Raw genomic sequence first — 144,179 nt, forward strand, 5'->3', positions numbered from 1 at the left:
TTTACACAAAATTGGGAATCCCCTTCACCCAAGGATGCTTCATACCAAATCCTTTAATTCATACAGGAGGATTTTAACGTATTTGGTGCATATTTCCCCTGTTTTCGCCCACCCCTCAGGTCCCTCGAAGGCCAAGCCCATCGTTTATACCAAATTGATTCACCCAATGATGCTTCGGACCAAATGCTTTCATTCCTAAAGAAAAAGAAGGATAAAGTAATTGCAATATTTCCCCTATTAGGCCCTGCCCCTCAGGCCTCTTAGAGAGCCAGACCCATATTTTATTTGAAACTGGTTCTTCTTCACCCAACTATGCTCCACACCAAGTTGAAATCTGCTCAGTGGTTCATGACTAATAGTGAAAATATGATGGACGACAGATGCAGGACGATGGACTCTGTGCCGCAGCATTAAAAGGATCACTGGTTCAACCGTAACAAGGATCGTTGGTTTATCATCCGTAACTAGGATGGTTGGTTCATCATATGTAGCCAGGATGGATGGTTCATCATCTGTAACCAGGATGGTTTGTTCATCGGTAACCAGGATTGTTGGTTCATCTGTTATCAGGATGGTTGGTTCATCATCTGTAATCAGGATGGTTGGTTCATCATCTGTAACCAGGATGGTTTGTTCATCATCAGTAACCAGGATGGTTGGTTCATCATCTGTTGCCAGGATGGTTGGTTCATCATCTGTTGCCAGGATGGTTGGTTCATCATCTGTAACCAGGATCAATGGTTCATCATCTGTTGCCAGGATGGTTGGTTCATCATCTGTAACTAGGATGGTTTGTTCATCGGTAACCAGGATTGTTGGTTCATCTGTTATCAGGATGGTTGGTTCATCATCTGTAACCAGGATGGTTGGTCCATCATCAGTAACCAGGATTGTTGGTTCATCAGTAACCAGGATGGTTGGTTCATCTGTTATCAGGACGGTTGGTTCATCATCTGTAACCAGGGTGGTTGGGTCATCATCCTTTACCAAGGTGGTTGGTTCATTATCTGTAACCAGGGTGGTTGGTTCATCATCTGTTACCAGGGTGGTTGGTTCATCATCAGTAACCAGGATGGTTGGTTCATCATCAGTAACCAGGATGGTTGGTTCATCATCAGTAACCAGGATGGTTGGTTCATCATCAGTAACTAGGATGGTTGGTTCATCATCAGTAACCAGGATGGTTGGTTCATCATCAGTAACCAGGATGGTTGGTTCATCATCTGTTACCAGGGTGGTTGGTTCATCATCAGTAACTAGGATGGTTGGTTCATCTGTTACCAGGATGGTTGGTTCATCATCAGTAACTAGGATGGTTGATTCATCAGTAACTAGGATGGTTGGTTCATCTGTTATCAGGATGGTTGGTTCATCTGTTATCAGGATGGTTGGTTCATCTGTTATCAGGATGGTTGGTTCATCTGTTATCAGGATGGTTGGTTCATCTGTTATCAGGATGGTTGGTTCATCATCTGTTATCAGGATGGTTGGTTCAGCAACGGTAACCAGATCATAATGGTGTAAAACTCCTCTTGGCTTATTAATAATAGAATGAACTTTTGGTGAGTCTGTAGAGCAAGGACACTGCAAATTTTATTTCTTGAACCAGTTGCTTCATTTTTAACCACAAAATGTTAACACAAATGAATTAATTTGTACAAGACGTGATGGTTTGGACGAAAATTGTGAGGTTTCTTGACAAAATGAAGTTTATTGATGTCATTGGTTTATGTAAATCCTGGTACAGCCATCGTCAGGATATTGTTTCACCTTCACAATAAGGCAATATCTGCATCAGGAACACAAGTGTTTACACAGGCAAAATGTCTTGAGGTATTAATTTGACCTGAAAAAAATATTCACCTAAAATTGACCTGAAAAAGACCTGAAAATGAGGTCAATTTCACATGAAGGAATTTTCAGGTCAATTTTTGGTCAAATTCAGCTCAATTTCTTACTATTCTGCTCTTTTCAGGTTGACCTGAATTGACATGAGGACATTTTGCCTATGTACATAAAATACAAAAAGCTGCAGCTCTATCACGCATTGTTTATTTGACTTATTCATTTAATATAATATCCCCATGAAAATAACTTGCATACAAAATGAAACTTCATGAAAACAAATCAACATGTACTGCAAATGGTAGTGGTCAACCAATACCAGTGTATCCGTCCCACATCCGTCGAGCAAGGTGCCAGCTAATAAACTGGCGACAAGTTTTTTCTCTCTAAAATCTGACAATGGATGATGCATCACTATTAGGCCAATCTGACCTGAACAGAGCAAAAAATGCTTGATACATCTTTGGCTTTTAATATATTTGAATAAAACGATATGAAAATATTTCAACAGCTTACCATAAAATTATTCCACGTTAACAAATTAATGTGATATATAATATACATTTCCTGTTTTTGTGTTAAACAGTTGTAATTTTACCACACGTCAACACACTTGGAGCAGACCGTCAATAGTACAGGTGTAGAGAAATTCAGTAAAACATCAATTAGTATTGTGTATGTACACACACTTCCCTTTGTCAACTTGAGGAAATTCCTTCACTTTAAATTTTCTATAGGAAAGCATCACATATTTCGCATTTCTATGGACATCTTAAATTAAGATTTTCTTTTATTTGAGGAACGTTATTGAAAATGGGACCTGCAAAGTGCTTACTTATATTGTAAAATACATATTTTGGTGGTAATTGATATTATTTTCACTCTTGAAGCATTGTACAAATATAGTATATAGGAATAGTTCCTATATACTTTTTCTACAGCGAAAACTGTTGGTGCGCCAATTCATTGAAACTTGCAAATACATGTACATAATTGGAAATACTGATCATAGATTAGGGTAAAATTGACCAAATGAAATATAAAATATATATGATTAAAGGGCAAAAAATACATTGGTGGTCAATTTATTATCTAAAATATGATAAAACAATATCATCATTTGATTAAGATGAGGAGTGGAAAGTTATAAAAAAATTTGAAAATGGATGAGAGATGAAAGTCCAATATTAATTGATACACCTCTACATGGTTTACTGAAGGCTGAAGGTTAGATACACCTCTACATGGTTTACTGAAGGCTGAAGGTTAGATACACCTCTACATGGTTTACTGAAGGCTGAAGGTTAGATACACCTCTACATGGTTTACTGAAGGCTGAAGTAACCTTATCTTCAGGGAGTTAAGACATGTTTAACAGTGTTTTATTCTGAAAACCTAAATAATCTCAGCTTTCTCACAGAAAAAAAACCAAGACAATAACTTTAAGCTAATTATAAGAACTCACCTGGGTCTCTTTGTTAGATCAGGCTTAGACCTCACCTGGGTCTCCTTGTTAGATCAGGCTCAGACCTCACCTGTGTCTCCTTGTTAGATCAGGCTTAGACCTCACCTGGGCGTCCTTGTTAGATCAGGCTTAGACCTCACCTGTGTCTCCTTGATAGATCAGGCTTAGACCTCACCTGGGCGTCCTTGTTAGATCAGGCTTAGAACTCACCTGGGCGTCCTTGTTAGATCAGGCTTAGACCTCACCTGTGTCTCCTTGATAGATCAGGCTCAGACCTCACCTGGGCCTCATTGATAGATCAGGCTCAGAACTTGCCTGGGCGTCCTTGTTAGATCAGGCTCAGAACTCACCTGGGCGTCCTTGCTAGATCAGGCTCAGAATTCACCTGGGCGTCCTTGTTAGATAAGGCTCAGAACTCACCTGGGCGTCCTTGTTAGATCAGGCTTGGAAATCACCTGGGTCTCATGAATAAAACCAAGCTCAGATTCACCTAGGCCTCCTTCATTAAATCAGGCTAAGAACTCACCTGGGTCTCATTGATAGATCAGACTTAGACCTCACCTGGGTCTCTTTGTTAGATCAGGCTTAGACCTCACCTGTGTCTCCTTGATAGATCAGGCTCAGACCTCACCTGGGTCTCATTGATAGATCAGGCTCAGACCTCACCTGGGTCTCATTGATAGATCAGGCTCAGAACTCACCTGGGCGTCCTTGCTAGATCAGGCTCAGACCTCACCTGGGTCTCCTTGTTAGATCAGGCTCAGACCTCACCTGGGTCTCCTTGTTAGATCAGGCTTAGAACTCGCCTGGGTCTCCTTGTTAGATCAGGCTCAGACCTCACCTGGGTCTCCTTGTTAGATCAGGCTCAGAACTCACCTGGGTGCCCTTGTTAGATCAGGCTTAGACCTCACCTGGGCTTCCTTGTTAGATCAGGCTTGGAACTCACCTGGGTCTCGTGAATAAAACCAAGCTCAGATTCACCTAGGCCTCCTTCATTAAATCAGGCTAAGAACTCACCTGGGTCTCCTTGATAGATTAAACTCGGAACTTATTTGGGCCTTTTTGTTACCTCAAGCTCAGGACTCATCTAGATCTCTTTAATCATGAGACTCAAGTATTGAAATAGCATTTAATTTGTGAGAATTCTTGGTGTGAATGGATTATTGCCTTAATTAAAAAAAAAAGTTTTTGTTTCAATAACAAAAATACCTGGATCTAGGAATTTAGATTAAATAAATTTTCACATTCCAAGGAACCATAAATTAATATGAATTTTGTGCCTATACAATAACCACACCCCAGTACTTAATTACCATAAAACTGAACTCAGAATAATGACTGAGTTCTTTTAGCATTATTCCTGTGGTAATTAAATCAAGGTCCCTACTGTAGGAAGGATGCTTCTGATTTGTGTTTAAAGAGCTCAATGATGAAAAAATTCTGTTCAATACCTATATTTGAGATTTGTGGTTACATATATTGATAACAAATCTCTGTTTTGTAAGTACATGTACTACAAACAAATTTCTCACATACTTCACAGAGTTAGAGTTATCCTGCGGTTGCCATTGATCTCACACATGTGGGCGGGGGGGGGGGGGGGGGGGGGGGGGGGGGGGGGGGGGTGTAAAGACAGCTGAGACACGCTCAATATGACGCTGCTCACAATAACGTAACGTCATAATTTTACGTTGAGTAACCATGTCGTAAATGATGACGTCATTAATTTTGATGCAAATTCCATGGAGCATTGTAGATGGCGCGATGTAAAACTTTCATAAAAGCTTACATCTGCTTGCAAGTACAATTATGTACATGTATATGAGAAAAATAATCAAACATGGGTCTGTTCTACGAACAAGGATATCTCAACCCTCGTGTAAGAGTTTGGCTGGCCAGCACTCGACAAGCCTTGTACTGACTGGCTAAACTCTTACACAAGTGTTGAGATATCCCTGTCCACGGAACAGACCCATGTTAGATTCTATTAATCTCAACCCTCGGGGTAAGATAATTAAGCTGGCAAGCCTCGTGTTTGGCAACTTAAGAATCTTCCCCTCGGGTTGAGATTCCCCTGTCTCACCCGTAAAGGGGTGAAAGATTCTATTAATCATTCCATGCAACATTCAATCATCATCCAAATGTTTGCATTTTATGATGGCCTACAATAGGTGAGACAACAGTCAAAATGACCCTGATTTAACTTCATTAATTTTATAGCCATATGAATGGATTTTCCTCTGGAAATGTTCATAAAGGAATCTGCAGCAAACAGGATAATACGAATTAACTATTTCACTATAAAATTATTAAAAATCTAAATATTTCATCATGACTGCCAAAAGTTTACAAAAGTATAAAGAAAATGGTTGTCCGTATCACAGAAAGACCTATCATTTGGATCTACCAGGGAAGGAAGTACAATGAAATGTAATATAGATGATTAATTCTCTTACAAAAATGTAAAAGTACAGATACCATATCAGGTAAAGGAACACAGGGCTGTGTACTAAATACACTCACCAATACACAATCTTTTATGAGAAAATGTCACTGAAAGTTTTCAAATGACACTTATTAGTTGCATTATTTTGATATATTCCAGATTTATGTAAGCTTCTCTGCAAACCATATAACATAAAATATTATTATACCTCATGTTTATAACAGTGCCTGTTATTAGCCGAAACGCATCACGTGGGAGGGGGATAAAGGGGGATAAAATATCATATCTCCCTGGACCGCGTGCCCCCATGGCGACCCCCACATTCTGTTGCGAGGAGTTGTCTCCCTTCCAGTTATTTACAAATGGCAGATGAACAGAAACGCAAACGTTTTTGTGCAGGCGAAGAAGCAGAAATAGATAAAATTCTGCAAAACAAGATTGCTCAGAACACGAAAATATCAAGAAATGTACACGCCAACTGTTTCCAAGAGTTTCTAAAAGAAACTGTCAATAACACCTTGACTTGGAATCGTATCAATTGAGCGACCGGGATCACAGGGGTTTGTGATAAAAATGATATTTCATATCTTCAGTTTATTTTTGAGTATCATCATTACTGATTATTTTATGGTATAATAAACAATTTATGGCCCTGGATGCAGGGTAATATGAAGGTTTGTTTACCCTCAGTTCTCATATTTCCCTTGGGCAAGCCCTCGGGAAATATGACCTTCAGGTAAACAAACCTTCGTATTACCCTGCATCCAGGGCCATAAATGCATAATATTTTTCAGGAATAAAATATTTAACTAAGATTTGATAACAGTTCCAGTTCCCTAAGTATAACTTAAATATATGAACACTCTCTGCAATCTTTTAATGAATGGACAAGCTTTATCAATGATATCTAATACATGTAATCCAGCAAGAACTGGTGAATTCACACAAATATCAAACTCCACAGAAAAATAAATTTGTTGATAAATTCTGTACCATATTTATTTAATAGTAAGCCCATGCCTGACAATAAGCCTGCCCACTATTTATAGTCTAACTTGGTGTGCTGACACCTAGTAACTATATATACACTGTATATATATACATTGTACATGTATATATACCTATACCTTTACAAGAATTGACACTAATATCAAAGGAAAATGCACCAATATTTCAATGAGCTCTTTAGCTAATTAACAGGTCAAATTTTATTACTACTATTTAGACTAATCGCACAGCAAAAATATTCATAATAGGGCAGTGATTTTTCAAGGTAGAGGGGATAGGGGCATTGCCTGATGAGTCATGACCCTATAAATATCAGAATTGAACGTACATTTAATCTTAAACTACTCTGAAGTTAATACACATCACAATGAATTCATGAAATAGTAAATAAGTCAATAAGTTAACAAATAAAGTGGAAACCTTTTTCTTGAATGATTTTTTTAACATTTAATAACTAAATATTAAGAATAATGATATCAGTTAAAACAGAAATAGAACAACATTACTTGCATGGCAGATGTCTCGGTAACTTATACATTAACCCTCAAATAAGCCCCTTCCTTTACTGTAAAAGCTCAAATAAGCCCCTTCCTCTACTGTAAAAGCTCAAATAAGCCCCTTCCTCTACTGTAAAAGTTTATCACAAGTTTGGGGAGGGCTTATTTGTGCGAATTTTTCAGCTCACAATTTCAAAACTGATGATTCTTCAAAAAGAAGACAGCATATTTGTGAGCAGGGGCTTCTTTGTTGATAAATACAATATACATGTATACATATTGCATATTGCTAAACAATATCCTTCCGCTCCTTTAAAACCCACTCAAAACTGCAGTAAAAGGCTAAAAGCATCTGTCCTAGTATTTCCTATGGAATGAAAATATCCCTTTTAACCAGTGACATACTGCAATTGCTCAACAATAAGCCCATGTCTGGTTATAAGCCTACCAATTTTGCAGTTTATTTGAAATACTAACAAAACAAAAGCTATTTAATCGTCTTGCCATAAGCCTTTCCCCCTATAATCAAAATTGATAGATATGTAGAGTATTGCTAACACACATCTATCTCAGGTACCAAGGCCATTTTGTTTACTGCGGTCCAAACAAGTTGTTTATCAAACAAGGAAAGACCTCATGATTTTATGTTGTTTTCAGACGAGCCTTGACAAAGACTTTCCAGGCCTGTAATGACATCCGCAGGTCTGTCAAGATCTATGCATGAAATATTACGTAAAAATAGATGAACCACAGTTTGACTGCATAAACGAACAGGTCCCTGGCTGAACATCCAAGACAACACTCTAACATTTAGAGTCTGAAAAATTTTCTTGCTTGATAACTAATGCAGTTAAAATAAGTCCATGATTTTCATCTATGTTGACCAAGTCCAGTTCATGGCAGTTAATCTGTGATGACCTTGACCTTAATCTTTGATGACCTTGACCTTACATCTGTGTTTCACTAGGGAAGTCCATGATGACACGATTGGCCTGTCGCTGGTACTGCTGTTGCTTGTAATATATCTTAAGAGCACCTTTTATGGTAATGAATGCGATTCCTCCCTGAAAAAACACACACATTAGAACAATGTTGTTCTGTAGAAGTTAACACATGATGAAATTTATATTGATCAATATTTTATTTAAATGTTGACATGGAATTTTACTTCCAGACTGCAGATAACAGGAAATTGCCAGCAGAATTAGCCAAATTTAAAGTTTAGTTCTCAATAGAATGTGACTAAATTTGTAGTGTAGTGTTCTTGAGATATATCATTGATTCTACATGAGTAAACTATAGCCTCCCCCCCCCCCCCCCCCCCCCCCCCCCAAATGATTGCATCAAATTGAAGATTGACAGCTTGTGTGGAGGGGAACACATTCTGGGCTTCAGCAGTCCTAAATCCTCTGAAGTTGCCAAAAGAGTACATATACTAGTTCAGTGATCAATTTTATTCGAGAGGAAACAACCCTTAAAGAAAACAAAACTATCATCAGACGACTGCTCAACTGAAACAAAACTGTCATCAGACAACTGCTCGACAGAAAAGACAGAGTTAACTATGCCATGTTTAAACGAGAGGTACTTCAGAAAGAAAAATGAGGGAACAATTCAGGATAAAGGAATTGGTTTCGGAGTTGCCTCCCTTACACCCAATTTCTAAAAGAAGTTGTCGGTTTGTTTGTATATAGAGGGTTTAATGTCCTTAGACAGCCAGGGTCATATTGGGGACAGTTGTCAAGATACCAACAGAGGAAAATAAACAAAGAAAGAATAGACATGACAGAATGAAAGAGACAAAGATACCAAGTGTTTTAATAACCAGCTTCCAGATTGATACTTTTGAAGTATTTTGAAGCGTATCAGAACTGAAAGCCAGTGGCCAGGAAGCTCTAAGGGTTGGAGTGTCTGTCTACAGTTCACACCTAAGTACATCCCTCCCATTACACAATGTTATTTCTAAGATGAGAGATATCAAGCGAACACTATCTAATACACAATTATACAAATTATTATTGAGTTTCAACAGATTCATTTAATCACAGTGAAAAAAACATGGTCTCTAATTAATGAATATAGAATGAACAGTTCGATTCATGAGCAAATCTGATTATTTGACACAGCTGATTGAGGACTATGTAGTACAAACCAGCAATGTTCTTTGGAAGTTTGAATGGACTGAACCAAACATGAGTTTCCCTACGATCGTGGCAATGGTTGGCAGGATGAGGGCCCCACACAGGACACGTGTGGCACACAATGGGTCAGACAGAGGGGCAGTCTCGGCTGGGATCCGCATGTTCTTCGAGCATTCTGTAAAATACAATAGTCATAACCAATTTAGTTAGCCTCAGGGTTCATACGGTTAATGTCAAACCAAATTCAAGGCCATTTCAAGGCTTTTTCAATGCTTTTTCAAGGCTTTTTCAATGCCTTAATTAAATATCAAAGGCCCATTTTTCCCAATCATCTAAGTCATCTTGAGAGGGAACAAGAGAACAAAAAAAGCAACTTACAACTATCCACTTGATCAAAATACAACTTGATATGGTAATTATCAACGTCTGAAGGGGAGGCAGCATAGGCAAAGTTGAATCCAAATGATCAGTGACCATGGTCTCACTTATGAAACCTTAATCTTAATATTAAAGGATTTTTCAAGGCTGTAAACCAATTTGCAAGGCTCAGAATGAATATTCAAGGCTTTTCAAGTCCCGTGCTAACCCTGAACCTCTCTATATCACATCACCATTTATGTTGCCATAATCCTTCACCAATATTGAGGTACATAGTCATTACAGCATATTACATGTCGGTAGATATTTCAGTGGGACCACACTATACAGTCTTACTGATCCTACACTACAGAAACAAGTCACCAGAAATAAACATATTCAATTCTTGTTTATGGGTTTATTTGGTAGATATTTCAGTGAGATAGCACTAGAATATCTTCCTGATCCTACCCTAAACAAGGCATCGCAAACGATACAAATCCCCTCCCGTGCTAACACATGAACTCTGACGCAAAATGGGGGCTGGGGTAATTGCAGGACATTGAAATAACATCAGTTGTCATTTGCACTGAACTGCAATAGACATGGATGGGCTTATTATCAGGCATGTGCTCATTGGCAGATAAATATGGTATATATTGTTATGCATTCAAAAGTATCTGGTTACGCATCACACTAGCAACTTCATTTCCTGATAGTTATTATAATTATGTGTGTATCTAAATGCATATATAAGCATTTTCCTTTGTTCAGAAGGTTTAATTGACTCATATATGAAGTTTGGTCAGGATCCGTTCAAAAATGAAGTTGCATTTCAGCGCTGACACAGATTTTCTATAAATAGTAATGGTGACATTGGCCTTGACCTTGGCGCCCTAAAACACGAACTCATACGAGGTATTCCCATGCTGGACCCATATATGAAGTTTGGTCAGGATCCGTTCAGAAATGAGGTCGCAAAAGTGCTGACAAAGATTTTCTATAAATAGGAACGGTGACCTTGACCTTGGCACCCTGAAACACGAACTCGTTCAGGGTATTCCCATGCTGAACCCATATATGAAGTTTGGTCAGGATCCGTTCAGAAATGAAGTTGCAAGAGTGCTGACAAAGATTTTCTATAAATAGTAATGCTGATCTTGACCTTGACACCCTGAAACACGAACTCGTTCGAGGTATTCCCATGCTGGACCCATTTATGAAGTTTGGTCAGGATCCGTTCAGAAATGAAGTTGCAAGAGTGCTGACAAAGATTTTCTATAAATAGGAACGGTGACCTTGACCTTGGCACCCTGAAACACGAAATCGTTCAGGGTATTCCCATGCTGAACCCATATATGAAGTTTGGTCAGGATCCGTTCAGAAATGAAGTTGCAAGAGTGCTGACAAAGATTTTCTATAAATAGTAATGCTGATCTTGACCTTGGGTAGCAGTGTACAGTAAAAATGCCAAATTCTGAAAAATATGGCACATGTTTTAGATATGTAAACATTGCCAGTTAACCTTACATATAACCTCTAATAAAGTATATATATTTGAAATCTGTACAACATTTGCAATTTTAATAGAGCTCTGAAGGATAAGTAAACTGATATTTTCTGTGATTTTAGAGCTGTGAATACCATGGTAACAGCTTAAAAAATTCTCAAAAATTGCAAAATATTATGATATTTGACCCAAAATGGCACAATTCTCTACACAATTTTTTTTCTGAAACCTATTTAAAATTAAATATCTCTATCCCAAAGACAGAATTAATCTTGTTTGGACATATGTTGTAAATTAAGTTTTTCCGCTATCTTACCTTTTCTGTGGGCTGCCATTTTGCGCTGTAGGCAAAACTAAATTTCCTGTGTAAACACACGTTCGGAAAATCCGGATATTTAAAATCCGGAACCAATTTATTGATTTTTGTTTTAATAAATGTGAAGCCTGTATGTACTACTTCATACTGAATATACCAATTATAGTGTACATTTATTTTTTCATTTTTTATGCATATCATAATACAGGAGTTATTTGCTTAACAAAAAAATTGCCCATGGCCAGGCTGTCTTACTGTGGTGTGCTACCTTATACATCACTTTTTTAAATTCTAATTTTACTAAAAACCCCATGAATGTCTAGAACATGTTCCGACGAACAAAATGACATATCCGGTTACCGTGTATCTTTAATAGTCACCGAGTATTGCTGATTTCCCTGAGAGGTGTATTTTGGCAACTTTTTCTCCCAATCCAGTAATAAGGGGAGGTAATTTTAAAGATGAAAACTCCCATAATTCTGTATATCTCTTGAATAAAGTTGTGTTTTGAGTTGAATGTGGTACTTTGAGTCTCTGTGCATGTAATCAAGCAAAAAATACTATACAACTATCAAATTTAGCCTTGTAATATGACGTCATAGTTACCATGACGTCATCAGTAACTATGACGTCATCAGATGGTATCTATGACGTCATAAATACTCAATGGTGTCATAATAAATAACCAAATTCCTTTCCAAACCTCAGCTTAGCAACACATGCAATATTCTAACTGATAAATCATGGCATGACATCCAAGATTTCAAAATGTCATGCCTATGACATCACAATCATCTGTTTCCACCCCGGTTATTCAGATATGTACCAATGATCATATGAAAGTGTCCGCTGATCCCATTTTATGCGGAAAATGCTATTTTTTCTGCTTTACCTAAGTGAATGACCATAATTGACAATATTGCATCAACCGTACACTCAAGCCATTGAAATTACATGCTTACCATTGTATAAATAAACTGAAAATAATGGTTCCACCAAATATTTCAAAAAATAACACTTACTGTAATAGTTTCCATGGATACGGGGTAATAAATCAGGTAAAACTAACCAGAATTCAGTCTATATGGTTTGTTAGATACCCAATAAGTTATATTGGGTTTGTTATAAAACATAGAATATCTTTTTCAATTTACACTGACTCATTAACATTATGCTTAATTAACCCACCCTTAAAATGGGTAGATATGCGAGTTACCTCCCTTGATTCCTCTAATATGACAAGCCAGATAATAAACAAGTTTTAGATTGTTTTTATGCATTTTTGAGCAATAATGAATTAAAATGAAGCTTAATCAAGCATAATTAAGCACAATTTCCAAAAAATAACATTTTTCAGCCCTTATAAGGTAGCAGTGTACAGTAAAAATGCCAAATTCTGAAAAATATGGCACATGTTTTAGATATGTAAACATTGCCAGTTAACCTTACATATAACCTCTAATAAAGTATATATATTTGAAATCTGTACAACATTTGCAATTTTAATAGAGCTCTGAAGGATAAGTAAACTGATATTTTCTGTGATTTTTAGAGCTGTGAATACCATGGTAACAGCTTAAAAAATTCTCAAAAATTGCAAAATATTATGATATTTGACCCAAAATGGCACAATTCTCTACACAATTTTTTTCCTGAAACCTATTTAAAATTAAATATCTCTATCCCAAAGACAGAATTAATCTTGTTTGGACATATGTTGTAAATTAAGTTTTTCCGCTATCTTACCTTTTCTGTGGGCTGCCATTTTGCGCTGTAGGCAAAACTAAATTTCCTGTGTAAACACACGTTCGGAAAATCCGGATATTTAAAATCCGGAACCAATTTATTGATTTTTGTTTTAATAAATGTGAAGCCTGTATGTACTACTTCATACTGAATATACCAATTATAGTGTACATTTATTTTTTCATTTTTTATGCATATCATAATACAGGAGTTATTTGCTTAACAAAAAAATTGCCCATGGCCAGGCTGTCTTACTGTGGTGTGCTACCTTGACCTTGGCACCCTGAAACACGAACTCGTTCGAGGTATTCCCATGCTGGACCCATTTATGAAGTTTGGTCAGGATCCGTTCAGAAATGAAGTTGCAAGAGTGCTGACAAAGATTTTCTATAAATAGTAACGGTGACCTTGACCTTGACCTTGGCACCCTGAAACACGAACTCGTTCGAGATATTCCCATGCTGGACCCATATGTGAAGTTTGGTCAGAATCCGTTCAAAAATGAAGTCGCAAGAGCGCTGACAAAAAGTGAACATACGTACGTACGTACGAACGGAACGCTATATCCCCTCCCCGACTTTCGTCGCGAGGGGATAATAAGGAGTTATCTCAGTGGTGAAGTAGTCCCATAGATTTTTCCCTAGACAGTCAAATAGTTAACATATTGGACTGAATTATTGTAACCTAAAATAGTTACAAGTATATGGCTTGTTTTTTAGTTTGTTAGCTTCCTTGTGAACAGTCAGGGTATTTATTTCGAGGCTGGGAACTCCTTGTAATAGCTGGTGGCTACCACTTAAGAAAAAGCAGTGGAATGCAGCCAATATAGTTTATACACAAATAGACCATTTGAAGATGAAACTGACTAGATGGCCTGAATCGCTCACATGGCCAGTTAGAAATCATGGCATAATTACTACATTTGTATTTCCAATTTTCATGTTGATCGTACTATGTTAGTGATGCTTTAGGAAATGATATACAACATTTCTTACAGAGGTGATATAATTCACTAATGCATTGGTGAATTATGATTTAGGGTTTCCCATTGATGTAAATATAATCAATGCAGATGTAGCAATAAGAAGTATGATGTGAAGTATGCTGATGATCCTGTGTAGTATACATAGTGTAAATGGTCACATATTTTATTTTTCCCAAAGGTGCCCTTGAAAATAGGCCAAGGTCATTTGTATGCTGAATATTTATAGCACTCAATCCGTTTTACCTCCTGGAAAATATCATGCATAAGGTTCTTCCAGAACTTAAAATGAAGATCATTGAAGTTTTTAAAATATCTTACCCCTATGACTTTGAGAATTGGTCAAGTTCATTCAAATTGTCATTGATGAGGAAGTTTCATATCAATCCATAGAGGGAATCTACTGGCCAAAGATGAGTGACCTGGGGCACTGAATGTATTTTTAATTATTTGGCCCCTGTGACCTTCAAAATAGATCAAGGTCATTACTATATGGGAAAGCTTTATACCAATCTACCCTGAGGTAACACCTGGTATGATATCAGCCTTCTGAGCCTTTTGGAACTTGAGAAGATTCTTAATGTTTTTAACATATCTGACCCCATGAATTTGAAAGGTCATTTATATGAGGACACTTTAATATACTCTTTCCCATATACCTCCTGGCCAAATATCAGCTCTCAACTGCTTGGAGTTTTCTAGAAATTAAAATTTGACAGACGGATGGATAAAGAACAGACAATGGGCGACAGGCTTCATGCCATGAGAGCTAATACAAAGTTTTGGCTTTGTCAATGTCAATGAAAATACTGAAATAAGTTATTCTATCAAGCATTAAGAGCAGTATTGTTTTTAGAAATGAAAGTGTTCCTCTTATTTTGTTTTGTTGGTTTTACATGTATTTATTCCACTTTGATCATCCTACATTAAGTTATAGTGTCATGACATCAATCCTATAATTGTTTTAAATTTTCCTGGAAATCGATCCAATAATCAATAGTAATTTCATATGGGATTATTTTGAAAACATAATTGAATGATAGGACACAAAAGCATAACTGCCATGCAATAGATACTTCCGGCTTCTGAATACAGTATTGACCTCATCACTTAATTATAGTTAAGCATTAGATCAAGCTACATTTCCTACAGCATATCTCTGGCACAAGAGAAAAATATGTTTCATTAGGTATAACCTGCCTTGATTATGTGTGAAACATCAATTTTCACATCAATAAAAATAGTATTAATCATGAAAGTCAATAAAACCCATCCCATCCTAACTTGATAAATATGGGTCTATATAGAACATGCATACACTCAGGCTCCAACAATGTAGAGCAAATTAAAAACGACAATTATGTGTTAAGAATCAATTCCTTCATCAAAAATTTATTCTTATGTCACAAAAGTTTCTACTTTTGAAATTAAAACTGTCTGAATTTGAACTGGAAAAGTTAAAGAAAAAAAATTAATTCTCATGTCACAAAAGTTTCTACTTTTGAAATTAAAACTGTTTGAATTTGAACTGGAAAAGTTAAAGAAAAAAGGTTATCGAGGGTGGTGTCTTCAGTGTTTACCTTAAATATTTTTTGTTTTCTTTTTTTTTTTTTTTTCAATTACAATTATGTTGGAAATAGTTCGTCATTTCCATATTGATCGATTAAATGGAATTTGCTGTGTAACCTGAGCAATTTCCGATGATGAATTAACATTAGGACCACACTTATCACAATTACCATTTCAGAAACTAAAAGGAAAACATTCATCAAAGTATCTGTACACAGCCAAGCTGCCCTGGAAGGAATTATTGAACTAAATGTTACAACATTCTATACAGTGCTTTACATGTTGGGCTGGGGTTCCAGATCTTGCCAAGCCCATCGAAGTTACTGTGCTGGTCAAATTAACAACATATTTTCATGTGTTGTGTGGCATACATTGCATGTACAGTAGTGTAATTAGCCCCTAAGGACCTATGTATTGTGTGAATTTGGACAACACATGGTGTCCATCACATCGGAAGTTAGCAGCCAGACAGGAAGAGCTGCCAAGTTGACCACTGGGAAGGCCCATAAAATCTGTCACGGCAGTTTATTGTATTTATATAACATATATTAACTTAGATACCAGTCACTAGAAACATCTCATACAGCACATGTAGGCCAAGTGACTGGCTCAGACAGAATACAGGGAAATAACTCTATCAATAGGCATAGTACTGAGTTATTGCTAAAATAACAGTGACCTTGACCCAAAAACACTGAACCTTGAACATGTCTAAGATATTATAGTTCTCCTCTATCATTGTGTGAAGTTTGATCAAAATCCTTCAAAGCATGAAGCTGCTAGAACACTGACAAAACTTGGCATTATGTACATGCATACAAGACGGACATAGAGGAAACCTCGAGTCCCAATACAAAATACACCTCTGCCAGTAGGAAATTTGAGTATGAAAGGGTATAACTCAATCCATGCCTGTTTGACAAGGTCACAAGCAATGCGTAAAAAATGTTGGGGGTCATTAAACTCACAAAAATTGTCAAACTCAAAATTCCATGCACATCTATCTCCCATAATCTTCTTTCTTACCAACTTTCGTCATAATCTTCTTTCTTACCAACTTTCGTCGGAATCCATAAAGAAATGCAGGAGTTACATTCACAAAGAATAAATGACAGACAGGCACCATAATGGAGACGATATCCTGTCAGCCATTTGACCAAGGGGTGATTAGTGTAAACAGCTTTGTGACTCTAGTTAAGGAACAGAAAAAGTTAGGTGCTATGGCAGAAAAATTGGCACAAAGGGCCATAACTCTGTGCTGAATATTGAAATAATTGTCAAGATATGAAAAGTAAACGGGATTTTTAAGATTCATTAAAATCCATAAAAACTTAAGGCTTCATTATAATGGCGATGCTAGGCACTTGCAACACCTGCCCATACACATTTAATTCCCCTTCTACTTTGAAATTAAGAATGAGCATGACATTTTCTGTGACATTTTTGTAATGAAAACAAAGTAGAACATCTTTCCGTATGAATATCAGGTTCAAATCTCTGAATACACTACCATTAAAGACAGTAACTAGCCATTGGCAGCTACAAACTGTAGAGGAATTGGCACCTGTAACTTTAACTTCACTGGAGTGTTCGTTAGGCTACCACTAACCATCGGCAATTTAACAAAACCATTCTGTGACTGCAATGGAACCATTTCAAGTTCTGTGATTTATTATTTTTGTAAAATGAGTTTTCAATTACAGAATTTGATTTTTGCATGAGGTAATGCTAATACACCATAATTTTACAGACATGTTCCCATGAAGGGAGTCTGAGTTGAACATCACGTTTTAACATCAGGTAGCATCTAGATATACATACAATGGCTAAACAATTAACAAACTCTAAACAAGAGGCCCATGGGCCTTAATGGTCATCTGACTCTTAAGGTCCTTGTACATACATTATAAGTAGCAAGTATATTGGTACTGTTGGCAATGGTTGCCATCTTGGATTTCTAACCAACCCAAAAAATAACACCAGTTGGTCAGGACCATCAGGATTATTTTGAACCGCCATGAAAAATAACAACACTTAAATTGGTGAGGAACATCTCAGAATAATTTCATTTAAATTAGAGCTGAATACCACTGATGGAGCTTAAGAAGAAGCTTGAAATGTGAAAAGTTCACAGGCCACAGACGATGACAGATGAAGCACAATGGCTAGAAATCAGATGACCTAATTACAATATAATGTAGAATTTGTTATCATTACTAACCAGGATACTGAGTTGAGTATAGCCAGTGTATAATATATTACCTTATTTATCCAAAAATAAGCCCCCTGTCAACAAATACTGCCCTTTGCTGAATTTTACAAAATCTTCTGTTTAAATGGTTTACAAGTAAGCTCTCCCCAAATTTCAGAACTAAAATTTTGCACTACGAGAAGGTAATTTACCGTATTTGACCTAATAAGGGCGCCCCTACCTTTTTTCAAGGAAATAAATCTTTGACTGAGTGTCAAAATGGTGTTCAAAAGTAATAATTCATGTGAAATGTTTTGCTACTTTATGTGTTCAATTTTCTTCAGCAAATTAAGTAACTGGAACATAAGTTTTCGCCACATATTTTGTCTATTCCTACAGATGACATGTCAGTGCAAAGAGCACCTGAAACTAAACACATATACAAATAATAACTTACCATCTTTATTTGAAGATAAAGTAAAAGACTTCATTCTTGTTGATAAATTACTTTTGTTCAGAACAGAAAACTAGTAAAAGACATTGTAAATCAATTATTAGGTCGGTCAAAGAAAACGATGTCTGATATGATCTGGGAAATCACCTGTGTCTATAAATAGAACACAAAAGAGTTCCATTTGAACATAAATGGGAACACACGTTCTCTGGTCTAAAGATCAGCTGGCATGGTTTACAAGTTTACAGGAATATTCAAGTGACGTTTAAGCTTAATAAATGATAATGAATAGATATCTTCATATTTTACCCTTTCCACAGCCTTAGGTATTCTGCTATAAGGTATAGTCTGTTTCGTAAAACTTCAGAATAATTAATCTTAATAAGGGCGCCCCAACTGTGAATTACCTGCGCCATGCGCCCTTATTAGGTCAAATACGGTATTTGAAAAAATTACGACATACATTGTAAGGTCAACACAAATATTGTCAACAAGAATTTGGCTTATAAATCAGACAAAGTAGGATACAGTATCTTCATTTAAAACATCATTCATGGATGATACTTCTAATAGCTGAGTAGAAACTGTATCGTCATCATTGATGTGCTATTTGTATTATTAAAGGCAAGTAGGTTTGATGACTCTGTTTCAGAGCCTTGACATAGTTTGACACGGAACATTGTAACTAAAATTTCACTAAATTGAGTATGAATACATAGGAATTATGAATTTTCACACTGACAAAGACTGGCATATTTACAAATCTAACATTAACAATGTTTGCTGTGCTTCACAAAATGTTCTATGCATTCCTGCTTCCATTTTCAAAAAAAAAAAAAAAAAAAAAGCATTCTGGCATTTAATTCTGCAGTAATAAATCACCCTTAAAGAAATAAAAATTTACTTCAAGCAAGAATGCTTAATGCTGCATTATGTAACCCCTTTTTTGTACTTGACGGCATGAAATCCTATTTGTTATCCTTATTCAATAGCTACTCAACACATCAACTTCCGTTTCATTTCCAGGAGAGCCGAATTTAGTCAACACAGCAGATTGTCGGGTTTGCCTACAATTTATAGTTCCCAGTGTGCAAATGACTTGAGCATAATCAGTAAACGTTGAGTCGGTTAAGCGAGAATTACGTTAAGGCTACCCTGTATTGTCACGTTTTATTGATTTCCGTCCAACGCTTTGCTTCAAAACCAATAAATCATTCATTTTCAAAGCAATTTTCTCAAAATTCCCCAATAGCGGTTGATGATATTTACATGAGTTTCAAGATAAAATGTGGCCTAACTAGATATATTTCAAACAGCAGTAGCTGTTTTTGTCCAAAACAGCTACTCATAAATGTCCACATTTCAGTGCTAACCTTTCCTATAGCACTTTAACGCTGTAAATATTGTGATAATAACATTACACTAATTGAATAAAATTATATTGTTTTCCACTGCATATGTTTTGTTTGTGCAAATTTGAAAATATCACGTAAAATTTGGGCATGTTGAAATACATTTAATTAGATTTAATGAACAGCTCCATTTTTTGAAAAAGATAATTAAATGTAAATGAGTGAAAATAATCCATCAAAATTTTCTAAATGTAAATATCTTGGAAATTGTGCAGAAACACTTTTCAATCCATATCAAAAAGATTATTTCCTAAAGTACATTATATTAGTGGTGGGCAGAGGATAAAAAATAAGCGAAAAATACCAGTAGTAAAAAAAATCAAAAAATAAAACCGATCATCGATAAAGATTTTGAAGCAGTAATTAATCGGAAATTTTTGCAAGTGTTCATGAATCTTCAGCTTCGCATATTTTTGTAATGTTACCAAACTAAGAAATAGATGGTCTTATATCTTAGCGATATATCCATTGGTTGTTTACAAGTGATTCAGGAGCTTTGAATATACTATCAACCGTTAAATGCGTTGTGTTCAGTCTCAAAAATATTGATAAGAAAGGCTAAAACATGCATTTAATAAAGTTAAGGTGTACATACGTTTTCTACAAAAGGGCAATTCTGTGCTAAATTTAGAAAACCGATTATGATTGATAATTGATCAATTTTAAACTAATTAACTAATTAACACTAACAAATAACAGTGTCTGAATAACGATTGTTTTAAGAATGCATGTTATAATTCCACCAAAGTGACCTGACGACATGTTGACCTCTGTTGTTTTTTTTTGGCAGATGAGTCAATATTTATAAAACAGTTGTATTGTATATGTCTGTATGCAACAGTTTAAAATGATGCCGGAAACTTTTTACATTGACGAATCAACTGTCGTGAGGGCTTAGTGGTTACATCAGTGAGTACAAGTATAAGTGTAATGAGTTCAAATCCTGAATACCTTTTTTTTCCTTTATAAATAATTTTGTGTTGGTGTATCATTTATGTGTACATAATCCCCCCCCCCCCCCCCCCCCCCCCCCCCCCACAAATTTTTACATTCCATTATTGCCAACACCCTTGCTGCCAATTGAATTACTCGAGAATGGACACTGACAATGTTCGTTTGGCCAGAAACTCCAATGACCAAAAACATTTGATTTTTTAAAATATTTATAATCAAAAAATGTAAATATGTGTTATGACATTAAATAATCAATGTAATTTAACCTTTACCAAATGAACATACCTATACTTGTTTACATTTCAACATACCAACGTTTTAACTGTTTATAAAGGCAAATTGAGTATGTGTGACACAGGCAAATGCTCAGTACCGATAAACTTAATATATTATTGTATGATACAACATTAATTCATTACAGTTTTTTTAAATGATATCTGTCAATGACTGCAGATGTATTCCCAAATGGCTTGTATAGTTTATCGCAGCCAGTTACTCCACAACATGTCACGTTTTGTACCTTCTACACCAAAACATGATACGCACAAATAAGATCGCTACTTAGTGTATCCTGAAAAAGTCAATGTGACAGGTCGGTAGAGGCGGAGCATGATAGAATTTATTCGGGATGCAATTAATTATTTTTCCACTTCAAATTCTAAAGATACAGTTAGAAGCTCAAACTTTTCGAGGATGGTGTCATATTTAACTTTGGGTATAGTATAAAAATATACATCAGCCTATTCCTGTTTTAAATCTATCTTAATTACTCTTTGTTGGGCTGTAGCATCTTTAACTGAATACACAGCTTTAAAACATAGCAACTGAATCACCCCTACATAAGTAATAGGATATTCCAAATTTTAAATCTTGACTAGTCCACAATCTCTGTGAGGGTGTTAAGTGATGATTTTGGCTAATTCCTTAACCCAGTGAGATTATAATCACGTTTCACTACAGACAGCACATTTATTTGGACAGATAATCTGGTAAGCATTTCAATAACACACCATCACTATCATGTATTTCAGGAAAAGCATTCCTGACATTTGTATCAACTAGCAACATTCATTCCTTTCACTTTGAATATGTGCCAGTTCTGGTGCAAATCATGGAATTTAAAGTACTGTTTTTCTCACGAGATGCTTCCCGGTCTATCAAATAAGTCATCACTTCCTCCATCTTCCTCAGGTTCACCCCCTACAAACTAACAATTCTTCTGCTCTCCCAATGTTAAGTTTTCACGATCTATATCCTATATCAAGTGAGTTTCTTGGATGTTAAAACCATCCAATATCATAGATTTATTAGCAATATTATAGAACACAGCATTTTGAAATGCTATAGACATAGGTTTGTTAAAAACAAGAGTATTCATTTAGATTTCGCTATTAAGTTATCAAGCTGTGTTCATTTCTACAGCAGCTATAACAGAGAAGGAAGTTTCTTTGCCAAAACCTTGATTGCACTCCACATAAAAACAATTATTGTTTAAATGCCTGACATGCTTCTACAATCTTCTGAGGGAAAGTTTTAAGTAATTTAATGAAGGGCAAGGAGAAGTTTGTAGTGGTTTGACCGAAGTAAAACAGGTCTCTGAGGAAAGAACATTTTTATACACCCTGAAGAACAGAATCATACAAAACATCCCTAGAGTCATAGATATTGAACACCATCCCTAGAGTCATAGATATTGAACGCCATCCCAAGAGTCATAGATATTGAACACCATCCCTAGAGTCATAGATATTGAACACCATCCCTAGAGTCATAGATATTGAACACCATCCCTAGAGTCATAGATATTGAACACCATCCCTAGAGTCATAGATATTGAACGCCATCCCAAGAGTCATAGATATTGAACACCATCCCTAGAGTCATAGATATTGAACGCCATCCCTATAGAGTCATAGATATTGAACACCATCCCTATAGAGTCATAGATATTGAACACCATCCCTAGAGTCATAGATATTGAACACCATCCCTAGAGTCATAGATATTGAACACCATCCCTAGAGTCATAGATATTGAACACCATCCCTATAGAGTCATAGATATTGAACACCATCCCTAGAGTCATAGATATTGAACACAATCCCTAAAGTCATAGATATTGAACGCCATCCCTAGAGTCATAGATATTGAACGCCATCCCAAGAGTCATAGATATTGAACGCCATCCCTAGAGTCATAGATATTGAACACAATCCCTAAAGTCTTCTGGAAAATGAACGCCATCCCTAGAGTCATAGATATTGAACGCCATCCCTAGAGTCATAGATATTAAACACCATCCCTGGAGTCTTCTGGATATTGAACACCATCCCTAGAGTCTTATAGATATTGAACACCATCCCTAGAGTCTTATAGATATTGAACACCATCCCTAGAGTCTTATAGATATTGAACACCATCCCTAGAGTCTTATAGATATTGAACACCATCCCTAGAGTCATAGATATTGAACACCATCCCTAGAGTCATAGATATTGAACGCCATCCCTAGAGTCTTCTGGATAATGAACACCATCCCTAGAGTCATAGATATTGAACACCATCCCTAGAGTAATTGAACACATCCTAGAGTCTTCTGGATAATGAACACCATCCCTAGAGTCTTATAGATATTGAACACCATCCCTAGAGTCATAGATATTGAACACCATCCCTAGAGTCTTATAGATAGTGAACACCATCCCTAGTCTTATAGATATTGAACACCATCCCTAGAATCTTATAAATATTGAACACCATCCCTAGAGTCATAGATATTGAAGCCATCCCTAGTCTTCTAAATATTGAACGCCATCCCTAGAGTCATAGATATTGAAGCCATCCCTAGTCTTCTAAATATTGAAAGCCATCCCTAGAGTCATAGATATTGAAGCCATCCCTAGTTTTCTAAATATTGAAAGCCATCCCTAGAGTCTCATAAATATTGAACACCATCCCTAGAGTCCTCTAAATATTTAGTTACTAAATATTGTTCAAGGTATTTTAATGCTGGTCTGATATGTGAAGAGACGAGAGCGATGCCAAAGACTTTCTATAAAAAGTTACTTTAACCTGACCTTAATTTGCACCCTTAAACAAACAATTACTTGAAGTATTCTAAAACTCGACCAGTATGTGGAATTTGATTAAAATCTGTAAAATGATGTTGCCAGAGCAAAGATTTTCTACAAATAGCAACTGTAACCTTGACCTTGGCACTAAACAAATGTTAAAGTACTGTTTTTCTCACGAGATGCAAAACCTTGTTTTGTTTTGTTTTTTATTTTTGACAAACATATAAAGCTTATCCAAAAGTCTCCAGAGTGATGACAATAAGTGAACAGACATATGAATGAACATATGTTGAAAGAATGAACATCATAAGAGAACAAGAATCTCCCTGTATGGTGATTTATTGCAACACCAGATAACATCTCTAGTGTCTGAACAACTTCCAAGATGATTCTTACCTGGGGTAGCTATTAAGAAACATTCATTACCATCCCTGGTGATAAAGTAACATTCAGTACCTTCCCTGATGACTAAGTAACATTCAGTACCTTCCCCTGTGACTTAGTAACATTCAGTACTATCCACGATGACTAAGTAACATTCAGTACCTTCCCCCGTGACTAAGTAACATTCAGTACTATCCACGTTGACTAAGTAACATTCAGTACTATCCACATTGACTAAGTAACATTCAGTACCTTCCCCCGTGACTAAGTAACATTCAGTACCTTCCCCCGTGACTAAGTAACATTCAGTACTATCCACGTTGACTAAGTAACATTCAGTACTATCCACGATGACTAAGTAACATTCAGTACCTTCCCCCGTGACTAAGTAACATTCAGTACCTTCCCCGGCGACTAAGTAACATTCAGTACCTTCCCCCATGACTAAGTAACATTCAGTACCTTCCCCGGTGACTAAGTAACATTCAGTACCTTCCCAAGTGACTAAGTAACATTCAGTAATATCCCCAGTGACTAAGTATCATTCAGTAACTTACCCGTGACTAAGTAACATTCAGTACCTTCCCAAGTGACTAAGTAACATTTAGTATTATCCCCAGTGACTAAGTAACATTCAGTACCTTCCCCCGTGACTAAGTAACTTTCAGTACCTTCGCCGGTGACTAAGTAACATTCAGTACTATCCACGTTGACTAAGTAACATTCAGTACCTTCCCCGGTGACTAAGTAACATTCAGTACCTTCCCCCGTGACTAAGTAACATTCAGTACCTTCCCCCGTGACTAAGTAACATTCAGTACCTTCCCCCGTGACTAAGTAACTTTCAGTACCTTCCCCCGTGACTAAGTAACATTCAGTATTATCCCCGGTAACTAAGTAACATTCAGTACCATCCACGTTGACTAAGTAACATTCAGTACTATCCACGTTGACTAAGTAACATTCAGTACCTTCGCCGGTGACTAAGTAACATTCAGTACTATCCACGTTGACTAAGTAACATTCAGTACCTTCCCCGGTGACTAAGTAACATTCAGTACCTTCCCCCGTGACTAAGTAACATTCAGTACCTTCCCTCGTGACTAAGTAACATTCAGTACCTTCCCCCGTGACTAAGTAACATTCAGTACTATCCACGTTGACTAAGTAACATTCAGTACCTTCCCTCGTGACTAAGTAACATTCAGTACCTTCCCCCGTGACTAAGTAACATTCAGTACCTTCCCCCGTGACTAAGTAACATTCAGTACCTTCCCCCGTGACTAAGTAACATTCAGTACTATCCACGTTGACTAAGTAACATTCAGTTAAAGGGACATTACAGTACCATCCCTTTTGCTCCCTGTAGCTAAGAAATATAGTGTACAATAAATACAACCCTGAGGGAGAGAAATGTTTTTATCCTTCATGATACTCCAGAATATTATTGATATCCGTTCGAAGAGAGACTGAGGTCACTCAATATCCTGGCTCCAACAATATTTAATGATACTTCGGTAACGTTAATACTCCAATTAAGGTCATATTACATTCCATAGTCAAGGTCAAATGCCTGTAACCAATGTCAGCTGACATGCAGCAGGTGGGAAAGTCTTGTACTGTATTTGATTTGTTGTAAAAAATTGATTCTAGAACCTTCATTGAGTTTAATGGTTTCTTGTTTTCAGGAATACATTCAAATCAAATACAGTTTGATATCAATTCAACGATTACTATATATCCCCTACAATACAAGTGAGAGCTATCTATGGTTTGTGTATGGCAGTGAGTGGGTAGGCTTGGCCCACTAATACATCAACATTAATATCTCACTATTTTATAATGTGAAGCAGATAACACTCCCTATCTCTAATAGTACTATTGGCCCATACATCATTGGTATAGGAACACCTTCACATAAGGCAATTTACATACTACCCACTACCTCCTTATTTCATATACAGAACAGTGGTTACAATCTAAATCATATTTTCATATTATCAACCATACCATTCTTGTTTTACAGGGCTAAATTTCTGTCAAAGGTCATAGTTTATTTCATATTTTTCTCTGTGTGTGTGTGTGGTTGTGGTGGTGGTGGAGGGTTGGGTTTGGGGGTTGGGTGGAGTTAAAAAGTTAAGTACAAGCGCTTGTACTTTGAACTTCTTTATCATATTGCATATTTTCGAAAACAAATATAAATTTGATGGAAAAGCAACGGAATAACGGACAATGCCTAATTTACAGAAACTTGGGAGAATTTATTTGTATAAATAAGAAACAAAATCATTTCCCCGAGTTATGCACGTGCACTACAGTGTCAGACATGTTGTGGTGCAATATCACTGCTGTCTTAACTTCTTCACTGATCTGAATAAAACGAATAAAACAATGAGAATTGACAATGACAACAACTAAACAACACCTGGCTATGGTACCACTGTTATGCAGTTTAATCTGAGATAATCAAACTCAGAATCAACATTTTCCTAATACATGAGAAACTTTTTTTTCCCTTTTCATCCTGAGAATGAGTAATCTGAGCTTCCTATATCATCTTGTATGGCCCAAGGGATACTATTTTTATACGGTGGAGCAAGCGAGAACAGTCTAGTTTGGGCATTAATGCATGGGTTTTGTGTCAAACTCAGTCGATATTAAAGCACCTATTGCAGGTTTTCGATTTTCTAATTCGAATTTTTATGTAGGGAATTTTTCTCTGAGGGTGAAAACAATTTGTATTTTTTTCACTATTTGTGGAATCAAATCTAGTTTCCACACACACTGAAATATCCTTGTCAAACTCGGGATTGGTATAAGTGATATGTCTGCTACAGAGGCGTAAGATATGTATAGGGAGGTCACTGGTCCCGAATTCATCAATGTTCCATCACTTATTTCCATAGGAAAGCATTATTGGATTTTAAGAAACAAGAGGCCCATGGGAATAAAACGGTCACCGCAGGTCTGATATATTTCGGTCCATTTGACCATTTTGGCCCCACCCCTCACAGCCTCATGAAGTGGGGTGGAAAGTCAGGAAAAGGATTAATTATGCAAATCTGCAAAGTGAAAAGAACGATAACTCCAGCAAAAAAACGGAATTTTGACACAGGGTTCAAACTTAATTTGTAGTCTGATATGATAAAGCCACATATTAAGTTACAAATTGATGTAGTAATTGGTAGTGGAAGAAATTCAAGAAAACAGGTAATTATGAGAATTTCATGTGTATATATACATTTTAAGGATCAAAACTCCTGCAAAAAATGGAATATTGACAGAGTTAAAAAAAAAAGTAACTCATTGTGACAAAGCCACATACTAAGTTACAAATTATGTGGCAAAAGTTAAGGAAAAAAGTCTGGAAAACTAAAGTGTGACTGACAACGACAACACATGACGACGGAAAAAGTTATCCTGAAACTATATAAGTTACGATCAAGTTGGTGTTACTGTTGAACTTGTCGGAGATCTTATTGATAATTATGCTGCATACAAACTTATCAAAATTATTCTTATTTACAGCATTCAAATTATCATTTTCACAAGGTCCAATGGTAATGAAACTACAAAGGGCAACAACTCTGTAAGAAACTATTGAAATTAGTCCAATTTTCAAACTCATCAAAGATATCATTGATGTTAGGCTGCATACTTTAATCAAACTCCATTTGTTTTTACTTATGTTATCATGTTCACAAGAAAAACTTAACTCATGACAGATGAAGAAAGACAAAAGGCGATCTTAGAGAACTTTTTCTTAAATTCTGTCATTCTTTCCTATGGAATAATTTCAATTAAGGAATTTTCTGAAGGAATGTTTAGGAAACAGTGGGGCCTAATGATTTCAGGGTTAATTTTTACATTGCAATCCTTTTATCTGATTTAATACCCATTCAACAGAAATAGATGTAATGTTCTGTATTGGTCACCCAAAATCAGTATCTTTCACTTAGAATTTTTTTAACAGGGCAGCTCAAATTATCATGTGGAAATCAAGTTTTGGTGATAATGACCTTGTTTTCTGACCTAGCACTTTCATTATGGAAGCAGTGCTGTACAAAGTCTGTACTTGCGTGACTGAAGCCAATTCAAATTATCATGTGGAAACCAATTTTCTCATCATTATAGCAATAGTGATTTTGAACTTTTGACATACAGACTTGGAAAGCAATTCTGTGCAAGCAGTCTCTGAAGGAAGCTGAATGTGTGAAGTTTGAGTCTAATGGGCAAAGAAGCTCAGGTTATTGTGATAAACCAATTTTCTATTCATCATTACAGTGATGATGACCTTTGACTTGAAAAGCAATTCCAAGCAAGTGCTCATATCAAGGAAACACTGTATAAGTTTGAGATTGAGACGGCAAATTCAATCCAGGGAACTCAAATTATAATATTGTATTTTGGATGTCTACACAACAAAGTCACCCATATAGTGTAGCCTTTTCAGACAACACAAAAAACAAAAGAATTACACATAATTAAATGTGTCATGTGTGTCCACTTCTGCATGTCATTAGATTAAGTCAACATAGGGTATTTATTATGTTTATTGTTGTAATTATACCTGAAAAATGTATTTCTCAAAATATAAAAAGTGAGAAATTAAGCTCAATACAAAGTTAAATGGATGGAAAACTTTAAATAATGTACAATCAATTATTAAAGTCCAATTAACGGTAAACTGTATGTGAGATTTAAAATCTGAAATGTGTGTAACCATGCCCATGCATGGATAAAAGTATAATCGAGGTTTGTTTATGACAAAGGTTTGTTTATGACAAGCACATATACTTTGTGAGAAATTAAACCCAGCCTAGCTAAAAAGAAAACTTAAACAAGGCCCAATTAGCTTTAACAATTAATTAGCTTTAACAATTAATTAAGTCCAATTAGCAGTAAATTTTTGCTAAAATTCTGAACCTGAAATGTGTGTTTGGACGGTTATATATATAGATACATGTATCGATATTACAGGTTCAATGATAATAGCTTATGAACTTAGAAATTTAGAGTTTAACAGACATGTCGATCCTGCCGACGGCAGGAAAGTAACACCTATGTCTCACATTGTAACTCTGTCGCACGCAAGGCAAAAATGAACTTCAGCTATCTCACATTTAACTGAGTACCTATAGGTTTAGGATTTGGAATTCAATTTTACTTTTTTCAGCATATTTCGTCTGCAAGTGTTTATCTTTATAAATATGATTTTATTTTTTTCACCTATTAGAATGGTTTTCAAAATATTACCACTAATTCCCATAAAATGAAATCTCTGGAGAGAATGTGAATGACATAACAAAATCTAGTTCTAAAATGAAATTGAATTTTGTAGAAGACAAACCAAAATGCTGAAAGACATGCTAAATCAAAGGGTGCATATAGATCTGGTCAAACCAAATTCAATGCATTTCAAGACCTTTTAAATGGCCCTACTTAAATTTTTCAATAAACTTTTCATACAGAATATAAGACATTTGACACTAAATGTACACTTTTCATGTGGGATTTTTCAACACTGATTTGCCTATTTTCTTCAGATCTATCAGTCTGCGACAGAAAATGCAAAATTGCCTTTTGAACTTTCCAGGACCCAAGATAATGATTGAAAGTACATATCCCCAATACTTACGTATCTGTGTAATTACAAACAAGAAACATTACTCCATCACACATTCAAGGAATTTTCAAAATTCAAGGTCAAAGGTCAGGATTTAAAGCTTTTCATGATCAAAATAAATTCTATGCATTTCATGGCCACACAGCAAAACTCAAGGACTTTTTTTCAGACTCTATGAAACTTGAATTATAAATCAAGGTCAATAACAGTATTTCACTATTGAAATCTGGTCAAGAATTTGTGGATGGAAGAACGAAATAATTTCTGTAGGCCACTGTGTCTGGATACATACATGGTTGTTGTAAATATGGCAGGCATATCATAAAACCTTCATCTGAAGTCAGCAGCAGCAAAAAAATATGCCGCAATATAACAGAATTACAGCAATATTTGAAAGTACATTTGGTCTCTAATAAAAATTTTAATGACATTTTATTGATTTGACACTGCCTTGAATTAAAAATCAAGTATAGTGAGTTTAACCTAAAAGGCATACTCCTAGGTTTTTGAAACTACAGCAGCATGGATGACAGATACTGAGATTTAGGCCCAGAAAAACAAGGACGAAGCACATACTGCATTGAGTAACTCAGCCTTAACTTAATGTTATAAAACAGAAACGCCTGTCAAACTTAACACACAATTGTAGGTCAAATCAGCCAATCAGGAGCCAAGGTGGCCATATTGAAATATTTTATCAGATCAATATCTATAAACAATTACTTGCAGCCACCACATTTGATGGCTGAAAAAGCAGCCACCACATTTGATGGCTGAAAAAGCAAAATACAAATGAACACTGATAGTAGTTTCAACTCTAAATGTTTTTAACTGCCAGATTCATCGAGTTCACTAAAATGTCTTCAAACATTCACTATATGGTGTGTGTTTTCTTCGTTTTCACAGTGTTGGAAGTACTTGTAACAGCCAAGGAAAAATATGAAGAGGTGAGTCAATTAAGAGACACAAAGAGAGGAAAATAAAAAGCAGAAAGAAACAGCATAAAATAAGGAAAAGAAATGGAGGATAGATATATACAGTGTATGTAGGGGTATAGATATATACAGTGTATGTAGGGGTATAGATATATACAGTGTATGTAGGGGTATAGATATATACAGTGTATGTATAGGGTTATAGATATATACAGTGTATGTAGGGGTATAGATAAATACAGTGTATGTAGGGGTATATATATATACATTGTATGTAGGGGTATAGATATATACAGTGTATGTAGGGGTATAGATATATACAGTGTATGTAGGGGTATATATATATACATTGTATGTAGGGGTATAGATATATACAGTGTATGTAGGGGTATATATATATATATAGTGTATGTAGGGGTATAGATATATACAGTGTATGTAGGGGTATAGATATATACAGTGTATGTAGGGGTATAGATATATACAGTGTATGTAGGGGTATAGATATATACAGTGTATGTAGGGTATAGATATATACAGTGTATGTAGGGGTATAGATATATACAGTGTATGTAGGGGTATAGATATATACAGTGTATGTAGGGGTATAGATATATACAGTGTATGTAGGGGTATAGATATAAAGAGTGTATGTAGGGGTAAAGATATATACAGTGTATGTAGGGGTATAGATATATACAGTGTATGTAGGGGTATATATATATACAGTGTATGTAGGGGTTATAGATAGTACAGTGTATGTAGGGGTATAGATATATACAGTGTATGTAGGGGTATATATATATATACAGTGTATGTAGGGGTATAGATATATACAGTGTATGTAGGGGTATAGATATATACAGTGTATGTAGGGGTACAGATATATACAGTGTATGTAGGGGTATAGATATATACAGTGTATGTAGGGGTATAGATATACAGTGTATGTAGGGGTACAGATATATACAGTGTATGTAGGGGTACAGATATATACAGTGTATGTAGGGGTATAGATATATACAGTGTATAGTAGGGGTACATACTATAATACAGTGTATGTAGGGGTAATATAAAATACAGTGTATGTAGGGGTATAGGTATATACAGTGTATGTAGGGGTATAGGTATATACAGTGTATGTAGGGGTATAGATATATACAGTGTATGTAGGGGTATAGATATATACAGTGTATGTAGGGGTATAGATATATACAGTGTATGTAGGGGTATAGATAGACCAGTGTATTTAGGGGTATGATATACAGTGTATGTAGGGGTATAGATAAATACAGTGTATGTAGGGGTATAGATATATACAGTGTGTGTAGGGGTATATATATATACAGTGTATGTAGGGGTATAGATATATACAGTGTATGTAGGGTATAGATATATACAGTGTATGTAGGGGTATATATATATACAGTGTATGTAGGGGTATATATATATATATACAGTGTATGTAGGGGTATCGATATATACAGTGTATGTAGGGGTATAGATATATACAGAGTATGTAGGGGTATAGATATATACAGTGTATGTAGGGGTATAGATAAATACAGTGTATGTAGGGGTATAGATATATATAGTGTATGTAGGGGTATAGGTATATACAGTGTATGTAGGGGTATATATATATACAGTGTATGTAGGGGTATAGATATATACAGTGTATGTAGGGGTATAGATATATACAGTGTATGTAGGGGTATAGATATATACAGTGTTTGTAGGGGTATAGATATATACAGTGTATGTAGGGGTATAGATATATACAGTGTATGTAGGGGTATAGATATATACAGTGTATGTAGGGGTATAAATATATACAGTGTATGTAGGGGTATAGATATATACAGTGTATGTAGGGGTATAGATATATACAGTGTATGTAGGGTATATTGTTACATTGGTATATAGATATTATACAGCGTATAAAGAGTTTCAGAATAACCAAATGGTGCTTCAACAAGGGAAGGAATGGAGAGACACCATCACTGTGACTTGAGCGAGGACTTTATGATACAATGTAGCCATTAACAACATGTAGAGTGCTTCCGAATTCTAAGTAATCCATGTGAAATATATCCCATCGCCTACGATAATACAACCTTTTATATCGGCAAAATCAATGTCTACATGGCAGTTCAGCTGGTGAAACATTCGTTCAGAATGCTGAGTCTCCACAGAATTGGCCTCACCAGAATCCGGTAAATCAGAGTACAGTTCTGTGACACTATATCTATTGGTTGTGTCAAAACCAGCAGCTTATGCCACAGGGTTAATGATGAAGCAGGTCTCGACAGTCATATAGAACAAATCATTCTTCGGAGACAAACTATGTTGATTTTCATCAGACATGTATATGTCACTGAATAAGAAATGTATGTGGGTGGAAAAATTTATCAAATTTAATATAAAAAATATTGACATTTACTAGATAAAATTTATTTTGGTGGTGCCATATATTAATGATTATGAAATGTATCACCATCTTTGTATCTAAATTAAATCAGTTAAGTTTCATCAAACATTGGACTATACGTGTCTGGTTAATAACATCAGTACAAAAACACCCATTTAAGACCTGACAAGAACAAATCCACTCTTTAGATATTGAAGTTTTCTCATAAATCAATTGCAAGTATAGCCATTACTATGATGTATTAGATAGTATTGTCGGATTACACTACACAACACATATCCTCCGTGGGTCAACTCGGTGAAAAATCATTGTTTCAATACAGACTATTTTATTGGTTCCGTCACATTTTCCTATTGAAATTTCAGCCAATCAGATCGAAGGTAACATACCCTTTATAGAAACTGTATATCAACAACAGTGGCGGCGAATGATCTCGAAATTGTGTCTCAGAAATTAAATATCAACAGGTTTAAGTCATTTCAACAGAAGATTATTGACACCCTTTTGTTTGACAGAGATACAAAATGTATCTACCTATCAATTAAAACAGGCCTGGGTGATGGAAAAAGGCAGTTATCAGGAATTTCAGCCCATGTGAATTCCGCCAAGCCGTTGTTCATTTTCGATACTCTGTTAAACGTATTGACGCACAAATTACATGCTACACATCTGAGCTGTTCCTAACATCCCAAAAACATCACCGTACCGGGCTATACTTGTTTAAAAAAACTTAAGACCTGTAGGACTTCTTGCCCACTACATGTTAATCAGTATTCATGATCACAGCCATATTGTTACATGAAATTTTTAATATTCCCACTCTAACTGAAGAGTTCTTATTTTGAATGCATCATGCGGATTGGTTTCTATTTATAGAGTGACATAATTGAAACCAGGAATTTTCATCAGGTGATAAGCGTAGTGTTACCTTAGTGCAATCAACCATGGGTATTTGATGATGTAACATAGCTGATTATTTGAATTTGAAATGGGTATTGAAATAATACTAGCCTACTCATTTATAGCAGAATTACTCAAAATCACCAAAATTGATGTATTTTCTGCCAAATTTCCCAAACTTCTTGAATTAGTGATAGTAAGCAAGCACCCTATATAGGTTGTAGTAATGCTTATAAATACTGATATACATAGGTATCACAAAATTTCAAGGGAAAAGTCGCAAAATGACTAATTTTCCAAATTCACCTAAATATAATTACTTTTCAACCCCCAAAAACACACCTCTCCATCTGTAAAAAGAGAGAAAGCATGTCTAATATGTCACAATATTTGTTTCAATATAAAAGAAAAAGTTGACGGATGGACGGACGGATGATGGACAGACAACGCACCACGGGCAGGTGATCTAATAACTTAAAGTCAAGTTTGATTTGAAAGACATTATTTAACCCAAAAACATCACTCATCCTGTCATCCAAACATGAAATGAAAATCTATCTGTTACAGTTCTAGGTCAATACCACTATAAACAATTTACTAGTAATTGGAGAAGGAATTAAGATCTTTTTTTCAAAATTTGAGGTTTTTAATATCAGTTATACAAATATATATACAATGTAATGATGAGGGTTGATATGATTCAGTATTCTAACTTTGTATATAAAGGTATTTTTCCAGGCGTCTTGTGTACAATCCCCTGAGTTGATTTTTTCCATGCTACTACACTATATATATACCGATCTGTAATGATTTCTTGATACAGAAATTCTTCCAGTCTTGGATACATGCAGCTTTCTCGATCACCAAGTAGCAAAGTTGTTATCAATATTTTATACAATTTACACAAATGTGCTTATTTGGATCACAAAATCACAAACTGTTGGAAACCTCAGGGGAGTTGAACTTACAGGCCTAAAATTGATCAAGACTCATTTTAAAGTGATTTTAAGGGAAATGGTTTCTGTGGACCAACAAAGTCAAATATCAATAAAATATGCCACATTCAATGAAAAATGCATTTTACTAAAACAAAAATGTTTAAATGAAAAATCAATATTGTAGGGTTTGGTTTGGTTTGGTTTATTTTGTTTAACGTCCTATTAAGGTAGTATAATACAGCTAGATCCTGATTCTGTTGCGTGCTTATCAGTCAGGCAGTCTAATTCATAATTCAAAAATTCTTAAAAATTCCTTAGTAACTAAAGGGAAGTCATTTTATATTCCAATTTAAGTCAATCACTAATACTGATCTTTGTTGAATTTTAGCTATCACCAAAGCTGGTCTATGTTGAATTTTAACCAATCACCGAGTTGCCCAAGTTGAATTCTGCTAGCCTATCATTAGAGAGATTCCCAGACCCTCCAGTTCCACTGTTTTTCAGTATGTAATTTTATATTGTGAAGCCACCTGATACCCGACAGGGGGTTTAACCATACAGGAGTGCCATGTACTATAGTAATCTTATATATTTCAACAGTCATCGATTTGAGAAACATTTACTGACAATGTTGTGTTGGAAATTTGTCGCTACTCCCCAGGTGCTAGTATTTAAGTCACACCGGAGGTGTTGAACACTTTCTCGGCTGGTATCACCAATACTCTTCCTCATATCTCAAATTCACAGCGCCACTTCTAACACACAATCCGATTACAACAAAGCAAAACCATTTGGCAATATGATTATACAAATATACTACATCGTTTGGCTAATCCATTTGAATTTAGCAAACATTCTATTTATCAGCCAATGAAAATGGCCGTTACATAAATAATGGTTGTCGATGCTGAGTTAATCCTTCTCAGCAACATCTGTGGCCTGCCATTAACCTGGAGCCTACAGATGTGCCACTTAAGCCTGTATTAATTCCTAGTTTGGGGGATAAGAATCCTTGACAACCTGATCCAGGACAATGTTAGTACTGGATGTTTAGACACCAGTAAACACTCAAGACTATATTGACTGAAGTTGTGTCTTACTAGCATAATAATATAGCCAAATGAAATTGCAAAACGCAATTGGTAAGGCAAGCAAGGTAAAATGAAATGGTGACTGGTTTTGATGTCATATCCATTCTACAGAAAACCTGACACTTATGGCGATTAATTGCCCCCGTAAAAATAACAACTTTGTCAGTGTGGTACAGAAACACCCTTTAAGTGCACGATGGAGCGTACAATGTGAAAGGGACACATAACAGTTCACTACACACAGATTACATCATATAACCATATACAGGCTCTCGATACCTTTACACAGATGGTACAGTTTGATACCATAGCTTGCTGAAAAGCAATGATTGAATTGATTTCAAACTGAAATGCAACTCTGTTAAACATTTGGTTTGTTTTTTGTTTAACGTCTTATTAACAGCAAGGGTCATTGAAGGACGCGCCAGGTTTTGGAGGTGGAGGAAAGCCGGAGAAAAACCACAGGCCTACGGTCAGTACCTGGCAACTGCCCCACGTAGGTTTTGAACTTGCAACCCAGAGGTGGAGGGCTAGTGATAAAGTGTCAGGACACCTTAACCACTTGGCCACCGCTGCCTCCTCTGTAAAACAAATCAAGTCAAAGTGAATAGGGGCTTGCATAGATATGCCCCCCCCCCCCTCCCCGTCCAGGAATTAGTCAAGAGCGACCTTTGACCTTGACCAAGGATCACCAAAGTTTAATCAGGCCTAGACCTTGATGGTGTTATGTTATGGTTTGAATATATATACTTAATCTGTCCAAGTGTTCAGGAGATATCTTGTTTCTCCAATGATTCACCGATTTATCTCCCGTTTTAAACGCGACAGATTTCTCTGTCAACCCCTAAGGTATGACAGACTGCACGTGCTAACCTTCTGAACCGGAAGTACTTCTGGAACTACTTTTAGAGTGACGTCACTATGGTTCCCACATTGCTATTTAATGTTAAATATGCACAAGAGATACTCACTTTTATGATATGAGCAGCTGTCCTGTTGTTAAAATCTGAGAATAGTTTCACCGATACCTTATTCTAGTGTCTGCTTTAATAGATATTGTGAATTATTTTTAGACCTATGTTTTCTTGTGTAATGATATTGCTTTTGCATTGTTTGGGGGCTGTGATGGGTACTTCTTCAAATGAGGATGTTTACAAACAGACATTGATCAGCGATGGGATATGCATTTATTTAAGGTTGTGGGAGAAAAATAATCATTCCCTACCTAGGGGGTGTGACAAAGAAACCTCAACCCTCGGGGTAATTCATGAATGTCCAAACCTTGGCAAGCCTCGGGTAGGACAATCATAAATCCCCCCTCGGGTTGAGATTTCTTTGTCACACCCCCTAGGTAGGGAAAGATTCTATTAATCTTTGTATGGTCTGACGTGGGCACAGACGCACATACAATTATTACTTCATACCAAACCTCTTTACTAAATGGGAGGCTTAAAAGTTTTTTGCGAAATGAGTGTGAATAAATATATCAAATCCTGTGGAAGCGTTTGCTGTAAGAGAACATTTCATTACATACTAGGTAGGGATATATAGTCTACTTGTGCATGTGGACAACATTCAATACTAGTCACCTGTGTATTGAGTTCTGGTATTGAGTCAGGACAGTGTAACATAGTTATCATGAAAAATTGATACAACAGGCACACAAGATAAAAGGCAGAATCAATTTTATCAAGTTAATGCTAATTTTTGTGTATGAACCAATTGGGCGAGATGTGGACGAGATGTGGACGAGAATTAGCTGGCAACTGCCTTTGATCCTACATTGTTTGAATTTGATACATGATAGGTGTGATGGTGAACAAAGTGTAATTACATCAAGATTCTCCACTTCCCAATCCTCAACGGACTTCTGTGGCTTCCCGGACATTGGCCCAGGTTAAAACACCCGGTATTGATTGCATGTGAAAATCGTTGGTGCTGTTCCATATCACAGGCACCAACAGCACGGGATCCCAGCCTCACCCTTGTGGTGCAAAAATCAATTACCTGCTGCATCCAGTAAACAAGGATAGGCAGGGATAGAGGAATTAAGGGAGGAATGGAAAAAATTCCAGGGGACGGGGGGATAGAAAGAGAAGATGAAATAAGGAAACAGACATAGACAAGATTGGTTGTGAGAATATAGACAGGAAAGAAAATGAGAGAAGAAAGAAATTATGAGATAGGAAAGAAAAAGAAAATTGGAGAAGAGAGAAATGTTACAATGGAAAAGAAAAGGAAAGAGAGAGAGAATTGTGAGAAAGGAAAGGAAAGGATATGAATTAGAAATGGAAAGAAAGGAAAAATAAGGAAAAGTATAAAAATGAAGGGAATTAATTCTTGATAGCCCTCAACACTGCATGTTAAGGTCATTAGGACCAAAAGATGGGGAGTAAATTAAAGAAAAGATAAATGGCAGAAAAAAATGATAGAAAGAACAGCAAAGTGAGAACCATTGTGAAAGAAGGGGATAACAAGAGGCCCATGGGCCTTAACATTCACCAGACTATCATTTATGTATTTAAAATGTAATTCTAAATAGTTCCTGTATAAACAACAGTATATTTTACCCCCTCTCCTGGGGAGGAATGTGAAACCCAGGGTCCATGAAATTTATTAATTTCATTCAGGAACAGAAGGTGCTTCGATCAATCCATGAAAAGTATTGGAGTCTACCACATCTTGCTAACAAGATTATGATTTTTGAAATTTTGGTGAATTTGACACCCTTTGACCATGCCACTCAGTACTTGGGGGTCAGTCAGGGTCAATATATGCATGCCATCAAATTTCTATCACATACTTATAATTATTCTAACTAAGTTTGAATTACTTCCAATGGAAAAGAAACAAATTATGCTCAAAAATTTGATTGGCCCTTCCCAAGGGGAAACATGATACCTAGGGGCCATGTAATTTACAATTTGAATAAAGTACCTTAAGACCCTTCCCTCCATGAAGAGTATTTGATTCTACCATATCTGGGTCTTGAAAGAAAAATTTGTTGAGATTTCAGTCATCTCCACCTCTTCTGGCTGCGCCTCTCAGGCCCCTAGGTGGCGGTGACCATACAATTAAGAATTTTGGTTGGCCTTTGGCCATGGAAGCGTTCTGCAAAATTCCCATCAAAACCGGTTCAAAAGGTTTTGAGAAGAAGTTGAAAAATGTGATGTTAACTAATGACGGACGAGGGATGAAGCTGGATTGGAAAAGGTCACTGAGCTTTGCTCAGCTGACCTAAATAGGAAAAGGAAGAATAAGGAAGCGGAGTGTGACAAATGAGGTAGAAATAAGGGAAGAAGGATTCATGTGCTGGGCCGAGGAAAGGAATGATGAAGGTTAGAGGTGACTGGAATAGGAGGATGGGATAGTGGGTAAAACAAGAGACACAGGGGGATCTTGGCACCAACCAATGAATGATCTTTATTAGTTCTATGTCAGATTGATGTCTCTACTTTGGAACCTACATGAGAAGTTTGAGGAACATCCATCCATTTTTTTTGAGAAATAACCATAACAAACATCAATTCTCAAAATCCAAGATGGCCGTTTGTCCGCCATTTAGTTTTCTTAATCAAAAATCAAAATTAAATTGACAAAACTAGGGACCAGGTGGAACCTACATATGACAGTTTGACAAACATCCCTTCGGTACTTTTCCAGAAATAGCACTAACAAACTTCAATTCTTATAATACAAGATGGCTGCCCTTAGGCCATTTTGTTTTTCTGATCAAAAATCTAAATTGATTTGGCACAACTAGAGAAATATACCTGCAGTAACTTTCAAGATATAGCGATAAAAAAGATGACAGATAGATGACGGACGAACAAATGACATAGGCGGACAATTTAGGACATACCACGGATGGACAAAGGACCATGATTTAAAAAGCCCATCACCTGATGATGGTGGGCTAAAAAGGTGGGGCTAATTTGTACGGAGGAGAGAGGATAAAAACAGATAATTGACAAATGTGATATTATGTTAAAATCAATATTCACAATCTCATCAGTTCTGTTGTTAGGATAGGCTCTGAACGATTACAGTGTAACAGCCAACACACACCCACACCCTACAGAGACAGTTTAACTTCAGTATAGCCATTACAGTCAATTTCAGAATGTTGTATATCAATACAAATAACACTGGAAATTTCTTGAGAGTAATATCTTCTATCTTTCCTCTGTAGCAGAGAGTATTGAGGATTGGTTTCTAAGTGTCTTTTCTCTATAGGAGAGAGTTTAGAGAAATGGTTTCTGAGTGTCTTTTCTCTGTAGTAGAGAGGATAGAGAAATGGTTTCTGAATGTCTTTTCTCTGTAGTAGAGAGGATAGAGAAATGGTTTCTGAGTGTCTTTTCTCTCTAGTAGAGAGTTTAGAGAAATGGTTTCTGAGTGTCTTTTCTCTGTAGTAGAGAGTTTAGAGGAATGGTTTCTGAGTATCTTTTCTCTGTAGTAGAGAGTTTAGAGAAATGGTTTCTGAGTGTCTTTTCTCTGTTGCTGAGAGTATAGAGAAATGGTTTCTGAGTGTCTTTTCTCTATAGGAGCGAGTTTAGAGAAATGGTTTCTGAGTGTCTTTACTCTGTAGTAGAGAGTATAGAGGAATGGTTTCTGAGTGTCTTTTCTCTGTAGTAGAGAGTTTAGAGAAATGGTTTCTGAGTGTCTTTTCTCTGTAGTAGAGAGTTTAGAGAAATGGTTTCTGAGTGTCTTTTCTCTCTAGTAGAGAGTTTAGAGAAATGGTTTCTGAGTGTCTTTTCTCTCTAGTAGAGAGTTTAGAGAAATGGTTTCTGAGTGTCTTTTCTCTCTAGTAGAGAGTTTAGAGAAATGGTTTCTGAGTGTCTTTTCTCTGTAGTAGAGAGTTTAGAGGAATGGTTTCTGAGTGTCTTTTCTCTGTAGTAGAGAGTTTAGAGAAATGGTTTCTGAGTGTCTTTTCTCTTTAGCTGAGAATATAGAGGAATTGTTTTCTTAGTGTCTTTTCTCTGTAGTAGAGAGTGTAGAGAAATGGTTTCTGAGTGTCTTTTCTCTTTATTCTCTTTTTTCTTTTTATTTATTTACAAGAGATAATGGTGGCCTCAATTTTGATCCCAGGTGGATGAAACTTTAACTCATACCAGAGATAAAGGCTCTAAGTGTATGGTTTTTATTTCATTTTTTATTGTTATCATTTCTTTCTTCAAGATCTTAATAACAAAAAGGACATTATATGCTGCTGAAATGTATCTGATAGGAGAATTCCTAAAACAAGAGTGTGCTAGGAAAATGTAGTATTGTACACATGTGTCAGCTGAGTTGGAAGGGAAGGATGGGCTTCGTGAAAAGGTGATAACTTAAGCATTACAATAACAACTGTACACAGTAGTACAATAATACTCTATTACCAGACTGTGTAACATTCAATGTAGCAAACTGCTAAATTTGTTACTCAAATCTGGCATTATAGTTGACACTATAGGTAGATTTGCTTCCTGGTGAATGTCATAAAGATCTTCTCGTACAATGACTGTCTCATCCTCAGAACTATTCCCTAACATACTGAGAATGACAATATGATGGCATTCTAATCTTATAGTCAGTAGAGCATCAAAATCAACAAAGGGCAATTACTCTGTATAATGTTTAGTGTGAGACTTGATTTCAGTAAGTCATAATCCACAATTCTAAGATGTAATGAACCTGCATATTAAGTTTCACAAAAGGCACAGTATAGGCAAAAGCTACACAAGCAGACCAAAAAACGTTAAGGAGAATAAGAAATGGGCTCCAGGACATATTTTGCTTTATCAAAGACACCTGCCATGCAAAACAAGACCAAATCCAATTATCAAATGTAACTTCATTGCGATTCGGTTCCTGTCATTAGTATGCCGGCTATTTGGTTCCCATCATTAGTGTGTCCCAAAATTTGTAAAGGAGTTCTCTCCCTTCGTTCTTTACACTTCCGGTGATCAGCCCGACATTTACAAAATTGAAAGTAATTTCAGGGAGTATTGAATTTGATGTTACACAAAGCTGACTTTCAGCTTAAGTTTTCAGCGGTTCCAGTTAGTATTTGGTTAGTGGGATCATCCATCATAAAGAGAGCCTTTGTACACGCGAGAAGTTCTCACGAGGGGATTGATTTGTCTCTTGGACGTCACCTGGCTAACATTTGGTGGCAAGGTAAGGGAGGAATGAAGATTGCTGAGATTCCCAGAAAAATCAAGCAAATGTTGACTCTTGACGACCCTCCTCAGATTTTAGTGGTGCATTGTGGCGGTAACGATATAGGTTTAACCACTTCTTGTGTATTGCGTCACAGAATATTGGCTATTTTAAAAAACATTTACACATTGCTCCCTTGTACCAAAGTGGTTTGGTCCCAAATTCTTCCTCGTCTGTCGTGGAGAAATGAACGTTGCTCTCTGGCATGTGAAAAGATAAGATGTCGAGTTAATAGCCAAATTGGGGCTGCTGTAATACGTGCTGGGGGATGGTATTTCAGATACCCTGAAATATCTGCTACCACACCAGATTTATTTTTACAGGACGGGGTTCATCTAAACAGCCTAGGTAATGAGCTATTTTTATTTCGTATACAACAAGGGTTACAGAGAATGTTGTTGGACAAATTACAGCCGAGCGCTTCCCCTGATTTTCCAGAATGTGGCCCTTGGTTGATTTTTTAACTGCATTGTAAGGTGGCAGATGCATCGGGGTTTGATTGACTAAATTTATCAGTAATGTTTTGTTTGCAGCTATCTGCTGGTTGCCATACTCGCCCTAATCTAGGGTCGGTAACTAAGCTTTGTGACTAATCTGGTCAATTTGATTTTGGTGACTAATCTGGTCACGCTGACTAATCTGGTCAATCTTGCTTCTGTGACTAATCTGGTCACTACGACTAATCTGGTCATTTTGTTTTATTGTGACTAATCTGGTCACACTGACTAATCTGGTCAACCTTTTAATTTGTGACTAATCTGGTCAACATTTATTTGTGACTAATCTGGTCATTATGTCTGTTCTAGTCTTTTAGTTAGTTATGGCTAATCTGGGCCCTATAATTCATCTGGTGATTGTGATTAATTTGATCACAGCTTAATATTGGTACTCCTAGAATTTTAATTTGTATGTATTTGTTAGATATAAAACATGTCATTCATTCTTATTTAATCGTCATTTTGGTCATGGCTTCTCATTCCCCAGTTGTTGGGTGTTCCTACCGTCACTGTGGTGGCGGTGCCTGGTCTCTGCCTTCAGTTTCTTCAGTCTTGCTTACCAGGCATTTGGCGGAATTTTAGGAACACCTCAAATGTTTCCAATAGACTTTGGATTTTTCCTGACTAGCAACAGGTGAATGATCAATTTAATGTTGCACATATATATTTCTTTATTAATGCTACTACCCATATCAAGGGCTTCTGTTCCCAGAGCTCTCGAGGGTTTTTGGATCATAGTAAATCCATTTGGATAATTTTGCTATTACCCATATCATGGGCTTCTGCTCCCAGAGTTCATGAGGGTTATTGGAAGCCATGACCTTTATAGGCCAATTAAAAGTATTAAATTATTTGATGTCGTTTGTTATTCTTTTACTATTTGATAAATGAATTTAATAGAGTAACATATTAAATTAGGGTATCAATAGTCACATTCTAAAAATGAACTGGGTTAGTGGTTCATTAAAGTAATATGAAAGTTTGATTATAGTCTTCATTAAGTTGCATCACATTTTGACATTTAAAAGAAGCCCTAGAATATCAAATCAACTACTACAGTAGGTGGGAAAAGCAGGGAGGTTACTATCAAGAAAAGTAAAGACTAGCTTATCGAATGTCATGAAACATTTTTACATGGAAACTATTAGGTAAAGTGCTTTTCCTTCAGTAAACTGAACTTGCATGCACAAAGTACATTGGATCAATGAATGCTGTCGAGAATTTGAGAGATGACTTGCCTTGAATATGTTCTGTTAGATATAGAAGTTATAACACTTCAGTAAATCTAATTTATTTTCAGAAATACAAATGTAGTTCCCCCCCCCCCCCCCCCCCCCCCCAGTCATACTTTTTGCTACAAAGGCATGTGATCTGGATTTGAATGTAGTCCTTGTGTGTTATAGAAATATAGATTGCAACATCTTCTTTTCTCCATTCTCTCGATAATAGCGCCTGCTGCATAAGGAAATAGCTGCTAAGATTTTGAAGTTAATTTTGATACACAAGTGGATTTTTACCCTTGAGACACATTTGTCCTACCCTGCAGATTTTCTATTCTATATTGTACTGGCCAAAGTACATATATACAAGCTTGAAATGGCTTGGGTGAAAAAATTCTGAACAACTTGGCTCAGTATGACTGACAATGAATTGGGACAGCTCGCCATTAACAGGAACGGCCCATGGAAGCATTGGATATCAATAACTAATACAAAACCAAGTCATTTGGGTGCAATGAATTTTTCATCAGAAAAGCTGCTATACTCCCTCTAGTCTATGGTCCCATTCACCAAGACTGTATCACCGTGGAAACAGAGTCCATAGTATCTATACCAATGGCTTATTGTACTGGGAGGCTATATTTTCTACAAATGCGGCACTATCTAATTAAACATTCATTACACCATCCATACTGAGCAGAGGAACTGTTCAGCCACTAGAATACTCTAATGATTTAAATAGTTTTTTCTACCTTTTAAAGTTTTTTTTCATGGATCCATTGTTAAAAGCCTGATTGGCTTAGCAGATGATGAATGCCTTATATTAGAATAGTTGCATTTTTTTTAACTCGATAACAAAACAAACACAGGTACAGTTTCATAATATTCATGTAAGGGCAAAAGGAATACTATGTTTGTAGCTGTGAAATTCTAAAAACAAAACTGCTTAAAAAACAGATTGCAAGACTTGTCAAACTGACAAATATTTTAAAAACAGTTAGAGGGCAAGCAACAAAAACGGTGAAAAAGTTTTATGAACTAAATACAAAAATCTTGTGTTAATTAATCAATATATATTATAAAGAGAAATTCCTTAAACATTGCATGTACAATGTATTATTTCAATTTTCATTATATATAATGAAGAATTTAATATCTCATATTTACTAAAAAAAAAATGAATTTAAAACAACTGGTGAAGCTAACCAGCCATTACAGACAAGTTGTATAATGAACTGCCAACCCACAGCCAGGTAACATTATTCTGGTTAGGAACAATAACATCATTGAATTATTGATACTGATGAGTTGTACTAAATAATTCAACCCATTATGTTGACATATTGAGTAACAAAGCATTTTGGAGTGAACTAAAAACAGCAAAATCAATTATTTTATTCCAGTTTGCCTATAATACGCATGCAATAATAAGAACTAGTCATTAGATTTGATAGATACTACATCAGTCATTCTGTTGTTGGCCTAATTAACTGCACTAGCATGGTCCAATGCTGAGCAATGAGCAATTAGAGAAGAATATCTCTCTCCCTTCATTAGGGCCCTCATTAAATTACTAGAGAATCACAGATGATATTTAAGAAGAGATGCAAAAACATATTTTTTTAAACAAAAACTTCAATAAAGGAACACCTGCTATGACTTTGAATTATTCCCTTTAATTTTAAATATCATTTTTTTAAGATTTCAATGTATTTTTTACAAAGAACCTGAATGATGCCAACTGCCGTCTTGCTTGGAAAAAAAACTTTCATTATTACGAAGTCTAATAATTGCGAATTCCTAATGGCTAACATACAAATGTCAAAGTGCTTTAAAACTTCTAGCTTATTCTAAAGAGGAAATACAATTTTTCTATGCTTTGAGAGTGAATGCTTTGCCAAAATAATTTCTGTTTAACCCCCCAAAAAATACATAACTTTCAAGATTGCAATTTGGCAATAAAATGGCAAGACAAGGTCATATTCATCAATAAGGCTTTAGTTCACCCAGGGTGTAATCTTCATCAATAAGGCTTTAGTTCACCCAGGGTGTAATCTTCATCAATAAAGCTTTAGTTCCCCCTGGATGTAATCTTCATTAATAAGGCTTTAGTTCACCCAGGGTGTAATCTTCATCAATAAGGCTTTAGTTCACCCAGGGTGTAATCTTCATCAATAAGGCTTTAGTTCACCCAGGGTGTAATCTTCATCTTTAGTTCACCCAGGGTGTAATCTTCATCAATAAGGCTTTAGTTCACCCAGGGTGTAATCTTCATCAATAAGGCTTTAGTTCACCCAGGGTGTAATCTTCATCAATAAGGCTTTAGTTCACCCAGGGTGTAATCTTCATCAATAAGGCTTCAGTTCACCCAGGGTGTAATCTTCATCAATAAGGCTTTAGTTCACCCTGGGTGTAATCTTCATCGATAAGGGTTTAGTTCACCCAGGGTGTAATCTTCATCGATAAGGGTTTAGTTCACCCAGGGTGTAATCTTCATCGATAAGGGTTTAGTTCACCCAGGGTGTAATCTTCATCAATAAGGCTTTAGTTCACCCTGGGTGTAATCTTCATCAATAAGGCTTTAGTTCACCCTGGGTGTAATCTTCATCGATAAGGGTTTAGTTCACCCAGGGTGTAATCTTCATCAATAAGGCTTCAGTTTACCCAGGGTGTAATCTTCATCAATAAGGCTTTAGTTCACCCAGGGTGTAATCTTCATCAATAAGGGTTTAGTTCACCCAGGGTGTAATCTTCATCAATAAGGCTTTAGTTCACCCTGGGTGTAATCTTCATTAATAAGGCTTTAGTTCCCCCTGGGTGTAATCTTCATCAATAAGGCTTTAGTTCACCCAGGGTGTAATCTTCATCAATAAGGCTTTAGTTCCCCCTGGGTGTAATCTTCATTAATAAGGCTTTAGTTCACCCAGGGTGTAATCTTCATTAATAAGGCTTCAGTTCACCTAGGGTGTAATCTTCATCGATAAGGGTTTAGTTCACCCAGGGTGTAATCTTCATCAATAAGGCTTTAGTTCACCCAGGGTGTAATCTTCATCGATAAGGCTTTAGTTCACCCAGGGTGTAATCTTCATAATTAGGCTTTTGTTCCCCCAGGGTGTAATCATCATTGATGCAACTCTAGCCTAAAGTTTATACCTAACTGTGTAACAAAGCTAGCAAGCATTAAGACTACCTTGGTGAGAGTGTCTAGCCTTGCCATGAATTATATTCACAGGCTTAAGATTAGTTGGTGACTAATACATGGGTCTATTCCGTGGACAGGGATATCTCAAACCGAGTGTAAGAGTGCTGGCCAGTCAGCATGAGGGTTGCCGAGTGCTGGCCAGCGAAACTCTTAAACAAGGGTTGAGATATCCGTGTTCGCGGAAGAAACCCATGTTTGATTATTTTTCTCACATAAATCCCCCCTCACCCCCTGTATGTGATCGTTTTATCTTTTCCCTGGCAACTGCGGGATAACTCTGTGAAGTATTTGAGAAAGTCATTTCTTACCATGAATTCGTAAAACGTTATTGTTCCTTACAGCAAATTTATTCACCAAAACAAGGTTGGATGAAGGATAGTTGATTCTTACCATGGATGAGATATACTCATTAATACTGCATTGGTTGAGGACAGCCCATTCTTATCATGAATGGGGTGTATCACAAAGACTAACTTGACTTGAATGTAGTTGCATGGTTCTTACCATGAATGGTCTATATTCACAAAGACTAGATGGGCGGGGGACGGTCACTTCATCCCATGAAGTGTCTGTATTCACAAAGATTAGCTTGGCTGCAGCAGTCAACCCTAACCATGAACGGACTATATTCAACAAGACTAGCTTGAATGGAGGGTAGTTGCATGGTTCTTACCATGAATGGTCTATATTCACAAAGACTAGATTTGCGGGGGGCAGTAACATCTTGGTATGAATGGTCTATATTCACAAAGACTAGATTGGCGGGGGGCAGTAGGCAGTAACATCTTGGCATGAATGGTCTATATTCACAAAGACTAGATTGGCGGGGGGGGGGGGGGGGGCAGTAACATCTTGGCATGAATGGTCTATATTCACAAAGACTAGATTGGCGGGGGGGCAGTAACATCTTGGCATGAATGGTCTATATTCACAAAGACTATAGGTAAACCCTAACCATAAATGGACTGTATTCAACAAGACTAGCGTATTTAGGGAGGGGAAGCCAATTCTTGCCATCCATGGGCTGTATTCACCAAAGCTAGCTTGTCGATTACCTGGCACTAACTCTGTCCAATAATTGCTGTACACTGGCTTGAGAAAATGGATTGCAGTGTTACATAATTATCCCATCAGTCTTACAGACCTCCATCTCTGGTCAATAACAATTACATAAAACATGTTAACAGCTCCCCTCTGGACCCTGGATCAGCCCCAGCAAACTAATTCTTCCACTCACATTGGTACAGAAACCAATAAAATTGTGGTCCCTTGGGAGACATAAAGGAAATTAATTACCTTTGCTTTGTAAGCAAAATACTCAGGAATCATCACAGCTACACATGATAAATATTGCACAGTAACTATATTGTGATATGAAAAATAAAAACTGTCCTTAGATATTTTCTTCTCGTTTAATGTTGATAGACAAACAGTGTGATGATGGCACTACCGTCGTTAATCAAACAAATATTGGACCAAGTTTTCCACCATCCCAAGTATATATGGTGAAGACTTGTTAGCTTGGACCAAGTTCTTTGACAATCCCAGGTTTCATATGTTTCAAGACTTGTTAATTGTGACCATGGTATGTAACATTCTTGACTTTTAACAGTATTTCCTCCCCTCAAAAAGGTGGGGTCGTTGCAGTGTTTTATAGCAAGTTTTACAACACACTGGACCAAGATAACAAAACGACAGGGCAAACATCACTTCCTTATCTAGTTTGTTGTATAGTTCCTCGGTCAATACTTCAGACAAGTATTTTTTTTAACTCATTTTGCCTTAAGTCTTTGTGTTTTGAATCAATATTAATACAACATCATATAGGTTTAGTAGGCACTATGTAGCTGGTGTACAAACATATACAGACTCATGTAAATTTCAGGTGCTGATAACACCAAAGACCTAATAAAGACTTGTATATATGTAAATCTGTAACAAGCTGGACAGGGCTAAACACCAAAGGCCAAGGTAGCTCAAACGGTTAAAGTGTCCGTCTAGAAGTTCTCGAGTCCCGCTCTAGTCAGTGCAATTTACCTTTCCTGTAATATTTGGTGCCCTCCTAAAATATTCACAGAAGGTGAAATAGGGTCTTGTGTGTCTTCGGGGTCGAAGACTTTGTTGAAGGAGGGAAGAATGTAGGTAGCAGAACTAGACTGGGCTAACAGTGGTGACCAGATAGTTCAAATGATTAGAGCGTCCGTCTAGAGTTAGGTGGTCTCAAGTTCGAGTCCTGGTCTGGCCATTACATTCTTCCTTTCCTGTTACATTTGGTGCCCAACTAAATACCCACGAATGTGATTTGGGGTCTTATGTGTGTCTTTGGAGTCAAAGATTTTGTTGAAGGAGGGAGGAATGAATCGAAGCCGTAATGGACTGGGCTGACCAACAGTGGCTACATAGCTTTGGAGGTTCTGACAGGTTGGAGTTCCAGTCTGAACATTTTCAGATCTTTACACTTGGTATTTACCTGTGTTTTATACTATAAGAACAAGCTGGAGACAGCTTTAGGACTGGATCCGAGTCCTAGTTAGGGCCATGATTAGATATGTCCAAAAACAATTCCAAGTATGTATACTAAACACAATTTCTTATATCAGGAATGCAGGATCATAATTTCCTAATTTTACTAATTATACTAAACTGATTAAGTGCACCTCACCGTCAACACTTTGAATTCAGTTAGGCCTCTAATTTTTATGTATCTTCTGGATTTTTTTATTTTATGGCCCCTAGTATCACTGGCAATACCTTGAAGGACAAAACTGCTGTTGCAGTTTTTATCATAATTTAACATGTACTGTGTCTATTGTACCTTTCATGCAATCCTTATCAAATCAGATTTTAAAATGATACAATAATATTTTTATCACATAATATTGTGAAAAATAACATTAGAAGTAGGTTATTTGGGGTTTTTTTTGTTATGTTTTTATATGTTTTCAGATCTAAAAGATATTGATTTCAACTCAGTAATTACTTAAAGTCTGAAATATTTCAACAAATATCTAATAGCAAGTACAAGTACCATTCATGAGCGGAAGCTGCATTAAAATGTGTTCAGCTCATGTTACTTGTTCACACTTCCCTGTGTCAACATTTGTTTACATAAACCATATCCACAGAGAATGCTGTTAAATAAAAAGGCCCTACCTAGCGATGCGTTTCCATGGTTACCTGTCTGAAAAGCATCTTTTGATCACTAGGATAAAATCATTAGCCAATCAAATTGCATTATTCATCTGCTGGGAATACTGGGGATGTCAATTATTTCCTTGACACAATCAAGATTATAGAATAAAAACTGCACCCCAAAAACTATTTTCACAGCAATATCAAAATGCTGTTTGTTCTATGTAGAGTCATTGTAAAATCGTAAATGTAGTTTATGTACTTGTTGCAAAATATGATCCCATGGCAACTGATGTAGGGAGTGACGTCCACTGGGTCCTGTTGTTACAAGTACCACGGCCACTCCTAGCTCCTACTGAAAACACACCTTGTGATGACTATAAATAGTGTACTCAGATACAGCATCTGCTCCTCACATACAAATATAAACCTTGACCTTGACTTCAAACAGGTAGAGGTTAAATGAAAATCAGTAATCAGTAACTGACAAGCTGAACATCATTTCACTTTTTTTTTATCCTTAAGTAAAACTAATACCCTTGTGAATTTCACAATTGGGAAAAAGAAAAGGGAAAAAAATTGAGAGAATGAAATCAGATAGATTATTAACACAGCTTAACTGTTGTGACCAAATAAAGATTTTCTTCAGGGTTTTTAATGTAAAGTTAAACTTTATTCATTTTACAACAATTGCTGAACAAGTCATATCAACTTATATTTGCCATGTTTGTTGGCTTGGATGGAAGTGCACAAGGGATCAAAAAGTGGGAGGAAATCGGAGAAAACCCTATGTTATCTGGCAGGTAACCCCATATAGGGTTTCAATGAAGACCTTGTACTTTGAATTTGATATTAGAGCTACAGAATTTTACTGTGGCAGGTGGAATTTTGCAAGTGATAAGTAGTGTTTTCTTTTAGGTCAAAGGTCAAAATGAAGGTTAGAATTGGGCTACTTTTTGGTACACGACACACCGCCTCACCTGGATGAACATTTAACCCAAGTAAGAAGTTCCAGTGACAAGTTATGATGGACATAGAGTTTGGACAAGGTTTTTCTTTGATGTAGGTCAAAATGTAGGTTACAATGACCTACTTTTGAGGCCCATGGGCCTTAACGGTCACCTGAGTTTTGAAATATTTCTGTAAATTTGACCCTTTTTGACCCTGCCCACCAGCCCCTGGAGGCCAATAATTTCTTACCACCAAACTGTCTTACAAAACTGCTAATTCCAATAGAAATGACACAAATGATAGTCAAAAATGTGATTTCCTTATATAAACAACTGTAAAGGTTACCTCCTCCAAAGGGGCAAACATCCAAACCCAGGGTCATGAAATTCACAATTTTGGTAAAGCACCTTAAGACCCTTCCACCTATGAAAAGTATTTGATTCTATCTTATTTGGGTCTTGAGAAGAAGATTTCTGAACTTTCAGCTAATTTAACCCTTTTTTGGTCCCACCCATCAGCTCCTGGGGGTCAGTCAGGGCCAACATGTTCATACCATTAAACTGTCCTCCCATGCTGATAATGTTAACAAAGTTAGAATGAATTCCAATAGAAATGAAACAAATGATAGTCAAAAATGTGATTTTCCTATATAAACTATAGCAAAGTTGACCCCCTCCCCAGGGGCAAACGTGAGACCCCAGGGTCATGAAATTCACAATTTTGGTAAAGCACCTCAAGACCTTTCTACCTGTGGAGAGTATTAGATTCTACATTATCTGGAAGTTGAAAAGGAAATTTTGGAAATTTTAGTCAATTTGACCCTTATTGGCCCCGCCTTTCAGGCCCCTGGGGGGTGGGGACCATAGAATTCACAATTTTGGTTGACCTTTGGCCATGGATGCTTCCTGCCAAATTTTATTCAATTTGGTTCAACGGTCTTGGAGAAGAAGTTGAAAAAGTAAATTGTTTACGGACGGATGACGATGGACAAAAGGCGATTAGAATAGATCACCTGAGACTTAGACTTTGTCTCAGGTGACCGACTTTGTCTCAGGTGACCTAAAAAGACACTGCTTCACCTAGATGAATTCTTGATGTAAGTATAAAGTTCTTGTGACAAGTTATGTTACATAGATTTCGGACAAGGTTTTTCTTTGATGTAGGTCAAAATGTAGGTTACAGTGACCTACTTTTGAGAAAAGACACTGCCTCACCTAGTTGAATTCTTGATGTAAGTATAAAGTTCTAGTGACAAGTAATGCAAATGAGAGCACTCAGAAAAACAAGTGTCGAGTGTAAATGGACAGAAGGACACAATGTAGCCCTATAGTCTCCCCCCCCCCCCCCCCCCCCCCTCCCCCTTCCCTCCTGGGGGAGGACTAATAAGAGAGAGCTATAGACAGTGCTGTACAGTGTTATTATTGATACATCAGCAGAAGACGATGATGAGAACTCCTGATGTTGTGTGTAGAACTATTGGATTTTACTACTGTCAAAGTGTGGTCTCTTAATTTCCAATAACATCAGACAGCATAATGTCATTTTTGTCCATTTTATATGTTTTTATATTTCTGGTTTGATCCTGTACATTTATTTTACGTGACATTTGGCAATAATAACACGATAACCTATCTATGTTGGGGCCACATTGCTAGGAGGTCATGCTAGAGTAGGAGGCCATCGCCATGTTATAGAATAGGGGTTAGATCCCCAATGACCTCCGATTTTAGACCTGATCCAACTTCCTCTCCAGTCATCTTCTTCGATATAATGGAATCATTTATCTAAGTAGGAACAGGTTCTATTTCTGTGCCAAATATACCGGTAACAATATGTAGGATATATGGAGACTACTGGTAAAAACATCAACTCTTCTGTGACACAAAAAAACATTGGTACACCAGTAGTGCAACATACAGCAATATCATAGAAACCTGTTAAAGAGCATTGCCAAAAGAAAGAATATCTATTCAAGCACAAATAATATGCACAAATTGGGTAAAAATTCACGATATAGAAAACATCCTAAGGATACATATTTTGATTTTGCAATAAAAAATCATTATATTTGAAGAATTAATTTTTTAGTTTTCTGTTTTGTCCCCAAAAACGATATACAACACATGTATATATGTTTTGGTGGTGGTGGAGAAGACTTGAAATATTATGTAGGGAAAACAACACAAAACAGACAGGTCACTTACCATCAGAAAATAGGTAGTTGAAGAATGGCAGTTTGGCAGAGTGTTTCCTCCACAATCTCAGTATATAGTCCTCCCAATGAACCATCTTACCCAGGATCAACATGACAGGAATGGTGGGCAGGCCGATGAGGAGGAACAACGGGTCAGCTCGCTCCATCACATTTAAACCCTCCTTATGGCCTAAAACCTGCAACATATCAAAGTACACTTTCCTGAATATTAATATACAAAGGAAGGTTTTGTCTTCTGAATATCTTATACAAAGGTTGTGTCACTGATTACCTTATACAAAGGTTGTGTCACCTGAGTACCTTATACAAAGGTCATGTCTCCTGAGTATATTATACAAAGGTTGTGTCACCTGAGTACCTTATACAAAGGTTGTGTCACTGAGTATCTTATACAAAGGTTGTGTCACTGAGTACCTTATACAAAGGTTGTGTCACTGAGTACCTTATACAAAGGTCATGTCTCCTGAGTATCTTATACAAAGGTTGTGTCTCCTGAGTACCTTATACAAAGGTTGTGTCACTGAGTACCTTATACAAAGGTTGTGTCACTGAGTATCTTATACAAAGGTTGTGTCTCCTGAGTATCTTATACAAAGGTTGTGTCTCCTCAATATCTTATACAAAGGTAGTGTCTCCTCAATATCTTATACAAAGGTAGTGTCTCGTCAGTATCTTATACAAAGGTAGTGTCTCGTCAATATCTTATACAAAGGTAGTGTCTCGTCAATATCTTATACAAAGGTAGTGTCTTGTCAATATCTTATACAAAGGTAGTGTCTCCTCAATATCTTATACAAAGGTAGTGTCTCATCACTATCTTATACAAAGGTAGTGTCTCATCAGTATCTTATACAAAGGTAGTGTCTCATCAGTATCTTATACAAAGGTAGTGTCTCCTAAATATCTTATACAAAGGTAGTGTCTCCTCAATATCTTATACAAAGGTAGTGTCTCCTCAATATCTTATACAAAGGTAGTGTCTCATCAGTATCTTATACAAAGGTAGTGTCTCCTCAATATCTTATACAAAGGTAGTGTCTCCTCAATATCTTATACAAAGGTAGTGTCTCCTCAATATCTTATACAAAGGTAGTGTCTCCTCAATATCTTATACAAAGGTAGTGTCTCCTCAATATCTTATACAAAGGTAGTGTCTCATCAATATCTTATACAAAGGTAGTGTCTCATCAGTATCTTATACAAAGGTAGTGTCTCATCAGTATCTGATAAAAAGGTAGTGTCTTGTCAATATCTTATACAATATGCCAAGGGAGTATAAATCCATGCTTCATATAAACTAGGGTCAAGGTCATGACCCATCATTGGACAACAACGCTGTGAAATATAATCAAGATCAATTGAATGTACAATATAGCCCTGGCCTCCACATGACATTACAGAGTGACCAATATAAGGTATATTGTTCCAGCACAAAGCTGGTCTACTAGTAGAACATCCTTATAACTATCTAATGCAATTCTTTCCAAAATTGATTTTAAAATGAAATTTTCTAATTGGATTTTTTTTCTAGACTTGATTGAGTCGGTAATGGTAGGTTATTACATGGTTTCCTAGTCCAGGCTGATATTCTATAGCCCTAGTGTCTACGTAGCTCTGTTGGATTGATGTGATACTTGATTTATTGAATATAAGGTCACATGGTCTGATTTCCTGGAAAAATTGTCAAAACAAAGCAGGAGCTAAATCCATGTTTATCTGTACATTCGTTTCAACATCATGTACAAAACACTTTCATTCTAATGAAGCTATGAACTGCTGTGCTACTGTATTCACAGTTGTTATAAATGACAGCAGGACCTTGGAGGCCATGGTTGCAGGGTAATATGAAGGTTTATTTGTCCCCTTATGTCATATTTCCCTTGGGACTCCCTTGCAGGCCCTGTCCTGTCCCTCCCCTACAACTTGACTAATACAATGAAATTCCCAAATCAAACAAAATTTCCAGGAAATCGGAGATGATTCTCTGGACCAGTGAACAAATGATACCTGTTGCACCAGGCTTACAGAGCAGTGTATGACACAGTACCCGGACATAGTGTACTTTAAAAGGCTCTTGTCAATTCTTGTCCATCTCTCATGAGTTCCCCAGCAGAAATCCCATTCCTTTTATTGGTTTCTTCTTTACAGCCTCATGCATCTTTATTTACGGCCGGTTTTATTTCATTTTGAGGGATTTCTGGTCACCCTACAATCGTCAACAACTGTCGGCAAAACTATCACGATACTCTATCTATTATTCAGTCAGCTCAAATGTAAAATGTACTATGTCTCTCGCGTTATTTGTTAACTGCATCAAAATGACATCTTCCTTTGCAAAACAGTGAACCTGCTTAAAGTACCAGTCTGTGTGTTCAAAGTGAAGTCAATTTCACAATATGGGCCCTGTTGTTCAAAAGATGATTAGCTTAATCACTTGATCACTGCAAATCTGATTTCTCCTTTACTTCAAAACCTCAAAACCTGAGTGATTGTATTCCTTAAAACAGGCAGGAAGGAAGAGGCTGACAAGTGTTATACTCTCTAAATCATGCAAGTCATAAGCAAAGGTATAGCTTAGAGGATTGAAAACAATAATTTTGAATAATAAAAAAACATGAAAATAGTCAAACCTGTCTATAAAGAGCACACAAGGGAGCGGAGAAAAGTGACCTTTATTAACAGGTGACTTTTATATAGAGGTTGATATAAAAATAACTACAGACAGTTTTTTGTTACCATGTTCTGAATACAGTCAGGCAAAAAAGGATGTATGAATCTGTACCATACTGACAGAGGATGGTTGAATCTGTACCATACTAACAGAGGATGGTTGGATCTGTACCATACTGACAGAGGATGTATGAATCTGTACCATACTGACAGAGGATGTATGAATCTGAACCATACTGACAGAGTATGTATGAATCTGAACCATACTGACAGAGGATGGTTGAATCTGTACCATACTTGTACCATACTGACAGAGGATGTATGAATCTGTACCATACTAACAGAGGATGTATGAATCTGTACCATACTGACAGAGGATGGTTGAATCTGTACCATACTAACAGAGGATGGTTGAATCTGTACCATACTGACAAAGGATGTATGAATCTGTACCATACTAACAGAGGACGTATGAATCTGTACCATACTGACAGAGGATGGTTGAATCTGTACCATACTGACAGAGGATGGTTGAATCTGTACCATACTGACAGAGGATGGTTGAATCTGTACCATACTGACAGAGGATGTATGAATCTGTACCATACTGACAGAGGATGGTTGAATCTGTACCATACTGACAGAGGATGTATGAATCTGTACCATACTGACAGAGGATGTATGAATCTGTACCATACTAACAGAGGATGTATGAATCTGTACCATACTGACAGAGGATGTATGAATCTGTACGATACTGACAGAGGATGTATGAATCTGTACCATACTGACAGAGGATGTATGAATCTGTACCATACTGACAGAGGATGTATGAATCTGTACCATACTAACAGAGGATGTATGAATCTGTACCATACTGACAGAGGATGGTTGAATGTGTACCATACTGACAGAGGATGTATGAATCTGTACCATACCAACAGAGGATGCATGAATCTGTACCATACTGACAGAGGATGGTTGAATCTGTACCATACTGACAATGACATATGAATCTGTACCATACTGACAGAGGACGTATGAATCTGTACCATACTAACAGAGGATGTATGAATCTGTACCATACTGACAGAGGATGTATGAATCTGTACCATACTAACAGAGGATGTATGAATCTGTACCATACTAACAGAGGACGTATGAATCTGTACCATACTGCCAGAGGATGTATGAATCTGTACCATACTAACAGAGGACGTATGAATCTGTACCATACTGACAGAGGACGTATGAATCTGTACCATACTAACAGAGGACGTATGAATCTGTACCATACTAACAGAGGACGTATGAATCTGTACCATACTGCCAGAGGACGTATGAATCTGTACCATACTGACAGAGGATGTATGAATCTGTACCATACTGACAGAGGACGTATGAATCTGTACCATACTGACAGAGGACGTATGAATCTGTACCATACTGACAGAGGATGTATGAATCTGTACCATACTGACAGAGGACGTATGAATCTGTACCATACTGACAGAGGATGTATGAATCTGTACCATACTAACAGAGGATGTATGAATCTGTACCATACTAACAGAGGATGTATGAATCTGTACCATACTAACAGAGGACGTATGAATCTGTACCATACTGCCAGAGGATGTATGAATCTGTACCATACTAACAGAGGACGTATGAATCTGTACCATACTGACAGAGGATGTATGAATCTGTACCATACTAACAGAGGACGTATGAATCTGTACCATACTAACAGACGATGTATGAATCTGTACCATACTAACAGAGGACGTATGAATCTGTACCATACTGACAGAGGACGTATGAATCTGAACCATACTGACAGAGGATGTATTAATCTGTACCATACTGACAGCGGATGTATTAATCTGTACCATACTGACAGAGGATGTATGAATCTGTACCATACTAACAGAGGACGTATTAATCTGTACCATACTGACAAAGGATGTATGAATCTGTACCATACTAACAGAGGATGTATGAATCTGTACCATACTGACAGAGGATGTATGAATCTGTACCATACTGACAGAGGACGTATGAATCTGTACCATACTGACAGAGGATGTATGAATCTGTACCATACTAACAGAGGATGTATGAATCTGTACCATACTGACAGAGGACGTATGAATCTGTACCATACTAACAGAGGACGTATGAATCTGTACCATACTGCCAGAGGACGTATGAATCTGTACCACACTAACAGAGGACGTATGAATCTGTACCATACTGAGAGAGGATGTATGAATCTGTACCACACTAACAGAGGACGTATGAATCTGTACCACACTAACAGAGGATGTATTAATCTGTACCATACTGACAGAGAATGTATTAATCTGTACCATACTAACAGAGGATGTATGAATCTGTACCATACTGAGAGGATGTATGAATCTGTACCACACTAACAGAGGATGTATGAATCTGTACCATACTGACAGAGGATGTATGAATCTGTACCATACTGACAGAGGACGTATGAATCTGTACCATACTGACAGAGGACGTATGAATCTGTACCATACTGACAGAGGACGTATGAATCTGTACCATACTGACAGAGGACGTATGAATCTGTACCATACTGACAGAGGACGTATGAATCTGTACCATACTGACAGAGGACGTATGAATCTGTACCATACTGCCAGAGGATGTATGAATCTGTACCATACTGAGAGAGGACGTATGAATCTGTACCATACTGACAGAGGACGTATGAATCTGTACCAAACTGACAGAGGACGTATGAATCTGTACCATACTGAGAGGACGTATGAATCTGTACCATACTAACAGAGGACGTATGAATCTGTACCATACTGAGAGAGGATGTATGAATCTGTACCACACTAACAGAGGACGTATGAATCTGTACCATACTGACAGAGGATGTATGAATCTGTACCATACTAACAGAGGATGTATGAATCTGTACCATACTGACAGAGGACGTATGAATCTGTACCATACTAACAGAGGACGTATGAATCTGTACCATACTGAGAGAGTTACTTATGAATCTGTACCATACTAACAGAGGACGTATGAATCTGTACCATACTAACAGAGGATGTATGAATCTGTACCATACTAACAGAGGACGTATGAATCTGTACCATACTAACAGAGGATGTATGAATCTGTACCATACTGACAGAGGACGTATGAATCTGTACCATACTGACAGAGGATGTATGAATCTGTACCATACTGACAGAGGATGTATGAATCTGTACCATACTGACAGAGGATGTATGAATCTGTACCATACTGACAGAGGATGTATGAATCTGTACCATACTGACAGAGGATGTATGAATCTGTACCATACTGACAGAGGATGTATGAATCTGTACCATACTGACAGAGGATGTATGAATCTGTACCATACTAACAGAGGACGTATGAATCTGTACCATACTAACAGAGGACGTATGAATCTGTACCATACTGACAGAGGACGTATGAATCTGTACCATACTGACAGAGGATGTATGAATCTGTACCATACGGACAGAGGATGTATGAATCTGTACCATACTGACAGAGGACGTATGAATCTGTACCATACTGACAGAGGATGTATGAATCTGTACCATACTGACAGAGGATGTATGAATCTGTACCATACTAACAGAGGACGTATGAATCTGTACCATACTAACAGAGGAGGTATGAATCTGTACCATACTGAGAGAGGATGTATGAATCTGTACCATACTAACAGAGGACGTATGAATCTGTACCATACTAACAGAGGAGGTATGAATCTGTACCATACTGAGAGAGGATGTATGAATCTGTACCATACTAACAGAGGAGGTATGAATCTGTACCATACTAACAGAGGAGGTATGAATCTGTACCATACTAACAGAGGAGGTATGAATCTGTACCATACTAACAGAGGAGGTATGAATCTGTACCATACTGAGAGAGTTACTTATGATTCTATTATCATTTCTGGTCAAGAATTTTCTCAAAGCCACTTGCTTACAAAACACACAGAAAAGAACCATAAACACTCCTTCGAATGCATAAAATCGGTTCCTTTCTATTCCCAGATAACACTCAGTGACTTGCAGTCAAGATATATTACACAGGAAAAAATATTGGATAAAATCAATAGAGGAAATTTGAGATTACAACTAAACACGGCAGAAACAACAAAACATGCCACTTTGACTAAAAACCTAGCTTTAAATCAATACTGGGAATAAAGCATCTCTTTAAATATTGGTAGTCGACATGTGTGCTTGTACATAATCTTGTTAGGATGACAACAGGCAGAAATCAAAATGCCGTCCAACAAGAAGACAAACCATGCAATCCTCTAACACATGTAGCTGTAATTTTAACGTCAATTCCAGATACATTTTCCTTCATTTGTTTTTCGCTGAGCATGCACCGGAAATGTTGAGTATGAATTTTACATGACACAGTCCTAATCAATGAAACAGTGAGAATGTTTGTGATCGATACGTATAAAAACAGACCATGCTTGTAACACTACTACTGCCAGTGAAAATACAACATCAACTCATTTGCATAATCCACTCAAGTCATTTGAATAAAGTGGCCACCCAACTTATATACTTGTGAATTGTATTAGTGTTACAGTAGATCTCTCTTGACAGTCTATATGTATATATTGTTACCAAGCCTCAAAACAGAATGGAATTTGTTTATGAATATGGAACAGTGCTGTTTTATGTCAAATATAAACACAGGGTTTGATATGTAGTAACTATATATATAATATCTACAGTAATTTCTGAAATCTATCTTTTGAATTCCTGTACTGTTTTTTTTATACAAGATGATTAAAATAAAAACTTGTTTTGTTTCATGCCTCTTAATAACCCATTCGACATGTCTAACTTTTTTTAAATTATGCAGCTATTTCCCACAATATTTAACATATATCACAACATTTGCATATCTACCATCAACACTGAATTATATTTGTGGCCCTGAACCTAGCATATGTTACAAGCAATTATAGTATAGTCGCATCAGCAGGTTGATGGATAAATCATGAATTCACAAATGTAGTAGAGACATGTTGACTGCATAATGAGATAGCGTAATTAGGTCAGCTGGTGATTGATTAAGTGGGACTGTGTGAGGCTGTGGTTTGAAACAATATTGTTAATGACACAAGGGGCCCTGCAGATGTCATAAGGGGCCTAGTTTGAAGCCAATGTGAGAGGAGCAATCAATAGTGCCAGTATCGGTGGATGGACCAAGGTGTGTAACGTAACTATACTGTCACGCAACCCCACCACTACATATACCCAGTCAATAAAACACACACTTAACACATAAAAACTTAATTAGCATATCTCTTTTGTTTTTCAATTGTCGACACACCCACACCCACGCCATGAAAGCACTGGGTTCACTAAGTCTGTGTTGCATGTATTTTGTTAAAAGTACAATGGCTCAATTTTAACATAGCATCAGTTGACCCTTGAATTTTAGCAATTTCAGAAGACAAAAACTATATCTCAGAAACATGAAGGGTCAAAACAAATAGACAGACAAGTCTCTTCAAACCTTGAAGAGTCCGATATCATTTTGAGGACTCAAAAACATAGTCTCAATGGTCTACTGGATGCCCTGTGTAATACCTGCATTTCACATGTAAACAAACCTGTAAGCAAAACTTTGCTCTACATTATATAAAGAATATTTTAGAATTTTTATAATAACTTAAATGACATAATGTCATTATTATGTTAAATACACAATCAATTAAAATTGCAAACAGGATTTACTGTACAGTAGTAATACAGATTATCAATTTAATATAAGAGTTTTAGATGTTGTAAATTTTGTGTGACAGTACAACATGATTTGCAATGCGTGATATTTCAAGTTGGTAAATATTTTCAGATTTTCTGAAATGTTAGTAGTTATAAACAAAACAATGTTTGGCATTGTTTTCTCTGTTTCTGAAACATATATAAAAACACTTTATTTTTATCTCAAATATGTCCCCTTCACTATAAAATAGTTTATCAATCTACCATGTCATACGGCTATGTCATAAATGTCATATAACTGTCTCTATCTGAGCCATGTCATATGTCTTTGTCATAAATATCACAAAACTGTACCTATCTACCATGGCATACGTCTTTGTCATAAATATCACAAAACTGTCCCTATCTACCATGTCATACGTCTATGTCATAAATATCTCACAACTGTCCCTATAATCAGCCATGTCATACGTCTATGTCATAAATATCATATAACTGTCCCTATCTACCATGTCATACAGTATTGTCATAAATATCACACAACTGTCCCTATCTACCATGGCATACGTCTGTGTCATAAATATCACACAACTGTCCCTATCTACCATGTCATACGTCTGTGTCATAAATATCACACAACTGTCCCTATCTACCATGACATACGTCTATGTCATAAATATCACACAACTGTCCCTATCTACCATGTCATATGTCTATGTCATAAATATCACACAACTGTCCCTATCTACCATGTCATACAGTATTGTCATAAATATCACAAAACTGTCCCTTTCTACCATGACATACGTTTATGTCATAAATATCACACAACTGTCCCTATCTACCATGTCATACGTCTGTGTCATAAATATCACACAACTGTCCCTATCTACCATGTCATTCGTCTGTGTCATTAATATCACACAACTGTCCCTATCTACCATGTCATACGTCTATTGTCATAAATATCACACAACTGTCCCTATCTACCATGTCATATGTCTATGTCATAAATATCACACAACTGTCCCTATCTACCGTGTCATACGTCTATGTCATAAATATCACACAACTGTCCCTATCTACCATGTCATACGTCTGTGTCATAAATATCACACAACTGTCCCTATCTACCATGTCATATGTCTATGTCATAAATATCACACAACTGTCCCTATCTACCATGTCATATGTCTATGTCATAAATATCACACAACTGTCCCTATCTACCATGACATACGTCTATGTCATAAATATCACACAACTGTCCCTATCTACCATGACATACGTCTATGTCATAAATATCACACAACTGTCCCTATCTACCATGACATACGTCTATGTCATAAATATCACACAACTGTCCCTATCTACCATGTCATACGTCTATGTCATAAATATTACACAACTGTACCTATCTACTATGTCATACAGCTATGTCATAAATATCACACAGCTGTCCCTATCTACCATGTCATAAGGCTATGTCATTAATATTACACAACTGGCCGAATCCACCATGTCATATGGCTGTCATAAACAAAAATAACTGGCATCAAATTGTTGAACTTGCTTGATAGATTTTATAATACAATAGCCATTCATGTAAGATCCTCCATGTGCAACATAAAATATTTAAGGTAAAACTAAGGTAAGCTAGCGTAAAGGAAGGGATCAGAATTTATTTTTTTTTGTATTGTTTCACACAACCCATAAATAATTAGTTATTGTAGGGTCATGGACAGGTCAGTCTTACACTTTAACAACTATTCATGTACGCCCTATAAAATAAGTCAGAATGAGGTCAACTCAGTGCAGGTGTGCTCTGTAAAGGTCACTGTAAGGTCACACCACTCGACAAAACAGGTTATTGCAAGATGAATCCAGATGTGATCTGTAAAGGTCACTCCACTCAAAGTTAACAAATGTGATCTGTAAAGGTCATTCCAAGGTCATTCCACTCCAAGTTAACAGATGTGATCTGTAGAGGTTATTCTAAGGTCATGCACTCCAATCCAAGTTAACAGATGTGATCTGTAGAGGTCATTCCAAGGTCACTCCACTCCAAGTTAACAGATGTCATCTGTAACTGCGACTCCAATCCAAGTTAATAGATCACATCTGTTAAGGTCACTCCAAGGTCACTCCACTCCAAGTTAACACATGTGATCTGTTAAGGTCATTCCACTCCAAGTTAACACATGTGATCTGTTAAGGTCATTCCAAGGTCATTCCACTCCAAGTTAACAGATGTGATCTGTAAATGTCACTCCACTCCAAGTTAACAAATGTGATCCGTAGAGGTCATTCTAAGGTCATTCCACTCCAAGTTAACCAATGTGATCTGTAGAGGTCATTCCAAGGTCATTCTACTCCAAGTTAACAAATGTTATTTGTAAAGGTCACTCCACTCCTAGTTAAAAAATGTGATCTGTAAAGGTCATTCCACAGTCACTCCCACTCCAGATTAATCCATACATGTATGCAATAAGAAATTCTCGTAAAGCTCTAACCCTGAGTAACTGAGAAACTGAAGTGTCATACCAAGGACATCGATTTGTACTGGTTTTACATGTTGTTTCTTTTTAGAACAAAAGAACATGGGGTTTTTTTGTGAGCCATTTGTTAAAGGTTGAATTCATTACAGGAGGAAGACGATGGCTGCAACAGTATAGATTGGAGTGGTGGTAGAGTACAGTGGCCTAAGTAGCCACCTGACAACCATTTCACAGCAATTATCAGCAATAATAGGCCACCATTCTGATTAGCCAATGCTGTAATTGTACACTGGGCTTGTATTGGTACAGTTAATGTTTTTTCTAGAGCCAAACTAAAATTAACCGACTTTTTCAAATCCTCCAGTGACATCACTGACTATGAAAAACACTTTTACCTTAAAATTTTAAAGTTAAGAGCATTCACCAATCACTAAGAAATATTCAATATTAGTACAGTATACCTATCTCTACATTTTCGGGAGTTTCCCTTCGTAATATGAGACCAGAATACTTTGGTAGGTCTTATGTTGTAATGATACTGACTGGGTAACCAACTAAGTCTAACAGTGGAAGACCGGATGATGTTGATTTCTGAATCAACATTAGAATCTTCATGAAACCACAGTGGATGATGACGATTTCTAAAACACCATTTGAATTTTCCTTAAAGAAATGAATGATGTTGATTTTTTAAATCAACATTAGAATCTTCCTGAAAGGACAGGATGATGATGATGATTTCTAAATCAACATTCGAATCTTCCTGAGAGAATATGGATGATGTTGATTTTAATTTTCCTGAAAGAACTGAATTATGTTCATTATTTAGAAACCATTTGAATCTTCCAAGATAAAATGTTTAACAAAAGCTATTTCAAATACATGTATTGAATTAAAACTAATTAAAATACATTTAGCTCAAAAAATGTTTGTGCATGAAATAAGTATTTGGATTCACCATGATAACTGTTAGTGATTTTGACATCAGTTTATAGATTGGAAAATTAATAATGTGTGCTGTATCCACGAGATCAGAAAAATACTGATGATATTGTCTCCGCTCCACCAACAGAATCTATCAATGACAATGTCAACACAGAGTTGGGTTGTATCCCACTGGGCCAGTCTCAGTCTTTATAAATAACTACTTTGTATAGCTCAGTGATGCTTTAATTGGTAAACTCCCTCAGTAATTAATTGCTTAACTACTTCTCATATGAAAATCAATGTCCCCTACCAGAATAGCTGGGTAGTCGTCGTTTCCTCTATCACTCGGTCACCATGTAACCTTCAGTAGTAGAATATAACAGGTACTTCTGGTCAGTAAATTTCAGACTATTTATCAATACTTAAAAGGTTTTATTCAGACACAAAACTATTCATTAGGCTGTCAACTCCCATGATTTCAAATCTAATTGAATTATTTTTTTCCTGCCAATCCTTCAGATCTTTTTTCTGGAGGCTTTCTGGGGCACTAATGGCCTCCATTTCCAATTGAAATTATTTTGCATGTAAGTCAAAGTTCCAAAATTTGCAGTTTACTGCTGAAAATTTCCTTTCCAAATCATCAATTTTCTTCCCAGTTGTGGTAAAAGAGGCCAGGTGTTTCACAGTGGCTGTCAATTATCTAAAGTATTAATTTTGTCTTGAATAAGGAGCAGGTCACTACCGTATCTATCTGCAAATAAGCAAGCCCCTGCCGACTAAATCACCTTTGTTTTTGCAGCATTATCAATTTTTAAATATTATGTTAAAAGTGGTTCACAAATAAGCCTTAATTCGCCAAACTTTCATACTAGACTTTTAAACTAAGGTCATTGGGCTTTTTGGAGCAAAGATATGGTATATGATGATTAACTACACAATTATTCAATAGTTAAAATAATTTCATTGCAGGATGTTATTCTACACAGTATAAATGTAAAAATTCTCACACAAACAATTTTTTTTTTATTTCACAGCATCATTAATTCAGAAAATTCTACGACAACAAATGAAATTAGGTTTAATTTTATCACAGAATTAATCAAAATCACAAAAAAGTTTGAAAGTAATGAGACAATTAAGGATAAAACAAATGGATCCCATTGACAGTAGAGGCTAATAATTTGTGTTGGACTGGGTGTTCTACCGTCATCTTGCACCCTCGAGTCTCATTTACTTTAACAAATCTCAGAAAACCTGCCAACTCGTATACATAAACTTCCATTCTGTTCAAATTCAATCTTTCTATTCCACTAATGGCTTAAAAATCAATTTTTCTTCCAATCAGAAAATGACAACCTGTTTTCAGCAACAGTTAAACGATACCTGATAAAGCTTACCAACACAACTCCTCGACTATCCTACAGATCTTTTGGGTTATCTGATCATTGATTTATTTACAAAATCGCCCAGAATACAATTAATGCAAATTTCATCACATGAAAAAAACAAAAACATAAAACACCATTCAAATCAAAAACCTATTTCATATGTTATAAAGTATACACTGTGTATTACTGAAGGCGAGTATAAAGATAGAAGTCAATCGGAAAACTATTCAAGGAGTTATTGCCTCTTCTCTCCAAAATTTAAGGTTATTTCAAAGGAAATTGTATCTTATAATTTGTACTGTATTTCCAATCTGTATATTTATCATGAATTAACCTGCACACGCCACTGCCAATAGAAAAGTAACGCCTTAGTCTTGCTCTCCCTCCTCTGTAGCTGCAAGACAAATCGGGGCAAAACACGCATGGAAGTATTTTGATACATAAAAATCAGTCTAACTTAAAATTGAACACATTACCAACCTGTGTTGCAGCTACTAAGCTCTGTATAACATCGTTACGAGTACACTTCAGTAAAAGTATGCTTCAGACAAAAATTGTAAATGAAAAACAGACAAAAGACATAAATTACATAAAAAAACAAAAAAACAAAGATTATAATTTCTGAAAGGATTTAAAATCTGGTTTTATCATTTGTGGAACTAAATATTTCTGAAAAACTATTTCATAAATCTTACAAACTTTCATTTTCCAAATATTTGATTTTTCACAATTATATAGCTTTATCAAATATGAATTTATTTATTTTACAACAAACTTGCGCACCTGGAGTAAACCCACACCGTCGTGCAGGTGAAATATGAGTGCATTCACATGCGGTAATTAACACAATGCAATCTGTAGCTATCCTTACTTTATCATTCATATTTTTATATCTGAATTTGCTTTTATGATCTGATTTTCATACAATTATCATATTATTCTCAAATCCCTGTAATCTTTCAGTAACTAATCCACTGACTTGGCTACTCCTCAACAGAAAACATTAAATAATTTGACAAATGAAATATCTAAAGCTGTTTAATCAGCTGTCTGCTTATTACCAAAGCAACAGATAATTGATTTTCAAGAATTTCAAACTTCACTTAACTGACAGAAATGATACAAAGTACTATTTACGAGACAGCTGCATCATTTCAGATTTCATTAAATCAAAATTTCTTTCATTTCTGAATATTTGCATATAAGCCTCCTTTTTGTTTCTCCTAATTTAATCTGTTTGCTATTTGAATATCTGGACAGCTAAAAGATGGTTCTGTACAGTACCAACAAGTTAACAGAATCCACCAAGTATAACAGGACAGACCAGTGGTATATCACGATTTAACCAATTCTGTGTTCCACTTGACTGACTTGGCCGACCAGTAGTGTATCTAACCAATTCTGTGTTCCACTTGACTGACGTCACAGACCTAGTGTATGTAACCAATTCTGTGTTCCACTTGACTGACTTGGCCGACCAGTGGTGTATCTAACCAATTCTGTGTTCCACTTGACTGACGTCACACACCAGTAGTGTATCTAAGCAATTCTGTGTTTCACTTGACTGATGTTGCATACCAGTAGTGTATCTATCCAATTCTGTGTTTCACTTGACTGACTTGGCCGACCAGTAGTGTATCTAACCAATTCTAGGTTCCACTTGACTGATGTTGCAAACCAGTAGTGTATCTATCCAATTCTAGGTTCCACTTGACTGATGTCGCATACCAGTAGTGTATCTATCCAATTCTAGGTTCCACTTGACTGACGTCACAGACCAGTAGTGTATCTATCCAATTCTGTGTTTCACTTGACTGACTTTGCCAACCAGTAGTATATCTAAGCAATTCTGTGTTCCACTTGACTGACTTTGCCGACCAGTAGTGTATCTAACCAATTCTGTGTTCCACTTGACTGACTTTGCCGACCAGTAGTGTATCTAAACAATTCTATGATTCACTAGAGTGACTAGACTTATTCAGACTTGCCTAAAAATAACTCAGTGACAATGTATGTTGAAAGCAAGATGACATCAAAGAAGCATATACAGAGGAGCCCACTTATTTGCATATCGGTTATTTGAATATCCCGCTTATTTGCATAAAATTCTCAGGTCCGATTTTTGTCTTCTTTATCTTTGTATTTTAATCTCGTGTATTTGCATCGACTAAAACACTGACTCCCGCTTATATGCATATAAAAATTCCAAAAAATCAAAAAAATTTAATTGATTTTAGGGTATTTTTGTGATTTTCCCGTATTAAAAGTTTTATGAAATGTGTTTTAACTTACATATTGATTCGACACGATGTACAACGTTATCTTATCATTGGTTCACACTTCGTCATTACAGGTTACGTTCGATGCATCGATATCCAAATTTAGTTATTATCCAGACCATAGTAGCAATGTGCAGAAGAATTACTGAATAAAATAGTTATATGCCTCATCTTTTGATGAGATTTGTTTATTTATTATAGCATCGATCCAAACCTGTGTTCTGTGCACTTGAACACTCGCTGAGGCAGGTTGCGATCGCCATGATTGTTTACTAGGTGCGTTGCATTGTGGGGGCATATGTGTAATGAACGACAACTCTTTGTGTGTGCGCGCCATTTTCCAAAACAAACCCAAACGACAATACACATGTCACGGTCATTTAAGACAGTCTATTGCTTCAGCAGTTCATCATCTATGATCAAACAACTAATATAATCATAGCAGGAACACAACGCATCTCGAGACGATAATGAAAGTTAATTGAAACGATGACATTGTACATCGTAGTGCCAACCCACGTGTGTATGACCGATATCAGACCCAGAGACTTGGAGTGACAAGTAGTAAACGATGAAATGTATGCAAATATTTGTACATTTACAAAGAATAACAACCCATGTATTTCGTATTTACTCTTATATTTTAAATAATGTTGTTTTTTTTAATATATATTTTTAATGCAAATAACGTAAACAATCATATAGCGCCCATTTTGAGTACCTACCTGACGATCTACATGTGTATAAGAGAGGCCAAAACCCAACTCCGCCTATACGAATACTCCAGTTATTTAAATATTTTGTCATGGAAAATGGGCTATGCAAATAAGCGGGTTGCTCTGTACATGTACTAAGTATCAAGTAGGATAGGGGCATGAGAAGCATCTTCTGTCCCTTCTTGGATGTCATACCAACAATTGAACTCTTTTCTGTGAGACACATTTGAATGCTACTCCATTTTTTTTCAGGCAGAATCCGTTGTTGTCTTCTTTCAAACAGATTCATTTGTTCATATTGTATTTATTCGTTCATGTTGTTTACTTTTCGCACTCCATTATGGGATTCAGGAGCGAAATATGGAAGCCTCATTTGCATGTTAAGTTGTCAGCCTGATAGTATCCGTGGGATAAGAATTTCTATACAATTCATAATTGTGTCATTACAAAATGTTCTCAGTATAACATGGCATTTACCTAGGGATACAGGCAATCTTAATTTTGTACATTGTTCAATTTTATCAGCAAACTGTCATTTCATGGTTTCATTGGTTACCATCTTTAATACCCATAATACATATACAATATAAGTTTAACTTTATATATATTCATCACAGTACAACTACGACAGGAAATTCAAATCTCTATCTTCGGATCACCAACACATAGTGCATGATATATTGTGCTAATTATTTGATACATAACATAGTAACACAACTGATGAAGGAAGACAACTTTATGACTCGTGCCCTGACCGGGCCTCGAACTCTATATACATATACATAGTTTAGTGCTGCAACGATGCGCTTCCCACACGATATGATATGTATCGCGATACTTGTCTCATGATACGATACGTATCGCGGATAAGATACGTATCAAGGTACATTTAATGTGTAACCCATTAGTTTATCCTGTCAGGGGTAAAGTGTAAAGTATACCCCTCCTCTGAAAACTGGAGGGATACAAACATAAATCCAGGGGTACTAGGACGAATTCACTTATCAAGGTTTCTTATTTGTTAGCCACCACATTACAGCTGTAATTATAACAAGTGCAATCAATGATTGCGAAAGCTCACCGGCGGCAGCAATTACACTATTCATTCATTTTTTATGTATGTATAAGCATGTCATTTTGAAATTGTATGTCACATAATATCACTCCTAGACCCTTAATGGATGTATAAACCAAATAAGAAGGGTGTACATGTAGACTTACAAACTTTCCAAAACTAACCCCCAAAATCTTTAAAGTGGGTTTTTGTGTCAAAAAAAGTAAGTCCACTAAATGGTAAAATGCCCAAAAAAATCATAATTTTTTTTCTGCATGATTTTGCCACAGCATCACTCCTGGATCTCTAATGAATGTATAAACCAAATTTGAAGGGTGATAGGTGTATACTTTTGGACTTACCCACAAAACTTTTAAGTTAGTTTTGGTGCAAAAAAAGTTCAGTCCACAAAATGGTAAAATGCGAAAAAATCGCAATTTTTTTCTGCATGATTTTGCCATAACATCACTAATAGACCTCTAATGAATGTATAAACCAAATTAGAAGGGCATGAGGTGTATACTTTTGGACTTACAAGCTTTCAAAAAACTTACCCCAAAAACTTTAAAGTTTTGGGGTGGGACGCCAACGCCGGGGTGACAGCATTAGCTCTCGGTTACTCGTAACCGGTGAGCTAAAAATGCTAATAAAGTTTAATTGAGAAAAGAATTGACTCTAAGAAGTTTTGACATGCTTTTTATTAGCAATACGGTATACATGTTTTACAAAGATGAATTGTTTTCCTCTTTAATTATCTAATTTAAATCTTGAATTATTTCTTTTCTTTTTTCATTTCTAGAATTCTACTCAATTCCTAATTGATCTGATATTGATGATTGAACATTTTTCTTTCGTGGACGGCTCCTGGTTTTATGTAGGATAAACATGATTGTTGGTGTAAGCCGTACAATCTATAGTAAAATTGCGCCTTAAATGAAGTAGTGAGAAATATTATTCAAGTTAGGAAATAACCTAGATCTATGAGTCATCATTAGCCAATCAAAATACAGGATTCCTGACAGTATCAAACAGCTCATGGAATGATAGGGAAGACTTCGCCTCGTCATAAAATCATAATTTTTTTCAGATAATTTTGATTCTTAAATGATTTTGAATAAATTTAAACCATCTGTTTTACTTACACGAAACCAGAAAAGCTTCTATATATGTTATTTAAATGAGCAATACTAATTACCGTGAAGAAAACCGGAAACGGCCTGAACCGTGAGTGTACCGTGATGCAAGATAAAAATACTGTTAACTGAACCATTCCCTTTATACCGTGGTATATCGTACCATGGATTACCGTTGCAGCACTAATATAATTAAACTTTAAACTTTGTGTTTCGGTTAAATATTTTAATAAAAGGCCTGAAAACGTTAGCAAAATTCAACTGTTTTTATCGTGTTGATTCCTTATATATATGGACTGTGGGTTGGAAATTTATTTTAAGTTCCCTGTTCCTGTGTGACAGGCGGATGCATAGTTGACATGACATAACTCGTAACAAACAAGTATCTATAGAGATATTGACTGTTCCCATCACTCGAAAATCTCCATGTGTGTTTGTTTAGTCAATCCCTATTGTTGTCACAGGCAGTTACATAATGTTTCCTAATCTCTGTGCTGGCTGCTGTTCCAATGCATTACATGGACAAGACTTGACAGTCTCATCTCACTGCCTACACATCCATTACCCGTCACATCTAGTTTCTGTCACATGCGTTTAATAACATTGTGTCCTGTTAAAATATTGTATTATTGTTATGTACCATTCTATTATAAACAAGAAAATGTCTACAATACATGAACACCATTGTACGTGATCCAACACAATTATGATTCCAATGCAGAAGGGGTGAACCCTTTAGTCAAAGGTGACCTTTGACCCTTTAACCTTGACCAATGACCACCAGAATATGATCAGGTGTAGAATTTGATGTTATATTTATAACCTCTTTTCACCTCGGCCTCCTACTTGAATTATAAACCAAATTTGTTGCTTGGTAATTCTCAAGAGATGTCATTGATTCAGAAAGGAATAAGATAGTACATGATGGACAGACTAATTATATATAATGGTCCCCCCACCCCACCCCACCCTCTCCCCACCCTCACCCCACCCTCACCCCACCACCAGCCAGAGGCCCGGGCATACCAGGGCTACCATGAATAAACATATAAATACATAGTGAAGGTGAAATAAGCTGTCGCATTGATGTTTACATGTTAAGTTTATATCAATTAAGTTTATTTTCAGGTACGCCTAGCTACCTGTCCGATTATAACCAGGACATGATCAATGTTTCACCTGTAATAATAATTCGGTTATTACTCTCTTTGAACAAACCTTTTAATTTAACGACCATGTAACACTGTATTAGAAGCTGTTACAATGTATTGTCACCATGGTAAATAATAGTTGCAATACACTGCTCAGCTCTTTAGCTGAGGGCAAGACTAGTAAGCCAAGAGTTTCAGGTTTGACCACAACCTGAGATATTAAAAAGATCATTTGTGGCAGGAAAGTGGGTTGCAAGGAACAGTATTCAGGAGACTTGTAAAGATTTGCGTATTCTAGATGTAACATACTTGATCATGTATTCAACAAGTGCAATCAATGATTGCGAAAGCTCACCGGCGGCAGCAATCACACTATGCATTCATTTTTTATGTATGTATAAACATGTCATTTTGAAATTGTACGTCACATAATATCACTCCTAGACCTCTAATGGCTGTATAAACCAAATAAGAAGGGTGTGGACTTACAAGCTTTTCAAAAGTAACCCCCAAAATCTTTAAAGTGAGTTTTTGTGTCAAAAAAAGTAAGTTCACTAAATGGTAAAATGCCAAAATGCCAATTTTTTTTCTGCATGATTTTGCCATAAAATCACTCCTGGATCTCTAATGAATGTATAAACCAAATTAGAAGGGTGATAGGTGCATACTTTCGGACTCACCCCCAAAACTTTAAAGTGAGTTTTGGTGCCAAAAAAGTTAAGTCCACAAAATGGTAAAATGTGAAAAAATCACAATTTTTTTCTGCATGATTTTTCCATAACATCACTAATAGACCTCTAATGAATGTATAAACCAAATTAGAAGGGCATGAGGTGTATACTTTTGGACTTACAAGCTTTCCAAAAACTTACTCCAAAAACTTTAAAGTGGGTTTTGGTGCCAAAAAAGTTAAGTCCACAAAATGGTAAAATGCGAAAAAATCATATTTTTTTTCTGCATGATTTTGCCATAACATCACTCCTAGACCTCTAATGAATGTATAAACCAATTTAGAAGGGCATGAGGTGTATACTTTTGGACTTACAAGCTTTCCAAAAACTTACTCCAAAAACTTTAAAGTTTTGGGGTGGGACGCCGACGCCGACGCCGACGCCGGGGTGACAGCATTAGCTCTCCGTTACTCGTAACCGGTGAGCTAAAAACAAAGTATATCAATTGGGGAATGGTTATACTTGTCCTTTGTGCCTTCTTCAACAGTCTTTTGGGTTTTCTACAGCACCATTAGAAATCAAATTTAAAGCAGCACTCAAGAAAATCCATCCATCTTATAAATGAGTTTTTCAAATATCCAACAGGACTATTCCCTGACATTCTGACAGAAGTATAACAGGATCATTAAAGTGAACTACGACATCAACAGCGACTTAATGTTTGACGGCTGATTTCATTGGGTTTTAATTAACTCTTGCAACAGGCTGAAGAAACCATAACTAATTCATACTGCAGTATATATTGCACAAAGCGGACACATTTCTCTTTCAGCAAGATTCCTCAAGGTCTGAAATCAATGAAAGCCACAATCATCAGCCCAACACATACCATTAGGTGGAGAGAAAAGGGAGGGGCGCATGCACCCTCCATTCTCCATTTATATAGAATCGCCTTCACTGTGCATGTTCTAGAAATAAAATTTTGTTAAAATTTCTTCATCAAAACAATGGAAGAATTTCAAATCTTAACGTCACCATTACCTTTAATGAGACATCACCTCCTAACAACATTCTCAATGTTCCAGATCAAAGTTAGGTAAAGTGTTTTCATCCATATGGAAGAAAAACTTTGACCTCTAAAGAGGCACTGTGGTCTAGTGGTCCAACACAGGGCTACATGACTTAAGGGTTGCTCATTTGATTCCAAGCAAAGACACTGTATCATATCCTTGATCAAGATACTTTACTCCACTGTGTGACTTGGCTGTAAATAAGTATGTGATAGGGCAGTGCAGTGCAAGAAATGTAACCTTTCAGCATGGAATGGCAGCTCCGGTTGTATATATGCTCCCCAGGGAGTCGACAAAGACATTGGTTGTTAGCTAAAGGAAGCTAATCTGTGAATGGCTTTGAGACAGCTATTTACTTGTAATAAAGCGGGTCAGTATATAAGAACTTCAATTTATAATTATTATATCACCGTGTAACCTTTCAGCATGGAATGGCAGCTCCGGTTGTATATATGCTCCCCAGGGAGTCGACAAAGACATTGGCTGTTAGCTAAAGGAAGCTAATCTGTGAATGGCTTTGAGACAGCTATATACTTGTAATAAAGCAGCAGAATATAAAAACTTTATAATAATAATTATTATATAACCAATTAAGCCCTCTGACTAATATATAACCCACCCCCAACCCTTGGTGGATCTTCTATTTATACAACACTGAATCTCCTTCATCCAGTAATGCTCCACGTCAAAATCCACTCTCTTGTTCAAGACTAGATACATTTTCAAGAGTTGTCAAATGAGATGAAAGGCTGCATGACATGTACACTGCCCCACAATAAGTTGATCACAACTAGGCTCTTTGATCATGTCAGATTTGAGAACAATTGTTATTTTATATTTAGCAACAGTAGTAACTATGGACCAGGTAAATTCAAGTTTAAATGTTTTGGCACGCTATAAGAATCAAATACTGTGCGTGTATACGTAAATGCCACAACAAAAACTAAGAAATACATTACAACTTATAGCCCTTGTTTCATCAGCATTCCTCATTTCAGGAAATTCCTTAAACTTAAAATTTTAACAGGAAAGCATTACAGAGCTTCAGGAAATCAATATTTCCCCTTCAATCTAATAATGAGAACAAGAGTTTGGTTTGGTTTGTATTATTTAATATCCTATCATAGGATCGTTTGGTTTGTTTGGTTTGTTTGGTTTGTGTTTGTTTAACGCCCTATTAACAGCCATGGTCATTTAAGGGCGTGCCAGGTTTTGGAGGTGGAGGAAAGCTGGAGTACCCGGAGAAAAACCACCGGTCTACAGTCAGTACCTGGCAACTGCCCCACGTAGGTTTCGAACTCGCAACCCAGAGGTGGAGGGCTAGTGATAAAGTGTCGGGACACCTTAACCACTCGGCCACCGCGGCCCCTATTATAGGATGGCCTCCCCTTTGTGCAAGATGTATCCATGTTCTGTATGTCTGTTGTTTTAGAAGATTGCTGTATGTTTGTCTCCTCATGATAGCATGAAACTGATGTCAACTTTATATTGCTACTTCACTGAAGCATACTGTCGAAGACACCAAGCAGGACCCGGTCACATTATATATACTATTAAAAGATACAAACCAGTCATTCCATTCCTAAAATGCTGAGCAAAACAGGAGTAGCAACTTCCATTTTTATAGACTCTGAAGGTATGACAATTCAAAAAGACAAGCTGTTTTATACAATATTACATTCATATCACTAAATTGTAAAAAATATATACAATTTTTTTCTGGATAGCTATAATATTGTTGTGCTAAAAATCCCTTAGTATAATTTCATCGTGCACCCACTCCACCCCCACTCCACCCCCACTCCACCCCCACTTTTGCCCCCTGTCCCATCATCCTCTTCCAGCACTGTCAACCTTCAGCAGTGTTATTGAACAGCATTGAATAAAAACACACTGACATTGTGATATTAACATGGATACATGAGCTATGGTACTAAAATCAAATTTAAAAGCTTATGTTAATTTGCCGCATCCAAGGGAAAAACTAGAAAAAGAACTATAAAAGGGACATAAAATAACACACATAAAATCTATCATTACACCAAATTCTGAAAGCATCTGAAAATAAAACCACTAACAGTCTTTATTTGTTGTAGTATCTGTTTAACTTCAAATTTACATGGCTGCAATAATGACAAAAACAATATCTGTCCGTGAAACACTTCATCTGAATTTAGCTGGAATCGCTCAGAAATATTCAGGCACACTTCAAAATGCATTCAACTAGCTATGTATCAGTCTTCTATATCATGTTGGCAAAGAAAAATTAGATAATGTAGCTTTGTTTAACAGTCTCAAAAATCTATATTATCTGGAACTATGACAAAACTGATACTTTTAACCAGTTACCAGTCCGCATTTTCCAAGATTCAGAAATTATTGATTTTCAATATACTTTTTCTCATATGATTCCAGCATTAGACATGAAGAATTCATCATTGGACATAAAGAATTCATGTAGTCGAATATAATACTATCAGTCAGGAAGACGCGATCCTAATGCATTTAATGTGGCTATAATCAGCACCCGAGTTAATCAAGTTACTGTTCCAACCATACACCACAAATACTTCTCAGGCATATGTAGAACACCCTCAGCATAGTTACTTCTTATAAACCAGGTAAAAATTGGAAATATTAGAAATATCAACAGAAAACATTTGTGGGGTTTTATATTTAGCATCTTCAAAATGTTATGAATCAATCGAGAGATAAGATTCCATCACAAAAATCCTGACCAAGGTGTGTTGTTTCTAAATCAGGGTGTTGTATATAGAATCAGTTGAGAGCAAAGATTCTATCATAGAAATCCGCACAAAGATGTGCTGTTTCTAAATAAGGATGTTGTAAATAGAATCAGTTGAGAGATAGGATTTCTAAACAGTAAACCTGACCAAGGTGTGCTGTTTCTAAATCAGGGTGTTGTATATAGAATCAGTCGAGAGCAAAGATTCCAACACAAAAATCCTGACCAAGCCATGGTATCATTGCCAAAATTAGTAGAGCTCTGCCGACAGCATCCATGCAGTTATTCTAAACAATGTTTATGTAATAATTCAATGATATCTGGATGTTTTTGCACATTTTTTGCATTCCAATCTAAGGTAAAACATTCTCAGACAACTCAGCAGGGGCCGCGGTGGCTGAGTGGTTAAGGTGTCCCGACACTTTATCACTAGCCCTCCACCTCTGGGTTGCGAGTTCGAAACCTACGTGGGGCAGTTGCCAGGTACTGACCGTAGGCCGGTGGTTTTTCTCCGGGTACTCCGGCTTTCCTCCATCTCCAAAACCTGGCATGTCCTTAAATGACCCTGGCTGTTAATAGGACGTTAAACAAAAACAAACAAACAAACAAACATGCAACTCAATCATACACATGCTATTACACAAGGTCATATCAACATGTTCTACTGCATTCCTTCATCAGCTACTGCAGCTGGCCATGTCAAAATACAACATAACTAAGAGATGTTTAAATCAACTGATTTCTGTGTTTTCCATGGAGGAAAAAGACATTCCACAATTGTAATCAAAGCAATAGAGTCAAGTAAAATTCAATAATGATAGCTGGGGTTGTAACCTGCCCTCTGCAGTGTAATTAATATTAGAAATCGGGGACAATATGAACTGGTAATAGTGCTGTTATGATTAGCCACCATGTAGAATAGTCGGCTCTGTTGATTACCCGTAGGAGCTGGTGAGCGGGGGTCATTTACACAGATGTACACACGCAAATCAATAAAGAATTAGTGTAATACATTTAACTAATGACATCACGTACAGACTCAGCTAACTAGTGGCAGTGTTGGTGGTAGTGTGTTTGAAGTTTTGGTGGTAGTGTTGGTGGTAGTTTTGGTAGTAGTTTAGGTGGTAGTGTTGGTGGTAATTTTGGTAGTAGTTTAGGTGGTAGTGTTGGTGGTAGTGTTGGTGGTAGTGTTGGTGGTAGTGTTGGTGGTAGTTTTGGTAGTAGTTTAGGTGGTAGTGTTGGTGGTAGTGTTGGTGGTAGTTTAGGTGGTAGTGTTGGTGTACGTTTTGGTGTAGTCTTGTGGTCGTGTTGGTGGTCCTTTTGGTCGTAGTTTAGGTGGTCGTGTTGGTGGGTCTTTCGGTGGTCGTTTCGGTGTCGTGTTGGTGGTCGTTTTGGTCGTCGTTTAGGTGGTAGTTTAGGTGGTAGTGTTGGTGGTAGTGTTGGTGGTAATTTTGGTAGTAGTTTAGGTGGTAGTGTTGGTGGTAGTGATGGTGGTAGTGATGGTGGTAGTGTTGGTGGTAGTGTTGGTGGTAGTGTTGGTGGTAGTGTTGGTGGTAGTTTAGGTGGTAGTGTTGTAGTAGTGTTGGTGGTAGTTTTGGTGGTAGTTTTGGTGGTAGTGTTGGTGGTAGTGTTGGTGGTAGTTTAGGTGGTAGTGTTGTAGTAGTTTAGGTGGTAGTGTTGGTGGTAGTGTTGGTGGTAGTGTTGGTAGTAGTGTTGGTGGTAGTTTTGGTAGTAGTTTAGGTGGTAGTGTTGGTGGTAGTGTTGGTGGTAGTTTAGGTGGTAGTGTTGTAGTAGTTTAGGTGGTAGTGTTGGTGGTAGTTTTGGTAGTAGTTTAAGTGGTAGTGTTGGTGGTAGTGTTGGTGGTAGTTTTAGTAGTAGTTTAGGTGATTGTTTTGGATGCAATTATGGTGGTGGTAGCAGTGCTGGTGGTATTCTTCGTGCCTGTGTTTGGGGTAGTTTTAGAACAAGTGTTGGTGGTGTTTTGGTAGTAGTATTGATGGTAGTTTTAGTAATATTGGTAGTAGTATTGATGGTAGTTTTAGTAATATTGGTAGTAGTGTTGATGGTAGTTTTAGTAATATTGGTGGTAGTGTAAATGGTATATTGGTGGTAGTGTGGTTGAAGTTTTGGTGGTAGTGTGGTTGAAGTTTTGGTGGTAGTGTGGTGAAGTTTTGGTAGTAGTTTTGGTAGTAGTTTTGGAGGTAGTTTAAGTACTTTTGGTGGTAGTATTGACAGTAGTGTTAATTCTGTGGTAGTGCTGGTGGCAGTGCTGGTGGCAGTGATGGTGGTAGTGTTGGTGGCAGTGTTGGTGGCAGTGTTGGTTGCAGTGATGGTGGCAGTGATGGTGGCAGTGATGGTGGTAGTGTTGGTGGTAGTTTTGGTGACAGTGATGGTGGTAGTTTGGTGGTTGTGTTGGAAGAAGTTTTGGTGTTATTGGCGGCAGTGTTGATGGTACTTTTGGTGGTAGTTTCGGTGGTGGTAGCAGTGCTGGTGGTATTTTTTGTGGCTGTGTTGAGGATAGTTTGAATGGTAGTTTTCATGGCAGTGTTCTTGGTAGAAGCTTTGATGAGTGTTGGTAGTAGTTTTGATGGTAGCTTTCGTGACAGTGTTGGCAGTAGTTTTGGTAGTAGTGTTGGTGATAGTGTTCAAGGTGGTAGTTTTTGCGACAGTGGTGGTGTAGTGTTGGTGATAGTGTTCAAGGTGGTAGTTTTTGTGACAGTGGTGGTGTAGTGTTGGTGATAGTGTTCAAGGTGGTAGTTTTTGTGACAGTGGTGGTGTAGTGTTGGTGATAGTGTTCAAGGTGGTAGTTTTTGTGACAGTGGTGGTGTAGTGTTGGTGATAGTGTTCAAGGTGGTAGTTTTGGTGACAGTCTTGGTAGTAGTTTTGATGGTAGTTTTTGTGACAGTGTTGGTGGCAGTTTTAGTAGTACATTAGTGTTGGTGATAGTTTTGATGGTAGTGTTGGTGATAGTGTTGGTGTAGTGTTGGTTGAGATGTTGATGGCAATATTGGTGGTAGCAGTGATAGATAATTGACCTAGTGTTCGCTGTGATGTAGTGAAACAAAAATGGTGACGGTGGCAGTGCTAACGATCGTAGCAGTAGTGGTGTTGTTGGTGACGGTGACAGTCGTGGTGTTGTTGTAAGTGATAGTGGCAGTGGCGGGGTGGTGTTGTTGATGGTGACATTGGTGGTGGTGGTGGTGTTGTTGTTGGCATCAGTTTCAGTGGCGGTGGTGTTGTTGTTAGCAGTAGTGACAGTGCAGTGGTGGTGTTGTTGGTGACGACAGTGGCGGTTGTGGTGTTGTTGGTGACGACAGTGGCGGTTGTGGTGTTGTTGGTGACGACAGTGGCGGTTGTGGTGTTGTTGGTGACAGTGACAGTTGTATGTTGGTGACAAGAGAGGGTGGTGGTGTGTTGTTGGTGACAACAGTGGCAGCAGTGGTGGTGTTGGTGGCGACAGTGACAGTGACATAGGCGGTGGTGGTGTTGTTGGCGACACAGCAGTAATGGTAGTGATGAAACAGCTATTTTGTGCATTGTATTGGATTTTCAGTTCACCTTTGAGATATCTATATGATAACTATCATTGAAGTCTTTTGATTTTGGTAAAGACATACACTATTTATCTTATTATAGATTTGGAAAATCTTAAAATCATCCTTTATAAATCAATGTTTTTTAAAAACTCAATGAGAAATTCAACTGATGAAGACGCTATCAACTTTGTCAGAACTGCCAAGCTTCTAATAAACAAATGTACATTTTGAAGAAATCTATTAAATCATAAACACAGAAAACAAAATGCTTCAAATCATATGACAGTAATACTGGGCTAGAGATGTTGACAGGATGAAAACAACAGTTAACAACCTAATTATTTTCCTTTCCCTTTAGGCTTAAATCACTGAATTTACATGAAAACAGTGAGTTCAAGTAATAAGAAATATTTTCTCTGACTTTTTTGGTCCTGTTTTTGATGTCACATTTTTTTTATCACATCTATAAGTCCTGTTTTTGATGTCACATTTTTTTTATCACATCTATAAAGCAGATTGATTATTTAACACAAAAGAGATTAAGTAATTACCAGCAGCGATCAATGTCAATGTTCGGAGTTGTGTTTGATGGCCATGCCTGATATCCTATGCCATTTGACATCTGATGGCTGTGATGATTTTGACTTGGTAGAAGATGATAATCAGAGAGCTGGTGAGAATACCTAACACCAAAGTCACTGACATTACATTGATGTCATTAGCTCTCATCCAACTGCAAAGTCACTGACATTACATTGATGTCATTAGCTCTCACCCAACACCAAAGTCACTGACATTACATTGATGTCATTAGCTCTCATCCAACACCAAAGTCACTGACATTACAATGATGTCATTAGCTCTCATCCAACTGCAAAGTCACTGACATTACATTGATGTCATTAGCTCTCACCCAACACCAAAGTCACTGACATTACATTGATGTCATTAGCTCTCACCCAACACCAAAGTCACTGACATTGCATTGATGTCATTAGCTCTCACCCAACTCCAAAGTCACTGACATTACATTGATGTCATTAGCTCTCACCCAACACCAAAGTCACTGACATTGCATTGATGTCATTAGCAGGGACATTATGTCTTCTCCAATCTAGGTGAACAGAACAAATCTTTCTAGAAGAGTTCCAAAGCTTCCTCCTATCTAGCAGCACGAGTCAACAAGCCCAACAGTATGGATTACAAGCTTTCAACACGTTTTCATTTTTAAATATCTGTGAAATGCTTTGTGAAAACATACCATTGTTCGAAGCTTAATGCTATGTACAAGTATGCCATCCATGTACAGATTACTCCTTGTTTCTCCTGTAGTGACAGTAAGAAGTTGTAACTCTTTATGAACATCCATACTACATTCTCTCCTCTTCATCCTCACTCTATATAACTACTGTAAAAGCACAGGTTTCAGTGGCAGTGTTATGTTAGCACTTTTCATACTGAAAGCCTTAATCTGCTAAATTATAATTGGGCTAATTGCAGTTTCTGTAAACTGTTAACTCTATTTCTTTTGTGGTTTGGAGCTTTTAAAATTATTTTATGGGTACAAACTTTAGTGGCTGGCCCATGCAAAATTAACATAACATTAATATATACATGCATACATACTTACAACCATGTAAACAAAAGTTTATACACAACAAACGTTTCATGTTACAGTCTTGTTTTTGCAGCAAGTCTTGTAGGCGTGTTAATTCATTATTGTGCTAATCAGTTAAAATTGGTTATACACTAAAATTTGAGTATGCTAAAATAGTATTCATGTTCCATTTACAGCTCTAATTAACATTAAATTAATGGGCCAAAAGTGTTGATACCAAAGAGGTGACTTTAATGAAACTCAAAATGAAAATGACAAAATCTTGATCGGAGTCGCGATAGCCATATGTGCATATCTAACCAAATTATATCATTTTCTTTAATATTCTTTTCTAATTCTTCTAAAAAATATATACATGTAATGTATGACTGATAGATTAAAACACAACTCCATCAAGCGATACTAGAAACTACTCTACATTGAAAATGTCTTTTGCAGACTGTGTGTAAACTTAGTCTGTACTGTTTTTGACGGTAACTATAATATCGAGACAACAGAAACAAACCGTGCCCTGATCATCATTCAGACAGCATCCATCACAATTTACACATAGCCATCAAGCGCAAAACCCAGACTAAGATATCTGTGGTCAGGGCACCTATAGCTCAAATAAGATAATGGCAGAAATGTCAGGCAAATTAAATAGAAAGAGAAAGTAGCTAATAGATAAGGGTCAGTCCTTTATGGTCCTTATACATAAGGTTATGTCTCTAACAAGATAATAGCAAACACCCTTGGTAAATTAAATACAAAGTGAAAGTAGAAACATGGCTGTCTTCAGTTTATGTGTCCCTTGGTAACTAAGGCTGTAACAAGCTAATTCTACTAACTAATTTGGAGAATACTGTATGAAGAAGTCATTAAATAACTCTCAAGTTCTGACAGAGTTTCCAGAGGGAAATGCTAAGAGATACTTTTCTGTCACCTTGTATCACATCACCAATCAGGTTTTATGTTCAAATTTGGCCTGACCATTAGGAGACTGGTCTCTGTAGCATGCATTGTCAGCCTGACAGACTCTACTTATACATCAGTGTAATCCGCCTCTACTTATACATCAGTGTAATCTCAGCCTCTACTTATACATCAGTGTAATCACAGACTCTACTTATACATCAGTGTAATCAGCCTCTACTTATACATCAGTGTAATCACAGACTCTACTTATACATCAGTGTAATCACAGACTCTACTTATACATCAGTGTAATCACAGACTCTACTTAAACATCAGTGTAATCACAGACTCTACTTATACATCAGTGTAATCAGCCTCTACTTATACATCAGTGTAATCACAGACTCTACTTATACATCAGTGTAATCACAGACTTTACTTATACATCAGTGTAATCACAGACTCTACTTATACATCAGTGTAATCACAGACTACTTATACATCAGTGTAATCACAGACTACTTATACATCAGTGTAATCACAGACTCTACTTATACATCAGTGTAATCACAGACTCTACTTATACATCAGTGTAATCACAGCCTCTACTTATACATCAGTGTAATCAGCCTCTACTTATAAATCAGTGTTATCATAGACTCTACTTATACATCAGTGTAATCACAGACTCTACTTATACATCAGTGTAATCACAGACTCTACTTATACATCAGTGTAATCATAGACTCTACTTATACATCAGTGTAATCACAGACTCTACTTATACATCAGTGTAATCTCAGCCTCTACTTATACATCAGTGTAATCACAGACTCTACTTATACATCAGTGTAATCACGGACTCTACTTATACATCAGTGTAATCACGGACTCTACTTATACATCAGTGTAACCACAGCCTCTACTTATACATCAGGGTAACCACAGACTCTACTTATACATCAGTGTAATCACAGACCCTACTTATACATCAGTGTAATCATAGACTCTACTTATACATCAGTGTAATCACAGACTCTACTTATACATCAGTGTAATCATAGACTCTACGTATACATCAGTGTAATCACAGACTCCACTTATACATCAGTGTAATCATAGACTCTACTTATACATCAGTGTAATCACAGACTCTACTTATACATCAGTGTAATCACGGACTCTACTTATACATCAGTGTAATCACAGACTCTACTTATACATCAGTGTAATCACAGACTCTACTTGTACATCAGTGTAATCACAGACTCTACTTATACATCAGTGTAATCATAGACTCTACTTATACATCAGTGTAATCACAGACTCTACTTGTACATCCGTGTAATCAGCCTCTACTTATACATCAGTGTAATCAGCCTGTACTTATACATCAGTGTAATCACAGACTGTACTTATACATCAGTGTAATCACAGATTCTACTTATACATCAGTGTAATCACAGACTCTACTTATACATCAGTGTAATCACAGACTCTACTTATACATCAGTGTAATCACAGACCCTATTTATACATCAGTGTAATCAGACTCTACTTATACTAAATCAGTGTAATTCTGATCTGTAGAACATTTGCCAGCATGAATGTACTTATACATCAGTGTAATTTTGATCTGTAGTACATTGTCGGCATCACAGACTGTATTTATACAGGAGTAAGAATGTCAAGAATTCTATTTAATGGGAAAATAATCAGTTATAGTCAGGACATCATTGGTGTATGTATGGACAGATCCCTATGTCCCCTCCGCCTCACCACAAGGGGATAATAATCAGTTATAGTCAGGAACTGTTGGTGTATGTAAGGACAGATCCCTATGTCCCCTCCACCTCACCACAAGGGGATAATAATCAGTTATAGTCAGGAACTGTTGGTGTATGTAAGGACAGATCCCTATGTCCCCTCCATCTCACCACAAGGGGATAATAATCAGTTATAGTCAGGAACTGTTGGTGTATGTAAGGACAGATCCCTATGTCCCCTCCACCTTACCACACGGGGATAATAATCAGTTATAGTCAGGACATCATTGGTGTATGTATGGACAGATCCCTATGTCCCCTCCACCTCACCACAAGGGGATAATAATCAGTTATAGTCAGGACATCATTGGTGTATGTATGGACAGATCCCTATGTCCCCTCCACCTCACCACAAGGGGATAATAATCAGTAATAGTCAGGACATCATTGGTGTATGTAAGGACAGATCCCTATGTCCCCTCCACCTCACCACAAGGGGATAATAATCAGTTATAGTCAGGAACTGTTGGTGTATGTATGGACAGATCCCTATGTCCCCTCCACCTCACTACAAGGGGATAATAATCAGTTATAGTCAGGAACTGTTGGTGTATGTATGGACAGATCCCTATGTCCCCTCCACCTCACCACAAGGGGATAATAATCAGTTATAGTCAGGAACTGTTGGTGTATGTATGGACAGATCCCTATGTCCCCTCCACCTCACCACAAGGGGATAATAATCAGTTATAGTCAGAAACTGTTGGTGTATGTATGGACAGATCCCTATGTCCCCTCCACAAGGGGATAATAATCAGTTATAGTCAGGAACTGTTGGTGTATGTATGGACAGATCCCTATGTCCCCTCCACCTCACTACAAGGGGATAATAATCAGTTATAGTCAGGAACTGTTGGTGTATGTATGGACAGATCCCTATGTCCCCTCCACCTCACTACAAGGGGATAATAATCAGTTATAGTCAGGAACTGTTGGTGTATGTATGGACAGATCCCTATGTCCCCACCACCTCACAACAAGGAGATAATAATCAGTTATAGTCAGGACATTGTTGGTGTATGTATGGACAGATCCCTATGTCCCCTCCACCTCACTACAAGGGGATAATAATCAGTTATAGACAGGACATCATTGGTGTATGTATGGACAGGTCCCTATGTCCCCACCACCTCACCACAAGGGGATAATAATCATTTATAGTCAGGAACTGTTGGTGTATGTATGGACAGATCCCTATGTCCCCTCCACCTCACTACAAGGGGATAATAATCAGTTATAGTCAGGACGTTGTTGGTGTATGTATGGACAGATCCCTATGTCCCCTCCACCTCACCACAAGGGGATAATAATCAGTTATAATCAGGACGCTGTTGGTGTATGTATGGACAGATCCCTATGTCCCCTCCACCTCACCACAAGGGGATAATAATCAGTTATAGTCAGGACATCATTGGTGTATGTATGGACAGATCCCTATGTCCCCTCCACCTCACCACAAGGGGATAATAATCAGTTATAGTCAGGAACTGTTGGTGTATGTATGGACAGATCCCTATGTCCCCTCCACCTCACCACAAGGGGATAATAATCAGTTATAGTCAGGAACTGTTGGTGTATGTATGGACAGATCCCTATGTCCCCTCCACCTCACCACAAGGGGATAATAATCAGTTATAGTCAGGAACTGTTGGTGTATGTATGGACAGATCCCTATGTCCCCTCCACAAGGGGATAATAATCAGTTATAGTCAGGAACTGTTGGTGTATGTATGGACAGATCCCTATGTCCCCTCCACCTCACTACAAGGGGATAATAATCAGTTATAGTCAGGAACTGTTGGTGTATGTATGGACAGATCCCTATGTCCCCACCACCTCACCACAAGGAGATAATAATCAGTTATAGTCAGGACATTGTTGGTGTATGTATGGACAGATCCCTATGTCCCCTCCACCTCACTACAAGGGGATAATAATCAGTTATAGACAGGACATCATTGGTGTATGTATGGACAGGTCCCTATGTCCCCACCACCTCACCACAAGGGGATAATAATCATTTATAGTCAGGAACTGTTGGTGTATGTATGGACAGATCCCTATGTCCCCTCCTCCTCACTACAAGGGGATAATAATCAGTTATAGTCAGGACGTTGTTGGTGTATGTATGGACAGATCCCTATGTCCCCTCCACCTCACCACAAGGGGATAATAATCAGTTATAGTCAGGAACTGTTGGTGTATGTATGGACAGATCCCTATGTCCCCTCCACCTCACCACAAGGGGATAATAATCAGTTATAGTCAGGACATCATTGGTGTATGTATGGACAGATCCCTATGTCCCCTCCACCTCACCACAAGGGGATAATAATCAGTTATAGTCAGGAACTGTTGGTGTATGTATGGACAGATCCCTATGTCCCCTCCACCTCACCACAAGGGGATAATAATCAGTTATAGTCAGGAACTGTTGGTGTATGTATGGACAGATCCCTATGTCCCCTCCACCTCACCACAAGGGGATAATAATCAGTTATAGTCAGGAACTGTTGGTGTATGTATGGACAGATCCCTATGTCCCCTCCACCTCACCACAAGGGGATAATAATCAGTTATAGTCAGGACGCTGTTGGTGTATGTATGGACAGATCCCTATGTCCCCTTCACCTCACCACAAGGGGATAATAATCAGTTATAGTCAGGACATCATTGGTGTATGTATGGACAGATCCCTATGTCCCCTCCACCTCACCACAAGGGGATAATAATCAGTTATAGTCAGGAACTGTTGGTGTATGTATGGACAGATCCCTATGTCCCCTCCACCTCACCACAAGGGGATAATAATCAGTTATAGTCAGGACATCATTGGTGTATGTATGGACAGATCCCTATGTCCCCTCCACCTCACTACAAGGAGATAATAATCAGTTATAGTGAGGACATCATTGGTGTATGTATGGACAGATCCCTATGTCCCCTCCACCTCACCACAAGGGGATAATAATCAGTTATAGTCAGGAACTGTTGGTGTATGTATGGACAGATCCCTATGTCCCCTCCACCTCACCACAAGGGGATAATAATCAGTTATAGTCAGGACGTTGTTGGTGTATGTATGGATGGACAGATCCTGATGTCCACTCCACAAGGGGATAATATGATCAATTACATTATTATATAGTCAATGTCAAAATTCATATTCAATTATGAATGAAAACTGATCATGATCAGAAAGATGAGTTCAGTATCTTATTTTGCATCTTTATTCATTAAATTATACGTGTTGGTCAGAAAATTTCAGCCTCCTGAAAAAAACAGGGGAAAAAAACATATGCAAAAATTGAAATTAATCCAGTCAATATTTCCAGATGAGTAGAGATGAAAATCTAAGACATCAATGACAAACCGGTCAGAATATCCACTCGGCTGTAGCCAGCCTTCCATAGCCTATAATTACTTTTAACACAACCAAACCAGTATAATAGGTACCATATCTATCCTATAGAAACCCAACATGAAACACAATAGACATAGGGGTGGCTTATGGACAGGCATAGGCTTATTTCCAGATAAGTATGGTATGTACAGAACCTTACCTAACCTATGGGTGGAGTTATCACAAGGCAAGTGCTTATATATTAATTACTGGCCAATAATTGTGGTATGTACAGAACCTTACCTCACCTATGGGTAGGCTTATTATCAGACATGGAGTTATTGCTGAATAATGATGGTATGTACAGAACCTTACCTCACCTATATGGATGGGCTTATTACCAGGCATGGGGTTATTGCTGAATAATTATGGTATGTACAGAACCTTACCTGCATCACAGTCACAGCACCGTATGTCACTGCTGTCCAGTAAACAGACCCAATAAATATACCACCAGCAACAAATGGGCACATTTTGTAGATTACTTTGTCAGCAACATCCATAATATAAACCATTGGGCCTGGAAAAGTAATACATACATTTAACTCTTACCTTCCAAAGTGTGAGAGTATACCATGTTTATCCTCAAATAATTAAAGTTCCCTTTCCTAGCGTAATATTTTAGTAGTAAAGTTGCAGGAGGGCCTATTTAAGCCATTTTTAGCTTACAATTTAAAAATTGACGATTTTGTGGAAATGATTAGGGCTTATTTGTGGACAGGGGCTTATTTGCAGATAAATACCATGATAGATAGGTAGAGGTTTCATTTGTCTTATATAAATGTACAAGAGGCCCAATGAGCCTGTATCGCTCATCTGGTTCTACAGCTACTTTGAAGTTGATCTAGGTCATTTATGCAGATACTATGCTGATCACCACTTTATTCAAATATCAGATCAGAGTAGGCTAAGATTATTCATGTGAATACATTTTCTAGTCCTTCATTCAAGCATACTATTGGCCTTGTATCAGGTCTCTAGTCTATCGAGAAACCATAGTTAAAAGATTTAAGCCTATTAGACCCCAGTGACTTTGAATGTAGGTCAAGATTATTCATTTGAACAAACTTGGTAGCCCTTCATCTCAGCATGCTACAAACCCAATATCAAGTCCCTGGGCCTCTTGGTTATTGCCTTCAGGCAGGTGCATTATAGAACAATAATTATTGAACTTCATTTTACACCAATTTTGAAAGTTTGAATAAAATCCTTCCTGTTTGCCTGCAGGGAAGCACACAGGGCATACAAAACCTAAAGTTACATACTTTACACTATTACCACCCTCCAAAATGTTGAGCTTCTCTTTTTATCTTCTAAATTTACTGTGGCTTAATCATTAATTGCATCCTGGAGAAAATTCTTTCATATTCCAACTCTTCCAACTCAAGCTGTCATTTTTAGGACATCATTAATTACATATATTCTTTCCTGTGGTTGCCATTTTGTGCATCTTTGTGTAACAACTTTAATATATTTAATTTAATACAGATACATATTTTAGCAAACATCCCTTACCCAATTTCGGGAATATGATGACATATATTCTGGGTTACACTGCAGACAAGCCACCTTGGCAGTGCTTGTTAACAACTTTAATATATTCAATATGTATATAAAAATACATAATTAGCAAACATTCCTTACCCAATTTCGGGAATATGATAACGTATTCTGTGTTACACTGTGGACAAGCCACCTTGGCAGTGCTGTTGCCTTTCTGTTTTTCGTCTATCCATCGCTGTAAACAATTCTGATGGACCCACTTGGTTGTTCCTCGACAGCGACAAGGCTGTACCCAGGTTGCATCCCTATCATCCTCCTCTGTAGCAAAGCACACCCAACAGGACTTCCTGTAATCATTATAAAAGTAGGACTTTAAACAATCTGTTTCAATAACAATAAATTGAATAGTAAATACTAACAACTAAAATGTATGAACTGATTAAAACCATTGAAATTATACATAAATATCTTAAAAGTGTTTCAATATCATGCATATAGGTATGTAAGTGGTGAAGTGATATTTATCATGTTTATATATCGACGTATATGTGTTTTTACATGGATGGATAAGAGTTATATATATAATTATTATATACTGTATGTGTGGTAAATTGTGTTTTCGACATAAATGGATAGACTGATTTGTACTGTATGTAGGTTGAATTAGTGAAGATATTCAATATTAAGATACAACATTTTTGATGGAAACTATAATTTTCACTGTTGAGAATGACTTGAATGATTGAGACATATGTTGGACACATGATGTGCGCGTGGAGTGAGGTTTGTAAGTGGGAAATAAAATATTTAAATTTGTTTTTGTGGTTTGAATGTGTGAAAATTGATGTATTTATGAGTATGAAAGGTAATTTATACTGTACATGTATTCATATGGCTTTATGTACAAGTAGTATAGAAAGATTATGTTTGTGAATTCTGAGAACTCATGTACATGTAGTGTACCCAGCGATGAATGTACTGGACATACATATACAGATATAGGACTAGATATGTAGGTATATGTGAGTACATTTTGTATATGTATAAATGTCATATCATTACCTATACATTGTTTTGATGTGAAAATTAATAAAAAGAAAATCATATCAAAAACTGTTGAAATTTGACCATGACCTCTTACCCACCAGTTAAGATCTTCATTACACAGTGTATAATGATATGTATTTTAATCTAGTATCCAAATTAATATCAACCCTTAAGTCCTAAAGTGGCCAAGTAAATATCAGCATTTAATCATTTAATTTCATTAACTTAAAATCACAACATTGCAATATAGGTAACTTTTACCCATTTTTTTTATCATAGATATATAAAAAAAAATAACAAAAACCTTGCACATTGGTATTAATACAACAAAAGCTGAAGTGTGACCATTGTTCCAAATAGGTAGTATATTGGGTTGCCACCTTGCATTTGCTGTGCCCTGCCTGATATTCTAAAACTTCATCAACGTGAATTTTTTGCTCTTTTTCTTTTAACTTTAATTTGTGATTGTAGAATAAATGACTTTTGTCTTTAATTATCTAATGTAAACACTCATTTCTTGTAAAAAAAAGTCTTCCTATAGATAATAATGTGATAATATATACATTATGACTGTAGTAAATTCATATATTTATACGAAACAGGATCTGACTGCAGCTTGTTGTCAGAAGTAATGATACTATGTACCAACTAAATTTTTACAGTGACCATTTTCAAAATGAGCTTGAAAGCATGTTTGTAAGAAAAGGTGAGCTTCAAGTTAGTAGAACAAGAGACCCATGGGTCTTAACGGTCATCTGGCCATTACTAGTGTAGTATACATACTCATTTCCAGTATACTGTGTAGTAGTACCGAGAACAATTGAGATTCCATTTAGGAATTTATATTTGGACAATTTTGAAAAACAACAGAACTTCATCAGAACCATCTCAGGATCATTGTTGGTAAGTTTCAACTAAATTCAACCAGTGGAATTGGAGATTTTTAAGAATGTCTTTTTCAAAATGGCAGCCATACAAGCCATCTTGGGTTTCAGACTGATTCAAAATATAAGATCACTTGGTCAGAACCATCTCAGGATCAATTGAGGCAAGTTTAATCTGAATCCCACTAGCGGAACTTGATAAGAAGTTTGAAATGTGTTTTTTAAGATGACACCTTGGCCGCCATCTTGGATTTCTGACCGATTTCTGACCTGAAAAATAACAACAATTGGTTGTTCTGGACCATCTCAGAATTATTTGAATTTACCAATGAGTGTGCTCTATTTTTACACACCAAAAAATGCAAACTGTTCAAACAAAAGTTATTTATAATGATATAAGCAAAGAGGACTAGTTTTAATAAACTGTACCAAAATCCAAAATTTCAATGTTTTTTATACGGTGTAACTTTTGTAAAATACAATGTTGTCTAGCAAAATTGAGATAATCTCCACTTTCAGGGGGAGTTCACGGTTCGTAGCCTGATCATAGTTGCTGATTAGTTGGTCCAATTCAGAAAATAAATTACTGGTATCAAATTGATAAACTCTTCAGCATTGAATGGTCATACTCTCTAAATGTGTGTGAACGCACCATTAAAATCAAATCCTTTCATTTTGCATTGGCCTTCTCTTTCAAGATGATCAATGTCAATTATAATGCTCACTGTGTATACGTAGTACAGTATATTACAAAAGTGGTGATTATTAAAAATTTTCTATTTCTTTTTAAGTTAGAGCTAGTTAACAATAGGATAAAAAATGAGGTAAACTCATTTCATTGTGTTATTATATTTCTGACATGATCTTGTTTCTCTATTTAGCTTTAAACTCTCATGATGCGGTGCAATGGGTAGGTCATGAAAATAACTGAGCTCTGTTTCAAAGTGAAAGTACAAATTCCAGACCTCTGTATTTTTCACATGATTATCATCTTTTATCAGCAAATCATATGAAGTGGTCAATGCTCTAAGCATGTGATTCAATTCATTATCATAGATAAACTGTCGCGTCGGTCATATCTGTGCGACAACGCAATACAATTATTTTGTAATTTACCTATCGTCATCCACCATTATTCCGCTGGTAACCTCGACCAAGTAGAAAGAACTGATCGAGTCCAATGTCAAAAATAGTTAGGTTGACCGAATCCCTTGAAAATAATTATTTCATGGTACAGACATATATTGACTTGGTACGTGCATCTGTACATATATCTTTCAGCTATTTATCGAATCATCCGGATAAAAAAATGTTCATTTTGGTAAATGTCAAAATCGTGTCATTTGACAGGAGCAAGACCTTCTCCAATATCGTTACTCCTCAGCTACGTCTGACGCTAACACTGTCTCCAGGACTCGAAGAGATGTATCTGCTTAATGTATCAATGCCGAAACTTAGTCCTTTTGATAAATAGGTTGGTACCGACATGACATAATCACATTTTCTTCAAAGTAGTCTTTCCGTACGAAAACCGGAAGTTTGCCTCGTTGTGAGTAAGGGGTGTGCATTATTTGATTTCTGCTTCGACAGGGAGAAGTTAGTTTTCATCTTTTATTAAATTTAGCCAACAAATCCTGTATAAATCATTAGTTAATAATTTTGGTGAAACTTGTAAATAATATAACATATCTGTGAATCAATAGGGTGAATCTATACAGAATATATACATGTATATAGATAATGTATATGTTTAATAATTTGTCCCCAATCTTTTTGCTTCGTGACACAAAACTTTGTTTGCACTTATTTTTCACCTGGAATTATAATGGTAATGGACTAAATCAAAGACAATGACTTTAACAACAAACTTTTACCTCAAAAACATATAAAATGACTGTTTTCTTTTTTGTTCTTCCTTTTTTTGTTTTGTTATCTGTTATAAATGTTCATGGTTCCTTTAGGCAGAGATATATAGGTCTCTGCTTTAGGTATGCAGTGGTATATATTGGTTTATTTAATATGGTACTGGTTAAAAATCACACTATTCAATACAAATAGGCTGAATTAGTGATAAATATATATTATGTACTCGCGGGTTTTGGTTTTGTTTGGCTTGAACCAGAGACGTACGTGTATATCAGATATATATATATACACTTCGTTAAGATCTCTGCTTGAACTTAGTACTGATTTTTTCCACCATTGGTATAAGACAATCGTCAAGAGCCAGATGTTATGCAACCTTCGTTTTTAATGAATTTGGTTACGGGAGATATATCTTGATATTTGTAAAAAAAAACGAAGGTTTTTTTAGTTTAAACATATTTTATTGGCATATAATAATGACAAAGGGATTAGTCAGCAAGTTTTTCCAACTTATAAACGACTTCTCCCATAATAATAACAAAATAATAAACAATAACATAGTCACATGATGGCATATACAAATATTCCGAAATTCGATAAAGAAACGAAAATATAATGAGAGAGAGAGAGAGAGAGAGAGAGAGAGAGAGAGAGAGAGAGAGAGAGAGAGAGAGAGAGAGAGAGAGAAGGAGGAGGAGATAGGTACATATAAAGTTAAATGACTGCATCGGGAAAGATCACGACATATAAATGTTTGGAATGAATTCAAATATACTTAATCGATAAGAAGAAAAAACATTTATATATTATATGGATAAATGGAGCGTTTTGGATTAAGTTTTTTTATTATAGGAAAATAGTATGAAAAGAAGGGGGGGGGGGGGGGGGGGGGGGGGGGGGGTAGGAAGTGATGATTAGTCGAATCTTCCCGACCTACTCAAGAAGTTTTGCACAACTTTGGCGATTTTTATATTGTCAGTTGAGGAGATATTCGTGTCACCATTGCAAAGTATATTTACATTAACAGGACCGTACCAGGCTAAATCAGCAATAAGAGTTCCTCTTAAGTTGTTATACAGGGGACAGTTAAAGAAAAAATGATAGGAATCTTCACAGGGATGTCCACATTGACAAGCAGGTGAATCAACGAGATTGGCTCTAAAAAGATCATAGCTTAGTGCACTTGCTCGATTTCTTATTCTGTTGTGTAGAATATTTAGTTTTCGAGGTTGAATAGATCGAGCCCTATTCCTCCAGAAATGTGTTATTGTAATGTTTGTGCTCAAATTGAACATTAACATTATTTTGTTATGAATATCAGTTATGTTAAGATCGATCATTCTTTTATTATGAATATTAAATATGTTAGAACGAATGTGTTTAAAATGGATCTTAAATATCATCAGAGAACAGAACTATTATCCAAGAATATACCGATACCACGATATAAACCGATCTCTGCAATTATTGACAAACTATATCGTGTATCCAATGTCATATTCGCCTTCCATATGATATTTCCTGCTAAAGTCGGATAAAGATATACTGACAATGTCAATTTATTGTCTGATCACTTTCACTGATAACTGAGAAGGTACGAATATTATTGTTGATGTAACACATGCTTGTAACACTGTTCCTTGTATTATAACACTGTTCCTTATATTATAACACTGTTCCCTCTGTTATAACACCGTTCCTTCTGTTATAACGCTGTTCCTTCTGTTATAACGCTGTTCCTTCCATTATAACGCTGTTCCTTCTGTTATAACGCTGTTCCTTCCATTATAACACTGTTCCTTCTGTTATAACGCTGTTCCTTCCATTATAACACTGTTCCTTCTGTTATAACGCTGTTCCTTCTGTTATAACACTGTTCCCTCTGTTATAACGCTGTTCCTTCTGTTATAACGCTGTTCCTTCTGTTATAACACTGTTCCCTCTGTTATAACGCTGTTCCTTCTGTTATAACGCTGTTCCTTCTGTTATAACACTGTTCCCTCTGTTATAACGCTGTTCCTTCTGTTATAACGCTGTTCCTTCCATTATAACACTGTTCCCTCTGCTATAACACCGTTCCCTCTGTTATAACGCGGTTCCTTCTGTTATAACGCTGTTCCTTCCATTATAACGCTGTTCCCTCTGTTATAACACCATTCTCTCTGTTATAACACTGTTCCTTCTGTTATAACACCGTTCCCTCTGTTATAACACTGTTCCTTCCATTATAACGCTGTTCCTTCTGTTATAACACTGTTCCCTCTGTTATAACGCGTTCCTTCTGTTATAACGCTGTTCCTTCCATTATAACACTGTTCCCTCTGTTATAACACTGTTCCTTCTGTTATAACACCATTCCCTCTGTTATAACACCATTCCTTCTGTTATAACACAGTGTTATAACACTGTTCCTTCTGTTATAACACCATTCCCTCTGTTATAACACCATTCCTTCTGTTATAACACAGTGTTATAACACTGTTCCTTCTGTTATAACACCGTTCCTTCTGTTATAACACCATTCCTTCTGTTATAACGCTGTTCCTTATATTATAACGCTGTTCCTTCTGTTATAACGCTGCTCCTTCCATTATAACACGGTTCCTTCTGTTATAACGCTGTTCCTTCCATTATAACGCTGTTCCCTCTGTTATAACACTGTTCCCTCTGTTGTAACGCTGTTCCTTCTGTTATAACGCTGTTCCTTCCATTATTATAACACTGTTCCCTCTGTTATAACACCATTCCCTCTGTTATAACACTGTTCCTTCTGTTATAACACCGTTCCCTCTGTTATAACACTGTTTCTTCCATTATAACGCTGTTCCTTCTGTTATAACACTGTTCCCTCTGTTATAACGCTGTTCCGTCTGTTATAACGCTGTTCCTTCCATTATAACACTGTTCCCTCAGTATAACACCGTTCCCTCTGTTATAACGCGGTTCCTTCTGTTATAACGCTGTTCCTTCCATTATAACGCTGTTCCCTCTGTTATAACACCATTCCCTCTGTTATAACACCATTCCCTCTGTTATAACACTGTTCCTTCTGTTATAACACAGTTCCCTCTGTTATAACACCATTCCCTCTGTTATAACATTATTCCTTCTGTTATAACACTGTTCCCTCTGTTGTAACACTGTTCCTTCTGTTATAACACCATTCCCTCTGTTATAACATTATTCCTTCTGTTATAACACCATTCCCTCTGTTATAACACTGTTCCTTCTGTTATAACACAGTTCCCTCTGTTATAACACCATTCCCTCTGTTATAACATTATTCCTTCTGTTATAACGCTGTTCCCTCTGTTGTAACACTGTTCCTTCTGTTATAACACCATTCCCTCTGTTATAACACCATTCCCTCTTTTATAACACCATTCCCTCTGTTATAACACTGTTCCTTCTGTTATAACACCATTCCCTCTATTAAAACGCTGTTCCCTCTGTTATAACGCTGTTTTGTTATAATTCTGTTTAAGCTTCACCATAATGGGCCCGAAGGCGATTTTAATGCTCGTTGCAACAATATTAGTATTATGATATATAGATCCATACATTAACTTATAGAAATCTTTAATCAGTAAGATACCCCAATGTCTGTACGGCAGCTCGACTTACACTGATGCCAACAATATAGTACCTGCGAGCACGTGAAGATGACAAAATCAGATAATTTATTTCTTCCATATATAAGATTGATCTATACTTCCATGGGAAGATTGACACAATACATTTGAAAAATCCTCGGTTCAATTCGAAAAATGCATTAAATTTGTCAGATAAGCTATAGGATCGCGGGTCCAATCTCCACTCACAATAATAAGTTGTACGCGACAGTTCAATTCATTTGAAATAAATAAAGAAAATGTGATATAAAGATTTGATGTTTTTGATATACTTGTTGATATGTGGTGGCTTTGTTGCCACTGCCCCTTGTTTTATTTTGAGAACGTTACATTATCTGGATTTAAAATGAGCTTACAGGTTTTATTTTCTTTGTACTTTTTCAACGATTTCCGTGTAATTCTGTCCTTTATTCATGTTTTGTCCGTGTTTTTTCAGTAGAATAAGATTTTCTTTACACATCGGCACTGACTTTGAAACGTCCAAACCAGTCCCAAGCCATTTTTTCGATAAGTAAACTTTGGAGAAGTTTGATTTTTATCGGTGAATTCTAATTTGCTCATAATTTATTACTCAGAAATCATCTATTATACTATTACTTAAGAGTATTAATGACCTTGGCATTTAAATTTAATATACAGCTCAAATGGTAACACAATACATAACCTGGCATCCATGGTATAAATTATATGTAATTAAATGACTAAATGATAAAAATAGTAACAGCGACAGATCGTCCTAAAATTAACTCTTATAAAACCGGAAGTTACGTATAAAGTATAGAGGCGGAGCACGATAGAATTTCTTCGGGGTGCAATTAATTACCCTTTTAATTTTAAAGATAAAAAAATAGAATATTATACTTTTGAGGGTGGTAATATCGTTAAGTATGTATCTTTTGATTAAATGTATATCAAGTTATATCACTTCAAAAACACGAATGAAAATAAATACTAATGAGTTGGGGGTTTTTTCAAATAGAAATTGGGTGACGTCACGCAAACACCGTTGTACAAACGTGTCACTCAGTGCCCCCCGCCTTGTCTAACAAGTTAAGACAGTAATCAACTGTTGTTTCAACTTCATTGAGAAACCATTCTTTAGCGGAAAGTTTGCAACAACCAAATGGATAGGTCCATTTATTTATGTCATTAAAATAAATACACGTTTAACAGGGCGTTGTTTATTGTGCTGTATGTTGCTGTTCGACGCGATAAAAGTTTAAATGCGACATCTAACGCGTTGAATTAGTTTACGATAAGCGCGTTAAATGGATATTCTTTCTTAAAAAGGCGTGTAACTAAACAAAAAATGAACTCGCTGTTGGACTCGTTTTCTACTTATCCTACCCAACATGAACTATCGACCCCTATAAGTCTTTTAACTAAAGGACAATATTTTCCCATAACCACGTGACGTATGACGCAATGTGCCACGTGTGAGCAATTTGCATGCATTAAAACAAATTACATATGTACACACGTACATACATATAGTATAACATCTGAGTATTCAGTCACGTAGCTCTCCATGGTAAATTATCCGAAGTTTAATTAAGTTAATTGACCCAATACTACTTCAATGTAATCCAATAGTAGTCTTATGAATAAGTTATACATTTTCTCGTGTGGTGGAAAAATAGAACATTAGACACATTTGCACACATGTATAATTATCGCAGTCAATGCCATACCGGGAAATTAGTCTTTCGCGGCCAACCCCGCCACGCCCACCAAAACCACCTGTAGTATTTGTTATCAATTTCTGAGTGGTTCCAAATGAAAATGTTCTATCAATTTGACACAGAACATACCCTTCAAGCTTGAGCGTGAGTGACAGGTCTCATTGTAGTTATTCACATCAGGTCATTGGCATGCTCGTGAAAAAACAACTCATTGTTATTGAGGAATAATGCTGCATAATATTATATGTTTATAGGGCAATATATATTATAGTGCTCACAACAGTTGTAAAGTACACTTATTACAGCCATAGACAAACGTTATTTTAAAAACGTATCACGCTGTTCAAGAAAGAAAGCTATCATTTATGCATTTAATTTTATCACATTGTATTATTTCTATTGTCACTTTTTTATGTTTTGATAAATTCGTCATCGAAGAAAATTTCAAATATTCATTCGTTTTTATCTATTATCTATTTATTTTATTAAACATATTTATTGGCAAAATTACAACAAAGGATTAGGCACAAGTTATAACAACTTATTTACGACTTCTTTCAATATACATTTACATATAGTAGACTAGTAATACAATGAACACGTGCATATTTTTTACTATAATACAATTTGTATTACTCGCTGTATAATCCAGAATTAGATTCTTGCTGAAATACGACGGAACCCATTGCAAAAATACGCCCGCATACTGCAGATTACATTGTTTTCGCGAGACAGAAAATATTTTAGGCTTGAGGGTTAGGGGTCGGAGGAGGGAAAATGAAGAAAGCATTGTTTAAACTAATCAATACTGTTACACACAACTATTGTTATGGCAACTAAACCGAATACCTATATATATGTGTATGTGAATTGCAAAGAATGTTACCTATCGGAATTGCGAACTCACAAAGGGACATACATGTATTTGGTCTGTAGTACGCAGTTTTTCTATACTCACATGGACCTTAGGGTTTGTAACAGTCTATGTGTAATTATACCTATCTTAGTGTTTATAGCACTATTCCAGACGTGTTATGCCTGTTCAACACTAAGGGTTGTCGATTTTAATTGAACACTGAGGGGAGTCATTTTTACCGAATGATAATCTACCTCCCTAAAACATCTGAAAATATGCTTAGGTCCAATACACCTAGATTGTAACATATTCTCAGGTCCCTGTGTCAATACATCTAGATTTTAACCACATTATCAGGCCCCTGTGTCAATACACCTAGATTTAACATATTCTCATGTCCCTGTGTCAATACACCTAGATTTAACATATTCTCAGGTCCCTGTGTCAATACACCTAGATTTAACATATTCTCATGTCCCTGTGTCAATACACCTAGATTGTAACATATTCTCAGGTCCCTGTGTCAATACACCTAGATTGTAACATATTCTCAGGTCCCTGTGTCAATACACCTAGATTGTAACATATTCTCATGTCCCTGTGTCAATACACCTAGATTGTAACATATTCTCAGGTCCCTGTGTCAATACACCTAGATTGTAACATATTCTCATGTCCCTGTGTCAGTAACATATTCTCAGGTCCCTGTAGCAATAATCTATACTTTTAACATGCTGCCTGACGTTGAAGTGAGAGAACCACGGGAGACCGCGACATCTGTCGTACTGTACATGGTTGCTATGATCAATATACTTATCAAACAATAGCTTTGTAAGAACTGACAATAAGAGACAGTCGTATAAACCGATATTAAACGGCTATAACTTTGAATGGCTAGCTATCAATGATAGGACAGTAAAGATATCATAGTTTTGTTTTATTTATTATTTTATCAAGTAATCGAAATGACATATGTTGTTTTTTTATATATATATACATATATTCATCCACTAAACAGAAGACAAATGGTAGTTCTGATTCTGCAGAGGTTTTCACATAAAACAATTTTGGATAACCATGGTATTTATCGAGCCTGCACATATTGCATAGAAAGAAGTTGGAGGTAAGTTAAGAAATCTGGTTATGAATAAGTTTTGTCTTCTTTTGGGTTGAATTTGAGAAAATAATATTAAGTGTTTAGGAAGCCGATAAATACGATAGATATTGTCAGTATTGCCCATGGATACTTAACCAGAGTTTTCCCAACAGAGAACACGAGCTACATTTTCGTTTTGTGCTTTATTTTTGCTGTTAAAGTTTTCAATTAATTTAATTTCAGTCAGATAAAAATAGGCATCGATGTGTTGGTTCGATCAGAGACTTGTATATCACAAGTGTTATAACAGAGGGAACAACGTTATAACAGAGGGAACAGTGTTATAACAGAGGGAACAGTGTTATAACAGAGGGAATGGTGTTATAACAGAGGGAATGGTGTTATAACAGAGGGAACAACGTTATAACAGAGGGAACAGTGTTATAACAGAGGAAACAACGTTATAACACCGGGAACAGTGTTATAACAGAGGGAACAACGTTATAAGAGAGGGAACAGTGTTATAACAGAGGGAACAACGTTATAACAGAGGAAACAACGTTATAACAGAGGGAACAACGTTATAACAGAGGAAACAACGTTATAACAGAGGGAACAGTGTTATAACAGAGGGAATGGTGTTATAACAGAGGGAATGGTGTTATAACAGAGGGAACAGTGTTATAACAGAGGGAACAGTGTTATAACAGAAGGAACAGTGTTATAATGGAAGGAACAGCGTTATAACAGAAGGAACAGCGTTATAACAGAAGGAACAACGTTATCACAGAGGGAACAGTGTTATAATGGAAGGAATAGTGTTATAACAGAGGTAGCAGTGTTATAATGGAAGGAACAGCGTTATAACAGAAGGAACAGCGTTATAACAGAAGGAACAACGTTATAACAGAAGGAACAACGTTATCACAGAGGGAACAGTGTTATAATGGAAGGAATAGTGTTATAACAGAGGGAACAGTGTTATAATGGAAGGAACAGTGTTATAACAGAGGGAACAGTGTTATAACAGAGGTAACAGTGTTATAACAGAGGGAATGGTGTTATATACAAGTCTCTGGTTCGATATGAATGTTCTCTACAGATATTAAAGTATGCTGTATATGTAATTTCACTAGTGAAAAATATCACTTTTATAGAATGAATATTTTAGCGGTAAAATCTAATAAATAATGTTTAAGTTTTACAGTTTGACACCGACAGAGAAGTCGACACGCCGGTTGATCGCAAAGTATTGTGTTTTTAATCAGTAATCTTTTGGTTGTATCCCGGATTTATATCTTCTGTATAACTAGATATTCTCTATATATTTCAGGGCATTATTTATAGCATTCAGATTTATAAGTGTCATTTCCACAGCAAAGCCGTGATGATTTCCCGATGGAAAACTAACTGTGTCACTGACGTAAGGCATTTGATTAGAAACACTCAATTTAGTAGCAGATAAAAATTATGTCAAGTCCCTGTGTCGCGTGACTAGAAATCATACATTCTGGTTTGTCAATATCCGCATGCCCAGTGTAAGGTCAATCCGCATTGTGGGTACAATAGACTGAAGATAACGCGTGCAATAAATATCCTATAGATAACAGTCAGCTGCACATCTGCATGAAGTATAGGCGAAATCAGTGATAACATTATTTACGAGTCAGACCTGCAAGACAAAATCGAACGGAGATGATCATTTGAAAACAGAATGAGTAGCATATACTCCCATTACGTATATAAACAATATGTATTGTGCTTGAATAATAATTGCACGTATTTCTAAGTATTTTATCTGTTGCCGAATATAGACTGACATTTCCTTTTACCGAAATGAATAATTACGAAAAGTGATGTAATTTTATATACCTCATGTTCCAGTGATATTTCTAACATCTAACTTATGACACATGCACTTCCGCTCCGATACTTCTGCACATACGCTACTTGTTCCAATGTTATACTTCTAACATCATATTACCAATGTATTGCGTCAAGCTTATGAAAGACGTCGGTGTAAAACTTCTAGCCTATGACATACTTATGTGTAATTCTTTTAACTTATGACATAATTATGTGTAATTCTTTTATCTTATGACATAATTATTTGTAATTTTTTTTAACTTATGACATAATTATGTGTAATTCTTTTAACTTATGACATAATTATTTGTAATTCTTTTAACTTATGACATAATTATGTGTAATTCTTTTAACTTATGACATAATTATGTGTAATTCTTTTAACTTATGACATATTTATTTGTAATTCTTTTAACTTATGACATAATTATGTGTAATCTTCCAACTTATGGCATACTTTGGTGTAATACTTCCAACTTATGACATATTTCCGGGGTAATACTTCTAACTTATGACATATTTCTGGGGTAATACTTCTAACTTATGACATATTTCTGGGGTAATACTTCTAACTTATGACATATTTCTGGTGTAATACTTCTAACTTATGACATATTTCTGGGGTAATACTTCCAACTTATGACATATTTCTGGGGTAATACTTCTAACTTATGACATATTTCTGGGGTAATACTTCTAACTTATGACATACCTCATGCTCCCATGTCAAACAACACTGATATTTCTGTAAGTTCAACCTTGATACAATTTGTGCAAGTAAACAAAATTCGTGTATGTATTTTTAGTTCATAATAAATATGTATAATTTATTAAGTCTGTCTCAGATCTATATTTAAAACACTTTGATGACATCAGTGTGACACGTGAGATGCTCGTGAGTATTAACCGTACAGCCTCTCAAACAAAGACGAAAGAAATCGTCGATAAGTTATCTGAGCGGACGTAAATGCAATCCCCGGAATTTGAGGATGGTGTATTCGTGGTATTCAGTGGAGAAAGTAATGTATCTGAGTTATTGCATCACGTTTGTAGAAATAAACATTCCCTTGTTTTGGTTCCCCTTTCAAAAATGTTGTACGCCGCCGATGGAGTATGTATAAGTATCCTTGCTAAAAATACATAAAATGGCCCCCACGTTGAAGCAAAATTATCGAATTAATCAACATCAAATGAAATGATCATATAAACAAAAGTTACGTATTAAATACAGGTGCCGAGAGCGTTAGAATATCTTCGGGATGCACCTAATGATTTTTTATTCACTTTAAATCTAAATTATAAAAAGACAGCTAAAACTATTTGTACAGAGGTGATAGCATTTGATATATGGAGTATGTATAGCTTCTGGTATGTGGCATAAGATATCAACAGTCTTTTGTTTTGAATCAATTATAATAACTTAAGATCTTGAATATACATTATTGTATTTTAGGAGATATAAATATACCGAAATTAACACTCACATAGTCTATACATTAATTTTTAATCCACCACACTGTACCATCTAATTCTTATACATTCTATATTCACAGTCACGTTACCAACTATAAAAAATGTCCGAAAAAAAACAACAAAAAAAAACAACCTGTGCCATGCATCACCAACTTGCAACCTTCAATGACGCCATCTCAGTGCACGTGTGTGTTTGAGTGACATGGTGAACTGATGTTGCGTAAGAAGTATTTCTATGGCAAGCCAAAGTGGGAAAAAGGTCCCCATTTATGGATATCAATAATTCATTTATGGATAGTTCTATAATTCATTTATTGATTTCCATAATTCATTTATGGAATTCCATAAATCATTTATTGATATCAATAAATCACCTATTTTTGGATATCCAAAAATGATTTAGTAATTCCAAACATGATTTATGGAAATCAAAAAATAATTATTGAAATCCATAAATCGATCTATTGATATCCATAAATGAAGACTTTTTAGTTTTAAATATAGAATGGGAGATACAGCTAGGCATGATAGACATGCAGGTATCATGTCTAACCATAATTAATGACTATGGAGATAGGTAAATCACACCAATTGAAGATTTCTAGCCTTGTTATGTTTTGAATATAACATGACGTCTTGCACTTTTTCAGGTGCTTCGAATCAAGAACAGATCAATCGCAAGTAACTGTTATTCCCGCGTTCTGTCACACACATGTGCTCGTATTTATTAACTATTCTGAATATATTATGCATGTCTAAAATTGTTATCCTATCACAGCCACGTGTTCGGCACATAACCGGGTGTGTGTTGTACGACTATTAATCACACGTGAGCATCTGATCGATCTCATGCGATCAATCTATCAGCAAAAATTACCTACTTTGACGTTTCACCGCATGGATGATCTGACTCCGCCCCTTTTCGGCCCCGCAACTGTATAGAGAAAAAATAGTTTCGAGATCACCAAGACACGAAATAATATAAAAACAAAATAATAGATATCAAATGTTGGTAGAAAAAGGACATATTTATTGAAAATGAAATATTCTGCATTTTTTCATTCAATTTCTTAATTGAAAGTTTGGAATGAAAGGTATTCTAAGTGGAGGTAATTTGCATATGGTGATCTCGAGACTTCTTCGCCATAACGGAAATGGAGCACTGGGAAAGTAAACGCAGTTGTGCAGTGCAGTAACATCGATAGCAGACGTGGCGCAGGCGATCAAGAGAACACGGTGAAACTCCCCCAATATTTCAGCTGGAACCATTTCTCTCTGATGGGGGATTACGGAATAGCTGTATCCGCCAATATTGGAGGTTTAACGTCTTTAAATAACAAACATATTTTACAGAGCAAAGGTTTATTTACATCAGATCCATCGCCAACTCGTACCATGCAAGATGACATTTTACTCGAAAAATCGACCAGTAAACAGACGCAGCAACTTCAAGTGAATTCTGAAAATGGAACTGAACAAAATGGCGAGAACTTTGCTAAGAACGGGAAAATTGACACTAATGCGCAGTTGGATGATAGACGACCCGATTTACTCGGAAATGTGAGTACAAGTTCCATGAATGCTGGCGAGGTCACTAACGGTACGACAACAGCTGTCATCTCAATGTCGTCTGCCGCTCCGGCATTTTGGTCAAACGCAGCAACAGATGACAGTTTCGTCCAAGGATTTCCCTCTGTTAATGGTACTGTTGCATTCCAACAGTTTCCTCCTACTGCAAATAACATGTTTAATGCTGCACTGGCATCCCATATGGGGATGAACGTTCCCCCTCAGCAACAGCCACCCCCAAGGAGGGCGATAACAGCACATCATAACTTTCCACAACGACAGGGTATGATGATGAATAACAATTCTAAATCATATCCCAACTGGAGTAACGCCCCCCAACCACCATCATGGTCACAACAAACACAATCGTTCTCTACAGGATGGGCAAATGTTCCCCAGCAAAGAAGATCTATGCCCAGTATGAATCCAGTTCTTAAGAAACCCAGTATTAACAACCAGTACCATCGTGTCGGTCAATCGACACCACTGATATCACCGTCCAAGTTTCGCCGAAGTACATCTTTCCCAGGACAGATGCACCAGACTGCCCTGCTTAAACCTAATCTTGACTTGCATAGCCTTGATGACTCCCAAAGAGATGCAGTACTGACCTACCAGGTAAGTAATTTGATGGTTGATATTATGGCCTGTGAATTTGACAATATATTCGTTACGTAGCTGTATAAATTTGTTCCATATGCAGAGAGATGCAGTGGTAACCTTATGAACATTCCAAGCATGCCATCATTCTGGTTAGGTCCATCAGCATCAATAGATACATATTGCAGTAGAGTAGTAGCATACTACGTACAGGTATATATATTCTGAAACACTGAAAGATGTTTGTCTTACTGTCTGTAACACATACAAAGGTAAAGGTTGTATTATGATTTATATAAATTGTGTATTTTGAAATTAGTTTAACAATAAAGCTACCAAAATACCAGGTAATATTACTGTACCCATCATTTAAATTGAACCCCCACTAATGTAAATTTCTATATTTTTTCATCAGAATTAATGACGTACATCCAAGTCCCATTTCCATGTGGATATTTTCAGTATGTTATTGAATTACATTTTGTTACAGTCATGCATGATATGGGTAATCATTTAATCTATATCATTATCAAGTTAGGCCTCATTCATTTGGGACGGAACAAAGGTCATTGTCCGGTAGAAGCTAGCATCACAACAATGACCACTCTCTCATTGCTACGAAATCAATAATTCATATTGGTCCACAGATGCAACTGACAGGGATTTTCTACAGTAGTGTTTGCCACCTACACAAGCTGTTGTAGGTTAAATTGATTATGTGACAGATGCAAATGTAATCAACATGATCAATAAAAATAAAGGAAGGTGAGATGTACAATACTAGTGACTCTGCCAATCCATATGAAAAATGGCAAGTCTCTGATGCGTAGTACCAAGGATTATGTGTAGGTATATGTGTATGCTTTGGTGATGATTTCTGGATGTCATCAGTATATTCATCCCGTCTCATCGCTTTGGTCCATGCCATGGCAGTACTATTGTCCAGTCAGAAAATTCTGAGGTTATCATATTTATTCTACAATTCTGCTTATTACTAAACATGGATAATACAAAAAAATGGTGACTCTATGTAGTGGATGGGATAATATTGAACCTTGAAGTTGAAAACATCAAAATCAATAGCAAATTTGATAAAAATTTTCGCTAAAATGCATTTGACAAATACAGGTTGACTAATTTACCCGCGTATATATATACTATAAACCTTCCATATTATATCAAACGTTTTGGTACCCCAATGATAAAGATATAAGACTATTTACAAATTGGTTGGTTTATACCAACCATGCAGAAAATGAAACACTATATATAGATTTCCAAACAAATTCAGTAATACTGCCCAGATACTTGTAATCTTTGTATGCATACAGATTTGTGCTTGCAGGATCAATATATTTTGGTATTAAAAGCAATTTAAGAAGAAATGTTAGTCAGAACTATGCACTTGTCTCTACGAAAAGAACAACTGTTTGTTGGAATTATGCAATTGCCTCTACCCAAGTGTGCAGCCCTTTAACATTAGAATGTTTAGAGGAGGGGATGTTGTAATGGGAGACAGAGTATTTATAACAAACTACATCATACCAGGAAGTTGTATGATGAAACTATATAGATCTGGCATTTCAGTCAAGTCAGCAGCCAGTATCAAAATATTGAGAAATACCTGCATATAATTAATTAATTGGAACAAAATTAAACCTACAGTTGGCTCAATTCAATGCCATAGAAACTAGCTAATTCTCCCATGATGATAACGTTCTGTATACCCTTATTGATTTCAAGTTGACCATGCATTCATATAAAAAAACATAAAACAAATTTGCCCAAAATGTCAGTTTCCTTTCGATATTGTTATGAATTGATAGTAAACAAAATAAGAATGTAAAGATCAATTATTGTGTAAAGTTTGTTTGAATGATAGTTAAATGAAAAATGACCAGGTACTGAATAAAATTAATGTACAGTGTGTTGTTTTGTGGGGCAAGCACCTTTGCCACTTTCTTTGACATATATATATATATATATATATGTGTTGGTCTATACTACTGCCTGGGATCCAATACATGTATATCCTCAAGTTGGAACATGCTTGTGTTCATTAATTATATTACTAGCTTGTAGATTTTATCCAGATGTCAGAAATAATGATACAATGCTAGCCCATTAGTGCCCAAGTAGAGATATGATTGATGTACTTAAAATCCTGAAAGCATTAAGTTTTACTAAAGATCAGAATAATAGACAAGTGTATGTTTACATCGGGCATAATTTATCTCCATTTTATGTATGGTATACCTGTCTATATCATCTGGACTTCTTTATTATGAAATGTTCTGGTTGCATGTTTTTGCAACATGTCTGAAGTTGAACAATTAAAGCAGGCTTGAAACCTTTCAACATTTAAATTAACTTTTATGTGGATTAAATCTGGACCATTATCATCATAGGTACCATTTATCTATACATGTTTAGATCTATTCAAACAAGAAAGGGGTAACTTATTAAAATACTTATTAAATTGTACTCTTATACCGTTTTTATCTGGAAATAATTGTCCACAAGTAAGCCTGGGGCCCCCATTCTTCATTCTTGCAGTCATGATCAATTAATTTTTAAAAAGTACTTAGGATGAAAAAGTACCTCAAGCACTCAAGACTAATTATTTATTTTGTCAAAAGATGACATCTTCAAAAAGTCTATATAGAAAACTTTTCCAAACAAACCATTTCAAATGATCATGACAAGAACACTAACACATATCCTTTCTTAAGACAATTCAATTCATACTCACGAATATGTTTACAATTCGTTAAGTTCGTAAATCAGTGAACTTCAATTTAGTAAACTTTTGGGAAGAACAATGCACAATACTTTGGAATAGAGGTAATTAGGCCCATATATATACTGAGATATGTTTGCGGAAATGTTATAATTACATTATACATTGTTTATAGACAGTGTATGAATAAGTGTTAATTTTGTATTCATTTTGTATTACAAATATATGTTAATACTAGATCTATGAATAAGTTAAGTTTTCTTTTAGTTTGTATTACTTACATATTTTACTGAATAACTTGAGGCCATGCACCTGTCTTTAAGTTGTGTAACATATTACACAAAATTTTGAGAGAAATGGAAAAAAAAGAACTTTTAACTCTTTTTCTTCAATACTGATATTTAATTCCCTCTGGTTTTATTAAGGACTAGTACTACTCTTGCCTTTATCATGCAACTAGATTAATGTAAGTGTGTATATACAATTAGTACATTTCTTTACACGTATTACATGATAATTCTCATTATATTTTTTTCATTCATTTTTGTTGACGTGAATTAGTAGTTAGCTGGGTAATTATAAATAAAACCTATAGTGAAAATATAGGTATGGGACGTCTGTATGCGTTATACTGATAACTTGTTATAACACACTTACAAAAATTGGCAACAGGTTTCAACATATGCTTCTTGTAAAAATAAAAGATGTGAAGTATGTATATAGTGAAGATGTAATTTAATGCATACTACAAGCAGCTCCCAATTCAAGTGTTTCCTTTTATTTGTGCACTGTGGGATGAAATTTTGTGTTGGCACAGAAACAAGTATGTTATTTTGAAGGATTGGTGAACTAGAAATATATGGAAAACAGGAATTCCTTGTATACTAGGATTTCTTATCTACACAGGACTGGTAGTGAAAGGCATAACAAGGTCTTTGTGCTGCTGCTTATTAAACTCCCAATATCAGTTTGTGTTATCAGAAAATGTATAATAATCATCCATTGTATTGACTAGGAATAAATTACCTGTGTATTGTATGTACCTGCTGAAATTAAATGGAACGTATACAGATCATTATACAGTTTAAATGACGGAGTAAAATATGCCATGTATAGGAAAGATAAAGTTTCATTTACAGTAATTAAATATTTATTTATAGTAATCTGACGGGGATTCAAATATAAACACAAATACAAAACTGCGGTTTTAAAAATCATAATAAATTTTGATCAAAAGTGTTGTATACCTAGCTCTGAAGGTATATTTTTTTTGAAATTAGGAACTCCTTCCCTATATACTTAATATAATTATATTGATTTTTGTTTTGTTTTTTTGGGGCCGCGGTGGCCGAGTGGTTAAGGTGTCCCGACACTTTATCACTAGCCCTCCACCTCTGGGTTGCGAGTTCGAAACCTATCATGTGGGGCAGTTGCCAGGTACTGACTGTAGGCCAGTGGTTTTTCTCCGGGTACTCCGGCTTTCCTCCACCTCCAAAAGTAACCTGGCACGTCCTTAAATGACCCTGGCTGTTAATAGGACGACACGTTAAACAAAAACAAACAAACCAAAGTTTTGTTTTTTGTTGTTGTTATTTTTTTTCCAAAGAAAGTATTATACACAATTTACATTATACATGTAATAACTAACACATGCATTCATTATATTGTTTTCAAAGAAAAATATATGTAGGAATATGACTAGTATTGTTATAAAGGAAACGTCAACTGGAAAAAATCATATTGTGTATACATATATTTTTGCATTGGTGATATCAATGTTGCTGATATTAGATTTGATTACATTTCATAGATCATGATGAATAATATATAAGATCATGGTGAAAATTTAACATTCTGCACATAGTCATGATTCATTTCCAGAATTCTGACAGTTTAGGATTCAATTTTCAGAGAAATGGGATTTTTTTTCTCCTGTAAACTTAAGGTCTGGGATTGGTGTTGCATATACCGTATGTTGCCAACATATCTATGTTGAATAATTATATAATGTCAGGTAGCAATTGCAACTATATTTGGAAGAAAGATACCTGTCCCAGCACAAAAATGATGCATGTGGAACTATAATACATATGTGGCTCATAACCTGAAATTAGTGCATAAGGCATATTTGCCTAATAGCATTTGTTTATATTACATTGTTTTTAATTAATTGTATCAAGTTCACATGAAGCATTTTTTCCCGTTTGCATAAAACTTTGTTTTCATTCGCCCTTTAAATTTGTCTAGCTGTATATATATTCTTTTGCTATCAACAACTGCAACTGGAATCATACATTAAGTTTTCAGCTGTAACCCAACTGTATTAAGAGTATATATACCAGTATCAAAAAAGAAATTCTACATTATCAGTAATATTCTAATAAATCTAAATTGTAAACCCTATACTCATACAATTTGATCATGATTAACATGGAATCACAATTTCTGGAAATATGTACAGTGTATACGTATACAGTATATACTTAGTTTTAACATTGTGAGACTTACAAAAAAAATGTATTAGTTTTAGCTATAGAGTTGAAAAGGACTCATGGAAATGTATTGTAGATTGACCAATGTAGAATAAAAACTCTAGACTAATTATGTACTCCCTGAATATACATTGTGGTCTACTATCAGTTGTATAGCTGATAACATCTGGTACAATGACCTGTATACATTTGCACAGTATATTATATATATGCACTGTATGTAATTACATAACTAATGACACTAGTACTGCATACACAATATGAAAAACCATTATGACCTATATATCACAAACTACAATTCTAAATGTAGCCTGTGTATATGTTATGCTGTAACTGTGCTAGGTTGATCAGGTACACATGTACAGTTTACCTGCATTCTTTAGTGATCACCATCTGCAAGTACAGTGTATTATACATGTCAGTTTACATTTTGTTTATAACATTTTTGCAGCTTAGCTGCTCCTTATTGCATATTGCACTGATAATGATCATGTACAGCTGATAAAGAAGTTTTTCAAACCCCATGACCATTTCCTTTGGAAACTTAAGCTTGTAACTGATTTATTAAGCCCCCCCCCCCTGGCCCGCTATAGTATGTCCTCATTAGGTCAAATATGGTAATCCCTATCAAACAGAAATAACAGTGAACATAGTTTTGAATAATGGTAGCTCCTATCTATATATCTGATCTACACACAGTCACTTTTCTTAGTCATCAAATAAAGTTTGGCCATTAAAAAAAGCCTCAATTTATAGAATACATGGTTTCAAATATCTCGGCAAATCAATGACCTTTTTTCCTGTGGCTATATAATGATATATGTATAGACATAAACACTTAGCAGTACTAATGCAACCTGTAGAATGCATTGGTTTTCTGTCAAACAACTCTCCTTAGAGACCTTACTGGATATATCATTATTTGGGCAGAGAAATAAAATTAGATTAGAAATTCTCTATTCAGCAGAAGTCTTGCTGAAAATGTTTAATGTTGTCAAAAAAAGATAACCAAAATATAGAGATGGATGCTGATGATTATTGATCCACATGCAGAGCTTGTGGAGCTGCAGAATGACAGCTATTATTTTCTTGAATTCTCCTTGAAATGACTTTCCCTTCATGATCCAAGGTTCTAGTATTATCAGAGAAATCCCCAGTGTCCTATCATCTGCTATTGATTTTACTTATATTTATGGCTTGTATTTTTTTTAGGATCGGAGTGGCTCATATGATAGCATGAGATTTTCCTCATTCGAGACCCAGCTCTTAGATATCATGAGATCTACTGGAGATCCAAATGAAGCTCTTAAAGGTTTGTACCTTTAATAACATGACAGTCTGACATAAATCATGGCCGTGTCTCACTGACTGCCCACCTTCTCGTCTACATCATCAATAAATTAACAGCCATTCAGGATTTTAAAATGAAATATAGCTTAGGCTAGTACTCATGCTTCATACTGATACAGTGTTATAATTAGATCCTTTATGATTAACAGTAATGTAGTTTTTGACTTTGTTTGATTATAAATAACGACTACTGTATTAGTAAGGTCTATAAATAAAATGACAACTGCTCTACAATGTATACAGGGTCAGAATGTAATATGGAATAGTTTACCTGAGAATTGATATAATTTTGGTCCAAAATAGTATATTCGCATTGAATAATCTCAGCACATAGATAAGTGCAAAAAGAAAATTGCATACGATAGTAGTTGGTAGCACATTTGATGTGAAAAAAAAAGATTAATTTTTGTAAATAAAAAAAAATCGGTTAAATAAAGTGTTTGTTGCAGGTAAACCTACATTTGGTTTCGGAGAAGGACTCGATGAGGATGGTCTGGATCAGTCTGGAGGGTCATTTCACGGGGGCTCTCAGGGCTCCCCTGGGTCCCAGGGGGAACGTATTGAGAGGTTTTCAAGGAAGGTCTTCGTTGGAGGTCTGCCGCCTGACATAGATGAAGGTAAACAATTCCCATCAGGACAAAATATTTCTAGAAAAAAGTAATGCAGATACATAATACATATGCAGAGACAGGGGTTGAGGAGATATCATTACTTTGGAAATTATTGGAAAATCTAGAAATGTTCCTTTCAAGAAACCTTGTAATTATAAATGATAAATGAAAAAAAAACTTCCTGAATTGTAAATCTCTGTCATTTCAGCTAACAACAATATGTATAACAGATCGATATTGTCTGTGAGCAGGTTGTATGGATTTCCCATAACAACAAGTCAAGTAATTAATGTGGCAATTTTTAGCCCACCATCATCAGATGGTGGGCTATTCAAATCGCCCTGCGTCCGTGGTCCGTCGTCCGTCCGTCCCTCCGTCCGTCCGTCCGTCCCTCCGTCCGTCCGTCCGTAAACAATTCTTGTTATCGCTAATCCTCAGAAAGTACTGAAGGGATCTTTCTCAAATTTCATATGTAGGTTCCCCTTGGTGCCTAGTTATGCATTTTGCATTTTGAGACCAATTGGAAAACAACATGGCCGACAGGCAGCCATCTTGGATTTTGACAATTGAAGTTTGTTATCGCTATTTCTGAGAAGGTACTGAAGGGATCTTTCTCAAATTTCATATGTAGGTTCCCCTTGGTGCCTAGTTATGCATATTGCATTTTGAGACCAATCAGAAAACAACATGGCCGACAGGCAGCCATCTTGGATTTTGACAATTGAAGTTTGTTATCGCTATTTCTGAGAAAGTACTGAAGGGATCTTTCTCAAATTTCATATATAGGTTCCCCTTGGTGCCTAGTTATGCATATTGCATTTTGAGACCAATCGGAAAACAACATGGCCGACAGGCAGCCATCTTGGATTTTGACAATTAAAGTTTGTTATCGCTATTTCTGAGAAAGTACTGAAGGGATCTTTCTCAAATTTCATATGTAGGTTCCCCTTGGTGCCTAGTTATGCATATTGCATTTTGAGACCAATCGGAAAACAACATGGCCGACAGGCAGCCATCTTGGATTTTGACAATTGAAGTTTGTTATCGCTATTTCTGAGAAAGTACTGAAGGGATCTTTCTCAAATTTCATATATAGGTTCCCCTTGGTGCCTAGTTATGCATATTGCATTTTGAGACCAATCGGAAAACAACATGGCCGACAGGCAGCCATCTTGGATTTTGACAATTAAAGTTTGTTATCGCTATTTCTGAGAAAGTACTGAAGGGATCTTTCTCAAATTTCATATGTAATTTCCTCTTGCTGCCTAGTTATGCATATTGCATTTTGAGACCAATCGGAAAACAACATGGCCGACAGGCAGCCATCTTGGATTTTGACAATTGAAGTTTGTTATCGCTATTTCTCAGAAAGTAATGAAGGGATCTTTCTCAAATTTCATACACATGTTCCCTTGGTGCTTAGTTATGCATATTGCATTTTGAGACCAATCAGAAAACAACATGGCCGACAGGTAGCCATCTTGGATATTGACAATTGAAGTTTGTTATCGCTATTTCTCAGAAAGTACTGAAGGGATCTTTCTCAAATTTCATATGTAGTTTCCCCTTGGTGCTTAGTTATACATATTGCATTTTGAGACCAATCGGAAAACAACATGGCCGACAGGCAGCCATCTTGGATTTTGACAATTGAAGTTTGTTATCGCTATTTCTCAGAAAGTACTGAAGGAATCTTTCTCAAATTTCATATGTAGGTTCCCCTCAGTGCCTAGTTTTGCATATTGGGACCAATCGGAAAACAACATGGCCGACAGACAGCCATTATCGCTAAATCTTAAATTTTATATATAGGTTCCCCTTGTTTGAAAAGTACTAGCTATAGAGGGCTGTTTCTGAATTTACACAGATTAGTAAGACTTAGAGGAAGGGAAAAGTAGAGAAAAGATCAATCTGACATGGAACCTATGAAGATCATTCAATGGTGGGCGCCAAGATCCCTCTGGGATCTCTTGTTTATGAATAATTTTGATAAACACTTAATTTAAACGAGGTCACATGTTGTTTTGGTACAATTTCATTATTTTGTGAGTTACAGTATGTATGTAGTTTTATTGGGCGGATTTTTTTCTAGATATACAGTATAAGTGTTAAGTTTGATATGTAATTAAAAACAAAAGAATCTTGAGATAGTCTGAACCTGAATTTAACAACAAGACATGTATCATAACTTCATGTGTTTGTGTTTAAAAAACAAATGTCTGGTATACAATGTTACACTCAGATTTTACACTGTCGTATTTCACATACGAAAAAAAATTGATAGGTTTATAGTTGTACTAAAGGAAGTCTTTTTATGTTTATGACTAGCATGAAAAAAAACAACTTCTGCTGTTATACTGTCTGTTATATGTTATCTACTTGCATATAAACATTCATGAATGAATAAGTCTTAGGTTTTGCATGGAAAGTTTCCAGGGATAGAGTGGGTTAACGTTGGAAACTTCTGATTGGCAAACATATACAAATTTGATAATGTTAGTGAATTGATAAAAAAAGCTTTATCTGAAAACTGCTGATATACTTCAGTGGAATTTGCATGACACATTTATTTCACATTTCACATATAACAGAAAGTATATGTGTTGTTTATACATCATCCTTAAATTGCAAATTTTGTATTGTTCGCGATTTTCACATCACTTTAGCCAAGGTTAACACTGTTCAAGTATCAATTTTCCTTTAGTTGACACGGACTGAAGTTATACACACAAAGCTGAACAGTTATTGAGTGAACATATTATTTCTGTTGTTAAAATACAGTACTCAAGTCTTAAAAAACAGAAGACTGCTTATATGTGTACAGAGTACCTGGTATATTATACTGTTTGTCACATTACTTTACCATTGTATATTCATTCATATTTTTCAGAGGAAATAACTGCAGCGTTTAGAAGATTTGGTGCCCTGGTCGTTGACTGGCCCCATAAGGCAGAGAGCAAGTCCTATTTTCCTCCAAAAGGTTTGTACACATTTATATCTTAACTAGTAGCACGGCAATATCGTAATAGCCTTAAGATTGATTTAAACTTTACAATATTGACATCAAACCTACTGATAGATTGGTATGCAGGTTGAAAATGATACCATAAAAATTAATGTATCGGTGCTCAGTTGTCATTCAGCTTAGATTTAATGTCACCAATTTGTTGTAAGGCTGTTTTTAAAGAATACAGAATCTATCTATAGCATTGAATTTGACTGAAATGAAATTTGTAACTTTATAATTATTGACAATAGAAAGTTTCAGTCACATTCCTAATGTTACTTTCTAAAAGTGAAAAGAATAGCACAGTTCTGTGTATGTACGTCGCATTTAAAACCTCAATACACACATTGCATAAAAAGCCTCACCAACTTGATGTAAAAGTCCATTAAAGGTCATTTGATACAACAAAAACTGAAGTATCTTATCATACTTTTTATGAAAAAATGAAAGTATTTTGAAAAATAGGTCAACTGCTGTGTTGTTGATAACGGTTTTGATTGAGGAGAGACATCAGTGTTGATAACAGTTTTGATTGAGGAGAGACATCAGTGTTGATAACAGTTTTGGTTGAGGAGAGACATCAGTGTTGATAACAGTTTTGGTTGGAGATAGACATCACATTGACTAGCACATGTAATGAAAATAAACAAAACAACAAGAACAATGTGCAGAAAGTAATAACATGGAAACGTAATATCACTGGTATCAAAGTATGAAGTGTACCGTTCAGCACGTTGTGTAATAGCTGTTGAGACCAGAGTACTCTGAATGGTGTGATATAATAGTCCAGTGTATCTATGAGAGTGGAACTTAGCTACAGACGTCACAAGGACTACCCATTGAACAAAGATGTTACTGGTCTTGTTAGTTAATATTATTAAAATTATGTCGCATGCCACATACAGTACAAGCTTACCAGGTAGTTATACTTTATTCGGAAAATGAAAACGGCAATAGTTGACAGAAAATTTCCAGGGTGTTTTTGGCACAGATTGACAAAGATTTGCTGATGTGAGGAAGAATTAAAAGAAACTTTCGATAAATAGATATGAAAGTGATATAAAATGCCATATTTATCCAATAAGCCCATGGTTGGTAATAAGGCCACTCACCATATCTTTTACAGTTAAGTGGAAATGCAAACAAATACAATTTCACTCTTCTGTAATAAACCCATCCCCCTACTTTGTGTCAGAGATTATGTCTTGTCCAGGATAAATACAGAAGATTGTTTGTGGTTAATTATTTTACAATTGCAAATATTAACTCTGCTAATTATTATTCTATCCGGTACAACTGTTATCAAAGACTTTGTGAACTATGTGCTCGTGTTTGTCTTGAAGTACTAGGCAGCATTTAAATTTGTTGATAAACATTGAAATTGTTCTTCTGTTTGAGCTGGTTATTTAGCATTCTTATTCCACTCTCAGAAATTCATATGAAATTCTGTTTTCAATATGTCAAATCAGAATAATAATAAAAGACATTGTAAAGTGTGATATGATATACTCTAGAGATCACTGGTATCATGAGTCCAGGAACTTAGTCCTCAACTCATTTCCTGTTACTGTCGCAGCCGCAAAAAACACTGTTGCTGTTATTTAGAAGCCTGTTTCATTTAGAAGTCTGTTTCATGTATTTTATGCGTCCTTGATGAGAGCATTTGATGATTTGACAGAGGCTGTAGAGATTGTATTTAACTATCCACTTTTATTTCCTCTCAAAAGTTAAAAAGATAGGAATTCCTTGAAATTGCTAATTGTTACATGCACCAAATTAGGGAGAAAAAATAAGAAAGTTTTTGATTTTGTACAATAATATTCCCAGGTTTATGTGGAAGAATAAAAGTTTACCTTTGCTGTTTGAAGATTGTAAACTATTAAGTATTACGGCATCTATATTTATATATACATATTTATCTATGTAATACGTGTGGAATGAATGGGATATTCTTTCACAATACAAATGTGTGCTAGTTGGATACTGAACTACATACCAGACTAAGTTGGAAGTACCATGCATTATTGATATCTTGTGAAGGATCATCATGTGTGCCAGGGTAATGCCATCTACATGTTGTAATATATAGTCCAATGATACTCGGAAATTGATTTTCCCATTAAGCTCTCTTTGAATTAAAGTAATTAAATATGTCTGTCAAACGTTTTCACTGGGTAAATATAGCTCAATTAACAATTGTGGATAATTACTGTCACATAATGCTTTATTGGGTCTAAAGAATCTGGTTGTATTAATTGCTGTGTGCTATTTGGCTGCTGACACCAGTTATGGAAGGGTATATGATTGGTAGCATCTGGTGAAATAGGAGCCTAGTGGTGGTTACCTCTGTGTGCTAGCAATATTGATTGTGGGCCTATTGATTGCTTCCTATTCACTGGTGAGATCTAGAGACTACCTCTGTACACTGGAGATCTTGTGGATTCAGCACCTCATAAATCCTGCAAGACAAGCAGCTAGGCTGGATCTTAAGTACATAATCCTGGTCATGAACATGTGTACCTTTGTCATAATACAGAATGTAATACCCTCCTGGTTAATTAATTACCTGGTATAACTTGGCCTAGCATTGACCATTGGAGTAAATTCTGTATATCCCTCTCAGTCTTCTCTGGTTCTGCATAGATATATATATATTGTACATGTATTTGGAAATTTGCCATATAAATAATTGCATGCAGGATTGCAAATTTGATTTTACATTTTTTCTTGACTGACAGAAAAAGAGATGTGTGTCCATCCCATGATCTTTTTTGTTATGAGAATTGACATTTAAGATTTCCTCAGGTGACATACATATGTCAATACTGTTATTGACGTCAAATATCTCCATTAGTCAGAGAGCCATATTGTATAAGTTTTTATCATAAGTTCAGCACTATAGACTTGTACACTTGCAAGTGCATGATTGTAAAAGGCAACTTATGTGGACCCTTATGTGAGGCAACTGATTTGGGGGCTCCAAAAGAATTGGAGGTTATTTCTGTACAGTCATCTTCCTAACAAGGATGTTAAAATCTAGGTCAGCACATTTGTAACAAGAGATAAGCCAAAATTGTTGTGCTGGTTTGAGCCTCCATCTTTTTCACCTTTAACCTTCACCGGTAGCTTTTTCACCTTCCTATATATATGTATGCATTATCATGATCTCAGTTGAAGGAAGAATTCATTCTCGACCTATGTATGTATAGTACTATGTACTACAAATTTACTTATCACACCTTTTCTTTGACCCCTATGACTCAAAGTATTGATGGGCCATAAAACAATATAATAACGTTTCCCTTTTATGTACAAGCTATATTAGGGCTGCACTTATATCTATCTACTATTTGAACATTTTTCTTCAATATATAATACCATATTTCTAAAATTAGTTCATCATTAACTATATAAATGAGTTGTTGTATGGCTACATATGAATTTTAAAAACTCAAATTAACTTTATGTAAATATATTTCCTACATGTTATATGCTCGATTCATTATTGATTATATAATTTTCTGTAACAGCAGAGACACTAGCTGTATTTATTGTTATACCATCAAATTATAACAAACGTGTCTAGGACAGGTATAATGGTATCTGAAAGTGATCATTTAAATTTCCCGAAGGAGCTATTTTCTGGAGGATAAGTGTTATGAATGGATATGATGCAAACATAGTAATTATGATGTACCTGGAGCTGGTGTATAACATTTGACTGTGATGAAGTAATGGACTGCAAGTTTGTGAGAATTCTGCGAGGAATGTGCCTTGAAGGACCTACACCACATCGATTGCTATATCCTGTATGTTGGTGTATTGATGAGAATTGCCTTTGGTGACTTTTGATGGCCGTGTTATGTGTTTGTAATGCCCTAGTGGCTTGGACAATACTAGCCATGATTATAGGCCCCCTGAGTACCCTTTATTCCTCAGAAGATAACATCTGTTTCCCTATGTAAAACTTATCTGGTGTTTGATGTAAAAATAGATTTTGAGCATCCAACAGCATTCTTGTGCTTGCTTCAGTTCTATTTTTAGCACTGCTAATCCATACTCTCACTATCATAATGAAGCACTTCCTCCCAGTAACCCAAGTCAGAGTGAGATTCTTAATTCCATAGCCATTAAAAACAAATATCTTTGTCAAAATTTTAAGTAAGATGAATTTCCTTTCCATTGTAATCCCTACCTATTATTTGTATCTATAAATGAATTTTCAAAAGGAGAATTAAAAAAAATATATTGTATCCCATGATATGCATGCCTTCTACTACTACTGGTAATATGAGCAGTAGTGTCTATTTTTAGAGTCTGCTCATATTCAGACATAATTACTTGAGAATGTAATAATATTTTGGCAGTAGAAGTGTTTTAGGCTTGATAATCAAGTGTTGTACCTTTAGTCGGGGATGGATCTGACAATTACCAAGTGATATACTGCTGTACTGATAACATACACCTGACATGTGATTCATGGAGATATCAACCTACTGTTTCACATAGATGACAGTTACATTGTATGATGTACATCCTCATTTCACATGTTTGACTGGGAGACTTCAAGTGTTAATTAATTAATATGTTTTGTGTAGCCGTGGACTCATAGTTTGCTATAGACAGACCTATCGTAAAACTATCAATCAATTATTACTTTATTAATGAACAATATATATATAAGTACGTACTCATATTTGCGAGAAATGATCAAGAACTATTTTTAATTATTCATAATATCAATATTGGTATAAAAAAATTGATGAATGTCAGTTAGGCTTATATTAGGGTAACGGAAATGTACTGAGTCACCTTATTTGTCATGTATACGCACGCACACCCACTCTTATATATATATATATATATATATAATGTTTAACCCACCCCTATCTTATGTGGTTCAGTAGAGATATCAACAAATACAATTTCACTTTCCTGTAATAAGCTCATCCTCCTACATGTGTCAAGAGATTCAAATGTGTTGGTTCCAGGGTTTATCACAGGATGTAGATTGTAATATATATATACAATAAATCTTTTCCTCCCTATGTAACACTCTCGTTGTCAAGATAATTTTATTTAAGCAATTACAATGTATTTAAAAAAAAAATCAAAATGAATTGAACATACAGCATTCAGTTGTTTCATGCCTTATTAGTTAAAACTCTTTCCCTGAGGTGCTGGGATCAACCTGATGAACTGTATGTGGCCTTAGCGAAACAGTTCATCAGTTTAAGGCAGGTCCTAAGGGGAAGTTTGACTGTTGACTGATATTAAAGGCATGTAAAAACTGGTTTGCTACCACAATATAAAAAAATAACAGATATAGCCATTAGCCATTTACGATTCAGATCCAGAAGACCCTCGTCCGATATATCCCCAAACTGTCAGGAAGCAGATGTTGGCAATCGCTATCAGAAAGATGCTTCATTGTAATCATTTGACTGCACATTCAGATATGATTTTGACTGATGATGGCATGTGACGATTTTCTAGGAATTTTCCAGGGAAACAGTCAAAAATACTTAATCTATATTTACATAGAGAGTCGGGTAACAGTAGTAAAGTAGTAAAGAAAAAAAAGTGCTATATTAGAACTATGGATATGATGGCACTAAATTGACTTCAGGACCATATTAACTTGCTGTGATAAATATGTGATGTTAATGCGTTTATCTAGTTCCATTTTGTGTTGCGGTCTCCCATATACGGAACTGTAGATTCATTCTAGATCACATGACAGTGAAATGACGTCATTGAGTGCCATGCAGACCTAAATTGCACCAAAGCTTTGTACATTGACTCAGATTACACATATTGGGCCTATAGCTTTTCATCAATCATTTAGATACCAGCTGGTAATGATTTTTTTCACAAAGCACTTGCAGTAAGTAAACATACAAGGAGAACCTTCATTATTTGATAAATAGACACTTGAATATTTCAAAATAATTAAGCTCTGAAATTATAAAAATAAATTGAACAGTTGTCAAATTATATTTACTGCCGATATGAATTCAATGCAATCTAAATGGGTGACAGATGAATAATCATATGTCTTAATTAACATTATATTCATCTGGCACCTAGCCTGCATTCATAATGCAAATAAAAACAATCTGATGAACATTTATTGGTTAACAAGCATACTGTGATATATACAGTGCTCATTTGCAGTTAGCTATTTGACTATACATATACAGGGATTAATCTAGAATTTAGGGGAAACTACCCTTTTTGGACCATAGGGGAAAATCAGTTCTGAAAAAGGGGGAATTTAAACATCACAACGTTTCAGTTTTTTGCTTTAAAAACACATTTTCCAAGTAAAAACAGCAAATAGTTAATTAGGAAAGCAAATCTGGAGTATTTGGGAATATTATTGCCATAAAAATGAGGGAAAATACAATATTTCAGTGAAATTAACAGAAGTCTGAGGGGGAAAATGGAACAAAATCCTGAGGGGAAACTATACCCATAAACGGTAGTAAAAAATCCCTAGATTGATCCCCGATATAGTACATGTGGGTGTAATCCTGTATTTTCTCAGCAACACTAGTGTGTATATTTCATGTTACATTCCCGAGCCCCTCCCAGACCTGACAGAAGTGTTCACTGGCCAGCTGTTATGATGGGATCAATAACTAGTGTTTGTGTTGACGATTCACTTCAATTTGAACGAAGCTTCAGTGTGGACAGAGGAAGCAGGCATTGATTCTAGGCCCCAAGGATCAGGGCTTCAATATACAGCTAAACACTGCAATTTGGTAGATCAATATACAGTGATGGAAGTCATTTCATATTACATCTGTTCTGCTAGGTCAAGGTCATTTGAAGGACATGGAATGGTTAAATTGAGTATGAATTATATTTACACCACATTAATTAAGATTCCTTCTGTATAAGGTGACTTAATTAGTTTCCTCAGATTGGCCATTATAGTTTACATATTTGGATATGATTACTTCCATCAGCTCATCTTTTATAGAATGCCTATGAGTTAATTTATGTGATAAAATGTGGCATCTGTGTCATATAATCTTTGTGATAAAATGTGGCATCTGGGTCATCTAATCTTTGTGATAAAATGTGGCATCTGTGTCATCTAATCTTTGTGATAAAATGTGGCATCTGTGTCATCTAATCTTTAAATGACTTGTCTTATTTCTTAAATCCATAAAACATATAATATTGATATCTACTCAATCACTGAGTCTGTATCACAATAGAATACAAGACCGAGACAACCTGATCTGAAGATTTGAAGTGTGTGCTTCAATCTCTACCTGAGACAGTTTGTGTTTCTCTGGAAGCTGAGTTCTCTGTTTGTTCAGGCTTTTTGTATGTTGGTAGTATAGTAGCCAACATCTAAAAGGAGTCTCTTCCAAAAATGGCCATGGCTTTTTACAAAATGATTAACCCAACAAACAGATACCTGTACTTGATAGATGTAGTTTGGCAGTTGTTCAAAAAATTAGCTTACTTTCCCAGTTGTTCAAAAAATTAGCCTACTTTCACTGGGGGTACCAGGGTAGTCATTGAATTGTCTCAATATATGGCATTTATAGTCAACTTGAATGATATGTCATGTTTGCGAGCACCCATTATTTTGCTCAATTTGATTTTGACCAAAGGTCTGTAGATTTAATATGTGTTAAAAATTTAGATAAGATAATAATAGGTAAGATATAAAGGCACATGCATATGGAATCTCGTGTTGAAATTTGCATAATGAGTTGTTTGTAATAATCAAAAATGGCCACATAGATCATGTAGAATTATTATCAGTTGCTCCAAGCTATGTTGCACTCATTTTGTTTTCCTTTGTGTATTTCAGGTTACTGCTTTTTACTGTTCCAAGATGAGATGTCAGTCCAAGCCTTGATAGAATCCTGTATTGTAGATGATGACAAATTGTACTGGTGTGTTTCCAGTCCTACAATGAAAGACAAACCTGTAAGTAAAATATCTAAATTCAGTAAATAGTAATTTCTATAATTACAGGAAAATTAGAAATAAAAACTTTAACTATAGTTGTTATATATATCACAAGTACAGGAGTATAGGTTCAGTGATATCACAAGTACAGGAGTACAGGTTCAGTGATATCACAAGTACAGGAGTATAGGTTCAGTGATATCACAAGTACAGGAGTATAGGTTCAGTGATATCACAAGTACAGGAGTATAGGTTCAGTGATATCACATGTACAGGAGTATAGGTTCAGTGATATCACAAGTACAGGAGTATAGGTTCAGTGATATCACAAGTACACGAGTATAGGTTCAGTGATATCACAAGTACACGAGTATAGGTTCAGTGATATCACAAGTACAGGAGTATAGGTTCAGTGATATCACATGTACAGGAGTATAGGTTCAGTGATATCACAAGTACAGGAGTATAGGTTCAGTGATATCACAAGTACAGGAGTATAGGTTCAGTGATATCACAAGTACAGGAGTATAGGTTCAGTGATATCACAAGTACAGGAGTATAGGTTCAGTGAAGAATATGTTTAGTTAAGTAGAGTGAGTAGCCCCTGTTATGCTAAAAGTTATCAATGTTTATATATACAAAATGTATCTAATGTGTACCTGGGTTGTTGATGTCTATCAAACATTTAGATGAGTTAAACACCGTTATCATGAAAATTACACAACTTGTATCATAAAATACTTATGTCAGATTTCACAATAATTTGTCACCACTGTTTTGACATTTCTGGTAGTGTCTCCTCAAAAATTACAGAATTCCATTGTCGTTTTGTAAACTGACAATACTGATATTGTTTGACAGAGATTTTGTAGGGTTTATATAATTTACAATTATGTTACATAACCTTGCCATGATGTATTATAGGTTCAGATCCGGCCATGGAATTTAAGTGATTCTGATTTTGTGATGGATGGTTCCCAGCCACTTGACCCGAGGAAAACTATTTTTGTGGGAGGGGTTCCCAGACCACTGAGAGCAGGTATGGTTTGAAGACTTGCAAAAAAAATTCATAGACAATGTTCAACATTCATTTACATACACTGATAAACATTGTCAGCTGCAGTTAAGTTGTTCACCTCACTAGTTCCCAATATAAGTTATTACTGACTCCCCTCTATTTTTATTATGTGTCCTTGACAAATTACATTTGTATCCGACCTTATACCTGAAATCCTTTTATGACTCATATTTCTTAAATGGCCACTAACAATCTGCATGTCATTGTTCAAATTCTGTAAGTAAATCCCCCATAGAAGTATGTATTCTTATCTTACCTTCAGCCTGGTCACATCATCTTCCATAAAGACCTTGCTCATCTAGTGGAATAATGTGCTATGACATGGACTATTATATGATGTTAATGTCCATGGTGATGAAATTTTGAATTCCCCTTCTAAAAGCATAATGTATAGTATCATGATATTGCAGTTAGTTTGACATTGTAATATACCAGGCCTGAGTTATAATTCATTTAGGGAAATCCTGAAATTTTCTATAGGAAAGCTTTACGTAATAAAAGAAAAGTTATTGAGCAAAGACTTTTCCTTAAATCCAAAAATGCATTCCTATAGAAAATTTAAAGTTAAAGGATTTCCTGAAGTTATAGAACATTGATGGAAGCGGGGTCCAGCTTATTGGTAGTTTTGCTTAATCAGGATTGATTTTGTTCCAGTGGAGCTGGCAATGATTATGGATAGGTTATATGGCGGCGTATGCTACGCAGGGATTGATACTGACCCAGAACTGAAGTATCCAAAAGGGGCAGGACGGGTGGCGTTCTCCAATCAACAAAGCTACATTGCTGCTATCAGTGCAAGATTTGTCCAGCTCCAGCATGGCGAGATAGACAAAAGGGTAAATTACAGTTTCTATAATGATCCAAAAGGGTATACATATACCACACCTTGTCCTGTATTGACAAAAGGTACAAGTACTTGGTGTAGATATATCACATGTAAATAGAATACATATATATTATGCATATATATTTTAAAATCTGATGTACTGTTCTTTTGTGATATTGTTTTTAAATCTCAATAAACGAATTGCATATATTATACACATATACTGTATTTACATGTGTAATATATATGGACAGTGCCTGTTTACATATGGGTTCAGTGAACCAGCAATTAGAACCTAATTGACTCATCAGCAGTCAAAATACTGGTAGTAGCTTGTCATTAGACTCAGAAGTATTATTTACATTGAGGTGTAACTAATGTACAAGATGACAAACAAAAATACATAGTAGCAGCTTAAGTTAATGTGTAATTACATTTTAAGTATATATTAATGTACGAAATGACCATTGAAGTCTAAATTGACAAGTTGATCTCCCTACAGGTGGAGGTGAAACCCTATGTGCTGGATGACCAAATGTGTGATGAGTGCCAAGGTGCCAGATGCGGAGGGAAGTTTGCACCTTTCTTCTGTGCGAACGTCACCTGCTTACAATACTATTGTGAGCATTGTTGGGCCCAGATTCACTCTCGGCCAGGAAGAGAATTTCATAAGCCACTGGTAAAAGAGGGAGCTGATCGACCCAGAGCTGTACCATTTCGGTGGTGTTAGGGCATGGTCAGATTTTTTTGGGAAAAGGTGAAGAACTGCCTCGTAAAAATGTTCAAAGTGGTGAAGCTAATTTATATTATTTAGAGGAAAGGCGATGATTAGATTTTGAAATGTGAAGTATTTATGAGATCATTTGATACAAACAACATTTATATATTTATCTGTAGATATTCTGTTATCCATATTTTTTATTTTAGTCAGAATTTAGAGTTAATATATCTATTACAAATATTGTATTGTGATTTCGTCAGTGCTGCACTGCCACAACATTATGTGGATATAGTTATTTGATATTTATGCAGTCTCCTTGCAAAACTGTGATTGTGTCTGGCAAATTGACAGGACAACAAGTGTTTACTTGTAGTCAAGGGGTAAGAACCTTTGCCCTGAACTCCTAGCAGAGGTATGGTTATAGATGGCTAGTGCTCTTATTATATACTGTTTGTTGTCTGGTTCTTGTACAGAATAGCAGTATTGCCAAAAGCTGTTCAGCTTGTGTTCATGACAACATCACAACTTACACAAATATGTTGTGGAATTTGCTCTTTTCATCGGGTTTAAGGTCTCTGTCAGTCTTTTACCATGGTTTGTGGGATTTTCAACTTTTTTTGCCTCGTATCATATTTATTCAACTATTATAGCTTATTTAATAGAATATATTTTTATTTATGAATGATATTTTGCCGCTAATTTGTCAGTATAAGAAAGAGCAAGTAAATTCGTCTATAAACATACTTTTGCAGGTAGTCAAAAAACTGTCAGTTTCAACTGACATGCTATTAGAAAGGTATGCTGTGGTTCAAATTTTGTATGTTTTTGTGGACGACATGTCCACACACAAAATGTTGTTAGCACTATACTTACTAAATGACAACTTGTCTCACACAGCCAGTCCAGACACCTCTGGACATGGCCATCTGCACACAGAGAGAGGAGCATGTTCTAGGGCTGGAGACAATCGGTCGGAATTCACAGCTCCTGCTGAACATGCAGACGTTTAGTTTCCATGAATGTATAAGGGTTAACTTCTCAGTAGAGGGGATGTATACATTTTATCGCTGGATGGGTTGGCCTGGCTTATCCATAAGAGTTTAGTCTACTCCACACTGATGAGATCCAAAGCTCAAATTAAGTAATGAACTATTTCAAGGAAGGGATTTTTCTCTTCATACAGAGTTCGAATACTAAAGTGTGTACAGAAAGGGATAATTACCAAAGAGTTGGTATGCCTACTTATACATTCAAGAGATGTTGGCATCTCGGTGTACAGTATGGGTATAATTTTCTCTAAATTCAGGAGAAAGTAAATGTACCCATTATACCAAATAGGAATATTTACCCTTAAAATTAGGAGAGGTTAGCCTATACATATGAAGGTGTGTATATCAACTTCTACATTTAGGAGAAATTGAATTTACCCACTATACAAGAGGGGTATGCATATCCATAGCAGCATACCATTAATATAGGGATCTGTAAGATGAATAGCCTGTCCAATATAAGGTTCATTTCTGTTCTTACAGTTGAGAGGGTTTGTGTACATTCTAACGTACAAGAGTATTTCCAGTGGAAAGTTAATGAGTACTATCTAGTCATAATGAAGTGATTCACTTTCGTCAGTGGGCATACATTTTCTGGTCATTTTGATGTTTTTTTACTGGATTGTACTACATAGAAATTGTGACTATGTAGAAATGTTGTGCAGGGAATTTTCTTATGATGGAACATGTTCTTGATAGATTTCAGCATTTTAAATTTTGTATTTAAAGGTTTATATAGGCATTTTTATACTTTTGTGCAAATTGAAGATTTTAAAAAGTTATTGCATGCAAAGTTATATGTTAATTAGTTTCCTAATTACTGTTTTACACATCTTTTGTCATGTTCAACAGATTTCTACTGTGATTTTGTCCAGTTCATATGGTTCATTATTTCGTAGACCAGTGTATATGTGTGTGTGTGTGGAATTACTGCAAAGTGTAACAATCTTTGATATTTTTTTCTCCACTTCATATTCAATGACATTTTTTTATAACAAAATGTGAGAAGGTTTTTAAACATGATTACACTTAATTAAGTGAGAGAGCTGCCAAATTCTCTGAGAATTCATAAATTATTTTATATTTGTGATAGATCAAGGTTTATCATTGATGTCCTAACTTGAAAATACCTCATTCTGTCACTTCGGTGAATCATTTTTCACACAGAAAAACTTTGCAGAATTCTGATTTATCATATTAAAATTGCTGATACCTTATATGATTTAAAAAAAAAATCTAATATCATTTACATCTCCAGTCCTCGAAACTTAGATTTATGCAATACAATGATTTAATTTCGGTTAAATTTTTTTTTTTTTTTTGTGGTAATGATTTGAATAAGGAACACATATTTGGAATTGATTCAATGTACATATTAGATTTTATTTATTCAATCAAGCATATTCAATTGCTTGAATTGCAGAGACTAATACTTTCAGTTTAAAACTAATTGTTGCTTAAGGGAAAAAGGCTCAAAAACATACAGAAGAAAAATGAAAAGTATGATGCATATTTGATAAAAGAGGAAATGAAAATCCAGCATTCGATTTTTTTATGGTAAACTGTAGTGCTAGATTGTTTGTGTAGTTTGATCTTTTTATTATTAAAATGTGAGAGAGTAATTTATTAAATATTTAAATACCATCAGAAGGTGAATATTTTTACTTCTCTTTATATGTAATGTGTGAAAGGAGTTGTAAATGTCCTGTATAAAGCTAATTGGGTTGTGGAAACAGGAGATAACTTCATTTGTAGTGAAAAGAATTCATAGTTTTCATTTGCTCAAAAAATAAAATAGATTAGTTTGTTACACCTTTTATAAGTTATCCCCCTTAGTCCAGATCCACATACCTGTGTATTATAAACCTGTTTATAAACATTCAGAGATTTATTATGGTGTATTCCAGATATTTTCACATATCATACATTTTCTGCATGCTTACATACAAATTTATCCTTCAGTGATCATATAATAGCTTTTTTATGTGTATAGAGGCTATCCCTGTCACTCAACTCTGCTATTGAGGAAGAAACCAATACTTTAGTTTGGTGTGGTGTCTTCATATATTGTGTAATCTATCCAATGGATGGAATTGGGTTCATGTAATTATAAATATCTGTACGGATAATGTCGTATGTCACTTCCAGTTTGAAATACTATACCCGTCTGTAATTATGATGTTTAACAATTATGATAAAAGAAAGCCTTTTTATTTTTATTCTCGACATTTTTTATACGTAAACAAATAATTATTTCATCTGTAATCTGCCAAATATAATTTCAGTAAAAAAGAGTGAATCATATTTTTGTTACTATTGCATAACAGAAATCATTTTAAAATCAAACTTGATGTTGTCCAATATTGTATATTAGCGGAAATAGCGAAATTGTACACATATTTCATTGTTACATGTGTTATAAAGCATGTATCTTTCTATTTCCACTTTGTAATATTCCAGTTTTTGTATTACACTTCATAAAATGTGTAAATAGTGGATGCAAAATAATTAAAAAAAAAAAATGTAAATGGTAGACTTATTTTTGTTTAAGGTGCTATTGTTTTGTATGAAAAAAGGGAAAGCTTAATTTATATTTTTTAATTTCTTTGTTAATATGTTATTGTATTTTGTACTTTTGATTAACCATCTGTCTGTTATCTGTGTTGATACAAGCAATGTTGTATTTCTGTGATTCTCCACTGCCGGTTTACTTATGTGTAGATCTGTAGAGAAATACTATCTACAACTGCCGTTTTACTCCGGTCAGATGTTTCTTTAGTTCTGTAACAATTGTGTTTATCTATAAAAGGGAATTGAACGGAAAGTTTCTTTTTCTATTTAAATCTGTTTGTGGAAATGAAAAAAAAAGAGGATCATATTCTAGATTTTTGTAGATCTATTCATGGTATTTTGTTGCATATACAAAATATATAAAACAATATTTAAATGTAAATTATTTAGTAACTATTGTTGATATGTAGAATTCCCCCACCTTGCATTCCAGAATTATTATACCAAACAAAATTGTAATGTAAAAATTAAAGATACTAACATTAACTTAATATATATTTAACTCCTAAAATAACTACCTTATTTTTATTAAATTTATTTCTTCTTTTGATATTCAATGTTTGTTTAAAAAAAAGTCAATTGTCCATAAAGTTGCTTGGTTTGAAAAAAGAGGTAACTGGTATAAATTTGGTATATTGTAGCCATTCATGAATATTTTACATACACATTTCTACATGTTGTCCAAAGGGAACCGGGATTGGCTGATGTTAAGTACCTTATGGGAAGTGTTAGCATGTCTGTGATCAATGAATACATGTAGGCAGTGAATTGCTGACCAGTCTTGGTCAGTAAGTCTGGCCTGTAGCGGTCCGTAACAGAACAATAGCAGCGGAGTTGGCTTTTAGGAGAACCATCTAATAACTCATTATAATACTGCAGAATAGAGTGACAGCTAATTAATATCTTAAAGTAAGTTTTCTATGTGCAGGTTCATTATTGGGTATTGGTGCCTTTTTGTTATCGACTGACTAGGAATTATTTATTTACTAATATCACAGTTTGTAGTGAGTTATGTTTTTGTACAGTATGTGTCTATTTTTATATTACTTTTTTTTCTTTCATAGCCTTATTTACCTTATTTATATGACGTTTTCTTGGTTGTTTTCAATACACATTGTCAGACATTTTGTGATAGCAAATACTAGTCCTGATCAGTTAAGAAAATTGAATTTTGTTGTGAATGATATCGAAATGTTCAACTTTAACTGAAATCTCTAATTTCGTTCCCACAGACAAAACCTAATGACTGGTAAGATACAATTTATTTCCATCAGAAAAACAATTGGTTTAATTTTGCTAATCACAATTCAGCCGAGGATTACGCTACCTCAAAGTTGGAAAAATACTGGTCAAGTGTTTGAAGGACAATACCTCACACCTTTTGCCTTTTGTAGGTTGGTACTCTCAAACTTTATCTGTGATTCTTCAGGGGAAAATTGCGAACCTTATATGACTGAGTACTACATGTGATGCTCCTAATCCTGATGGGTTCTGCTAAAAGCCAACATGGTACAGGTGTAACATTGGGGGTGATGGGTAGTCTTGGGCAGAAAATGGTATCATTCTTACTGTTTGAGTTGTGTTTAGTTTAAAGCATCAAATTATTTGATAGATTTACCTACTTAAAGTAGATAGAAATAGTAAAATAGTTTAAGTAAAATCATGTTATTCCTAAGGCAGAACTTTCAACTAAAGGTGTTAGTGAATTATGGGGCTGTACAGCATAAAAATGTTTTTGAATTTAGTATTTAAATTGAACTTTGTCTTCCGACATTTATAAATTTTCATTATTAGATGTCCTTTAATAACTTTGATCCAGCAAGGAGGTAATGATGTAATGATAGGTTTTGTTTGAGAGTATTTGTGGTAAAAGTTATAAGGATTCCCCAGATTATGGTAGAATGGTACTGCTAGATGGTTTTATATATCTTGAAATGTAGGGCACTACTTGTAAATTTGAATTTGTATTTCTGTTTTGATATGAGTTGATTAATGTTTATTTATTAGATTTATTTTTTCATACTTTTTACATGGTTTCAATATAACATGAACTTGCGGTACTTTGTAGTATAGTTCTACAACAATTCCAGTACTATAATAGCGAAGGATTCAGAATCAGTACATCACAGCTGTGCAAGTTCTCCGTGGGAAGTTTAAAGAAATTACATTTGAATTTCTTTTGTCTTCTGATTTCTTTTATTTTTGTTATCTACAAGTGGTGACGAGTTCCTCAGTGTAGGACTCTTGTGTGTTGTGTGTATTTAAATACCTTGCCACTATTTTAGGCATTACATTGTGAAGTGTGACAGTAGAAAGGTGATGTTCAAGCCTAGATGTTTGTCTAGGATAGAATTTTATAAACAAATAATTAGAAGATTTTATTTTTCACTGATATTCATGTATGCACAAAACATGTTTTTAAAAAAAAAAACCCAAAAAACTATTGCCTTGCATGCTAGGTTTTGATACCTCTACTTACTGCAAACATCAGCGAATGAATTGATGAAAGTCAGACCTTTATACTTTTATATTTATAAATATTAACAAAATGCAAATTTTAAAAAAAAATTGTTTTCAATCTGAGGAGGTAATATTGACAGTTCATGCGCTAATGTAATGACCATATTGCTAGCGATTGGAAAGTCACTGGAGTTACTGTATATGAAATTTGTCAGCCTTTCAGAGAAATACTTCAATAGTAGTATTCACAGAATTCCTTTGGCCCCCTGTTACAGTACTCTGTGGGAGTGGATTTAAATTGATCTTCCTATTTAAGTACTGTATATGCTAGCATGTGGAAGTACTGTATATGAAATTTTGCCTGTACCCCCAGGGAAATAATATATATGGCATTTCCCTTCTCTTCCTAGGCCTGTAAGTCAATTATACAAATCACATGTAGGCCAACAGTAATTACCTGGACATTACAGAGAAGAAAAAAACTGTAAGCAATTAGAAAATCTCTGGACTTTACAAAAAAAAATACTTCATGCTAGCCTATAGGAGGTATGTTAGTCTGGATGTCACTCAGCCTCACAGAGAAAAGGTTTTTTTTATTATTTTTTTTTCTTTTTGTAATCGCCCATAATTTGCCAAACAGTGTACAATGTTTTATAAAAAAAATTTGGATTATGTGCAACTTTGCCAAAGACTTACTTGCCAGAATTTAGTCATGCTGCAAAGAGACAAACTCCATTTTGTATCCAAGTTTGTCATTGAAAACTTTGTTAGCTAATACATATATATATATATCAACATCAGTAAACAAGCCCAATGGAGGTCGATGATGACACACCATTGTTAGTCACAAGGGGAGCAGTATACCGGTGTCTGAGGAACAGGTGACCAGTAACCCAATTTATGAGGGTTGGTATTGAGAATGAGGATTGGTATCAGAGTGAGGGTTAATTAGTATCGTAGAGTGAGGGTTAATTAGTATCGTAGAGTGAGGGTTTTTTATTGGAGAGAATGAGGTATCATGTGATTGGTGTGGTATCTGCTCTTCCTGTCCCTGGTGGTGATCACACTATCAGGGACGTTATCCATAAGTGCAATATCTACAGTTACACTTTGTTTTCGTTATTGATTTGTTTTGTACATGTATCATGTTATATAGAGCTATATATAGCAGTACACTTGCCTCCTTATTTTTCATTGTTTATGCTTAGTTTCATAGTTAAAGGAAATTATAAGAGTGACTATATATTTATTTTTAATTTATACAGCTTTTGTTATTTTAGAGCACAGAATTTTTTTAATTTAGATTTTTTTATCATTACATCATTTAAGTGATAATTATTTATTAAATCAGTACAAAAAATTGTTTTATCTTTTGCAATACCTGTACTATTTTTAATACTTGAGTTTACACACAAGAAGGTGTACATCATAGCTTCATAACTGACTTACAGTATTATTGGTAAAACAATTTGCATAAAATTCTTTTTTTTTTAGTTCAAATATTGTATAAAAAAATTGCCGCATACTGTAAAATGCTGGTGGTTGTTGTTAATTATTTTTTTAACCTTTATTTGTACAATGATATAGCCTTCCATAGAAAGCCTGTGGTGTAGTCAGTCATAACGTATCATCATCTGGTGTCAGTTCACCTACATGTTTTTTTTAATTCAATATATATATCTAGATATATATATATATTTCGAGGGTATTGCATGCATCTGTATTCCTGACCAATTTCTCATGAATGTTGTGTTTGTATATGGGAAGTTTTCAAATTTATTTTTTTGTTGAATGCAGAGTTACAAAGTGTCCTGATGTTTCTATGTTTTTAATAAAGCTAAGTCATTCTTTTATAATCACAAAGCAAATCTGGTGTTGAAGGCTTATTTCAATTAGGATAGTTTTGTATTTAATTTTGATAAATTACACACACACAAAAATGTATTGCACCAGGAATTCTCAGTGTTATCAGTTACTTTTTTGGATTGGTCACATGGTTTTGCTGCCTTGATATTTGAAATATTTTTTTTTTAATTTTTAAAAAAATATCTTTCTAAGACTTTCACATTTTGTGTAAGGAATTCTTCAGCAAATAAAAGACTTTCAGTAGTAATTCTTGTACTAATTATTTACTAATTATTTTATTATCTTAAAATTCTAAGTACCTGGGGTAATTGGTTATTTGAAGATTTTCTTCACTGACTTCGTAAATACCAAGATAATTATTTAACTGGTTGTGACGCGAGTTCTATCACTACTGCATGAACTTTGGATATTGCTGTCCAACAGTTTATATAACATGACAGTTCAGAATAGCAGGGCAGAGCATTACAAGCATTTTATTTTCCTCACTCGAGGCCCCAAATTTGGAATAAAAAATGAACAAATGACAAGTGATTACTTCTGCCATGAAGTTCAAGAAGGCCATCAGACAGCCATTTTGTTCTTCATATCTGCACACAAGAGTGAAATTGCACAACTAGGGCCAAATTAAAACCTGTGAGCATATTCTTAAAATAATATATCGGAACAAGTGATAACAAATTCTTGAAATTAGATTAAAGATGGCTGCCTGGAGGCCATTTTTTTCTTCATTTCTGCAGTTGATAACAAGGGCCAAAGACAAACTTGTGTGTATAATTAAAATACATTGTATATCTATCCAGTATTTTTTGAGAAATTGTGTCATCAACTGACCATGGAAATCCAGATGGCTGTCTAACAATGTAACAAAATATAAAATTGCTGTTTTAAAAGAAACCACAATTATGCATATATATATATATATATAAGTCGTCTATAAGATCATATATTATATATATTTCTCTCGGTACAACTACGACAGGAAATTCATCTATATCTTCGGATCACCAACACATAGAGTATATGATACATTGTGCTAATAAATAGATATATAACTTAGCAACACAAATGACGAAAGAAGACAACTTTTTGACTCATGCCCTGACCGGGCCTCAAACTCACGATCTACGGCACCCAATTGCCTAGCCAGAAATACCCGCTACCGCTGTGCCACATCGGCGTTCTTAAAAAAAAATGTTTCAATGGTGCAGTGATGGTCGGCCCGATACCCTGACATGATCATTGTGGAAGTCGTCTATAAGATCATATATTATATATATTTCTCTCGGTACAACTACGACAGGAAATTCATCTATATCTTCGGATCACCAACACATAGAGTATATGATACATTGTGCTAATAAATAGATATATAACTTAGCAACACAAATGATGAAGGAAGACAACTTTTTGACTCGTGCCCTGACCGGGCCTCGAACTCACGACCTACGGCACCCAATCGCCTAGCCAGAAATACCCGCAGCTTATACCGCTGTGCCACATCGGCATATATATATATGTCATACTTATGAAGCTTACAAAGTTCTGATTTATAGAGATTAGTCATAAACAGAGATGAAGCCTTAATACAAGATGAGAATGCTGAAAAAAACAAAGAGCAATAACTCTGACAAAAATTGTTGAATCAAAATGTCTCCCTTGAAAGCTGAACGAAACAAGAAATATCATTTTTGGTGATAATAAGACTGCATTTGAATCAGGAATATAATTCTATTAATGTGTCATTTGAAAAGATACATCCACTTATTCAGCTTGCATTCAATCTTAACTTTGTTTCGTTTTTAACTGCATATCTGCATTTTGCATTTACCGCTACATTGACCAATCACATACTTCATCTTGACCAGAAAAGCCATCTGTCGCGTCATATCTTGGGTGAAAAGAATATTATACGGCTATGCCAAAAAACAAATCATAAACTTTAAGCCTAAAAACAGTTTTGCTTGATGTATGTAGGACTGTTAATTCTTTAATACTCCTGTCAGTATGAAAACATGACAATTTTTCTTTGACAAAACATTTTTCTTAAATTTCGCTTATTTACATCATGAAAATCATAACCTGGACATGTTATAAACAAAACTGAGCTGAAGGGTCTTGGCATCTTCTATTGAACCAATACATGTCCCCGACCGGCGCCCATCAAGTTAAAAACTTCAGCCAAATTTGAGTAAAAAAGTTCATTCCAAACAATGTGTAAATTCAACTTATTGGGTTGAATAAACAATGTTTCCTGCCCCTAAAAGATATTCAGGTATTTTTTTGGTATGTCTACTCTACAGAACAAGAGATCCCAGAGGGATCTTGGCGCCCACCATTGAATGATCTTTATAGGTTCTATGTCAGATTGATCTTCTCTCTATTTTTCCCTTCCTTTTACTAATCTGTGCAAATTGAGATATCCCTCCAGTACTTTTCAAACAAGGGAATCCTAGCTATATAAGAAATTTGAGATTTAACGATAATGGCTGTTTGTTTGCCAGGTTGTTTTCAGGACAGACTGGTCCAAAAATGCAATACAAGGGACCAAGGGGAACCTACATATGAAATTTGAGAAAGATCCCTTCAGTACTTTGAGAAATAGAGATAACAAACTTAAATTGTCAAAATCCAAGATGGCGGTCTGTCTGCCATATTGTTTTCCAATTGATCTCAAAATGCAATAAGCATAATGAGGCACCAAGGGGAACCTCCATATGAAATTTGAGAAAGATCCCTTCAGTACTTTCTCAGAAATAGCGATAACAAACTTCAGTTGTCAAAATCCAAGATGGCTGCCTGTCGGCCATGTTGTTTTCAGATTGGTCTCAAAACGCAATATGCATAACTAGGCACCAAGGGAAACTTACATATGAAATTTGAGAAAGATCCCTTAAATACTTTCTCAGAAATAGTGATAACAAACTTCAATTGTCAAATCCAAGATGGCTGCCTGTCGGCCATGTTGTTTTCCGATTGGTCTCAAAACGCAATATGCATAAAGAGGCACCAAGGGGAACCTACATATGAAATTTGAGAAAGATCCCTTCAGTACTTTCTGAGAAATAGCGATAACAAACTTCAATTGTCAAAATCCAAGATGGCTGCCTGTCGGCCATGTTATTTTCAGATTGGTCTCAAAATGCAATATGCATAACCAGGCACCGAGGGGAACCTACATATGAAATTTGAGAAAGATCCCTTCAGTACTTTCTGAGAAATAGCGATAACAAACTTCAATTGTCAAAATCCAAGATGGCTGCCTGTCGGCCATTTTTTTCCCTGATTGGTCTCAAAACGCAATATGCATAACTAGGCACCAAGGGGAACCTTCATATGAAATTTGAGAAAGATCCCTTCAGTACTTTCTCAGAAATAGCGATAACAAACTTCAATTGTCAAAATCCAAGATGGCTGCCTGTCGGCCATGTTGTTATCCAATTGGTCTCAAAATGCAATATGCATAACTAGGCACCAAGGGGAACCTTCATATGAAATTTGAGAAAGATCCCTTCAGTACTTTCTCAGAAATAGCGATAACAAACTTCAATTGTCAAAATCCAAGATGGCTGCCTGTCAGCGATGTTGTTTTCCGATTGGTCTCAAAACGCAATATGCATAACTAGGCACCAAGGGGAACCTACATATGAAATTTGAGAAAGATCCCTTCAGTACTTTCTGAGAAATAGCGATAACAAACTTCAATTGTCAAAATCCAAGATGGCTGCCTGTCGGCCATTTTTTTCCCTGATTGGTCTCAAAACGCAATATGCATAACTAGGCACCAAGGGGAACCTTCATATGAAATTTGAGAAAGATCCCTTCAGTACTTTCTCAGAAATAGCGATAACAAACTTCAATTGTCAAAATCCAAGATGGCTGCCTGTCGGCCATGTTGTTATCCAATTGGTCTCAAAATGCAATATGCATAACTAGGCACCAAGGGGAACCTTCATATGAAATTTGAGAAAGATCCCTTCAGTACTTTCTCAGAAATAGCGATAACAAACTTCAATTGTCAAAATCCAAGATGGCTGCCTGTCGGCGATGTTGTTTTCCGATTGGTCTCAAAACGCAATATGCATAACTAGGCACCAAGGGGAACCTACATATGAAATTTGAGAAAGATCCCTTCAGTACTTTCTGAGAAATAGCGATAACAAACTTCAATTGTCAAAATCCAAGATGGCTGCCTGTCGGCCATGTTGTTTTCCGATTGGTCTCAAAACGCAATATGCATAACTAGGCACCAAGGGGAACCTTCATATGAAATTTGAGAAAGATCCCTTCAGTACTTTCTGAGAAATAGCGATAACAAGAATTGTTTACGGACGGAGGGACGGACGGAGGGACGGACGTACCCACATACTGACCTTAGGTGGAACTTATCTTAAGTGGTACGGTTCTTAAGTGGTAAAATTCTAAAGCGGTATTTTATTAAGCTCAATAATTGCTTAAATGGTATAAAATTAATTAAGTTCAACGATATCTTAAGCAGAACAAATGGACAGTGGCGCCCTCTATCACAATGTGTATTGTCCGTCTTAAGAGGTAACATATATAAATTAACATTTTGAATAAAGAAATTAAAAGAATTTATTCAACAGCAAGGTTTGTAATTTATAATTATTAAAATAAAATCTTTCTCTGCAATATTTATAGTGTGAAATAACTTTATTCATGATTTAAAGAAATGAAAGAATTTTTGCTGCAGAGACGATGCTATATTGAATAACAGTAAGCTAAAATATGACTAATTAATCCAAAATAAAATTGAATAACTTTCTTTAATTTCTTTAATTGTAATTTTCAAAATACCACAAGACATGGACTCTTGACTACTAGACCATTAATGTGTCCATTTAAGTCTAATACTACCACACAAGACATGGACTCTTGACCACTAAAGAAACAAGAATGTGTCCATTTTAGTCAAATACTACCACACAAGACATGGACTCTTGACCACTAAAGAAACCTCAATGTGTCCATTCTAGTCAAATACTACCACACAAGACATGGACTCTTGACCACTAAAGAAACCTCAATGTGTCCATTCTAGTCTAATACTACCACACAAGACATGGACTCTTGACCACTAAAGAAATCTCAATGTGTCCATTCTAGTCAAATACCACCACATAAGACATGGACTCTTGACCACTAAAGAAACCTCAATGTGTCCATTCTAGTCAAATACTACCACACAAGACATGGACTCTTGACCACTAAAGAAACCTCAATGTGTCCATTCTAGACAAATACCACCTCACAAAACATGGACTCTTGACCACTAAAGAAACCTCAATGTGTCCATTCTAGTCATATACTACCACACAAGACATGGACTCTTGACCACTAAAGAAACAAGAATGTGTTCATTCTAGTCAAATACTACCACAAAAGACATGGACTCTTGACCACTAAAGAAACCTCAATGTGTCCATTCTAGTCTAATACCACCACACAAGACATGGACTCTTGACCACTAAAGAAACCTCAATGTGTCCATTCTAGTCAAATACTACCACACAAGACATGGACTCTTGACCACTAAAGAAACCTCAATGTGTCCATTCTAGACAAATACCACCTCACAAAACATGGACTCTTGACCACTAAAGAAACCTCAATGTGTCCATTCTAGTCATATACTACCACACAAGACATGGACTCTTGACCACTAAAGAAACAAGAATGTGTTCATTCTCGTCAAATACTACCACAAAAGACATGGACTCTTGACCACTAAAGAAACCTCAATGTGTCCATTCTAGTCTAATACCACCACACAAGACATGGACTCTTGACCACTAAAGAAACCTCAATGTGTCCATTCTAGTCAAATACTACCACACAAGACATGGACTCGTGACCACTAAAGAAACCTCAATGTGTCCATTCTAGTCAAATACTACCACACAAGACATGGACTCTTGACCACTAAAGAAACCTCAATGTGTCCATTCTAGTCAAATACTACCACACAAGACATGGACTCTTGACCACTAAAGAAACCTCAATGTGTCCATTCTAGTCAAATACTACCACACAAGTCATGGACTCTTGACCAGAGAAACCTTAATGTGTCCATTCTAGTCTAATACTACCACACAAGACATGGACTCGTGACCACTAAAGAAACCTCAATGTGTCCATTCTAGTCTAATACTACCACACAAGACATGGACTCTTGACCACTAAAGAAACCTCAATGTGTCCATTCTAGACAAATACCACCTCACAAAACATGGACTCTTGACCACTAAAGAAACATTAATGTGTCCATTCTAGTCAAATACTACCACATAAGACATGGACTCTTTACCACTAAAAAAACAATGAAGTCAAATACTACCACACAAGAATAACCAACTTTTATGAGTTAAAAACAAAACCACTGCTATTTTACCAATTATTATGAAGTTGAGTAGAAGTCTGTACAAAGTTTAAAAACTATCAGATGTTCTGTGTTCCAAGCTACATCATCATTGTTGCAACATCACCATGTTACTGCCCTTCAAAATAATTTATAACTTTTTTTATTCTTCAGTTGGAATGTATGATTTATGTAAAGATTCTTTTCGCTATGTTACGTTCTGTTGTGTAATGAAGATGACATAATGTACTAGTCATCGAAATGCCAATGTTGAATGGTTGTGTAAAACAATGTTTACATAATTCATAATTCAACTGTTCAAAAACATCCCAAAATCTGCGAGGCCCTCGACTATAAGGGGCTGAATTTCCTGGAGAAATTCAGTCATACAATATGTCTGTAAGTATCAAGCTCGAACATAAACCTACATGTATCTATAATCGTGCTGTTCTAATTGTAATTTAGTTTTTGATGTCTTTCGACAGTGTCACCTTAGCTTCTGCTGAGGTACAATTCAAAAACTGTGTAAAATTATTTTAGTACAAATCTCTATTGTATACAAAACTAAAGCATCTTTGTTATAAAGTAGATTTGTTGTAGTCCATAAAATAATCAACAATCAAACAAAATCCAACAAAAACTCCTGTTTATTGAGGATTTTACATATTTCAATGAAATAATTCCCACAAATTAATTTGAAAACCATGTGAAACACACACACACTCACATTAAGAAAAGTTTCTTCCTTTTTAATGGGACATACAAGTTGTGTTTTGTTAATAAATGTAATCATTAACACACAAATATCTATCAAAGTGAAGACATCAATACCGACATTTATGTACTTAAAACCAGTGCTTTAGGAGGAAATCGCTGGACAAGTCCATAATTGAAAGATCGAAGAAAGCCGAATAATAATGATAATAAGAAACGGAGCAAACAAAATAGGTTCCCCTCCACTTTGTTTGTAAACTACCTGTTTTTTTAAAAACTAATATGTTAAAATTATTTCACATTATGTCAAGAAGAAGCATTTTTATCTGAAAACTATAGTTACTCATCAGTAACTAAATAAATGACAAAAATTGTCTCGACTAAAACATTGAATTTTAAAACGTTTTCAGGAAATGGCTTGTCAGTTAAATTTGAATGCTCATTATGAAATATTTCTGTTAGAGGTCAGAATGTTCCCCTCACAATATAATAATAGAATATGTTACAATATTGTTTTTATACTGAAATTTACTTCAATGCAGTTAACAAGAACACTAGCTGATCAATGTCTTCATGACTGCTTTGTCATCTTGTTGAAACTGAACACTTATACAAAAACAAGAGACCCAAGAGCCTTAACAGTCACCAAGTTCTATAACATCTGTCGACAGAGTGAATAGCAATTGCTCCCTATTATCAGGAGAGCTAAACATTAGGGCTGGTCAGTCAATTTTCAGAGATAGTTAATACACATTTGAAGAGCTACTTTTTTTTTTGGATTAGATTCCAAACTTTCTTTTTAATGGTCTCCCACTGTCTGTTGTGGATAAGTCCATTCTGTGTTTTGCTTATAGCAATGCATTTCTTGACTTCCTTGAAACCAGGACATTTCCCATTTTTTAAGTTGTCCTGGAAGAGCTTTTCAACCTCTTCGATTTCTTCACATGTCCATTTAACTCTCTGTTTTGTCGCTTTTTTCTCTTTTGGTGGCAGTGGTCTGGAAGTTTGTGGGATTTCCTCCAATTCCATAGCTTCTGGTGTTTCCTCCGATTCCATTTCTGAATGAATTAAAAAAGTAATATTAAAATGTACATTCTTGAAAAACAAAAGGCAATGGACTTTAATGATCATCCGGCTATAAAGTATCAATGATATACTAGCAGCGGTACAAGTGGACCAATTATTTAATGATTCAAACAATTCCAAATTTTAGCAATAAAGCAGTATTAAAC

The 144,179-nt window shown here is 35.8% G+C and overlaps 3 protein-coding genes and 2 long non-coding RNA genes across 5 annotated transcripts in view; 2 read left to right on the forward strand and 3 right to left on the reverse strand.

Moving 5' to 3' along the window:
* Nucleotides 1-2,035: 2,035 nt before the first annotated feature.
* On the reverse strand, nucleotides 2,036-3,187 carry LOC117339609. Its single transcript, XR_004535274.1, has 2 exons — nucleotides 3,084-3,187; nucleotides 2,036-3,045 (listed from the first exon to the last, which is right to left on the reverse strand). It is a non-coding gene; the product is annotated as an uncharacterized LOC117339609 (long non-coding RNA).
* Nucleotides 3,039-4,483, forward strand: LOC117339610. The gene is made up of 2 exons (XR_004535275.1): nucleotides 3,039-3,148; nucleotides 3,187-4,483. It is a non-coding gene; the product is annotated as an uncharacterized LOC117339610 (long non-coding RNA).
* A 2,241-nt stretch (nucleotides 4,484-6,724) lies between these two features.
* LOC117339611 (E3 ubiquitin-protein ligase MARCH5-like) lies at nucleotides 6,725-94,040 on the reverse strand. Its single transcript, XM_033901298.1, has 6 exons — nucleotides 93,625-94,040; nucleotides 90,719-90,924; nucleotides 89,464-89,594; nucleotides 53,680-53,866; nucleotides 9,414-9,577; nucleotides 6,725-8,325 (listed from the first exon to the last, which is right to left on the reverse strand). The coding sequence occupies exons 1-6, from the start codon at nucleotides 93,639-93,641 to the stop codon at nucleotides 8,209-8,211; spliced, it is 822 nt and encodes a 273-aa protein (XP_033757189.1). The 5' UTR covers nucleotides 93,642-94,040; the 3' UTR covers nucleotides 6,725-8,208.
* Nucleotides 94,041-106,126: 12,086 nt separating this feature from the next.
* Nucleotides 106,127-136,104, forward strand: LOC117339395 (cytoplasmic polyadenylation element-binding protein 2-like). Its single transcript, XM_033900957.1, has 8 exons — nucleotides 106,127-107,166; nucleotides 113,593-113,692; nucleotides 114,180-114,347; nucleotides 117,232-117,321; nucleotides 125,186-125,304; nucleotides 126,211-126,325; nucleotides 127,019-127,200; nucleotides 127,693-136,104. The coding sequence occupies exons 1-8, from the start codon at nucleotides 106,258-106,260 to the stop codon at nucleotides 127,918-127,920; spliced, it is 1,911 nt and encodes a 636-aa protein (XP_033756848.1). The 5' UTR covers nucleotides 106,127-106,257; the 3' UTR covers nucleotides 127,921-136,104.
* A 6,758-nt stretch (nucleotides 136,105-142,862) lies between these two features.
* LOC117338903 overlaps nucleotides 142,863-144,179 on the reverse strand; it is a 5,692-nt gene continuing 4,375 nt past the window's right edge. The window contains exon 7 of the mRNA XM_033900267.1: nucleotides 142,863-144,005. Within this exon, the coding sequence (XP_033756158.1) occupies nucleotides 143,710-144,005 (296 nt within the window). The 3' untranslated portion in view covers nucleotides 142,863-143,709. The remainder of the gene's footprint in view (nucleotides 144,006-144,179) is intronic.

Source organism: Pecten maximus, chromosome 12 (genome assembly GCF_902652985.1).
Source record: "Pecten maximus chromosome 12, xPecMax1.1, whole genome shotgun sequence".
Taxonomy (NCBI): Eukaryota; Metazoa; Mollusca; class Bivalvia; order Pectinida; family Pectinidae; genus Pecten; species Pecten maximus.

What these genes read in the sequence shown, in the direction of transcription:
- LOC117339611 (XM_033901298.1), bottom strand. An exon ending in CAACTACCTATTTTCTGATG is followed by an intron (nt 9,578 to 53,679) that starts GTAAGTGACCTG and finishes TGTATTTTACAG; the next exon opens with AATGCTCGAAGAACATGCGG. An exon ending in ACTTCCAAAGAACATTGCTG is followed by an intron (nt 8,326 to 9,413) that starts GTTTGTACTACA and finishes GTGTTTTTTCAG; the next exon opens with GGAGGAATCGCATTCATTAC.
- LOC117339395 (XM_033900957.1), top strand. Translation starts at nt 106,258, where the DNA reads ATGGGGGATTACGGAATAGCTGTATCCGCCAATATTGGAGGTTTAACG. An exon ending in ATGCAGTACTGACCTACCAG is followed by an intron (nt 107,167 to 113,592) that starts GTAAGTAATTTG and finishes TATTTTTTTTAG; the next exon opens with GATCGGAGTGGCTCATATGA. An exon ending in GCCGCCTGACATAGATGAAG is followed by an intron (nt 114,348 to 117,231) that starts GTAAACAATTCC and finishes CATATTTTTCAG; the next exon opens with AGGAAATAACTGCAGCGTTT.